General features: G+C 38.1%; 7 protein-coding genes across 15 annotated transcripts in view; 4 read left to right on the forward strand and 3 right to left on the reverse strand.

The window, feature by feature from the left end:
• LOC122669098 (5-formyltetrahydrofolate cyclo-ligase-like protein COG0212) overlaps positions 1 to 1,993 on the reverse strand; it is a 4,295-nt gene extending 2,302 nt beyond the window's left edge. Inside the window, exons 1-3 of the mRNA XM_043865772.1 lie at positions 1,481 to 1,993; positions 1,107 to 1,197; positions 444 to 670 (exon numbers count right to left, since the gene is read on the reverse strand). Coding sequence (XP_043721707.1) covers positions 444 to 670; positions 1,107 to 1,197; positions 1,481 to 1,906 — 744 coding nt within the window. The 5' untranslated portion in view covers positions 1,907 to 1,993. The remainder of the gene's footprint in view (positions 1 to 443; positions 671 to 1,106; positions 1,198 to 1,480) is intronic.
• Positions 1,994 to 4,034: 2,041 nt separating this feature from the next.
• Positions 4,035 to 12,500, reverse strand: LOC122669097 (polypyrimidine tract-binding protein homolog 3-like). 5 transcript variants are annotated; one of them, XM_043865770.1, is made up of 15 exons: positions 12,343 to 12,500; positions 11,629 to 11,708; positions 11,478 to 11,549; positions 11,248 to 11,324; positions 9,365 to 9,449; positions 7,679 to 7,811; positions 7,328 to 7,392; positions 7,189 to 7,238; positions 7,064 to 7,105; positions 6,901 to 6,952; positions 6,702 to 6,756; positions 6,586 to 6,602; positions 5,971 to 6,078; positions 5,739 to 5,882; positions 4,035 to 4,696 (listed from the first exon to the last, which is right to left on the reverse strand). In XM_043865770.1, the coding sequence occupies exons 2-15, from the start codon at positions 11,683 to 11,685 to the stop codon at positions 4,307 to 4,309; spliced, it is 1,347 nt and encodes a 448-aa protein (XP_043721705.1). In that variant the 5' UTR covers positions 11,686 to 11,708; positions 12,343 to 12,500; the 3' UTR covers positions 4,035 to 4,306. The 5 variants fall into 5 exon arrangements, with proteins under 5 accessions (XP_043721705.1, XP_043721703.1, XP_043721706.1 ...); XM_043865768.1 differs by having other exon boundaries at positions 11,629 to 11,701; positions 12,339 to 12,500; XM_043865771.1 differs by having other exon boundaries at positions 6,586 to 6,599; positions 11,629 to 11,697; positions 12,334 to 12,500.
• A 4,706-nt stretch (positions 12,501 to 17,206) lies between these two features.
• On the forward strand, positions 17,207 to 31,071 carry LOC122669101 (keratin, type I cytoskeletal 9-like). Its single transcript, XM_043865777.1, has 9 exons — positions 17,207 to 17,304; positions 17,611 to 17,733; positions 18,495 to 18,575; positions 18,697 to 18,785; positions 18,866 to 18,940; positions 28,869 to 28,930; positions 29,023 to 29,082; positions 30,134 to 30,328; positions 30,665 to 31,071. The coding sequence occupies exons 2-9, from the start codon at positions 17,611 to 17,613 to the stop codon at positions 30,745 to 30,747; spliced, it is 768 nt and encodes a 255-aa protein (XP_043721712.1). The 5' UTR covers positions 17,207 to 17,304; the 3' UTR covers positions 30,748 to 31,071.
• Positions 31,072 to 36,840: 5,769 nt separating this feature from the next.
• On the forward strand, positions 36,841 to 90,035 carry LOC122667049 (RNA-dependent RNA polymerase 6-like). The gene is made up of 6 exons (XM_043863222.1): positions 36,841 to 36,926; positions 46,125 to 48,829; positions 50,962 to 51,860; positions 64,041 to 64,053; positions 82,754 to 82,773; positions 89,809 to 90,035. Exons 2-3 carry the CDS (start codon positions 46,127 to 46,129, stop codon positions 51,832 to 51,834), a joined length of 3,576 nt encoding a protein of 1,191 aa, XP_043719157.1. The 5' UTR covers positions 36,841 to 36,926; positions 46,125 to 46,126; the 3' UTR covers positions 51,835 to 51,860; positions 64,041 to 64,053; positions 82,754 to 82,773; positions 89,809 to 90,035.
• On the forward strand, positions 68,374 to 90,035 carry LOC122667050 (RNA-dependent RNA polymerase 6-like). 2 transcript variants are annotated; one of them, XM_043863224.1, is made up of 4 exons: positions 68,374 to 71,076; positions 72,625 to 73,508; positions 89,794 to 89,810; positions 89,883 to 90,035. In XM_043863224.1, the coding sequence occupies exons 1-2, from the start codon at positions 68,374 to 68,376 to the stop codon at positions 73,492 to 73,494; spliced, it is 3,573 nt and encodes a 1,190-aa protein (XP_043719159.1). In that variant the 3' UTR covers positions 73,495 to 73,508; positions 89,794 to 89,810; positions 89,883 to 90,035. The 2 variants fall into 2 exon arrangements, with proteins under 2 accessions (XP_043719159.1, XP_043719158.1); XM_043863223.1 differs by having other exon boundaries at positions 89,794 to 90,035.
• On the forward strand, positions 79,247 to 106,483 carry LOC122667048 (RNA-dependent RNA polymerase 6-like). Of its 4 annotated transcripts, XR_006333750.1 has the most exons (5): positions 79,247 to 79,304; positions 84,706 to 87,410; positions 88,910 to 89,810; positions 89,883 to 89,912; positions 106,292 to 106,483. XR_006333750.1 is itself a non-coding variant. In XM_043863219.1 (4 exons), the coding sequence occupies exons 1-3, from the start codon at positions 79,274 to 79,276 to the stop codon at positions 89,777 to 89,779; spliced, it is 3,606 nt and encodes a 1,201-aa protein (XP_043719154.1). In that variant the 5' UTR covers positions 79,247 to 79,273; the 3' UTR covers positions 89,780 to 89,810; positions 89,883 to 90,035. The 4 variants fall into 4 exon arrangements, 3 of the variants coding, with proteins under 3 accessions (XP_043719154.1, XP_043719156.1, XP_043719153.1); XM_043863219.1 differs by lacking the exon at positions 106,292 to 106,483 and having other exon boundaries at positions 89,883 to 90,035; XM_043863221.1 differs by lacking the exons at positions 84,706 to 87,410; positions 88,910 to 89,810; positions 89,883 to 89,912; positions 106,292 to 106,483 and adding exons at positions 101,202 to 103,903; positions 105,394 to 106,285.
• A 1,093-nt stretch (positions 106,484 to 107,576) lies between these two features.
• Positions 107,577 to 111,490, reverse strand: LOC122668040 (60S ribosomal protein L3). Its single transcript, XM_043864574.1, has 6 exons — positions 111,426 to 111,490; positions 110,658 to 110,756; positions 109,957 to 110,067; positions 109,468 to 109,772; positions 108,189 to 108,598; positions 107,577 to 108,067 (listed from the first exon to the last, which is right to left on the reverse strand). Exons 2-6 carry the CDS (start codon positions 110,740 to 110,742, stop codon positions 107,809 to 107,811), a joined length of 1,170 nt encoding a protein of 389 aa, XP_043720509.1. The 5' UTR covers positions 110,743 to 110,756; positions 111,426 to 111,490; the 3' UTR covers positions 107,577 to 107,808.
• Between the last annotated feature and the right edge of the window lie 27,912 nt (positions 111,491 to 139,402).

Here is a 139,402-nt window from a genome sequence, read left to right on the forward strand (position 1 = left end):
AAATCCCCTTTGAAATCAACCAACGTCCACATGCAAGTACCCTTATTGTATCAAAATCCTTCCTATAAAAATGATATATCAATGTCCGAAGGAATCTTCTAAATAGACATTATTTTCATGTTAGATGCATATTGGATTCTGACATGGATTCTCAAGCAACACTTCAGATTTTTTCAACTCCCCCCCCCCCCCCCAACTTTTTTTTTTTTTGGGAGGGGGAGGGTGAAAAAATAAGTGATAAATCATAAGAAAGCTCAGTGCTTAACATTAGAGACTATTCTTGGATGAAAGTAGGTTCTTTAAGCTGCCAACTAGTGTCAAATTCCAGCTCCTTGTCTGTGCCCATGCAGCTCTGTGATGGTAAGCACACATACAAAGTCTTGAAGTATTGCATCCTCAATACCATAAACTGAAAAGCAAGAGTTAAGAATGGGAATTATTACCTCCCCCTTCCCAAGTCGTGCACCTGTCTTGGGATCAACAGCAACAGACCCAATGATTATTAAATCCACCTTGATCTTCTCATCTAAATTGATTGGCCTTCCATATTTTGCAACCCCAACGGATGTGCAAGCTTCATTGATGGTACCAGAAGCTAACATCTGGGACTCAAGTACGGAAAAGAAACCAGTCCTCAGTCGAGGCTGAGGAGTCAACAACTTCTTTCCTCCTACAAGCAGATGGATAAAGTAACTCCATAGGTGTCTTTCAAGACAAAAACCATACCAAAGTAAAGCAGAGTTGCAGCATGAAACATTGAAATCTAACTTCACAGTAGCATTGAGCAATAGGGCGATCAGCAAGCCAGAGGCATAAGATATTCATTAATTTCAATGGAAAACCCGAAATTATATAAGAATCATTCTTAAGGAATAGTGGAACTAATGTAGCTTAACATATAAACATTTACCAAACAGATCAAATATGCGGCTTTCTCACAGTTTCTCTTTTTTCTTAACCCAATTAGAAACAAGTACTAACATGAGCAGACATTGGCTTTCCATTTAGACAAGAAACAGTAATCTCTATAAGACCTTATATATACATTCAGGGAAATTAAAGTAGCATCAACGACATCAACAATTCGCTTAACTACCATAACCAACCTGAGAGTGTTAGGAAGCGAACCTGCTTCTGGGGAGAATCAGGATTAACCTTGACACAGTTTGCAACCCGAAACACATCTAATCCACCTACCTTTCACAACCAACAGAATATCAATTTCAGTACAAAGAGGAAGGAAACTGAAACGTTTGCAGACAAATACTGCATAATCTAGTACCTTCCTGTTGGGTATGACTCCCACGAATTTCATAGTCAACCCAACCGGGTAAGAAATACGAGTCTCTCAGGATTAGAAACTTAGAATTTAGAGAAAATTCAGATATAGGAGCACAATCTTCCGATTCTAGAAAATAAAACAAAACGAGCCAGAAGAAAAAGAAAGCTGTACAATCATAAAAATTCGAAGAGCACTTACGTTTTTAGCAGCGGCGGCGGCACCAACGAAATTGGGTATTCGGTGATGAACGGGACGGGGATTCTGGGCAATTCTCTCTGCTTCCATCATATCCCAAATCCTCTTACGGATTCTCCATTTCCAGGCCTTCGGATCGTCTTCCGAGCTGCTACTGCTATTAAAGGCCCTCTCGGCCTCCTCCGCCATCGATTCTCGGGCCTTCGAGTCAAGGCTGAGCCTCTGGGCCTCGAAAGCTTCTTCGTCGAAGCTATCTCTGCTGCTGCTAGCCAGTATGCCGACCTTCCGATACTGAAGATTCCAGCTGCGCCTTCCGAAATACTTTGAACCACAAGAGATGTACGAGAGAGCAGAAGAACTCTGGACCTTCCTCTGAAGGAATTCTCGAAATGTAAATGCAGACGACAACCGAATGAGATTTGCATCCATTAACACGTAAATTTTGACTCGGTCCTGTGAAGAGGGAAGTAGATGTCTTTGACGGTTGGAACTTCCGCACTTCTGCAATACATGAAGAACCGATAAGATTAAGACATTAATAAGTGCCAACGGCTTGGATTAGTGTCCTAAGTTAATTAGGATTATATCTAGTAATAGGGAATTATTATGTTTGCCACGTGGCTAATTATGTGTTTTTCGAGCTTGGGCTAAACCGTGCTCTTCCCCCATCTGATATAGGCCCGGCCCAACTCCAGGATCTGTTCTTTATTTTGAGCATGCTTTTGTTCTTTCTTTCCCATCAAATTTCTATCCCCTCATCCACTAGCATAATTGCAAAAAATGAATGTCGCTTAGAACAAAATTCAAAAGAGTTTTTATTTTTTTTTTATTTTGGGGAATGGGGTTGTGGCCTTATGGGGGGTGGGGGGGGTGGATTTTAGACTAGATGAGAAATAGGAGGTCTTGAATTCAAAACTTCTTCGAGACTAGGCTTATTACACTAACCTCAAGCCAGCTGTGTCATCAGCTGTCCTCGATTTAAAAAGAGAGTTGTAGGTTTCAGGATCGGCCTTGACCAAGTCTGATTGGAATCAATTGATTCATCAAATCCGATTTCAATTACTAAAAGCATGCCCCCAATCCCTCAAAAAAAGGGGTGGGGGGATGGGGGGAGGGAGTAGCTTTGTTTCTCCAAGCATATTGAAGTATGCGGATCTTGTAAGTTGCATCTCTTAATTCCCACCCCAAAACAAGTTTGCATGGGTTACATTACAACGAAATGACAGCAAATTACATACACTGTTCTTTCTAAATCTGAGTTTTTCTCAAAAGTCATGGTTCCTTCAACGATGACCAGGTATAGTGAAAAGCGTTTTGGACCTCCAACATATAAGAAGGAGAGTAATTAGGATCTTATATTCGTGGGTTAATCCAAGAAGAAAAAATAATTACAGCACAACCACCAAGAAAGATTATTCTCCCATGACAGTTCCAAGCATCGTTTGATACCCATCCCTTAGTTGTCCTTCCTAAATTGTCTGTTAACTACATGTAAAGCCAGACAAGGGAATGTTACTAAATGGTCTGTTATCTACATGTAAAGCCAGATAAGGGAACGTTGAGATATTGAGAATTATTGAAATAGTTTTTCACATTGGTTATTTGAGATCTCGGATGTGTCTTAATATACCATTGGCCAATGCCTTTGAGATTTCAAATAATATTTCGTTGGTTTTTCCATTTTATTCAAATATTTAAAAACTGTTTAGAATCTGACTTTTTACACCGATTGCATCGATCAATATTCCACTATCCATTTCATCAAAACAAAGGAAAAAAAAATCTCACAATCCAAATTGGATCAGGGTTTTAAAATAAAGAATTGGCATCTGAATTGGGTCCAGGTGATTCCAATCCAATTCAGTTCAGGATCGGCTGGAATAGGCAGGATTCCGCCTGAACTCTATGGAGAGACACAGACTGAGAGCCATAACTAATAAGATCTGAGAGAGACACAGACTGTATCAGCACTGTACGGATCACCCGCCCTGGAACTGCAGGAATTGGGATCAGGCTCAACCGATTCTGATTTGACTTATTCATCTGATCTAATTCCAATTTCTTAAATCCATGAATCGAATGAAGTCCTCCAAATATTTCAGTTTTCAATAAAACAAAGGGGATAATAAACATGCCATCCATCCATCTCATTCCAACATAAATAGGACGTATCCAATGCACGAGACTCCACCCCTGCAGGATCAAGGGAGGGTCATAATGTAGGTAGCCTTACCCCTACTTTCACAAGAGACTGTATCCAGACTTGAGCCCCAATGGACCAACCTTTACCATTTGCACCTAGGCCCGCCCTCGCCTCATTCCAAGTAACACCCACCTCTCAAATGAATCATTGGCTGCCACAAAATGAAATTGAGAAGGTACAGAGACATTGTAATTACCAATGGACCGTTAAAATCTCGCAACAGGTTTTAAGACATTTCATCTGTCCGGACTAAACTGGCAAAAGGATCAAAACGTTGGCTTGATTCATTACGCAATGATTATACTACAAATGGAAAAGGAAGATGGGAAACGCGGGTTAACCAATAAATTAGGGAAAGAAAAATAGAACCCTTGACAACTCTTCTTCCAGGATCTACACGTACAGCAACAAAGCATCCCCCCAATACAGAAGAAACCTATTCAACAAAAACTGAACGAGAAAAGAAAATGAAAGGGAATGAAGAACATTAAGCAAAAACCACTTCAACACAACTGCAAAAAGTTACAACCACCAGTACAAGAAGGAAAGAAGGGAATAATTAAGGAGAGGACCTGCTGCCTAATCATAGCCATCTTTGCCATATATATCAGCACACATTTCCTTTTTCATATGGTTTGCAACTGGGAGAAGGAGATCCGGATAACCGACCCGTCAACGGTAGTGGCATGTTTACACACAAGCGCCTCTGTAGCCTGCTCCTCTGTCTCAAACAGGACAAGGGCCTGCTTCTTTCCATTGACCTCAAACAGCTTGGTGTTGACAATGTTTCCATGTTCCTCTAGGTGAGCCATGATCTCCTCCTCTGTGATGTCCTGGGGAAGAGTAGACAAGTGAATCATCTTGGTGGGGGAGCAGCAGTAACGGTAGTTCTTTGCAGCATTTCGGTTGAAGCGGTTGAGGTTTGAGTTCAAATATTCGTGTGTGTCAGGAGCTGATGTTATGTTAGTATGCTTCGAGAAGTTCACCTCCAATCGCTTTCCAAACAGCATGGCTCCCTACAGACCCAGGAAAAATAAAAACATAAGTGGGCGAACACCAAAATTTACGTAAACATCAAACATTACGAAACATAATGTTAGACAAAGTACGTGAGTAGAACCTTGGACTCGATCAGTAAAAAGAACGGTTCAAGGTTTGCTTTACTTTAAGGAGATGTAGTTCCACTTACTAGTTAATTCAGTTAAGAGAAAAGAAAATGCTTGCTTCTATCATTTTTGTATGGGAACGGCCCAAGAAATAAATAAAACCATACATGGCTCACACTTCACAGTCAGTATTAAAGTGAAACACAACAAGACATTGAAATAGTCTGATCTTTAAACCAAAGACAATGCCCCCCATCCATGCAGATCTCACAATGATGTAAAGAAGTAGATAATATGTTTTGATGGCAGAGTTTGGCCTCAACAGAGAAGACATAAATTATATTAGGCCACTGCCTACGCTTATGTATGTCAATATCACAAAGAGATTTTTTATTGTACAATACCACCATAAGGGTTTCAACTCAGGCCAGCTAAACTGGGTTAGACAATTGATTAAGCCCAAGCATGGAACTGTGGTATGACATGGTAAAATTTGAGCCTGAAGTTCTCACACGACAGCCCAAATTGCACCACAATCTCACCAAAATCACATAGGCCACGACTGTTTCCCTGTAAATTTGAAGAAAAAAAAGGCATACCCAGTGCATCCATTGTAGGGTCTGGGGAGGGTAATAATGTAAATCTGATCTAGATAAAACAAAGTAAGGCTGAATTTGTTTCTACACCATTTTCATCTTACTACGTTCATTTTTTTTTCAAGTAAACAAATGACAGTCCTGTCCATGTTACTGCATCAAAAAGGTTCAAGTGTTCTATTACTGAAGTAGTTGAATCAAAAGGTTAATTCTTTTCTAGTGGGACCCCACACTCCCACTTTCCTTGTCTAACAAACACAGTATAATTTTTGGGGCATAAAACGGTGTGATAGACTTCAGTGACAAAAGAAATAGCTTAAGTATGAAGTTCCAAAAAGGTCTAAATGGTATCAAACCTTCAAGAAGTGCACAGCTAATTCAGCCTGGAACCCATCAACCATCTGAACGAGTGCATGATCTGGCTTGTTGCGGAGAAATTTAATTCTCACAATGTTCCCGTAGATGGAAAAAAGGTTGAAGAGTTTATCTTCATCGACTTTCTGAGATATAAGGAAAAGTTAACAAGCATGAAATAACAGAAAAGACAAGAAACTATTGATAGGAAACAAGGATGAAAAAATTGCTTACATCAAGATTTAGATTAGAAACCAGGAGCGTGCACCTGTCATTAGTACCACTTATCCCAGGAGGCAATCCTCCACCAAATGCAGCTGCTATGGCTGCAGAGTTGCCCATCTAAAAAGAAACAAAGAAGAAACAAAAAAAGAGAAGTTCCATTGATGTGAATATCTGAGATGACTGTTGGATAGAAAAAGAGTAATACCCACAAGAAACAAAATTATAGCAAAGAATACTTCAGACAGAGGTCCTAACTTCTACCCTCACAAAATACCACTGCACAATTCCTTGGAGCATATGGCAGCCCAGATGGCCAGATCTCAGGTACCATCCCATGGCTCCCAAACTATGGTTATCCTGCCAAAATTTAACTTAACCAAACCACCCTGATCATCCAACTGATAGACAATAATTCGAGAACCATATCAGGACAAAATTTAGGCCAAGGGATCTCTGAGGTGGGACCCATGGACTGGTAAGCCCAAGGAAGTGCATGCACCACAAAGGAGGGAAGAGGTCCACTCTGCATCAATCCGAAATATTCCTCAAGTACCAGAAGCAAAATCTGCAGCTCAGAATAAAACCACCTGGAAGAGCGCAGAGTATAGTCTAAGCAACACCCACCTGCGGAAATGCAACTGAAACAGAGAAAATACAATAAATGCATCAACAATAGGTTGCACAACTGATAATCATTAAGAATAACTCTCTCTAGAAGTAAAGAAGAAATAGATAATCACCTGCCCTGGCTCCAGGTTGAAGTGCATACAGGCCCCCTGCATCACCATATCCAGGCTGCTGAGAAGTAGAACACAGAGATATTACATGCAATCCTCGGACATCTCATCCACAAACAATGAACTGGAAAAATCCTAGAAGAAAATTTGATAATGAGACAGTAAAACTTCAAGGAAAATAAAAATAGCCACAGAAACATACTTGTGAGGATCTTCCCTTCTGTTCTGAAGGCAGAGCTGGGTTTGTGAAATCCCTGCACAAAGGCAGGCACCCAGAAGCATTATGAAAGTGAATCACAAAGACGAGTTTTTATTAGAACATCTTTTAAGCAGCACCAATTATACTAATATGAACAGCAGCACACCTTGAGCGTTCATTATTGTAGTTCACTTGTAATTCACTTAGGCTGCATGATGAGAAAATAAGAATACCCTTTCAGCACAATAAAGGAGGACAAAAGACAATACTATTTCTAGGCTGAAAACCTACTTTGAAAATTGAATATCCAGTGTACAGCAGCCATCATAAATGTTACGACCCTGAAAAAAGTAGCCAGGGGTTAAACCTACTATTAGCTCAAAGAGCTTGCTATTCCAAGTAACTTCTGAAAGGGGATCAAACAACATACTTGGAGAGCATTTCTTGCTTGAACAGCACTCTGGCGTGATTGATACTGGATAAGGGCTTGAGAACCTACACAATTTGCACAAAGAAGTAAAGAAATTTCATACACTCTATTTGGTGTCATTGATTGCATAACTAAAAAGTGGTGGAATGAGTTCCTTAGCTCAAAAAACAAAGGGAGGTGGGTCACATCCTGAAATACCTCACCAGAAACACAAGAAACAATATTCACAAAATGAACAACACTTGAGGAACTTTCATCTAGAATTAATGCAAATTCCACCCAACCAAACTTCTTTAAGTGAGCTAGAGATACAAAAATTAAGTGTAAAAGAGGAGACTTCAAGAGTCTAACCAGCAGACTTCTGAAATGTGACGATCTTCTCCACAAACCCATGAGGAGAAAACACTTGATGCAGCACTTCCACTGTTATAGGATAGAGCAGCTGATGGATCGTAACTAAGAGAATTCGGTTGGGTTGTGAATCCTGAGAGTGCTCGACAGCAGACCAGCATAGAGGCAGGAGAAAGAGAGAAGAATAAATAGAGGAAAGAAGAAAGAACTTCAGCCAATAAGAGATCATATGACATTATACACTCAAAGAATAAAGCGTTTGACTTTTTAAGCAGAAAGTATAGGGAGAATTAAAGAAAGAGCAAGAGAAAAAACAGAAATAAAGAAATAATAACCTAACATGATTCATACAAAAGAATATACTAACAATAATTTTTTATAAATAACAAGATTATCAATAATTATTTTTATTCACTGTGTAGGATAGAATAGTTTAGTGCAAGAATTAGTAATCACAAAAAGTTATCCTTGAGATAAAAGGAGATTCAAGGAGCTTCTGAGCTTGATAACAAAATCTTCCCTCAAGTTAAATAGAAAATTAATTCTCTTTTTAACTGATGGACATCATACAGAGAAATCCAAGAAAGGCTTCTTTAACTATCATAAAGAATATAAAGCCATTTCCGTTGTGAAATATATTCCATGGTCCACAATAAAAAAAAAAAGGGCGTACCCAATGCACGAGGCTCCCGCCACTGTGAGGTATGGGGAGGATCATAATGTACGCGGCCTTAACCCCGCTTCGCAGAGAGGCTGTTTCTCAACTCGAACCCATGACCACTGGGTCGCAATGTAGCAACCTTATCGTTGCCCCGAGGTCCGCCCTCATAAGTGCATGCTAAAATATAGTATTATAATAAAGGCTTGCTCAATGAACTTGCTCTCACGGTAGAAGACTTGTGTTCACCTATCAGAAGTCAACTATTTGCACACAATAAGGAATCCAGGTTATACACATGGTGGTAAATGAGACAAGAGTCCAATATCACCAAACTTCTATTCATGTCAAGCAAGTGAAATTTCTACTTTTGCAACATAACGGTTTCAGGGCGCAAAAAAAGAGTTATGGCTTCTGTTGACTCTAATTAGACGATGCAGAGACAATCCCTCATGTCCAACAAGGCCCAATATGCATGTATAAGAAGATTCCATCTTACTCCTCTCTTAGAAGTGCAATGGAGTTCATACAGCCCAGTGCAACTACTGGGCAAGATCATTTGACACAGTAGGAGATGACAGGGATCTTTCCACATTCACTTCACCATATGGGGAACCTAGCATGCAGGATGACCATGTTATTATGAGATTACATTGGTGACAAGGTGCGCACCAAGGAAAACTTACAAAACCAGGCTCCTGCTTACAGTAAAATTAAAGATGTTACTACTCTATGATACACTCTCTCAATAAGATATGTATTCTATTACGTAATGCACAATAAACAGCACATTATCCACATAAGTCCTAAGATATCATATTACTTTGTGCATATATTTGTCCAATCGACAAAAAAACAAGTAACATTGTAGCATAGTCTATAAAACATTAAACAGCTGTTTTTCTGTAAAGGGTTGCCCTATCAAATTATTCCACAGAATTTGCCTTAATGCCAGCTACCTAAGAACAACACCTATGTAGTCATCCTCAAAGTATGGCAGTGAACACTCAAAGAATCAGATTACCAACCTGGTCCCCTTTGCGTCCTTGAGCATTTTGATCCATTGTGGTGAGTTCTTGATGTGAAGAGAACTGAATATACACATTTCGCCCCCTAATATAGCCAAGCCATAATTCAACATATTCAGAATAGACTCTAAAATATAGATAGTTTTATTGAAATCTGTAACACATGATCTACATATCCAGCACCGGATTTATAGCGAAGATATGCCCCTATCAAGATATTTTATTAAAGATAAGCCTTGGAATATTGTAATCATGGTTCGAAAACTCATCTCGACCAGGCCAAGATTCTCAAGATCTCGAGGCCGAGATCTCGGCAAGACTGTTTTTTTTTTGTGTTTCGGAATGATGTTTTAGTGGGCAGTTGGCCATAGTTGGCTCCAAAACTTTAAGGGAAGCTTGTTTTAGGCCTAATAAACACATTTAAATCTTCAAATAAAAAAAGATAAAAATAAAAAAAAACCCACCCAATTAGGTGTTTTGCATTTTGCACCCTTGGTTGGCAGTAAAGGCCGAACCCTTAATGTAATATTGCCCATAGTTGTCATGGCGCCGCCATGGTGTCATATCGGTGGAGCTGGGTGCATATCGACCAACGATATGGGTGAGTCAAGAATGTTGACCGGTATGGCCTCCATGGCACCACCATGCCACGACATATGGCCATATCGGGAGATATTCTTGTTTCAGAATATAAAACATAAGTTTTTAACAAAAAAAAAAAAATTTAACCATTTAAGAGTTAATGTTTTTTCCTTAAATGTGTATAAGAGAAAAGTTACACCTGCAATACTCATTAACATAAAAAAAGCATTAAACACTAATACACTATACCCTAACTCCCTAAGTTGGGATAAATAAAAATCGAAAAACAGAATCTTCTTCGGCTCGACACTTCGACGGCAACGGCGACGCAATTCTTCGAACCCCTCTTCAGTGACTCTCGGCCTACTTGCTTGGCTTTAGCGAGTACTCCCAACTCCAACAACCTCTTCAAGCAGGTAAGTAAAGTGTCTTTTTGTTTATTATTTTTTTTATTTGGTTCTTCTTCTTCTCCTCCTCCTCCCAGTCCTCCGGCGAGTATTCTCAATAAACAGGTTAGCCTATCATTTGATTTTTCAACTTTATTATCATATTTAATGTTAATATCAAAGTATTTTATATTTGATAGGCTAATCCATGATTTCATATACACTAATGGATATTACACTTTCATGAATTAAACCATAGTAGTACATTTTCATGTTGATTTTTTATGTTATAGAGTATATATTATAGCATACTAAATAACATTAAAAATAAGGAAAAACATGGTCGCCATGATCACCATAGTGTTGCCATGGTAGGCGACTTGTCCACATATCGATTAGACATCCTTCCGCTGACTTGGATCACCGTAACGACGTGACAACTATGATATTGCCTATTCTACACATTGTTTGAATGATATGAGACATAATTGGAAAGTAAAACAAGTAAATTATGCAATAATGGATGAAGACACATAATATTGAATAATTATTTAAGAAATAGTTAAAAGACTTAAAGTTTCTACTACAAACCACAAGATACAGTGAAGTGTTCACAATGCATATTACATAGACACCCAACCCAAGTACAATGAATAATACATAAGTCATTACTACCCTAGTCTTCAACGTCTCAACTCCCAAGTCCCAACAATACAATACTATGAGTACTAAGGAGGTCGAGATTCTCGAAATATTCGAGATTTCTCCAAGATTCTTTAAGATTCTCGAAATATTTGAAATTTCGGTCGAGTTATTCGAAAATGTGCATATTTTGTGTCTCGTATGTCATCATCTCCTCTCGTGAAGCTCGAGATTCTCGAGATCTCGCCGAGTTTTTGAACTATGTAATAATACCTGACGCTCGGCTGCACATTTGTGTAGTATTGCAACACATTCACAGCTGAAGCTACATCGTGCATCTGGAGTAGGGCCTGTACAAATGCAGATCCAGAGAGTATTAGAAGTGGTCCAGCAACAAGAACAGCTAATCACATACAATAGAATGAACAGAACTTGCCCATACATGAAGTCAACAGCCAAGAAAACTAACTAGGAAAGGCTCAACAACCAGGAAAGAACAAAACCTGATTTTTAGCACGTAGCATAACAAGCTTAGTGACAACACCAAAAGGTTGGACCAACTGAAGGAGATCATTCTGACAAAAACAAAAGTTCAATGCACATGCAGAGAGAGGTGTGATTTAATCGTTATGAAGCCAATGAAATGGAAAATACCTCAGATATTTCGTGTCCAACGTTGCGGATATGGATGACTTTTGAAGGTTCTGTCATTTTACCAGACACCTGAGACCAAAATAACAACTCGTGAATCCTGAAAACTTTTACCAGATAGAATGTCAAACCACATGTTTCAATGTTTCAATTAGCATAAGTCAAAGGGGTAGAGAACTTAAAACAAAAATGGAGAATGAAAAAGAGAAATCTTTTCCTTTTCTCTCTCATTTTCTTTTCATTTCTGGGAGAGTGGAGGAGCATACAAATGCTTAATGTGTCACGGAAATTCGTACAGTTCCATTTTCCCTTGCATTTAGTAGAGTTCATTCAAGTATGAAATGTTTTCAAAAGGGTGTGAAAGAAGAATACAGAAATTACATCATAGAAAGGAAGATGGAGGAACAAAGGTTCATCGAACGACAAAACCTCTCAAATACCTAAAACCCCAACCTGCAAAGAATTTCAGGAGGGCATGGAGAAAAACAATAAAATTTTAATTTTAATTTTTCATTTTCGCAACTCTGTGTTGCTACCATTGACACTACCTCCAAACCCTAGATATATAATCCAAACACCAAGAAAGACTCAAAATCCTAAAGAAAAAACGAAACAACCCCACTCTGTCAAGAAATTAAGAATAAGTTACACAGTTGAAATTTAAATCCAGTGCAAAAACAACGACGAACGAAAGAAGCAGCAATAAACCTGGAAAAATGCTTCGGGATTAGCAAGTCGACAATGTCGGATCTAAGAGTTCCTATCAGAGAAGCAGCATCTATCTACTGGCAAGCAAGTTATTGTCTTCCAGTCCTAAATTTCACAGATCGTCCGCTTTCATAAAATTTACTAAAGAACCACGAGACAGAGAGAGAGAAAAATAGGAGGGGTGGGGGGGAGGGGGACAGAGGGAAGAAGGGGATGGGGGAGGAGAGAAGAGAATAGAAGAGACTAGTTTAGATGCCCTATAGATGGATTTAATTTGTTCTCGTGACGAAAGTATAAATAATTATAGGGCTTAAATAGGGTAGTGCCGGTGTCACATTATCTTACAATGAAACCATTAAGTATTAATTCATGAACGTATAAGAATTAAACTCTCACTTAATCAGTAGAATCAGTAGTAGATGATTGATTTGTGACGGGATAATCGACCAGTCTTTGTGAAGGGCCATCGTACCCAATTCGGACGATGAAAGTGAATCAAAAGGGTAATTTGGGAAATAGGGCGTAAAAATGTCTGAAATTAGCCATGAAATGACTCCTCAAAGTCTCAAACGCATTAATGAAGTTGTCGAATGTCACGCTTCTAGGCTGTGGCGTCTTAGGATAAGGCCAAAAGAAGAAAATACCAAAATGTATTTTTGTCAATGACACCTGAATTGCTTTAAAGGGAAGTTCACTCTCAAAAAAACATAAAATAAAAATTAGGGGAAAATTGCGTACATTATGATCCTCTCCAAATCCTACTGTGGTGGGAGTCTCGTGCACTAATACACCATTTTATTAATTATCCATCCACATGCCCCCTCCATTTGGAACACAAATCGTTTTTTAGGCAACACAATAGGGTATTAAAAACCCCATGTACTTAAAAGTGTCATGTCCTATATTAATTAAATTCCTAGTTTAAGTTAGATAATTTGGCTCTCCTCTAGCCGTGGCAAGAACTGGAAGATCCAACCTAGCAAAAATAGGGGTGTTTGGGGGTTATTTTACAAGTGCCCCCCCCCCCCATATATTTTGTTAGGTTGGATCCTCTAATTCCTAAGTTAGAAAGGGTGTAATGGAAGAAGGATAGGAGTGACAGTCGAATCTATGGCATACTTTTCATTTATTATTATTATTATTGTTTTTTTGTGAAAAGCAAAATTTATTAAAAGATAGAATTGTTTATGAAAATACCATGTCTACAACTACATCTAGCCTTAGTGCCCAACCTATGAGTTACTAAGATAATCTATCTATCAACTTTCTTAATACATACAGGACTTGGTTTTCATGCACGGTCGTGTATAAGAGGAATCTTTTACACTGATTTTTAATAACCGTCAGATTCAAGGGTTTTAATCTGAATCGTCCAAAAAAAAAATATGTAGATACTCCTTCTATACAGTTACTTTTTCAAATACATGTAAAAGTCTGTAAACGAATAAAATTCCAGGATTCTCGTTCTGTGCAACTCAACGACTCAACTAAACCTTTTCTCTTCTCTTCCGTAGAACAGTCTCTCTTCTGCATAAGACTCTTTCCTTCGTTTGATACAATTTTTTAAGTTAAACTTACCTCAGAAAAACCAAACCCATCTTTAAAGTATGCTAAGCGAAACACATCACATATTACAAAGATGATTCTGTCTTACATATACCACTTAGAAAAATACTTTTTGGAGAAAAACCCAAGCTTGGAGAAAAATTGTTGCTGCTATTGGGACTAAAATAGAGAGATTGGGGTTTGAGAACCACTTCCTTGGTGGACCTCCATTTCTTTCCATCCGTTCTTCTGCACCTCCCTGGTTCTAGTTCCATGCTGTTTCTATAGTCCAAGCAGAAACTACTGCAACCTAAAACTGTAAAAAGATTATGAAAAATAGAAATCAAACAAAACCCAAATAGAAAATCACATCTATAACCCTTTTAAACAAAAACCCATCACTTAATTTCTCAAAGAAATTTTATAACAAATAGCAAAAATAAATTCCAAAAAAAATAAAAAATATGAAGAAGGAGGGAGATCCAGCCCTAGATGAAAGATCAAAGAGCAATGGGGAGTGGAGAATGATATCTTAACTGTACCATGAGAAAGCCCTAGAAAGCCCTAAGCAATGGATCGAAATAGCTTTCGCCCGACGGTAAGATGAGAGAAAAAAGGGTGAGAAGTTTATGGTCGATTGAAAGTTGAGATTGAGGTTTTTACCAAAAAAAAATTTGTTGACATTGAGGTGAAGACACAGGTGTTTTGCGGAAGAGAGAAAAAGTTTAGTTTTTTTAATTTTTTGCAAGAGAAAAGGAAGTTGTAGATAATGAAAAAAAGGATTTTTTATGTTTGGCATGAGAAAAGGGAGTTGCAAAGAAAAAAATGGAAGTTGTTCTGTTTTTTTTTTTTTTTTTTTTAATTATTATTGATAAATACGAAAGACAGTCTTTTACATTGTATTTGAAAATGTAACTGTATAGGAGTATATACCTTACTTTATCCTTGAACGGTTCAGATTAAAACCCTTGAATCTAACGGTTATTAAAATCCAATGTAAAAGATTCCTCTTATACACGATCGTGTATGAAACTTTTTGCCATACATTAAATAGAAAATGTGCCAAAATAGTTTGGATATCCATAAGTAAGGAGAATATTTGTCATAGCCAAGTATGTTGATGAGGTTGGGTAATCCATTTGACCATGTCCAGCTAGTCAGTCCATGCCTCTATGTTTTTGCATTCCTATGAAAGTCCTATGGTGATTCCTTCCCTAATTCCTCAAGCCTTGGCTTCTTAAGCTAACTCTGCAACACCATAGTTCATACATGTTGAAAGAGAATTGGTTGTTAAAAATAATAATTGCTGCACCCGACATCTTTGGATAGATGATCAAAGCTCCCATTTGTGATAACAATGATTTTATCCTTTAAGGGAAGATTAAGATAAAACTGAAAGAGCAGCTACGATTGAGATGGAGGAGAACTGAGGATATTTTCCAAGTATGAGTTGGATGAGAAGAGCTGAAGAGGTTAAAGACCAGTCTCTCATTGTTGAATTGCTTCAATCAAAGAAAGTGGATCCAATTTGGCCTTAGAGAAAATAGTTTTATTTCAGGTAAGGATGAGAGTTTGTCTCTTTTTTGGAATTCATTGGTTGGCGATGAAATTAAGTAAAGCATTTTGTATAGTGATCGTTGCAGTCCCCTTTTTTTTGGGAGGGGGGAGTGGGAAATCACATGATAGGAAGATGTGTCAATCTGCTTCAACGGTTGATCAACATGAAGGACATGTATGATCATTAAATAGGATAATCATTTTCTTTTTCTTGGGAATTGGAGAACTTTTTAATTTATAGGGGGATAAGGGATGGAGATGGGCCCCAAGGTGGGTTGAACTCATGATTTCTTATTTGAGGAGTTGGACTTTTGCCAACTGAGCTGACCCCTTGGGGATAATCATTTTTAATTTGGATAAAGTTGAGATTCCTCCTTTAGTAAATTTCCAAAGAAAAAGTTTAAATTTGGGTGGATTGTAAGATCTCAATTTGATTTCTAAAGCAAGGGAGTAGAAGATGAATCTACAACATTTTCAAGTAAGGTAAGAAAATTGGCAAAGGCTTTTGTGGTGAGATTACCTGATGTGGTTAAAGGGGAGAAGATCATATGTTAATGAGGAGTAATAATGAGTTAAAATCTTGATGATTTGGTTAGCGATTGATTGGGTAAAGATGTTGGAGAATAAGTTGGCAAAGGATTTTGTGGTGAGATTACATGATGTGGTTAATGGGGAGCAGATCGTATCTTAATGATGAGTAATAGTGAGTTGAATCTTGATGATTTGGTAAGTGATTGATTGGGTAAAGATGTTAGAGATTAAGTTAATATTCCAGTTCTTGTTTTTGATCAAGTTAGGTTCTACTCGGTTGGGGTCGAACAACGAATTGCTTAGGTTTTTTGAGTTGGGATCTATTTCTTTGACACTTTATAGTGGGTCTAATGTGAATATTAACAAACCACGAGTATAAACAACAGTTGCCTAACACAGTTAGTGAGTTGTGATGTGTTTCATGCCTAAGGTCACTAGAAGATCATCTAGAGTTCGAAAAGAAAAAGAAGTGGTGATAAAAAGTACCCTTCCTAATCAATCTAAAGCTTAAATGTAAATATGATGTATAACCTTTTAAAACGAACAATTAATAATCGGTTTGGTCTTGATTCCAATTTTAATTGAGAAAACTATTTGCAAACCAAAAAGCCAATTTATTGATTTTTTATTCGATTTTGAATTTTATTTTGTTGATTGAAATGTTGTGAGTCATAATAGTATAGTATCTCATTTAATAAGTTTTAATAGTTTATTACTTAGTAAAGATAGGGGAACAAAATGCTATTTGTTCATGCGTCTTGGCGGTCAGTTTCTGGTGTCCCAAGGGGATTCTGTGTCTAGGTGTGGCATGTTAAGCGCAAGACCTGATAGCATTGTTTTTCCCGTAAATATAATATAAAGAAAAAAAAATACCAATTGATGCCGTGTGTGGATGTGTACCTACGCTGCCACCTCGTTAACGTTCCATTTCCGGATGTTATAATATTTTTTTTTTTGGTTGGGACGTGGGGGCGGGGGAGGGGTTTAGCAGAACCCTCTCCTGAATCCTGATACATCTTGATTTTGCGATATCCTTAATACAGAATCGGTAGTGGGCCCCACAGCCTTTGGTGTAATACACACCCTCCATCCGAGTAAGCAGCAAAAGCAGCCGGTCTATGGGCGACAGGACCGCGACCGTAACCCTAGTACCCTACCCGACTCTAACCAAGCGGCTACGATTTCTTCTGCCGTATAAAATGATAGGAAGGTACCACCGTTAAAGTTCTCGGAGCAGGGGAAGGAAAAAACGCAGTTGCGTGCTCTCTGGGAAGAGAAGAGAGAAGCGAGCAAAGGCTCAAAGATATATTTTTCAGTTCAAACTCGCTAAGAACTAAGGTTTTTCTTACTAACCCTAATATTTTTTTTTTCAAATTTCTATTCGTTTTGAATGTTTTTTTTTTAAAAAGATTCACTGTCGATTTGTTGCTACCACAGATCTGTTTTTTTCATTTGTTTATTGAACTTATCTGTCTTTTAAATAATTTTTTAGGGTTTCTGTTCTGGGTTTGGGACTTTTAGTTTTCACCTTCATCAATGTAATCGGTCTCTTTATTTTGATGTATTATAGAGTTCTGGTTTTCCATTTTTAGTTGTTTATGTGTGGTAACTTCATTTTATTTTAACCTCGATTTGGTTCGTTAGATGGATCGGTATCAGAGGGTAGAGAAGCCGAGGCCGGAGACGCCGATTAATGAAAATGAAATCCGGATAACAACTCAGGGGAGGATGAGGAACTATATTACTTATGCAACAAGTCTGCTTCAGGTATTCTGTTGTTCTCTTTCTTTTTATTAATCATTTTGTTTGCATTCTTAAGTAATCTCTATTTTTTGGTTAAACGATATTACCTTGTATCGACATTGACATCCGTGATTCAATATGGGAAAAAAAAAAACTTTCGTTGGCTGTTCACTATTGTAAATCATTATTTGTATATAAAATTTAATTAAATTTGTTTTAATAGATTTTCCCTTTTATTTGGATGTGCTTTAAGACACTATCATAACGTTTTGGGAGTACATAGAAGATCTATGATATATATGCTACTGCTTTTCTCCAGGTTGTATTTTCTTTGATTGTTTTTCCCCCCTTCCCTTTGATGTTTTCCATTGGACATCTAAATGCTTAAGGTTTCCTTTTTGGTTTGGGGAGCGGGTGATCTGCATTTATTTTGAGGATTTAGTATGCTTATTTTGGTGGTTCCTTCATTCATCGCCCAACCTTTTACTCATTGATGTGAATGTTTCTGATTTTGATATTAGCGAGGATGTATTTAGAATTGTGTGCTTTCTCTGTTGGTTGTCAACAGGGCTAAAAGGTTATACCGAGAAGGAAGAATTTATAAAAATAGAAGTGAAACTTGAGAAATTGATAAGATTGGTAGAGGATATGTCATCCCATTCACTTTACTGTATCCTTGTTTTCGTCTGATTTTAAGCATTATGTATTTGAACCACTTGCTACTGTTTTGCATTTTTGTAGGTTTCTATTTTCCCCTTTTTATTCATGTATTTATCTGTCTGTAGGAGAAGGGTTCTAATGAAATTGTCCTTAAAGCAATGGGGAGGGCTATCAACAAGACTGTGATGATTGCTGAACTAATTAAGGTGGGTTATATGTGAAATAAGTGATGGTCTGATTTATGTTGAATTTTTGTATACCGTAGTGTAATAGCACTAAAAAAGTCTTTCCTTTTTTCTTCTAAAAAAAATTATGTGTTCCCTCCAGAGAAGAATTGCTGGTCTCCATCAGAACACATCTATTGGATCTACTGATATAACAGACATGTGGGAGCCACTGGAAGAAGGCTTACTACCGTAAGGATTAGGAGATCCATTTGTGCCCATGGTTATGCATTTGACATAGAGTTGGACTAATATATTTTCTCCCATTGCAGTCTAGAAACAACTCGGCATGTTTCAATGATTACAATCACCTTTTCCAAGAAGGAGTTGGATACATCCTCCACTGGGTAAGGGGCAAGAATTATAATTAGAACGAATGATGTCATTCCACCCCTGCTTCATCAATTTTTTCCTTTTTTATGATTGCTGCAGTTAGACTCCTTGGCTTAATATTACAGTGGTGTTCTTTGACAACCTTCAGTTGTTGAAGTAGGTGATCTTAGAAGTTTGCTTATTTACCTTTGCTTTCTCTCATCATCCCCAGTTTTTTGCGTTGCATTGCCATGGTGTTCTTATCTGTGTACAATACAATAGCTATCATGTGAACCAACAAAAAGGGTATATACGTTGTTCGCTTGCAACCTCATTGTGAGGAAACTCCCAAGTCTTTGGCTTGAATTGTTTCATAAGCTGAATGAGTTTGGCCTTACGTTATATGATAATAAATTGTTGCCTAAATGTGCTAAAGCTATCTAGAATAATAAGAGTTGAATTTGAGAAAATAATCATTCAAATTTTTGAATGCATTTGCTTAGCCATTGTTTGTATGATGAATTTGATCTCTAACGTAAAATCGATGTAGTTGCATCCGACTATGATCCTTTATGGAGGCTTGGACGTAACTCTAGAAGGTCCACAAGGGCAGGTAGCAGTCCATTAGGAAGAAATTAAGTTGTGGGTTTATTATCGGTTGGGCTTTTATTTTCCTGGCTTTTATTCTAAAGTTCCTAATTTATAAGCCTCATAAAGTGGGGTGATTAAGAGTCCTTATACAAGTTAATTTATGAATTGGATTAGGATTCTAATCTAGTTCCTAATTTAATACATTAGATTAGAAGTTAAGTGTTTGAACTAGATTAGGATACTCCTTAGCTAGATGGAGATTTGTTTCAAGTCTATTTACTTTATTAAGTGTGTGAGAGGGATTAAGAGTCCTTGTACAAGTTAGTTTAGGAATTTCAAAAGGTCTTTATATACGTAATATACACCCCCATCAGTTAAACATGATATGAGTAAAGAATTTTGACTTTCCTTAAAAAATTTGGGCACTGTTGAGCTTTGCAAATGTGGGTGACTCTAGGGATGTAAAAGGATAGTTGAAAATTCGAATTCGATTCGCATCTGTATCCGTATTCTAAAAAATTCTATTCGGAAACCATTCGTATCCGTCTATGAACTAATCGGATATGGATATCCCAATATTTGACCGGATATTATCCGATTCGTATTTGATTATAAAATAAAGTTAATATTAATTTTATAATACCAATGGCATATGGATTTTTTTTAAAAGGGCATATGGCAATACTGATAGTGGGCATACTGATTTAATTTAAAATGAAAAAAAAATATCATAGTGGAGTGGAGAAAGTGGAGCACAAAACTAGTGTTTTTTAATCATTATTTCGTTTTGGCTTTGGCTTTAGAGTATTCGGTGGTCTGAATTTCGTCTTGGCGTCTCAGATACTTGCCTCATTGGTGTTACTTCATCTACTCCGATCCAGATCTGAGATATAGAAAGGCTTCAATAGACGAATCTAGAGAGAGAAGGAAGGAGGAAGAGCGAGCAAGGAAGCTTATTGGCTTGGAAAGTTTCTGGTCTGGAGGAGATGCTGCTGTTGGGTGAAGGAACTTGCGGTGGGAATGTCTCTTGTAGGTCTGGGTGAAGTTAACTATCAGATCTGAAGCTGTGAGGAAGATAATCATCAAATCTGAATAGGGAAAATGAAGAAGCGGAAAGATTTTAGGTCTTTAATCGAGAACTAATGAGATAGATTTGGATTTATGGTCTGAAACAGGACGGGAAGAATTACGAGTTCAAATCTGGTCTGATCTTTGATACAGAAAAGGAAGATGAATTCTTAAGTACCGTTACATGAATTGTTCATTGGTTCTGATCATAGTTGTCATGGCGTCGCCATGGCGTCCTGGCGCTGGAGAAGCATGCATGGCGACCTACGCCATGGCGTCCCTCTTCGATTTCTTCTTCCTGTCTCTCTTTTCCTCTTCGATTTCTTCTTCTTGTCTCTCTGTCTCTGTTTTGCAACTAAGAAGTCACCAGATCTGATTCCAGGAATTAAATACTCCTTGTTTAGTTGATTTCTGTGATGAGTTCTTGCTGGAATTGATAGAACATGATGTGGCGATGCTTCGCCTGAAGGTTTAGACTGGACCGAGAAGAGTTGAAGGAGTTATCTCCTTCGTACTGCGCTGTTTTCCGTCCCAGGCTGAAGACAACCATAAATCCATAATTCGATCGTGGGTTATTACAAACCCTTATTTTGCCTTTTTCCTAAAATACCCTTCTCTTCTTTTATTCCCCTTTGTCTATACTTTACACATCCCTCCAAGTTTACCCTTAGTCATTAAATCAAAACCCTTTTATGCCCTTTCTTAGATTCTGCTTAATTACAAGATTGCCATCCTTAAAACTTGAGAAACAATAGAGAAAAAATAAAACATGGCTTGAGTATACATCTAATAAAACATTAAAAATATAGAAAATAAAAAATAAAACATGGTCGACATGCTCGCCATGGCAACGCCATGGCGGGCGACATGTCGATATATCGACGTGACACCCCTCCACCGACTTGGATCGCCGTGACGCCGTGACAACTATGGTTCTGATCGGTGATTTTAGTTCTTTCTCGTGCTGGAGACGGCCAGCGGCTGTGCATCCCCCTCTGTCTTTCTCTCTGTGTGTGTCTGCAATTTCAAATCGGGTATCCGAATATCCCAAATGTCCATTACCTAATCTAATTTGAATTCGGAAATTGTTTTTACATCTCTAGCGAATATTGAACTGAATTTAGATATCGGCTAGGATATCTGAATTCGAATGCGGATAGTACCATGTTTGGACCGAATTTGATCCGTTTACGTCGATAGGTGAATCTTCTTCTGGCCTACTGAGTTCTTCTTTTAGTTCTGAATTTGACTACAAATCAGGTGCCATCTCGTTAATCTTTTCCCCTTTCCTTCTTTTCCTACTTAATAGTTCCAATCTGCAATACCCTTGTTCGAAATGAATTTTATAATTTGCTTTTCTATCTCTCTACCTCTTTTACTATTAGTTATTACCACTTAGAACTCCATCAAACCTGGCACTCCAGTTCCTGTGTACATTCCTTCTTAAGTTCTGTTTTGAGCTATTGAATTTTATTAACTAGAATCCGGGTTCTAGTTCAAATCTCTGTTTTCCTAGTAGCACTAGGATTGGCATGCACACACCTTTTCTTGTTCTTGGATTTTTGTGAAAATCTGCAGGTTAGTAAAGTCTCTCAAGTAAACGACCTGACCTGATGATGCAGAGTTCCTGGCATTCCTGCGACTTGGTTGGTTTGATATGTGAGTTTTATCTACAGCTATAAGTTTCCTATATTTTAGGAAACTGAAACTGCCATCTTTATGTCCTATGTATGGAGGAATTAGAGCTCCTTAAATTCAGCCCTTGTGGGCTCAATATGGAGGAGATACGGCTTACAATATGGAAGTTATATAGGAGCTGTTTTGGGGGATTATCCCAAGGAACCAATTTGGGTTAATATCTTATTTGATTTTTAATTTAGTTATTTCCTATTTTTGTGTAATAACTAATAGGCTAGTTTCCAATTAGGAATAGGAGTTTTTTTGATTTGGATTTGTAATGGAAAGTTTCTAGTTAATCAATTAGGTTGTAATTGATTCTATAAAAAAGCACAAGGCTTAACACAACCCACGATGGAGTTTTGAGAAAAGTTGTGTTAGTCAGTTTTGATCATGGCTGTGAGATACAGATGAGGGGTGAGTTACCTATACCTGTGAGGGATGAGGGGCCAAAGGGAGAGAGTTAGAGGCTCAATCCTATGTATCCATCTTCTTCTACCTTTTATCTTCTTTTAGTTTCCAATCAATTTGTGTGTTTGGTGATCTGCTACAACCTATAATCGGTCAAGGTAATTTGCTGCTGTTGCTGAGGTCACAATCTATTGGTAATTAATTGGCTGAGATCCTACTGATACAGTGCTGATTGGCAGAACCAGAACAGCTTCATGCGATTTGGTTTGATAGGGATTGTATTGCCGAAACCCTAATCCGTTCAATCTTGCCACCTGAGCATTAACTGTGGCTGATGTTTTGGAGATCAATTCAGGGATCTAGAAACTCCACTCGATGTCTATTTGAAGGTCATCCAAGGTTGTTTAATTGTGTTCTTGGAATCTGACTTTTAAGCACTAATTCCTGTAATTAGATACATCAGATTTGGGGTTTGTGCTTTGTTTATGTAATTGAGTATTTGAACCTGAGTTTATTAACTGTATTTTGAGATCCTGCCTGGGGTATGGTCATTCGTGACCCAATCTTATATCAACCGAATGTCAGCTCATTCCGCCTAGTCTTTTGGAAGATAAAAATTTTCTCACTGTTATTATGACTTCAAGCCAGCTTGACTGGAGGGGGTAGATAGGACTTTCACTCCTTTTACTATTGACCTGCTGCAACAAGTGATTGCTCACCAAAGAAGAAACCAGCATTGGTTTACATCATAAATCTAAACTCTCTTAGTTATTTCTCCGTTTCTGATGATCCTATGTTTACAAATCACTCATTAAGAAATACTCTGTTCTGCGGTATATTGTGTTGGATAGTGTGTTAGAATTGTTTCTTATGCAGTAGTCATTCTAATGCAGTTCAAGATTTTAGAACAAATTGGTAGTTTGATTTTGCTCCCTATTTTGCAAGTGTGAGCATTAAAAAATTACTCAAATCTAGCTAAACCAAATGAACCAAGATGATTAGTTTCAGGGACTCACCTGTCTTGATGTTCCAGCCCATCGATTTGTAGTTGTGGAGTGCAGGTTTTTTTTTTCCTAATAAATATATCGTAATGGCTCACATGCCTCCATGAATTTGATGAATGGATTAAGAATTGGTTTTTTTTTTTTTTTTTTTTTTTCTGAGATAGAGATTTTTGTCTCTCCTCTCTCTTCTATTCTCCCCCCTACGACATGGGGTTTTTTCTCTCCTCTTTTCTCTCCCTGCGACATCTCTCTAAAAGGATGTACCCAGTGCACGAGGCTCCCGCCGCTGCAGGGTCTGGGCAGGGTCATACTGTACGTAGCCTTACCTCTGCTTCGTGGAGAGGTTGTTTCCTGAGACTCGAACCCGTGACCACTTGGTCACAATGGAGCAACCTTGCCGTTGCACCAAGATCCACCCTCCGTCATCTCTCTCTCATAATTCTTGCTGATTCACTTTCTCCTTCCCACCACAACAAATCTATCGATTTGATCTGCATCACCAAACAAAGGGTTATTTCTACTGAAATGATCCTACTTTTTGCTGATTTATCTGCATTAGATGACTTTTGTAAATTATTGATACTATGGCTATGCATGTAACTGTATACTTTATGGATGAATCTGTAATGGTGAATATTAGCTAATTCTTTGTTGGCTGTCCCTTCTCAAATTACCGTTTAGGTTTTTGGGGTTATTTTTGAAAATATAATGCGTTATTAAAGGATCTGATTCCATATAATGATTTTAAGGATTGTGGTTTATACTTCAGAACTGTTTTCAATATATTGGGTTTAGGTTATCTTAGCAGTCAGTATGCTATTTTTTTGATGGGAGAGGGTTCTCTGAGCAAGCGGCACAGAGAAACACATCACTGAGATGCAATAATGTAATATCATACATGGGAGGGCAGAGAGGTTATTTTATGTTTGGAAGAGAGAGATAGACACAGAAATGCTAGTGTATCCTACTCCAGCAGTTCAGAGAACCTTTTCCCTTATATATATATATACCCAATGGACACTTTTGTCTTGTTATGATTATTGATTTGTATTTTATATTTCTGGTGGCTGTTACTCTTCTATTTTGAATTGATGATGTTCCATTACAACCCTTAGATGTCTCAACATTTATGGAACTTGGGATTGGCAAAGTGCGTTCGTAAAATGTTGAGAATTGTAAGGGTTATAGCGGAACATCATCAATTCAAAATAGAAGAGTAACAGCCACCAGAAAATGTTAAGATTGGCAAAGTGCGTCTCTTTGAAGTACCATGCGTGTGGTGATAGTGGTTTAGCATTCTAGATATCATTTTGAGCTATTTATGAGAAATCATTTATAAGGGAATGGGTTTAAATATGTTTTTCTTGGACAGTAACATGAAATTACCGAAATGCTTTCGATTTGAGGGGTTATGAGCACATGCTCATCGATAGTTAGCGCATAAACAGTAATAAACAGTTTGTAACCATAAATCATAAATGACTCCGTAGTTGTTTATGAAATTTTAATCATTTTGATTTATATCTATGAGAAATAAAAATTAGAAATCATATCAAAGGCCTACAAAAATAGAAATACCTCAGATAAATATGAGTATAAACCATACCAAAGAGAGCCGTGGGGAATCTTGTTGCACTTGAAGTGCTTATTCAAATAATATGGTTATGCTAAAATGTTAGGATTTTGAAGTCTTTCCCCCCCTTAATGTAGTTCTAGATAGGGTAAAGCCCTACTAGAAGCCAATTAAACCAGGACCAATAACAAGGAACTAAGGGGCTGTTGGTTCTGCAGTTTCACTAGGACAAAATTGCAGTTTTAGGTCAGATCCAGGGCTTAGGTTAGGATAATGGAAGGGGGGCTTAGGGGGTATGGCTAGGCAGGTTTATAGGACTCTAATAGTGTAGGTATTATAGAGTTTCAAGTGTTTTGAAAATTCTGTAAAACTGGGCAGTAAGTCAGGATCAACTATGGGTTTTGGGGAAAGTAATGAAGGATGAGGGGGTTAGGGTTTTGATGGACAAATATGACTGAGCAGCAAGATCTAGAGTGTAATGGAATTCAAGCAAAAATAAAGGGGAATCAATTGGGGAAGGGAGTAGAGGATTAGAAGAAGAAATTAATGAACAAGTTGCAGCAGAAATCCACTAGCAGCAGCTTGGACAGAAGTGAAGGATAGAACCACCTTCGAATTGGGATCCTCCCGGCCGTCACGGTGCAAGGAGTTGATCGGATTCCACCAATCCCTTCCACCTTGATAAACCCACAAGGATGCAGCACTCTTAAGGAGCACAAGAGCAGCAACAATGGCTGAGCAGCAAGATCTAGAGTGTAATGGAATTCAAGCAAAAATAAAGGGGAATCAATTGGGGAAGGGAGTAGAGGATTAGAAGAAGAAATTAATGAACAAGTTGCAGCAGAAATCCACTAGCAGCAGCTTGGACAGAAGTGAAGGATAGAACCACCTTCGAATTGGGATCCTCCCGGCCGTCACGGTGCAAGGAGTTGATCGGATTCCACCAATCCCTTCCACCTTGATAAACCCACAAGGATGCAACACTCTTAAGGAGCACAAGAGCAGCAACAATGGCAGCCAACAAGCAAAAACTTTTTTTCATTAATCGAATTCGTGTTCAAGGCTTTGCCTCCCTTACAACCTTATATAAAAGACTCAAAAAATAGACTTCTACTCTAAATATGAAAGGTCTAACCCAATCCTTAACCTATTAGGTAACTTAAACTGACTAGGAAACTAAAATACTAAAAGAAATAGACTCAAAACCTGGCTGGACATGTAGAATCCTAATCCAGCCCAACTTACATCACATGACCACTTAAACAAGTCACATGATCACTTAAGTGATCACATGACCACTAATTACATAAAAATCAAAACTAAGGAATTAAAACAGCTAATCCCGTATGCAATCCAATTACCCATATTTTAGGCCTTAAAAATGGCCTATTACGTAGAAAGCCCATGGGATCAAAGGCCCAACATACATATAACCCAACCCTAGACTTATTTCTATAGAAATAAACCCATTTCGGTGATGAATCTGCATCACCCCTCTCACAGAAGAATACATCTAGATGGTAGCGTTTCTCTAATAGAGCTCTTATAAAAACTAATACATCTAGATGGTGGTAGAGATCTTATAAAAGCTCATTGTAGTTAAGTAGCTTCTTAGAACAATCTACTTTCATGTAGATGATTAGTTCAATTTCTTTCTTACTCATTTGTCCCTTAATTGTTCATTGATAATCGGAGGATCTGGATTTTACGTTGTGTGGACAAGTTCAAGGAAGGATTCGGCTCCAAAAGTTTATTAGCTTCTCTCTCTCTCTCTCTCTCTATATATATATATATATATATATATATATATATATATATATTGCATAACTATTTTTTTTCCTCGATAAATATAAGTAATTTAATTTATAAATAGAAAGTATGTACTTTTTTGGTGGTAAAGTTTATTATCATCCATATCTGTCATTCCATAGCCATGATGATGTACATTTCTTGAGAGAGAGTTATCTACGTCACGTTCCTCGTGCTGCTCCCGAACAACAAACCAACATGGGGTTGGTAGGACGGAGTCAGCACACAAGTCGTGCATGCTTCAGAATGGATGGCTTTATCAGCTTGCTGGATGCGCTTTATTAAATTAATATGATATATGGGGTGCACTAGGAAATGGCAAAGGAATTGAAGGCTAGGGCCGGTTAGAACTCCCATCTCCCGATCGTAGGTTTGAGCTGCTGCTATGGAAAGCCTTTTTTCTCGAATTGTGGATGCTGCTACAAGGAGGGCCAAGCTACTACCTTATCATTGGTGGATATCTGGAGAAGGGAGATGTACTAGGCCATTACCAGACGGGCTTTACTATGAAATCTTCTATAGGTGGGGATGATTCCATTTCAAACGATAAGCGAGCGGTCTGAAATGAAAGTGCAAACCCCTCCACACTGCTTGACATCTTGATGTTACATAACACTTCTTTTTTCTCAGTTAAATTGCTTTGGATACTTGAGCAGCTGTATGGGGTTATGATTTGGATTGAGCTAATCAAGAAATGAATTTGTGTGCGGGGAGCCTTTTTTGCCTGAACCAAAGCTCATATCTTGATCTGTTTACAACAAAGAGATGATGGTTATTACTGGTAAATGTCGAATTTATCTGGTGTATTCATGCTGTAAACTGCGTGTTCATAGCGACATACAGAAGCAGGTCAAACCATGATGCAGCAACAGCTTAACTAGCTGGATAATCTGATGCTATGTGCGGGTTGGTGCATGAAAAGACTTGTGGTTGGCATAACCAATGTGCAGTGGTTTCCTGGCATCATCAGGGTGCTGCATGGGCATTGTAGCCCTAACATGTTATGGTTTTGGATGCTTCTGAGTTCAGAAGACATCCATAAATGTATGCTTCACTTCAAGAAGGTGATAGCAAGTGGAATTTAGCTCGTCTCCAGGGCGTCCAGCACGCCTAGGGTGCTGCCAGACATTGAGCTGTTCCGCACACATCCCTAGGCGTGTGCCGAGATATGTGCGGCACAGCTCAGCCGCTGGATGCCCCCTGGCAGCACCCTGGGCGCACGCCTCCCTGTAGACGATCCTGATCCTAGCTAGTGAGCCTGTTGTATGTGGAAATCATAATGTACTTGATTGGGGCTCCGCTCACTTAAGGTCTTTTTGTTATTGGTTTTCATTGTGCATTTCAACCATAGCTTTATTTTGTTTGAAGTGTAAATGATGCTGTGCAGAGGTCAAATGTCTAGTGAAGTTAATTCTCGATAACTATATTGGGTTAGTATTGCTCATGAGCAGAGAGTCCCAAGATAGATTTTATTCGGTTTCGATATCTTAAATTTATTTGCCAATGGAGATTGACTGTTTAAAATGAGTAGCTAGAGTATTCTGTTTTCGGTGAGTGAACGCCTGTTTGGAGATAAAAGTTAGATTTTAATCTATTGTGGGGGAAGGTGAAGGTAGTATTATTGCTACTGGATTGCTGTCCCATGTATGCCTTGCTATTTTTTAAACTATAAAATTGTTCATGAATACAGATTTTTCTTAAGGTGCTTTGCTAGAATTGAAGACATGAAATTACACTTACCAGCTGTTTCTTTTCAGTTCTTTTTGTTTGATGATTGGTCCTTGTTAATGTGTTAACAATTGGACTGTTTTCTCTTGCCTGGCAACACAGTTACCAATCACCTATTCCAGCTGATCAAGTAAAGCCATGGACTGAATTTGACTATGAAGGAGGTAAAAAAAATTGTCGCTCCCCTAGGTTAACTGTTTAATATTTTGATGCTCTTAGTGGTAAATTTTTTTTTTTAACTTGTCTCATGATTCAGATGGCTCTCCTGGCATACGAGGCAGAGGACGTGGTGGTCGAGGAAGGGGGAGAGGAAGAGGTTCTGACTTCTGACTGTATTTTTAGTAATCCTAAGATCCATGCTCTTTTGGACTTAAGTTCTTGTAGGTCTTCTAGTTTTGTACAAGGTTCAACCCCTGCCCCGCCCCCCCCTCAACCAAAAAAAAAAAGGGGGGGGGGGGGGGGAGTTTGGCGATATAGTGATTCTGAGGTAAAGGTATTTATTCAGAAAACACAAATTTGAAAAGCGCTATGTTTTGCAAGTGTCATTTTCTTGCAGTAGAAAAGGGCATACCTACCTAGTGCATGAGGCTCCCGCTACTGGGGGTCTGGGGAGGGTCATAATGTACACAGCCTTACCTCCGCTTTGCGGAGAGGCTGTTTCCTGACTCGAACCTGCGACCAACTAGGTCACGATGGAGCATCCTTATCTTTGCGGCAAGGCTGGCCCTATCATTTTCTTGCAGTAGAATTATTTAAAAAACGCATAGTATATTTTACTCTTAAGTGAGATGCAGTTCCTGTCAAAATGTTTTAGCAATTAATCATTGATATATGTTTGTCCTTATTTTGTGGGTATTCTCAATGAAGTTTTTGTTGATTGTCTTTTATGAGAGTCACAAAATATGGTGGGGACTTCTTTCTTTCAACAGTTTTTATGGTTTATTTATAACCTCTGGCGAGTATATCATATATGTGGAATATTTCTTTGTTTCTGCACAATGCTACATGTCAAGACGGAGTTTTAGAAATGATTAAGAAGATACCTCCTGTTTTTTTTAATGGACTAGACAAGTGGTTGGTGGGACATATGGTTGCGATGGGCTGATAAAATTGTGCTGTGAAAATCCATATGATACCATCTCTTTCTGAAGATCAGAATGGCGCATCAGCCTCCGTGTTGCTGAAACAGCCATTATTGGAAGAAACCCTTCTTCAACTCCGAGTTCTTTATTCGTCTCTGCATATAGAGATTATCTTTGCCATGTATCCAACATCCATGTGTGTTTGTTTTGTTCCATTCTGTCTGGTCATTCTATTCTAGCTTGTTATGGTCAACAACCAATTTATCTTGGTCTCTTGGATGACAGGAAATAACAATGGGTTCCGTGAGTACAATGGAGATGGAGGTTGGGATGGTGGGCGTGGGTATGGTGGCAGAGGCAGAGGCCGTGGACGGGCCCGTGGTTTCCGTGGGCGTGGAAGAGGTTATGGTGGTGATATGCAACGTGAATCTGGTGGTTACAATGACTATAGTGGTGCTGATGCACCTTTTCAAGGCCGTGGTATGCTCATACATCCACAATTAAAGCAATTTTACGTGGACTACAGTCGCATTTCTTTGAGCATATAATTACATCTGAGGATGCTGTGTCTCACTTTAAGAATAACAAAAATCTCGGCAGTTGCTTTAGGGAGATAAATCTTAGACGCGTGACAACACTATAACTGAAAACAAAGTTTTTTGAAACGTTATCATGCAATCTAGTAATATAAAACCTATAGAACTTGCCGTGCATGTTTAAAATTGGCAAATTCATCTGTTTACCCATCCCCAGTTTGCATATGTTATATACTTAAGAGGCAAGCTTTGTTAATTAATGCTGTGTTGAATCTTGCAGGGCGTGGTCATGGAAGGGGAAGGGGCCGTGGTCGTGGTTATGATTATAGATCAGCAGATGGTCCAGTCCAGGCAGCTGCTTAAGCCCTAGACTGTGTTGAGGTAAGAAGTTTGGTTAGAGTGGAAAAAGAAACTCTGGGTGCCTGCTCTGCTATTCAAGTTTTTTCTTTTATTAGTATAAAAGAATGGATTTCACTGATATATTTCTAGGCAATGTCAATGGGTTGTTAGTGGTGAGCCACTGCGATATTCGTTTGTGGTAACTTTTTGTAGGTAGGTTGGTAGGGTTATTTTCTCATTTGTTGATGACAAGAAATCCTTGTTTTATATGGTACTCGGAAAAAGTGTACATTTTCTCCGATGTGTTTTTTATAGGAATAATAGAGCAGTACATTCTTTCATTCTTAATTCCTACTTCTCCGTGTACATTTATTTCTTCCTAGGGAAATTAGAAATAGCAATGGAGTGATAGTTGCAGGAGTGAGATTCTACTCTTTTGCTTACTGCTTGATGTGTACTCCATAATATTTGACTATGGTTTCTGCATTCACTGATTTCCACTTATAATTTAGGCAATTTTTATTTCATTAAGGTTCTTGTGTTGCCCAACCATTGAAATCTAAAAACATTGTTAGAAGCTTTGAATTCTTGTGAACATATTTGATTCACCCTTGGCTTAACTACTAGCCAGCCACCTTGCTACTCTTGGAACATAAGAATAGGGACGTTTTTCCGTAGCAGTGGATTGATCTGGATTGGAATGAATCAGAAAATATTTCATTAGGGAGCCCGGTGTTGGACTCTTGACTCTTCTCTGTGGTATTAATTCTTGTCCGTAGGGATGTTCGAACCAAGTAATAGAGGGTAGCAGAGATGTCAATGTCCCTTTCACCAAAGAGAGTAACAAAAAATAAAATAAAATAAAAAAGATCTCAATGGCCCTTCCCTTTCAATCGCAGATCCGTCAGTTTGATTCCAAGCATCTAACACTGTTTTGGTATTGGAGATAATGCTATAGAAAATATTTCGGTTCCTCGTCTCCCTCCCCTCCCTTTATTTTTGTTGCATGGAATCTAGGTAGAAGCAACGGGGCCATAGATTCAATCTATCACTATTATCTATAATTTAGCTTCCTTTCAATCTCTTTTTTGGTGAATTACTAAACTAATCTTTTATTTATTCCCTCGAAGGGAAAATGATCTCTGCCTTAAAGGGAGAAAGATCTCTTGCCGGAAGTGACCTATGCGAGCACTCCCCTAAGTCTATCTCTCTCATCCCCATATGAAAAGAGAAAAGACTGTGTCTCTTTGTTTTGAGGAGAGAGAGAGACAAATGTGAGTGGACCGCACTCCTGGGCAGAAACTACTTACCCCTCGAAGGAATTACAAGGGTGGGTATTACAAAACTACCTAAATAATGCCACTGCTTGACCGGTGTGCCCCTTTTGACATTTCCCACTCCCGCCCTATGACCGGCCACCAGTGCTTTCCTCGGACACTATTGTAAGTCGTTGCAGTTATGTCGGCAAATAATTACCTTACAAAGTGGAGTGAGAAGGATTAAATATCGTTATTTTATCATTCAAGTTCATGGATCGTGATCCTCTACGGTGCGTTGATTGTGGCAGTCTGAGCAGCGCACAAATATGGGGAGGTGCAATGACCGTTTTACCCTTACTTAGGTAAGGCGTTTGGGTAGGGGTAAGGTGGTCATTGTACCTTGTCATATTTGTGCGCCGCTCATGCGGCCACGGGCAGGCACGCGGTTGAAGATTTGGATTGCAAGTTCACTATAGAGTTGAACTTCGGTTGTTTCAAGGGGTTGGTCATCGGAATAACAGAACAGCTTATGAGGACCGGCGGGCAACCCTATGCAACTGGAGGTAAAGTATTCTTCATGACTGTATTTTAATCTTTATTTTAAAAATGGGAATAGGAATGCTAACTAGCTGCTCGGCACGGTGTTTACATGTGCCAAGGCACAGCTTAGTGTAGAAAGACTGGCGCCCCCTGGAAAGGACCAGGAGTGCGCCAGTCTTTATGCGCTGGGCTGTGTCTGGGCATGGGTACACACTGAGGTACATTATCGGGAATTTTTATCGTATGCGGTTCCCTGACCGGTGCCGGTTCCCTAGTGCCTCACACAAGAGGAGGGTGGATTCCACCCGGGTAGAGTGTTCGGTCAGGTGCCTCGGGTGGGTCCCACCCCCCTCTTGTGAGGGGCACTAGGGAACTGCACCGGTCAAAGAACCGTAGACGATAACGATTCCATTACCGGTTAGTGTTCTCTCTCTCCCTTTTTAAAGTATTTTTTCTTCCTCAGTAAAATAGCAACCACATCAATTGATTAAAAAACTATGGGCCGAGTTTCCCTCCACTCACGGTGAATGGGATCCCATTCACCGTGGGGCGGGTAAGGGTAAAGGGAGGGTATGATCACATTCACCATGGAGCGGGTAAGGGTAAAAGGAGAGTATTTTGGAACATACAAAAATCTTAGGAGGGGTTTGTAAAACTTAGGATGATGGATGAACTGTCTTGTATATGGGTGGAGGGAAACTTCATGTTTTCTATAGAGGGAGAGATGGAAAGAGGCAGATTCGAGTTCCCCTTGCAAGATTTCACAGGTGTGTCATCCATACTGTAGAGTTCCTGGTTAGTGCCTGCGTGGGCCAGCTTATATGATGGAAAGAGCTTTCATTCAAACAAAGAAATCATCACTGAAAGGGGACTTGTAACTGAAAGGAGAACTTGATTTAAGAAAAATCCCTATGACTTACCTTTCAATGTTGTCGGAAGGGTGGGGGAAGTTTCCTCGCTCTTCTCTCACTCACGTTTCTTGGGGCTTGGGTTATTAAGAAGTCTAAGCTGCAACCAACCATATTCAACTGATTTAAGAGCAGAATAGTAAAATGAGTTGATTCCTCCTTTCTGAGCCGAAAGGGCATGAGAATATAAGGGATGAATGGATGATGGACTATCAAAAGCAGCTGATAGATGCGCTATTTTTTCTTCAGTTTCTTCAAAAGTTACATCAAAACAATTATCGCTTTCCTGGCTAATTTATGAGCACCAAGCGACACCGAAGATGTCTTCAGCCATACTCTTTAGTCATGATATCATTTTTAACACAAAACTGGAATTTTTTTATTTATTATATGAATCGGATTGGATCGGTCGATCCACCGACAGATCCGATTTAATGCCGATCCATGCTTGCATGGTTTAATGTATCTATCATAGATTGGCCGATATATATTAGTATCTGGCAACAATGATATCGAAATTTAGCCGATATTAGATTGGTGAATGATACAGATAAAAGGTATAATTGTCCAAATACAATCAGATATATATTGATATCTTTAAGGGCAAAAACATCTTATATGACCCATATGATAGTGATCCTCGCCACATAGGATGTGAGATCAATACTAATATTAACAATTGATACCTAAAACCATTGTTGTACTCCGCGATTAAGAAATTGGAGAGGATTTTTTTTCGGACTTAGTAAACCTAAGTGGGCCAACCAAAAATGATGGAAAGAGCTTCAATAACTGAAAGGAAACTTTACTTGACCTAAAAACCAGCCATGTAACTTTCAGTTGTCATATTTCCAACCCCAGGTCTAAGTACAACAGGATGGGCGTGCCTTTTTTTGATAAATGGCAAGGTTAAGCTGCTTGCTGCAGGTTCGATCAAATCTACTCACCAGTTGGAACCCGAGCTTTTTTGTATTCGCACAGGGCTCGATCATGCTTCTAGTTTAGGACTGAAGATGAAAAAAGTGTGGTGTGCGAATCAACAGATCCTTGATCTTCTTCCATCACCAACTACTAATCCTTGGCCGTGTCATCTTCTTCAGGACCTTCTGTATATCAGCTCTGTTGGCCAGGACTTAGACTTAAAAGTTTAAAAAGTTAGGAAACCCTTTTTGTTATGCAATTGCTTCTAATCTGGCCATAAAAGCTCTGAACTTTAACTCTATTGTATTTTTCTCTTGTTAGTTTGTTTTTTTCTTTTTGTTTTCATCAAAAAAGAAAAAAAAACTTTCAGTTATCATCCGATGTGGATTGTGGTCCGTGGAGGTCCCCTTTTCTCTCTCTTGTTTCTTGGGCTACGGGTAATTAAAAGTCTAAAATGCAATCATATTCAATTGGAAAAAAGGAACATATAAGAGTAGTAGAGTACGATGGATTGATTCCATATTGAAGAGAGGGAAGAGAATAAGAGGAATTGTTAATTTTCTTTTTTTTTTTTTTTTTGTAAGGAATGTTGGTTTATAAAAGTAGATATCGTTTAATTATAATTGGGACTGCATTTATAATAGGGTTAGGTTTTGAATCCATTACATGTGCAGAGGTAGAATTGTAATTGTGTGAAAATAAGGGTTTTGGGGTTCCTGATATAGTATCTCTATGTGGAAGACCCCATGGAAGAAGAACTCAATCGAAATTACAAGTTTTGACAGAGTTGTCTTGGTTACACAGTCAATCGAGACGAGATGTAGGTTGATTTTATATTCAACTTGGTTTCGCATGGTTTCAACAGGTTTCAACACTGTTTCGGCCATATTTGGATAATAGTCCTTGCTCAAGTGAGGAAGGATTATTATCTAGAGGATGAGCTTTAACTGTGGTTCTAAGGTAACGTATCGTTTCATATGAGCTGATCTCAAATTTGAATGCAAAAGTTTTATACTTGATTTGAATCATGGTTCTTAATCTCGGATCGGATCGGTATCGGTATCGATTGAGGCCGATCCAATCCTTGACCGATCTGACTGAATATTTTTTTATTTTTCCAGAGTGTTAATTTTATTTTTATTTTTAATATTATCTTGACTGATACTGATCGATTCGATCCAGATAATATTGGTCGATCCGATCCCGAGATCACGACACCCACCAACTTTGGTTGATACATGATCTGATCCATAAAATTACGATTTTGGGTATTATTTGAATTTGTACCGATCTGATCCTGATCCATAAAAGTTTTGGCAATGACTGATAACGAATCCGATACCTGAATTTTGAACCTTGATCCAAATCCACTTCATTATGAGGCCACCGATTCCAACAAATTTTAGGAACAGTTCCTGGCTTAGCTGGCTTAGGAAGCCCAAGTGGGCCAACTTAAAAGATGGGAAGATGTTTCAAAAGAAGAAAGAGCTTTCAAAAGTCGTAACTGAAAGGAGACTTGTAACTGAAAGGAGAAATTGATCTAAGAAAAAGCCTGACTTACCTTTCAGTGTTGTCGAATGGATGGGGGTGGTTTCCTCCCGCCTTCCTCTCCTCTTTTCTAATTTTTACCCTCATCTGTTCGCTGTTCGAATAGGACCCTCCTGTTTCCTCATATAAGATGTGAAATAATAACTTAACCTCTATTGGACAGTGTGTTTGGATCGAGAGTTAGATCATCATTTTACACCCTCATATGAGGAACAGAACAATCTTTTCGATCAGTGAACAGGAGATGATAACGATTCCTTTCTTTCTCTCTTGTTTCTTGGGGCTCGGGTTATCAGCAAGGCTAAGCTGCAACTGATACTAACATTTGATACCTAAACCATGGTTACTGGCTGGCTTGGTAAGCCTTGGTGGGCCAACTTAAAATGATCCAAAGAGCTTTATTAATAACTGAAAGGAAGACTCTCTCTCTCTCTCTCTCTCTCTCTCTCTTGTTTCTTGTGGCTGGGGTAATTAAAAAGTCTGAAAATGCAATCATATTCAATTGGAAAAAAAGGGCATAAGAGTACAATGGATTGATTCCATTTTGATTTTTGAACAAAGGGAAGAGAATATGACGAAGAAGACTACATCATGACACGTTTAAGCAGAAATAGCGCGGGAATATATTTAGGGAAGAATGACATCAATAAACAGTCCAAAATAGTACGTCTCAAATCCAATTGGCCTCATGTAGGTAATGAAGCTTCCCCATTGTTCTAGCAGCTTCTACTCCTCTAGATTACTACTGTCACTCTCACTCATCATCACTCACTGTTTCACTGTTCAGAGCTTGTGGCACAAGAAAAGCAGTCTCATCCCAATTGGTCCCAATTTTTTCCATCTAACCTTATAAAATCCCCACATCTTTCATTCCACATTTCCCTACCAATGCTCTGTTGTGATCTGTTTTGCTTTGCTTCCGTGCTTGACTGCTACTAATATATCCTCAACTCAATCTAGCCTGCTCCCACTGCCACAATCAACTTCGAAGTGTTCCTATTGATCATCTCTCTGAACGATCAAAAAGGTCAGTCTTTTTTAACAAATCTTTCTGTTTTTTCAATGCTTTACGAGTTTGAAATTGAATTGAATGAGATGGATGAGTAGCTTATGTTATATTTCTTGTTTGTGAATCAATTTACACTTATTGTTGTTTTGGAACAGGATTTTTATTGTGGTTATATTCAATTATCGTAATTGTCTCACCCGGCCCAAGCTAGCTCCCCAGTGCCAAGAACTTAAGTGATCTTATCTTATGGATTATCTCTCAAACAACCAAGAAGGTCAGTTTTTTTTTTTTTTTTTTAAAATATTCTTTTCAATGCTTTTCGAGTTGCATTGATTGAGATGGAGTAGCTTAATTATTATTCTTTTTGTTTGTGAATCCTTTGGATGAAATCTGGAAATTCAGTTTTGCTTTATGGTGTAATGCACTTATGGTTGGTCATTGGTGTATCAGAGAATGTAATTAATTCACTTATTCATGGCTGTCTCACAGTCACTGGACCACTAAAATGTCTCATTAGTCTTGCTTTGTTGTTCTTATCAAAGAAAAAACAAGTCTTGCTTTGTTGGGTAAGAGTTCCGATTAATTCTGCATTTGTGGCGAGAAAATACTCTCTGCCACATGATGGTACGCGTCCTAGACCTAAGAGTGTGGCCCCTGCATCAGCGTGGGGGCCATGGGAGCGCGTAGAAACATCAATCTGATAGAAAAAAAATAATAAAATTGTGGGACCCACACATCTTCTTCGATTCTATTCATGAACATCCCAAACTCATTCAGTTGCTGCCGCTGCAATCATACTCTTCCTACGCCAACGAGGTTTTGTACAGCCATTCTTCTAGGGAAGTTTCATTTGAGTTGCAGACAAGAGTACTTGGAGTTGTAGGCAGGGGATCCTTCCAACCCACCGCCCTTCGTTGTCATAGACGCCTACTTCGTCAAAGATACGGAAACCTGAGACTGGAATCTCAGGTGGGCGAAGTACTACTTCTCTGTAAGGGACAATCTGTCTAGGTACCCAAGAAACCTTCCTCGTTGCTACAAAATTCAACCAAACCAGCAGTTCGAAATCCCTTTGCCATCTTTGTTGTTACTTGCGATCTTCAGAGAGAGAGAGAGAGAGAAAAGGCCGCAGAAATTTCCCGGAATCGGAGCAAGTTAGTAGAGGGACCTGGTTTTATTGAACTGGGATTTTTTTTTTTTTAGAAAATAAACCTTTTCCTATCTCAAGTAGAAACCAAGCAAGCAGCCATTTCCGTGGATGCGTACATTGAACTCTGTTCTAATCCCTAATCAATTGGAGAAGTGTTTGAAAGTTTCTTTTCTTCATAGAGATATCTGAAGTTCGCAAGTAACAGACACATCATCTTCTGTTCTCACTCCATTTTAACCCCAAACCCATGGAGAAATGTTTGAATGTTTCTTTTCTTTAGGGCCGAAGTTCTCCGTCGGTGCCGGAACGGTATGATTGCCGCAGCAGCAGCTGTAGATAGGGCCTTATTCTCGCTACTTACATGACTATTCGCTGCTCTCTCTCGATAATCCTATTTCCCTACGCATAGATATCACATCACACAATTTCCATTGTCTTCCGTGGGACGATGATAGGGGCTCACCCAAGGTCGCTGCCTTCTTGAGTCGTGGTCTGAACCACTTTGAGATTGGCTGGTGAAAGTGCAGGTGCGATGATGTTATATAATAGTGAATCCTGTCAAACCCTTCCACCATAACCAGTCCATTTCCCAAACTTGGTTTTTCCTTCATATTCAAACGCATTGGGCCTTCCCTAGCTCTTGGCCATCACTTTCTTGACGACATCTGTTTTAGAAATTCAGGGCCTACAACACCAAGGAAAGGCTCCATTTTAAAGAGATCAATTCAATAACCGGCTGCAAGCTCCTCATGCAGGTTAACCTAGAGATTCAGAGCCGAGAAGCAGAGTACCCCATCATTTTCAACGCGAGGCTTGAGGTTATCGCGCCATTTCCAAATTTTTATTCTCTCGCTCTCTTTCTCATCATTTCTCTTCCCATGAAGACCAATAAGAAATTAGGCAGCATAGAGTGTGAGGGATCAGGGAACCCATTCTAATTGCAGGCGGTAAAGAACCTCAATATGACGATATTCCGAAGTTGGAAGCAGACAGAAAAAGGTTGTAATCTCTTGAAACTTGATGGATCTGCAGAGACGGGGAAGGGCGGGTGGGGAAAGAGAGAGAGAGAGAAGGCGGGTGGGGAGGGCGGCGAGGGGGAAGTGATGGTGGCGGAGGCGGTAGCAGCCACATTGGCGGTCGGTGGTTTAGAAGAGTCTGAGATGAATTGTGGGAGATACAGCTGCAGTGAATTATTCGACAGAGATGCAAGCATGCCCTCTGGGCCTCCTCCATCTGTGAGTTTACTTTCATTTCATATCCCTCTTGTTTCACTTGATTTGATGTAGTAATCTAGTATCTTTCAAGTTATTGCACTAACACCTCGCTAGTCGCTACTATCCCAAACTGGGCAAGTGCGATATGGCCATGTTTTTTTTAAATTTAGTATGCATTTTTATGGGGATTTTCATGTCTTTACTCTTTAGTTAATTGTCATCATTTTCTACCTTCAGTAATTTTTATGGGAAAAAGAATGTTTCTCTAAATTTTATTTTGCGTGTAGGAATATTTATGTAGTTTTACCTTCTATATTTTTATGTAAATCTTAAAAAATTATTTTAATTCTGTTTTCATGTTTTTAGGATAGAATCATATGGATTAAGGAGTATTTTTGCATTTTATACTTTTTACATACATTCACATGTTATGAACTAATGGTTAGTTTACTTTTTTATTATCATATTTAGGACTTTTGTTGTATAGAATGACATTATTGTGAGTATTATATGCTTGTAAATTAGGGTTTATTTTCTCTTTTTCTGATAAACAATAACTTAGGTTAGATTCTTTCATATTATTCTGTCATAATTTTTTATTTGATTAAGTTAGATTATACATATTAACGTGTTTTGTAGCGTTGCCAAATTCAAGTGAGTCATATTCCTTTTCTTTGTTTCTTAAACTCATGTCTTTGATTTTAAATTTTGATGTTCTTTTTGTTTAGACCTTAGTTTTCCCTGCCTTGTTTTGTTTGTATCCACATAGTTAATCCCATTAAGTTGGAATAAGGCTGAGTTTGTTGTTGTTGTTGTTGAAAATCCAGTTTTTGTTCTTGAACTGGGGGGTTGACTTTTTATCTTTTTAGAATTTGAATATGAATTCGACACTTATCTCGGCTCGATAGGCTGCGAAATCGAGACAACTTGATCGAAATCGGCAATTTCGACCGAGTTCTTCTTCCATGCTTCTTCCTCTCATTTATTTCTTGGATTCATATCTTTGATTATAATATTTGATGTTTTGTTTTGATCATGGTGTGATGCATGTGTTTAGGATTAAATTATTTATTCTCTTATAAAAATACCAAATAACTAGGAATATTGGTTTAACCATGTGGGTTGGGGTGCCCCACACCTTCCCCAGTCCGCAACTTGACATTTACCCATGGTTTGAGGTATCGGTATTGGATCGCCCGAATTGGTATCACTAGCCGTCAATCCCGATACCTGGCCGATGCCGTATCGATGGAATGGTAATTGTCAAAAAATCCAATTTTTTAGGAAAACCAAGGGCAAAACTGTTTGATCCGGGCCGATCCGTATCAATATTGTATTGGTTTCCGAGATAGCCAATATTCGATCCGATACCATGCACTAAATCCATGCATGTTCCATTGTCATGGTTCGTGGGTCCTAGACCTTAATCTAGATGGTGGCTCCATCTAAAAAGTCCTCTCCAAAGAGGACGATACCGATTCCAGCCAGACGGTGAAAGATTGTTGTTCTCACTAGGACCTTGGGGTCTTCCTATCCACAAAATTTGGGGCCCATCCAAGCTGCCACATGACAAAAATTTTGTAGACCATGCAAGGATACATGATTTGTGTAGATGGTAATCCTCAACCCTCTGTTATTTTCCCCCTATTTCTATTATATTTTACATCTTAATTATATTTAATTTTTATTAATTTTCTAAATTTATCATGAACAACAACATGGGGTTCACTCGAGTTAATTATACATGCTAATTGTATTTTTAGATAATGGATAAACAACAGACTTTATTGAAGAACAAAATGGATAGTCCTATTTGTTTCTAATGACTAATGATTTTTTATTAATGCATTATTTTTCTAATTTTTTTAATTGATGCACTTGGAAATTAATTTTGTGGCCAGTTGGCTTTATGTCCCTGGTTTAGGGGTTTTATGTCTCTTTGTACTCGAGTGGGTCTTTGAGTGGTTTTGTGCAACTACCTACTTTGAGTCTAGGGGTTAAGGCAGTATTTTCACTCCTAAACCCAACATACTTGATTTTAATTTTTATTATGCAAATAAAATCTTGAAGGGCATGCCCAGAGCCTTAAATTTTTGAGGTTTAAAAAAATTGTGACACTAATAATTATTTTTAACTTAAAATGCTTTAAACCTCTCACCTGCAAACTGTACTTGTGTATCTAGTGATATCATTTTTCCCAAGACGCATCAGTACCAAGATGGTTGATACTTTTGATGCTATTTGATATTGAAGGAAACTCCCATTTTCCTTTTAGCATGGCACTATTGGAGTGAATAAGTGAATAACAGATACATATAGGATATGTGTTATAGCCTATAGGAAACAAATCGATGCCTTAAATCTTGAGTTCAACTAATCATGATTTTGTTGTTAATTACTAATATTTAAATTTTACTAATCAGAACACCAGTTTCATGTATTTCTATTTCTTCATATCATAGTTGTCAAGGCGTCACCTAGGCATCCAGGCGGATTTTTGGGGGGCCTAGGCGACTGCCGCCTTAGTGGTATTGAACGCCTTAGACCTAGGTTTGGCCCTTATTTATGTCAAATATCATTAATGTAAATGTTTATATTTGTTCTTTCATTTACGTAAGGTATTATTCATAAATAAACAAATACCCCCCTATTTGAAACCAATAAAAATAGTTAGAAAATCAAATTCCAAAAGGATAAAAAGTCAACTGACCAGTTCTAGAACAAAAACTAGAATTTTTGGGATAGGTGAAATTTTCAACTTTTACTACTGGATTTTTTCTCAAATCTAAAAATTCCATAACTCTTAATATGGTAAAACATTAGTAAAAACCAAAAGGGCGGAAAATATTCATTTGTTTTGATATATTAAAAATATTTTAATTCAAAGCGGTTTTAACAGCATTCGCAAACATCAAATAAGGTTTGACCAGAACATAACTCCATCCATATAAACTAGATTTAAGCAATTTATTGGAAAGCTGGTTTTTTGCTCTACCTAATACAAAAAGTCTCATGTAAAAATAAAATCATTTGACTAGTCAAGCTTCTTAGAGAACAAAAACATTTCTCTAAATTGAGAGCAATTTAATTGCTTATAGATAAGATCACATTTTCTAAGAACAATATAAACCAAATATGAGACTAGGTATACTAGGACAATGACCAATACCAAGAACAGTATAAACCAAATGTATGTTTTGATTGTTTTAAACTTCCAATAGCTTGCTTCTTCAGTTTTGTTGTCTTCTAGTTCTATCATAGTTATCAAGGCGGGAAAGGGACCATGGTGTTTTAGAGGGGCAAAATTCAAGGCGACACCGCCATGGCGGCAAGGCGCCTGCCATGGCGCCCCCAAGGCGTCCAAGGAGCCTGGAACGCCATGGCAACACCTTGATAACTATGAGTTCTATGTTGAATTTTGATGACTTGATGTGGTTTAACATTGATTTTTTAAAAACTTGATGTGACTTAATATTGATTTTTGATGACTTGATGTGGCTTAATGTTGATTTTTGATGATATAAGGTATATATTGTAACATACTAATTTATGTTAGAAAAAGGAGGAAAAAAAAATAACACTTGGGTGCCTTGGTCGCCTAAGCGCTTAGGCACCCCTCCACCGCTTTGGATCGCCTTGCTACCTTGACAACTATTTTTCAATTATTTTGAAGATTTTAATTGTAGATTTCAATACTCCATTTTCTTGGCACCTCTTGATGCAGTATAAAAATCGGATTTTATTATTTATCTTAATTTAAGTTATCAAGAGCATTAAATGCTCATCTCTCCGTGCATTTTGTTTGCAAATGTCACTCATGGGCACTACCTTGGCATTTACTGTCGTCATTCCACTCTCTCTCCCTTAACATATATTTCCCATCACATTCCCCATCACATCATTAATGTCTTTCTCTCCCGAGGCACTCTCTCTCTCTCTCTCTCTCTTTCAGGAGCCTCCTCTCTGACCCTAGTCATCTTGTACTTGGCTTCCCTTTGCTATAAACTTGTCACTATTTTGTTGTTTATTTTGGAATTCACTTTGAGCTGAATCACCCTGCACTCCTATCAGCCTATGAGCTGCTTTGTTTGTTGTGGCATGCTCAGCTCAACTACCTTCCTAAGACCTTCAGGATTATACCAATTTTTCATCAAATGACAAGGTCATCCTATTGTCCTGTTTTCAGTTACCCTTAATTAAGATTTCTACTTGGTTAACTTGAACAGAAATCAGATGAGACATTTTAAATTTCACAACTTAGTGTTTTTTTTTTTAGATTTTTACAGGATGAAACTTTTTTTTTGGAAGTGAGATAAATTTCTTGTAACTTGCTGTTTAAGCTTGCACGTTACATCAAATGCACTCCATTTTATGTTTTTGTTTCTCAATCATTTTATATAAAATGCACATTCATTTTCATTTCAACGGTGATAATTTCAGTTGGCTTATTGTTTGAGTTAAAATAATACCGCAAGCGTACGGGTCAATCGTAGCTACGGGTCGAACACGAGGAGATATACGTCACTCTATTTAATTAACTTAAAAGTAATGCAAAGTGGACCAAAGTAAAGTGTTAAATTAAACTAATTAAACTAATGAAAATTAATGCATCCTAACTCATAAGCATCTAACAAAATTAAGGGATTAAATTGGCGTCCTAACACATGAGCATCTAACCTATCAAACTAAAGCGAATTGAAAGGAATAATAAAAACGCAGCCACACTTCATAATCACATAAAAAGAAATAAGGGAATAAAAGTGCATCCACATACCATAACCATATAAAAAAAATAAAAGAAATAGAGGGAGAAGAAGAAGAAGATAGAGAGAGATATAGGAAAGGGAGAATGAGATTAAGGGTTTAGAGAATGAGATACCTTGATGTGCTTGAATACTTGAATAAACTCACTATGGCTTCCTCTTCTAAATCTCCATGTCTTGTCATCAACATAGGAACTTAGACTAGGAAGCTTTAAATTAAAACTATTACAACCATTAAACTAGACTTATGAAATCAAAACTAAGAACTTGAAATCAAAACTAAGAACTTAATCCAAAAATAGGAAAAGAAGAGAAAATTTCACTAAGTGAATGAAATAAAAATTACACTAAAAAACTGAATTAAAATTGAACTAGAAACTAACTAAAAACTGAACTAAAAAACTACTAACTCCTTACAACCTAGAGGGTAAGGGGTATTTATAAGAGGAAGAGAGGAGAAGAGAGAAGAGGGAAGTGTAGGAGAAATATTCCCTAAGAAAAGAGAATATTCTCTTTTCCTTCCTCTTTTACAATGCCTTGAATCCTAAGAAAAAAGAAAAAAATAGAAAGAAGAAAAAGAGAAGATTGTTTACATAGACCTTCTATTTCTAGAAAAGTAAACTTCCAATTCTAACAAGTGCTTCCTTTTCTTTGTAGATATCTTCTCCAAGCAATAAAATCAAAGCATCTTTGATTTTTCAACTTTCCATAGGTGAGAGAATATCTTTCAAAATAAATCTATCCCAAGTAGAATTCTAGAAGTGCCCTTGAGAAGTTGGAGGAGAGAGAGAGTAAGGGTGATGACTAGGATTCCTTCAAGAATAAATAAAATACCCATTCTGTCCTTCAGAAAACGTGGACCATGGGGTGCTTATATAGGCCTCACCATTGTGTTCCTTACGAAAAATCACCCAAAATAGACCCAAATTTCGTCCAATTTGGAGTTCGGGAGCCCAAGATATCTCAAGTTGAAGTTGGACTGTCCAGAGCCCTCCAAATGGAATCTTTCGGGTACAGGAAATATAACTTCTGGTTATTGCGTTAAGGCCCCTAGAATCCGAACTTTCGCTTCACTTTATCTCCGGCCGATTGTCAATAATTACAAATAAACCCCTATAGACCATTTTCGCGCTTCGTTACGGAAACGGCCATAACTTCTTCGTTTCAACTCGGAATCAAGTGCCGTTTGAACCGTTACGAAGCTGACTCGATGGGCTACACATCCAAGCCATTAACACCTTTAAACAGCTTAAAAACATTTCTTTAGCATCATCTCTTCCATTTTCTTAAGAATTCACCTAAAACCTGAAAAGCACAAGAAAGCACTGAGTAACTCTGTCCAATGTGGTAAAATGTATGCTTTATGTCCTAAGATTTCACACATAAATGTGCTCATCACTTATTCTCCTGCAAGTTCATTAAATAGCCAAAAACTTTACAGAAGGGATAAGAAGTGAATTTTGACTGATATGTTTGTTTTAATTGCTTCATATTATTTTCTTTGAAGATTATAAATTACTTCTGCTTCACATAGACATCTCTTCACTGCCATAATTTGGTCTCTAGTTTGCAGTTTCATGTATGCTCTCTTCACTTGAACCAACATGCTCAGGCATTTTCTTTTCCTCTTTGATTTAATCAAATTATTCAATCAACCTTTTTGTTGAGGATTCCTAACTCAATTCTATATGAATGAAATGGGTTAAAATTTTAGTGAATTTTTTATGGACACAAGATATTAATCCCATTTTCTTGTATAGATTTTTAATCATATGCTTTATTCTTTGAGAATTGGATGTTCTTTCCGACTCTCCCAGGGTCAAACGGAAACTTGTGTTCATTTCTCATGTGATAATTTTGGTTTAGTTGCTTCTGCTGTGAGTTAATTATTGCAGAAATGATAAATTTCGTAATTGAGCAATTGAGCTTGTAATATATGGTGATTTCTTTTGCAATGTGGAACTACCTAGTGTTTAGCTGCAATTTTTCAATCTATAAACTTGAATTGGACTCAAATTGAGAAGACTTTCAAATTTTTTTACATTTAGTTATATTTCTCTTCTACTGAATGTCACTTCTTTTGTTTCAGCTATGGAGAAAAATGAAAAGGATGCCGTTGTCCCTCAAGTTAGCTTTGGTGGATTTGACAGAAATGTCACAGCACGAGACCTCACAAATTTCATAGAAAATGAAATTGGAATGGTATGGAGGTGTAGGCTGAAGACATCTTGGACACCTCCGGGGTCCAACCCAGACTTCAACATCACAAACATGAAGGCGATTAAAAAAAAAGATGACTACGAGAAGGTGGTACCTCATGCCTTCGTGCATTTTGTATCTCATGAATCAAGAATGGCAGCACACAATGCTGCTCGGCGTTCTGAGCTTTCTCTGAATCATCACCCTCTGAAGGTGAGTTTAGGACCCGAGAGCCCATTTCACATTAATCAGAGGAGGAGGAATATACGCCCATTCAAGATTCCTGCTTATGTTGAAATTGGATCTCTCATTAGCCCAACTGAATTCCTAGTTGGCTGGAAAGGACCCACTTCTGGAGTTGACTTCCTCGTTGATCCTTTTGATGGCACCTGCAAAATACAATTTTCAAAGGATACCCCATTCGCATTTAAAGGCACAAGGAGCCATGCAGTGATTAAATGTGACTTCAATGTGCAGTTTTTGGTGAGAAACATCAGTTACTGCAGACAATATACAGACATGCATTCAAAAATAATTATGCTGCAGCTTGATTCATCTCCTCATATCTACTATAGAACTGCTGATGATGACATCTATGACACAGTTTCAATTGATATGTTGGACGATGAGGATCCTTGGATCAGGACTACAGATTTTACACCTAGCAGAGTAATCGGCAGGTGCAGTTTTTACAGGATCTCAGTCCCAGCCCGTTTTGGATTGAGATTGGAGAAGGCCATGCAATATCTAAGACAACAGAGGGTACCGGAACATCCTAGACAGCGGCTAAGGATCCGGGATGAACCCGATTTCGAGATGCACATATCAAATCACTTCTTCTGTGTTCAGGACAAGGAAGGGATAAGCTTTGAGATAATGTTTTTGGTAAATGCTGTTATTCATAGAGGTATCATCAACCAACACCTGTTGTCGGATGAGTTCTTCGAATTACTAAGAATTCAGTCAAGGGAGGTGAATGTTACAGCATTAATGCAGATATACTCTTATAGGGATCCAGTGTTCAACCCATGCAAGAGGCTGAAAAATGTCCAAGAGTGTTTGAAGAAGAACCCTGAACTTCTCATGAGTTCTCAGAGATCCGATGGTAATGTTGAGGTCAGGAGGTTAGTTATAACTCCAACCAAAGCTTACTGTCTTCCACCTGAGGTGGAACGTTCTAACCGGGTTCTCAGGAAATACAAAGAAAAAGCTGATAGGTTCTTAAGGGTAACCTTCATGGATGAAGGATTTCAGCAGCTGAATTCTAGTGTTCTATCCAATTTCGTTGCTCCTATTGTGAGGGACATCACATCGAAGTCCTACAAGCAGAAGACAACAGTTCATCAAAGGATAAGGACCATTATGAATAAAGGGTTTGATTTGTGTGGTCGGAAGTATTCCTTTCTGGCCTATTCACCTAATCAATTGAGAGACTGTTCTGCATGGTTTTTTGCTGAAGATGAAGATGTGAGGGTGATAGATATCAAAAAATGGATGGGAAAGTTCACTGATAGGAATGTAGCAAAGTGTGCAGCTAGAATGGGCCAGTGTTTCTCGTCCACCTATGCCACTGTTGATGTTCCACTAGAGAAGGTCAACATGAACCTGCCAGATATCAGGAGGAATGGATATGTTTTTTCTGATGGCATTGGCATAATAAGTCCTCAACTAGCAGCGGAAGTTGCAGAGAAATTGAACCTTACAGCTAATTCTCCTTCTGCCTATCAGATCAGGTATGCTGGTTGCAAGGGAGTAATCACCTGTTGGCCGAGAAAAGATGATGGGATCCTCCTCTCTCTAAGGAGAAGCATGAACAAATTTGAGTCTACGCACTCAATCCTGGAGGTCATATCATGGACCCGGTACCAACCAGGGTTCCTAAACAGGCAGATAATAACTCTGCTTTCTGCCTTGGGTGTCCCAGATTGCATGTTCTCAAGAATGCAAGATAGTATGGTTTCTAAACTGAACCAGATGCTGGACAACAACGATGTAGCTTTTGATGTCCTTACCTTATCATGTGGTGAGCAGGGAAATACCGCAGCAATTCTGTTGAGTGCTGGTTTCAAGCCTCAGACAGAACCTCATCTTAGAGGGATGTTATCTTGCGTAAGAGCCGCCCAGATGGGAGATCTTCGGGAGAGGGCTAGGATCTTTGTTCCTAAAGGACGATGGATGATGGGGTGTTTCGATGAATTAGGGGTACTTGAGCAAGGACAATGTTTTATCCAAGTCTCAACACCTTCACCCCAAAATTGTTTTTCAAAACATGGATCCAAGTTTTCTCAGATGAAGAATCTAGAAGTAATCACTGGCATTGTAGCCATAGCTAAAAATCCTTGTCTTCATCCAGGAGATATTCGGATTCTGGAAGCGGTAGATGTGCCTGCTTTGCACCATCTTGTTGATTGCTTGGTTTTCCCTCAAAAGGGTGAAAGGCCACACACAAATGAAGCATCTGGCAGTGACCTGGATGGAGATCAATACTTTGTGACTTGGGATGAGACTCTCATACCTCCAAGCAAGGTGAGCTGGCAGCCAATGGAGTATGACTGTGTGAAAGCCAAAGAGTTGCAACGCCCCGTTAATCACCAGGTAGCTTTCTGCCTTTCCTTAATAATGTCAACTTATGCCTGTGTTATTGTTACCATTGCTTTGTGTGTAAAATATTTGTTTTTATTTTGTCTAGGACTCTAGGGACATTATTTCATTGTTCTCTTTGCAGTAAGAGCTGTCCATTAAATTCTTTAATAGGGCCATTAGAGTTTTCTTATATAGAGTTTTTATCAGTCACAATTTTTCCTGATTTGTGTTGGTGTAATTATCTGTGACTTGTTTGCAATTGCACCGTCCGAAAGTGTTATTTGGGTGGTACACTCATAAGTTTACTTGGTTGCATGTAGTATCTGGGGCATTAATATGTTATGACTGAAGGACTTATACTTCCTAGGGTTTAATAAGGCATTCCAATTATAGAAAGACTATGATGCCTATGCAAAATGTTATGCCAAGGCAAGATTCCACGGTATTTGTTGTTGATAAATTTTTGTCCCATCTAATTGGGATTGAGCAATATCAAGAGCCTCAGCAATTTGGTAAAATATTCTTGACATTTTATAGGGGTTTACGTTCAAACTATATCCACCTCCCCTCTCCTTCTACCTTCAAACAAAAAGTCTTGGGCCAATTATCTATCCTCTTTTGGTAGTTCTCTTTTTTTGTTTGTTTGTTTGTTTGTTTGTTTTTGTTTTTGTTTTTTTTTTTTTTTGGGGGGGGGGGGGGTGCATAATGGAAGAGGAACGGATTAGGACTGAATAAGGTTACAGTTTCCAGATGGGTTCAACAAACATCCAGAGTAATTATTCATATGTACTGTTGGAAATTTCTTGGACAGTGACCATTTATATTTGGGAGTTTAGTGAGTCTCTCTTTCTCTCTCTCTCTGGGGATTTTAGTGTCTGTTATGCTCAATTTTACAACAGGAAATTCTACTGTTTAATGTAACTTTCTCTTTTCTTCTGCTGTGCTTCTCTCTCACCCTTCACCTTTATGATGAGCATTAGCGGATAATCAATTTTTACTTGTTAAGACGGAATGAACAAGCTGGCTAGATTGTTTTAACATCCCCCCAACCCCCCCAAAAAAAAAGAAGAAAAGAATCGGATTGAAGTAAAATGAAGAGTTAAATAGAATTCAGCTAAATGGTTTTGATGTTTGTATGTAAAGTATTGCTGTGACGTCTGTCATACTTTAATCATGTATTGCTTTGGGATGCTCAATCACCATTGAATCCATGGAGTACCTATTGATTCAAATACTATGCAGCATAATAGCTGCAGTATTTCGTTAGTTCTTGACATGGTACTGCTTCTGAAATACTAAATTTTACCTTCTCCCTTAAGTTCTTTTTGCCTCACCCCCTTTTATTGGCAACAAAAAGAAAATTTCATTTTATATAGGTCATATTTATTTTCGTTTATCACCTTTATGATGAGTCATGACCATTAGCAGATTTTCAATAGTTCTTGATATCGTACTGCTCTGAAATAACTAAAATTTTCCTTCTCCCTTTAGTTCTTTTTGCCTCCCCCCTTTTATTGGCAACAAAATGAAATTTTTGTTTTTGTACCGGGTTTCTTGCCACCCACGGTGAATGGGAATCCATTCACCAATGGGGCTTCAAATGCGCACTGGGGGTATTTGGAGGGTATTTTTGGCAACATACTAAAACCCTAGGATGGTGGCTGAACGTTTGTATATAGGCCAGATTTATTTTCTTTTATCACCTTTATAATGACCATTTGTAGATTGTCAACTGCTTCTTGAGATCCAATTAAAAATCTAACTGGATCACTATATCATCTTGCTAAGTTCTAAAGAATGAAAATAAAAAAGATTATGATTCAGAAGACATTTTTTTCTTGATATAATTTTAGTCACTCTTGAAGATAGATGGCGGACCTTTGCCTAGACTCACCAATGACAGACCCGTGGAACACATGGTATTCCACTGAGTAGATCTAAACTCAAGCTCATTGTATGGGTTTTTACTCCTTAATAAGCATCTTTTAAATGTATCGGGATAGGATTGAGTATTGGCTGACAAATACCAGGAACTGGAATAATTTACCTGATCACAATGGTGGAACTGATTCATTGCCACACCTACTATTAGCACTGCAACTGAACAAAAATCTCTCATGGTTGTTTGGGTTTCTGTGTAACAGGACATAATTAGCTTTTTCATGGAGTCCATGGTGACTGCACAACTAGGTAAGATCTGCAATGCTCATGTGGTTCATGCAGACCTGAGTAAAGATGGAGCAATGGATGAGAAATGCGTCAAACTAGCAGAACTTGCAGCCACAGCTGTAGATTTCCCCAAGACTGGAAAGCTTGTTAGCATGCCCCGCTCACTAAAACCGAAAATTTATCCAGACTTCATGGGCAAGGATGGAAACATGTCATACAAGTCGGAAAAGATCTTGGGAAGACTATATCGGCAAATCATAGATGCTTCCGATGAAGAAATGGAAGCAAATTCAGAGCTGACACATGAAGACATTCCTTTTGACCCAGATCTTGAGATTCCAGGTTTTGCAGGTTTTGTCAGGGATGCCTGGAATCAAAAGTGCAGATATGATGGGCACGTGAGTGCCCTTCTGGCCCAGTACAGAGTTAACCGGGAGGAAGAGGTGGAGACAGGACATATATGGTCCATGCCCAAGAGCAAGAATCAACGGGAACAGAAAGAGAGGCTCAATGGTGCCTACAATGCACTGAGGAAAGAGTTCAGATGTATATTTGAGAACTTGGACGAGGATTTCCAGAACCTCACTGATGATGAGAAGAATGCAATGTACGAACAGAAGGCATCAGCATGGTACCGGGTGACTAACCACCCTGAGTGGGTGATGAAAGCCCAGGAATTGAAGGACCCTGAAGTCAACGGCAACACACCAGCAATGCTTAGCTTTGCTTGGATTGCTTATGATTACTTGGCCCGAATTAAGATTAAAAGTCGAAAGGACAACATAGATGCTGATACCAGTAAGAAGCCCATCAATGCGCTTCTGAGCTACATTGCTGATCGAATTTGACTAGGAAGAGTGAGGCTCTTATCATGGCCTCCTCTTGGCTACAAGGCCACTCTGCCAAAGTCTTGCTTTCTAGTATTCCAATGTGTTATTTTTGCTTTCAGATTTTAAGTTCTTAGTCTGTTGTACTATGGACCTTCTTCTTCTTCTTCTTCTTGTATTCCAGTGTGTTATGTACTTATCTGAACTACTTTTTTTAATTGGCATGTCATCAGTTACTTCCCCAATATGATATTATTATTTGGCATTCAGCTTTTGTGGATATGTTAACCATGTCATGAGAGGATACCATGAAAATCAAGGAAAATATAACAAACTATAAGCCGATCCGCCCATAGTGAGAACAGGTTTCCGAACCTAAAATAGGTCTCAATGACACAGAGTCATCACAGAGTCATCACTTGGATCAAGGTTGAGAACCCAGACATAACAAACTATCGACTCTATTCCGAACTGGTCCAAACATGGGGCAGGTTCATGTCATGCTGCAATCCGAGGAATCTGTTACGCTAAATTACTGTGTCATATGCGTAATGCATCATGATGTTGAAACAAAGTAGAAGAGATAGATACTCACCTCTATCCAGTTGGGCTGCAATGCAAAGATTAATATACTAAAAGTAAAGGAATTGAAATGAGAATAAGATGGAGTTGGGGGGGGAGGGGGTATTATTAGAAATCTGGAGGGGGATATTATCGCTGCAGTTTCTGATTCCTACGGGCCGTGTATCAATTCGCTTGCTGAACTTCAAGCTTTAAGAGATGGGTTAATGCTTTGAGCGAATTTGGGTTTCATGAAATTCCATGTCAAATCAGATTCTGCAGTTACTGTGCTAAGCGCCTTGAAAAGGTAGTGTGGTTTTTGGGAGGGTTGGTTCTGGTTTCAGGAAGTCTTGCAGCTGATTGACTCTCTTAGACCGATGATCTCTTTTACTTACCATGAAGATAATAGAGCTCCGGGTTTTTTAGCTAATTTAGCTTGTGTTTCATCGTCGAACTTGGTGTTTTATGGAAAAACGCGCATCCCTTAGGGCTTGCGGCGAATTTCTAGAGAAGATGCATTAGGTTTTCTAGTGTTGAGAAAATAAGGCGTTTTCCTTGATGGGTTTTCTGGGTGTGAGTTCTTCTCTTTGAGCGCATGAGTGGTTTGTTAATAGTTTGGGTTGGGGTAAGGCGGGAATGTCCCCCCTTATATTCTCTTATTTTTAAATTTTTATAATAAAATTTTAGGAACTGACCGGGGTCCCAAATAATATTTGGATTTAAAAAAAAAAAAAAAAGATTAAGACTATGACTACGCATTGATATCCCAAGCGTCAAGTAGAGAATAACATGACAAACAGTAAAATAAAACTATTAAATTCGTGCATATAAAATATTACTAAAATACCTTTACATGCACACCTAGCCTAATATGTATACCTCTCCCCCGCAACCCCCCCCAAAAAAAAAAAAAAGTGAAAACAAAAGGAAAACATATTATTACATAAGAAGGTCTTGATGAAATGGATGTTACAACTGTATGAAAAATACTATAAAACCTTAATTAAACACGATTAAGACTTTATAAAATCAAATCAATGGTAAAACAAATCTCAAAACGAAAGAACATAAAGTCCAAAATCTCAAGAGAACATGGAAATTAAAGTTTTTTTTTAAAAAAAAATTAGTAAAGGCTAACAGAAAAATTCCAAATTTTAAATAGATGAAAGATAATAAAACCTATTAACTTAGTATACAAAAAGCCCCATCAGGGTCTAAAGAGACATGCTCCAATTCAAGTTGCTGCTAGCTACGACGACGTACCTTTAGTGTTTGGAGGATGCCTTACTACTCAGTGAATGAAATTGAATGAAATAACAGAGAAAGGTAAGTAGATTTACCTAGCTTCAAAATCCGTGAGGAGTGTAGGGACGTTGGAATTCAAATTTGAGAGAACTCAAGTTTGCACAATTGTGATGACTTGTAGAACAAGGGAGACTCTCTCTCTATTTCTAAAACACTTTAAACTTCTAAGGTGTTTCTTATTTATAGGCTAGGAAATTACCCATGACCCCACGTCCAAGGCCATGTTTCTCATCCAAAGTCTTAAAGATCTCCTTGATCGTAAGGGAATACTGATACTAGATAGGGTAAATGATAACTAAGGCTCCAACAAGCAACCAAGACTAAGGATATAGTGGATTCCAACTCCAATGGTTACTTCCATCATATCCTCTAGGATTATTGGATGGGTTTAAGCCAAGTCTCTGGATCGACAATGACAAGATAAGATCAATGCACAAGTCAAAAATCTCAAACTAAAAAATCCAAAATTCTGCAACCCAGAATCTGGCATTGGAATGGAATATTCCTACATGTACTGAAATATGGCCAGGGTCAGTGCTTCGTCAACCTTCCAATTGTCGAACCTGCAGTTGGATTCTCATTGCGTACCAGTCTGAACGGGCCAGTACTCTTGGTTGACTTGGTCTGGCCATGAGGATTAAGGCCTAGGTCAAGAATGACCTTGAACCAAAGTCGGGCCTGGCTTTCGGCTTTGGGCTAAGTCTTTCCTATATGACAAAACCATTTTACCATTATTTATCAAAACTCTATTTTATTCATTTTTAATATTATGCGCTATCCAAAGAATTTGGAATATTATTGGAAACTGCAGGAATCTCCAGAGCTATATAAATAATAGATTATGTAATATTTTGAAATACCTTAATCATCATCACATAACCTGCTCAAGAATCATTAGATGAGGTGCCTACACCCGCAAATCCATTTTAGTGCGAATCCAAAATAGGTGAAAATGGAGGTTAGCCGATTCGATTTGAATAGGTCCTTCCCGATTCCCATTTTTAGAATCTTGATTTAAGTATCGCAATGAGTTTGCTATTAGAGTTTAGTTTTGTTAAGAGTTCCTAGCTTAATAATTCAGAGTGGGCCAACGTAAACGGTGGAAAGAAGGTTTTCAAACCATGGTTTAAACAATCGGGAATTTGATCGGTGAATCGGTTGATTCAGATCGGAATTAGCTGATCTCGATGTCTAACGCTGCTAATTATTGCTTCTTGAATTGGAATCGGATCCAAATCGATTGATTCTTAGTCATTTTCTTTATAATCCATCTTGAATTCAACTGATTCATAAGCCGATTCTTGATTCCTGTAGGGATTCAATTGCAACCATAAAATATCTTAGGTCGTGTTTGGTTGAAGGCTTCGGATGAGTCAGATTCTGATTTTGGATCAGATTCTTAGAATCCGATTCATGTGGATTCGTAGTTGAGAACAAAAGCTGTTTGGTTATCCTGAGTCTGTCAGATGGAATCCTTCTGTAAAGTTGTTTGGTTACCCTGAGAAAAGGAGTTGTAGAACGAAGAGAAGAAGAAAAAAGAAAGGGAGATTGTTTCTTTGGACAGTTGGATAGGCATTGGACAACAAATCTTGGACCCAGATGATTGTTTCTCTTTCACTTCCTCCTGTTGTTGTTGCTGCTGCTGCTGTCGATGGGCCACGATAAAGGATTCGTCTCTCAACACTCTGTAACCTTGCAGATGCAGCTTCTTCCACTGCATTCTCCTCTCTTTTTATTATAGCAAAGGCATCACTACTGTAACCCATCAGCTCCACCGCCATATTAGCAGAAAATCATCTACAAGAAGACCTTTCTCTCGCTCTCGAAACAAGTTCAAGAAAGTTGTTTTATATCTAATCTCCCCTTTTGGAATTGAATCAACGCCATCACCACCTTTGTTTCTGGTATGAATTTTGAAACATCTCAACTTACCCAGTTGGGATCTTCAGGATTTTGAGGTTAGGACCAAAACCAACCTAAGCCAGAGCTGATTAATCTCAAATTCTCATGAATTCATTCAAGGGGCAATTACTATCACTACCCTACACTTAGCCTATATTTATTAAAAGGGAAATTTACGAAACACCCCCTGAAAATGGGTCGAAACTCAGATCACCCCCTGAAATTTGAAAATACTCAGATCACCCTCTCTACACTAACGGTGTTAGTCTACTGTTAGTTATTGGGGTAAAAGGACTATTTTACCCTTGTACTAAATCATTAGAATTAAATTTACAATACTATCATTTTCTTCATCTTCAACCTAATTTCATCCTCTTCCACACACCTGCAACTCAATCTCAAGCATAAGTTCGCCGAAGAGAAGGAAAAAAAAAAAACCAAGAGACAGCGGGTGGTAGTTGCTCCGATGGTGACTCAATGGCGAGGCAGCTGCTTCCAATGGTGACTCACACCTGCAACTCAATCTCAAGCATAATTTCCCCTTGAAGAATCTTCTCCCAATTGGGAAGACCGTGCGAGATTCAACAACGCAATTGGGTTTTCTTCAAAACCCTCTATTTCTCAGATTCATCTCCTCAAAACCCTTTTAGTCAACCAACAAAGCCATTGGAACAGTCGGATGAACAAATTCGATATGCTGGATCCAATCTAGAGAATTCCGTTTGGTCTCGGTGATTGTACATCTGAAAGTTTAATATGATCCGGTATGCCGGATTCAGATTCGGTATACCGAATCAGCTGATTTCTGCAAGTCCTTAAAAGGACTGATATCCTCTGTCGTCGGCTTGTTCCACTCTGACAGCTCGTCTTTCCTCTCTCTCTCTCTCTAACCTTACCGGCGGCGAAAACTCAAATTAAATATTTTCTTTATTTACATTTTGGGTGAATTATGAAAATAAACCGTATGAGCTTGTTCTACTATAGAATTACATTGTGAGATATGAGATTACAGTCCATAGAAATTAAAGGGTAATCTTAATTGAGAGTTACCACTTACCAGACGTAGCAATTTGGTATGTAATCCTAAAGCACACGAAAAAGAGAGGGGGGGGGGGAGGAGGGGGTGGAAATCATCTGCGGTGAAGATTTTTTTTTGTTGGGGTGATTCCAAATCAGTCACTCGTTCATCCTCACTACCTTCGTCCTCATCGCCCCTTTGGATGTACAAGCTGCGAGAAGATTACGCTTGAAGGTTCCTCGTTGTCTTCGCTGTGACAAATTAGATATTTAAATTGAGTTGTAGGTGTATGGAAGAGGATCGAATTAGGGTTTTAGTTGCAGGTCATAAAGTCTTTCTAGATTGAGTTGCAGGTGTGAGGAAGAAGATGGATTTGGGGTTTTTAGTTGCAAGGGTAAAATAGTAAATCAACACTGGTCAAGGGTAGTTTAGGGATTTAAAAAAACTTAACTAGCTGACTTCATCAGTTAACTAACGGTAGGGTGTAATCTGAGTATAGGGCTCTAATACAGGGAGTGATCTGAGTATTTTCAAATTTCAGGGGATGATTTGAGTTTCGACCCATTTTCAAGGGGTGTTTCGTAAATTTCCCTTACTAAAACTACCCTACCTTAAACTTCTTTTCTAAAACTACCCTGCTTTTAAACTTTTACATCTCCTTCTACCCTCATGTTTTTAAATACCCAGATTGCCCTTCCTTTTCACCTAGTAACTTGCTAATCTATTTAACCTACCATTCATCTTCTATTTTTTACTATTTTTATCCTTAAAATAGTAAAAAATGAAGCACCCACCCACTTCTTCTCTCCTGTTTTTTACTCCATTCAGTTTTTTTGTTGTTTTTTCTTCATTTTTTCTATTTAATTAATTTTTTATTCAACATTTCATCCTCATCGTTCTTTCAAACAGATCATGGTTCTAAGTATCGGTATCGTGTAGTCCGTATCGGGCGATGTACTGGTTTTGTTAATCATTGATACCGATACCATGCTGATATCGTATCGGTAGCACGGTACTGACAAGGGGTAAAATGGTCAGAGAACTCATTTTTTAAGAAAATTCAAGGGTAATTTTACCCGATACAGTCGATCCAGGCCGATACCGTGTCGGTATCGTATCGGTTTTGCAGGTTACCGGTACCCATTCCGATACTGTGCACTAAATGGAACAGATCGACTCTCTTCAAAAATAGTAAAAAGTAAATTGAATAAAAAGAGGAAGAGAGAGAAGAAGTGGGGTTTTTTGAAGAGAGTCCATCTGTTCCATGGTTTTAGTGCACGGTATCGAAATGGGCATCGGTTACTTGCAAAACCATTACGGTATCAGCCTTGATCAATTGTATCAAGCAAAATTACCCTTGAATCTCCTTTAAAATGAGTTTTTTTTATTTATCATTTTACCCCTTTTCCGTACCGTGCTACCAATACGGTATCGGCATGGTACCGGTGACTAGCAAAACGGGTACGTATCGCCCCTATGGGTGATACGATATCAATACTTAGAACCATGATCTATTCGAAGAACAATGAGGATGAAATGTTGAATAAAAAATTAATTAAATAGAATAATTGAAGAATAAAAAAATCGAATGGAGTAAAAAACGAAAGAGAGAAGAAGCGGGTGGATGCTTTTATTTTTTACTATTTTAATGACAAAAATAGTAAAAAGTAGAAGATGAATAGTAGGTTACATAGATTAGCAGGTTACCAGGTGAAAAGGAAGGGCAATTTGGGTATTTAAACATATGAGGGTAGAAGGAGATGTAAAAGTAAAAGCAAGATAATTTTAGAAAAGAAATTTAAAGTAGGGTAGTTTTAGCAAATATAGGCTAAGTGTAGGGTAGTGATAGTAATTGCCCCTTCATTCAATTTTCAGATCATGCTTCCTAACCCTAACCCAATTGCTTAACAGATTCGATCATGGCCCACAAACGACCTGTTTTTGTAGTACCTTACTCTTGAGCCTTGAATCCTTAATTCAATGGTGGCTCTTGTGATTAGAGAGAAGTAGAGAACACAATTGAGTTGCAGGTAGGCTCTTGGAGAAAACCCTTTTACCATGTTGTCTACCTCTAACCTCTGAAACCAGAAAACAATGATTGGGACTACAGCCGTGGCGGTGGAGGCGGTGGTGGTGGGGGTGACCGTAGCCGTGTCGGTGGCGGCAGTGGTGGTGGTGACTACAGCCGTGTGGTGGAGGTAGTGACGACAAAGATGGAGGGGGAATAGAAGGAGGAGAAGGAGAAGAAGGGGAAGATGGACTCACGATTTTGGACTTGTATGGATTCATTTTAGAATTCACCCCTAGTGGATTATAAAATTACACATAAAAAATAGATTTCTATGGATTCTTAGAATCCAACGTAGAACGGTGTTTCGAGAAACCAAATACGAAAAAAATTACGGAATCCAGATCCCGTCGAATCCAACTCCTCAAAACCTTCAACCAAACACAACCTTAGATTCCCAATTTATGGATCCATTAAATCAATTTGAATTGAAATCCTCTCTAACCAAAAGGGGGACTTGACTTGACTTGACCTAAGAGAAACTACCCTGACTTAAGTTTCCATGTTGTATTCTATGATTCTTTGGGTTTCTTGGGGAAAGGATAATTAAAAAGTCTAACCTAAGAGAAACCACCCTGACTTAAGTTTCCATGTTGTCTTTTCTCTCTCTCTCTCTCTCTCTCTCTCTCTCTCTCCTCCTCTCTTCTCCTCCTCTGATTCTTTGGGTTTCTTGGGGAAAGGATAATTAAAAAGTCTAAAATGACATCATATTCAATTGGCAAAAGAGCATAAAAGTACAATAGGTTGGTTCCCTTCTGAAACTGAAAGGGGATGAGAATAAGAGGAATTATTCAATTTTGTTAATTATCATTTGCATCAAATGAAGTAGCTTTCCTGGCTAATAGATGAGCCTATATAAAGGGATACCCAAGAATCAAATGTATTCTAAATATTGATTATTTTATAGTCTTGACTAATTAAAAAGATACCAATCCTATGAGTCAGATGAATGGTGGGACATCATCAGCCGTACTCCTTTAGAGGACTACATCATGACACTTAGAAAAACAACCAAACGGTCAAGCAGATAGCGTGGGAATATATATATAAAGATTAGGCAAAAAAGACAAAAAAAACCAGTCCAACATAGTACGATCAAATCCATTGGCCATTACGAGTGAGTCACTTCCCACTGCTCATGTAAGTTATGAAGCTTCCCCATTGTTCTAGTAGCTTCTTAATTCTCCTCTCCTCTCCTCTCCTCTAGTAGTAGCTACAACTGCTTTCTCTCTCTCTCTCTCTCTCTCTCTCTCTCTCACAGTTTTTGTGTATGTGATAAATCATTTATATTATCACGTACTGTTCATGGCCTTGTAACTCAAGAAAAGCAGTCTCTCTCATCCAATTGGTCCCAACTTTTTAATCATAGCTTATAAAACCCACATCTTCCAATTCCACATTTCCCCACCAATTTTTGCACTCTTGTGATCTGCTTTGCTTCCGTGCATACTTGACTGCTATCATCTCGATCAACTCAATCTAGCTGCTACCAGTGCCACGAATTACTCCCGTGTTCTTATTTATTGATCATCTCTAGTTCAAACAATTAAAAAGGTCAGTCTTTTTAACTGATCTTCTTTTCAATTTTTAATTGAGATTGCAATTGCACGGAATGAGATGGAGTAGCTTATATACACTTCTTGTTTGCAAATTCTTTGATAAAATGATTGGTACTTATTTGTAGACAGCGTTTGGTATATATTTTTTAAATACATTCTAAGTTGATTTCGCATTCTCAGATGATAAAAATAATTATTTTTATTGTCTGAGAATATGAAATGGACCTATATATAGTAATATGTACCTATTAGTGACCTTAGCATAAAGCACCCTATATTCAATTATTGCATCCAATAAATATATGTCCTGAGTTTCCTTTTCATATTACTTCTTATCCTTACCCCCAATCTAGCTCTCAGTGTCAAGAACTTCACTGCTCTTATGGATCATCATCTCTCAAACAACCAAGAAGGTCAGTCTTTTTATGTCTTATTTTCAATGTTTTTTTTAGTTCATTCATTGGTTGAGACGGAGTATCTTAATTCTTCTTCTTCGTAATTGTTTATGAATTCTTTGATGAAATGTGGAAATTTAGTCTTGTTTTGTTTTGTAATGCACTCATGCATGGTTGTCTCATAGTCCCTGGAGACTAATTATCTCAATCTTGTTTTGTTGTGTAATACACTTATGATGAACACATATTTATTTTTGGGGTGTACAATTTCATTTTTTATATATCACCCCCGCATATGAACAGTGATACGTAAGATGGTATGTAATTTCATTTTTTAGCTAACGTTTTACAAAACGTTTTCATTTTTTATTTTTTTTATTTTTATGAAACCTATGATGAAATATGGCAATTCAGTCTTGTCCACACACTCATGAGCAACAAGGCTCTGTTGAGAGGCGCCATCGCCATATAGCTGAAACTGGCCTTACTTTGCTTTCCCATGGTTCCGTTCCCTCTATCTATTGGGACTATGCTTTCGAAACTGCAGTTTATTTAATTAATCGAATGTCATCTCCTGTTACAAGAAATATTTCTCCTCATCAGTTGGTTACTCAACAAGTTCCTGACTATTCCTTTTTGCGCACTTTTGGGTGCCTATGCTTCCCTTGGCGTAGACCTTATCATGCCCATAAGATGGACCCTAGATCGACACCATGTGTTTTTCTAGGCTACTGTCCATCCCATGTAGGATATTGCTGTATGGATCTTCTCACACACCGGATCTATATTTCGCGCCATGGTAGATTCAATGAAGACAATTTTCCATTTTCTCGACAGCCCCAAAACCCCTCCCCTTGCCCCCCACCACACCAACATTCCTTGGGCCATTGCCCCGAATGTTGTACCCACCATGCCCCCCACGGTAGAACAACCTCCCTTACCTACGCCCCATGACCATACACCTCCCACCCCTAACTCGGTTCTCCCTACAAATCCAATACCTACCTCACCCCACCCCATGGCTCCATTGGAAACCTCTTCAACCCCACCACTGAAAACCCGGTCCCTCCTTGATCTATATGCTGACCCTAGTACCTTACCTCAACCAAATGCCAAACATACTAAACCCACTACAGTTGACCTTGACTTTGAACCTACCTGTTTTTCGCAGGCCAATAAACATGCCCACTGACGCAATGCAATGACTGATGAATTTAATGCTTTATTAAGAAACGACACATGGTCCCTAGTGTCCTACCAAGAGTCCATGAATCTGGTTGGCTGCAAGTGGGTCTACAGGGTTAAACGCAAGGCTGATGGCTCTATTGAGCAACATAAAGCCCGTCTTGTAGCAAAGGGTACCACCAACAGCCGGGCCTAGATTACAATGAAACATTCAGCCCTGTGATCAAACCCACCACCATTCGAACTGTTTTGGCATTGGTGGTTTCCAATGGTTGGTCGGTTCGTCAGTTGGATGTACAAAATGCCTTCTTACATGGCGTGCTTGATGAGGTGGTCTACATGACTCAACCACAGGGGTTCACAAATCCCAATCTTCCCAATCATGTGTGTCGGCTCCATAAGTCCCTTTATGGGCTCAAACAGTCCCCACGGGCTTGGTTTCACAGACTATCAGAGTTCCTGGTCTCCTCTGGTTTTCGGTCATCCCAAACCGACACTTCTCTATTTATTTATCGACATGGGACAATTACTACTTATGTTTTGGTTTATGTGGATGATATTTTGGTGACAGGTAACCAGGGCTCACATGTCACTGAACTACTTTCTAAGCTGGCCAAGGAATTCTCCATCAAAGACCTTGGCCCCCTAAGCTTCTTCCTTGGTGTTGAGACTATACATCAACCGGGAGGAATATTATTGTCGCAGTCCCGGTACATATCTGATCTTTTACAGCGTGCCGGCATGAAGGATTGTAAACCAGTCTCAACTCCCATGGCTACCACGCTACCCACATCAGCTTCAGGGGGTGTCCTTATGGCCGATCCAACTCTATATCGGTCTATTGTTGGAGCTCTACAGTATATAACTTTGACACGCCCGGATGTTTCCTTCTCTGTCAACCGGGTTTGTCAATATATGCATGCACCTACCGAGGATCACTGGACTATGGTAAAACGTCCCCTACGGTGTCTCAAGGGTACTCATGATCATGGACTATTTTTCACACAATCCAACAACATCCAATTACAGGCCTTCTCCGATGCTGACTGGGCTGGTGACAGCCTGGATCGAAAATCGACAAGAGGATATGCTATCTACATGGGCCCTAATCTGATCTTCTGGACATCAAAGAAGCAAAAGACAGTGGCTCGGTCCTCAACCGAGTCTGAGTACAAGGCCGTGGTTGACGCATGTGCCGAGTTAACTTGGCTACGTTCCTTATTTGGAGAACTCGGCATCCCCGTCACCACAGCCCCCATTCTTTGGTGTGACAATATAGGGGCTACATATCTGTCAGCAAATCCAGTCTTCCATGCTCGCACCAAGCATGTGGAGATAGATTTTCATTTTGTTCGGGACAAAGTTGCAGTCCGAGAACTACAGGTCCAGTTCATCGCCACCACTGATCAGATTGCCGATATCTTCACTAAGGCTCTTAGCACCGCTCGATTTAATTTCTACAAGACAAGCTGCGGATTCGAGCAATCAAATCCCCACCTTGAGGGGGTGTATCAGCCGAGAGAATCTCTCTCACCACATTTTCTCCAGCTACCATATTTGCACCTGCCATTCCAGACAATGGCACATGTGGCAAATCCTTGGACATTAAGATCTACCATATACAAACCTACCATGAACAACATTATCATATGTGGCACTTCCTTGTGTACCAAGACATACCATACCTGACATTATCACATGTGATAATATCCATTGCTATAACTAGTTACCATATTTTGTAATATTCTCTGAAACAATATGAGATCTCAGAGATCATAGAAGATCACAGAAGATCACTCTTGTAATTCTGTATAAATATGTATTACCATTGGGGTAAAGATATGCTAGTGAATAAATCATTATTTCATTCACCAACATTCAGAACCTCCATAATATCTTTCTTTCTTCTTCAGACAGTCTTTGTATCTCTCTTGTTTCACTTTTGGTTAAGTTTGTTTCAGATTATCACATCAACACTGTCAGTATATCACTGCCGTCTAATTGGGCAGTGATGATATGATTATGTTTTATGATTTTAATATGCATTTTTTATGGAAATTTTCATGTAATAGTTAATTAATATCTTTTTCTTCTTTAAGTAAAATTATTTTTATATTTTATTTATTTTAGATTGTTTCGTTTTAGAGTTGGCATATTCTGGATGTTTTTGTTATTGTATATCATCCATTATTTTATGTGGTTTCTGGCATCATTGTGATCTTAATCGATAGGTTAGGTATGTTTTCAATATAATCCCTGAGTCTTGCATATGTTTAGTATTTTTTATATTTTATTTTGTATTATTTATGCATGTTTGCATTCTAAAAAATTAAGGTATTTCTTGTTTATAAATTTTAATAATTTTGTTTTTGTTTTATCTGTTTCGCCCCCCCCCCCCCCTGTTTTTGAACATTAATCATGTTAAGAATAGATTAGTTTTTTTTTTTAATTGATTTTCTTCTAATTTATTTTTCATGTTAGGGTATTTTTTGCATGTAGGAATATTTAGGTAGTTTTACCTTCTTTATTTTTATCTGATTTTTTTTTTAAATTATTTTATTTCTGTTTTCATGCTTTTATGGTAGAATTATATATATTTAGGATTATTTTTGCATTTAAATATTTTTACATATATTCACATATTGCGATTAGTTTGTTTTTCTTTATTATCATATTATCATATTTAAGACTTTTGTTGTATAGAATGACATTCTTGTGAATATGCTTGTAAATTAAAGTTTTATTTTTCTCTTTTACTAATAAACAGTAACTTAGATTAGCTTCTTTCATATTATTCTATCATATAATGTTTTATTTGATTAGGTTAGGTTATGCATACTAACGTTGTTTTGTAGCGCCTGCTAGATTCAGGAGTCTCCTTCCTTCCCTTTATTTCTTAGATTAATCTCTTTGATTTTAATATTTGATGTCGTCTTTTGATCATGATATGATGCATATGTTTAGGGTTAAAATATTTATTATCTTATAAAAAATACCAAATAACTAGGAAAACTGGTTTAGCCGGTGGACCAAGATGCCTCACACCTTCCCTTGTTCGCAACTTAACATGTACCCCATTATTATTTGTCTAGTCTCCATTAGATACATATGGGAGTCATGTTTATGGGGGACCATAAACTAGATAGTGACTTTGTCTTTACTTTCTTTCTCTCCAAGGAGGAGGATACTAATTCCTAAGGACGGTGAAAGATCACTGTTCTCATAGTAGTGACTCCATTGGAGATTGTCAGACTTTTAATTTATATTTGGTATTTTTGTTTTGGGGGAAAGAACGCTAACTTGGGTGCATGCGGCGCGCTGTCCCTTCACCCAGACATAGGGGTGTGCAAATTGACCGCCGTGCCCCCATGGAAAGACGGAATTTCCTAGGGGTGTGGCAGTCATTTTATGCGCCTGTGTCTGGGTGCAGGGGCAATGCACCGCACTCGCCCAGGTAGCGTTCTCTTTCCCTTTTGTTTTATAAATTATAATAAATATTATTATTAGTTTATTTTTATTTCTTTTACCATGGTGGTTATGCTAACTTTGCATCATAATTACATCACAAATTGCACACACCACTGCAATTCACATTTAGCCATGTGATGTAGTCATGAGCCCGATGTGAAGACATGCAGTTTATTCATAGTGAAACCACAACCCTTAATCTTATACCTTCAGGTATATGAAAAGGACGCACCACTATACCATTTGATTCATATGCTAAGGCATTGTGAGAGGTATGTTTTGGTGCTCCTTGCTAAGGGTGAATTCATGTCCCAAGTCAAATTCATGCATCATATAGGGACATAGAACCGTGTTTCAAAACAGAACCGGGTTAAGTAACATGGTTCTCAGTGCATGGTTGAATCTAACCTGGTTCTAGTCAATCCATTTGATGTCATCTTTGGATCCAGAGCCAGTCTGGATTAGGATCACATGGTTCTTAATATATGGACTTGTTCTGAACTCGAGAGAACCAGATATTGTTCACTATGTGTCGAACCCGATCCGGTTCAATATCAAGGCTACCACACATGAACCATGTTTGAAAGAATTGGCCATTCAGTTAGTCTGATTAGGTCAGGTTATTAATATTGAAACCAAAATTGGTTTTGTATACTTACGTTGATAACGAACCAAGGATGACTTGAGATACATGGTCTTCAATATCTGATGAACCAACATAGAACCCGATGGATTAGATTCCGTCATATTATTCTATAATATAATGTTATATTTTATTAGGTTGGATTAGTCATACTAATGGTTTTTCGTAGCGTGGCTAGATTTAGGTGAGTCCCCTTCCTTTCATATATTTCATAGATTCACATCTTTGATTTTAATATTCAATGTCTTGTTTTAATTATGATGTGATGCATGTTTTTAGGGTTAGTATTTATATCGCTTTGTACTTGAGTCAGTTGAGTGGGTTTTTGAGTGGTTTTGTGCAACCACCTACTTTTAGTCAAGGGGGTAAGGTGGTATGTCCCCCTACCCACCCACCCCACCCCACCCCACCCCCCCAAAAAAAAAAAAAAACTTGATTTAATATTTTACTATGCAAATAAAATCTTAAATGGCATGGTTAGGGCCTGTACTTTTTGTGGTTTAAGAAAATTTTGTAATAGTAATGAAGATGAAAAGAATGGGGTGGGGTTAGTAAGAAGGGTGGGGGGGGGGGGGAATTGCGACACCAATACTATAACTCAAAATGTTTTAAACCTCTCACTTGCAAACTGTACTTGTGTATCTAGCGATATCATTTTTCCCATAACACTGCAGTACAAGGATGGTTGATACTTTTGATGCTATTTGATATTAGAGGAAACTCTCATTTTCCTTTTAGCATTGCACTGCAGACATGTGGTGTAGGAAACAAATCAATGCCTTAAACCTTGAGTTTAACTAATCTTGATTTTTATTACCAGTATTTATATTACACTGATCAGAAAACCAGCTCCATGTATTTCTATTTCTTCATATTATTTTGAAGATTTTAATTGTAAATCACAACACTCCATTTGTTTGGCACCTCTTGATGCAGTCATGCAGTATAAAAATCAGATTTTTTTATTATTGGTTTTAATTTATGTTATCATGAGCATTAAATGCTCATCTCTCTTTCCCTCTCTTCAAGTCTTGACATCATGAGCAATATATGCTCATTTCTCCCTCTACTTTCTCTCCAATGTCTCTCTTGGGCATTACCTTGGCATTTAATGTCACCAATCCACTCTCTCTCCCCCTTAGCATATATTTCCCATCACATCATTTCTAATGTCTTTCTCTCACAAGGTACCCTCTCTCCCCAACATATCTCTCAATGACTCACTTCACTAGGTGCTCAACAGTCCTTTCCCAATGTTTCTTTCAATGGCTCTCTTTCAGAAGCCTCCTCTCTGACCCTTTTCATTTTGTACTTGGCTGTCCCTTTCTTCTAATATTTGTCTCTATTTTCTGGTTTATTTTTCAACTCACTTTAAGCTGTATCACCTCTGCACTCCTATATGAGCCGCTTTGTCTGTTGCGGTATCAACTACCTTCATATGACCTTTAGGATTATACCAAAACGACAAGAAGGCTATTGTCCTGTTTTTCATTCCCCTTAATGAAGATTTCTACTAGGTTAACTTGAGCAGAAATCAGATGAGACATATTGTAAATTTCACAACTTAGTATTTTTTTATACTTTTTTCAGGATGAAAGTTTTTTTTTGTGGTTTGATAAATTTGTTGGAAGTTGTAACTTCCCATTGAAGCTTACATGTTATGTGAAATGAGCTCCATTATTCTAAACCATTTTATATAAAAAGCACATTTAGTTTCATTTCAATGGTGATAATTTAAGTTTAGCTTAATCTCTTGCAAGTTCATTAAATAGTGAAAAGCTTTATCGAAGGGATAAGAAGTGAATTTTGACTCATATGTTTGTTTTGATTGCTTCATAATTTTTTTCTTTGAAGATTATAAATTACTTATGCTTCACAGCTACATCTCTATACTGCCATGATTTCCTCTGTTGTTTGCAGTCTCATGTATACTCTCTTCACTTGAACTGACATGCTCAGTCATTTTCTTTTCCTCTTTGATTTAATCAAATTATTCAATCAACTTTTTTGTCGAGAATTCCTAACTCAATTCTATATGAATGAAATGAGATAAACTTTAAGATATGTCCTGGAAAATTTTAACAATTTTTTTGTGGACACAAGATATTAATCCCATTTTCCTATCAGTTTTAATTATATGCTTGATTCTTTGAGAATTGGATATTGTTCTTTCCAACTCTCCCAGGGTCAAACGGAAAGTTGTCTTCATTCCTCCTATGAGAATTTTGGTTTAGTTGCTTCTGCCATGAGTTAATTATTGCAGAAATGATAAAGTTCATAATTGAGCTTGTAATATTTGATGGTATAGTTGCTTCTGCATTGAAGATCTACCTTGTTTTTTGCTGCAATTTTTCAATCTATAAACTTGAATTGGACTCAAAATGAGAGGACTTTCAAATTTACTTGCATTTAGTTAATATTTTTCTTCTACTGAATGTCAAATCTTTCTTTCAGCTATGGAGAAAAATGATAAGGATGCTGTTGTCCCTCAAGTTTGCATTGCTGGATTTGACAGAAACGTCACAGCACAAGACCTCACGGAGATCATGGAAAAAGAAATTGGAAAGGTATTGAGGTGCAGACTGAAGACATCTTGGACACCTCCGGGGTCCAACCCAGACTTCAACATCACTGACATGGAGGCAGTTAAAAAAAAAGATGACTATGAGAAGGTGGTACCTCACGCCTTCGTGCACTTTGCATCTCATGAAGCAAGAACAGCAGCACACAATGCTGCTGGGCGTTCTGATCTTTTTCTGAATCATCACCCTCTGAAGGTTAGTTTGGGACCCAAGAGCCCATTTCACATTAATCAGAGGAGGAGGAGGAAAATACTTCCGTTCACAATTCCTGCCTGTGTTGAGGTCGGATCTCTCGTTAGCCCAACTGAATTCTTAGTTGGCTGGAAAGTACCCACTTCTGGAGTTAACTTCATTGTTGATCCTTTTAATGCCACCTGCATGATCCAATTTTCAAAGGGTACTCCTTTCTCCTTTGAAGGCACAAGCAGCCATGCAGTGATTAATTGCAACTTGAATGTGGAATTTTTGGTGAGAAACATCAATTACTTCAGACAATATACAGAAGACACATATTCAAAAGTAATTTTGCTGCAGCTTGATTCATCTCCTCATCTCTACTATAGAACTGCTGATGATGACATCCATAACACAGTTTCATTTGATTTGATGGACGATGAGGATCCTTGGATCAGGACTACAGATTTTACACCTAGCGGAGTGATCAGCAGATGCAGTTCTTACAGGATCTCGGTCCCAGCATGCTTTGGATTGCAATTGGAGGAGGCCGTGAATTATCTAAGAGAACAGAGGGTAGAGGAACATCCTAGACAGCGGCTAAAGATCCGAGATGAACCCAATTTTGAGATGCATATATCGAATCACTTCTTCTGTGTTCAGCACAAGGAAGGGATTAGCTTTGAAATAATGTTTTTGGTGAATGCTGTTATTCATAAAGGTATCATCAACCAACACCTGTTGTCGGATGAGTTCTTTGAATTACTAAGAATTCAGCCAAGGGAGGTGAATGTTACAGCATTAATGAAGATGTACTCTTATAAGGATCCAGTGTTCAACCCATGCAAGAGGCTGAAAGATGTCCAAGAATGTTTGACGAACCCTGAACTTCTGATGAGTTCTCGGAGATCCGATGGTAATGTTGAAGTCAGGAGGTTAGTTATAACTCCAACCAAAGCTTACTGTCTTCCACCTGAGGTGGAACGTTCTAACCGGGTTCTCAGGAAATACAAAGAAAAAGCTGATAGGTTCTTAAGGGTATCCTTCATGGATGAAGGATTTGAACAGCTGAATTCTGGTGTTCTAACCCATAGCATTGCTCCTATTGTGTGGGACATCACATCGAAGTTCTACAAGCCGAAAACCACCGTTTATCAAAGGATAAAGACCATTATGAAGGAAGGGTTTTATTTGTGTGGTTGGAGGTATTCCTTTCTGGCCTATTCAGCCAGTCAATTGACAGACTGTTCTGCCTGGTTTTTTGCTGAAGATAAAAAAGTGAAGGTGAAAGATATCCACAAATGGATGGGGAAGTTCAACGATAGGAATGTTGCGAAGTGTGCAGCTAGGATGGGTCAGTGTTTCTCATCCACCTATGCCACAGTTGATGTTCCGCTAGAGAATGTCAAAATTTTTCCAGATATAGAGAGGAATGGATATGTCTTTTCTGATGGCATTGGCATAATAAGTCCTCAACTAGCAGCGGAAGTTGCGGAGATATTGAACCTCACAGGTAATCCTCCTTCTGCCTATCAGATCAGATATGCTGGTTTCAAGGGAGTAATCACCTGTTGGCCAAGAAAAGATGATGGGATCCTCCTTTTTCTAAGTCCAAGCATGAACAAATTTGAGTCTAAGCACACAATCCTGGAGGTCATATCATGGACTCGGTTCCAACCAGGGTTCCTAAACAGGCAGATTGTAACTCTGCTTTCTGCCTTGGGTGTTCCAGATCACATGTTCTCAAGCATGCAAGATACAATGATTTCTAAACTGAACCAGATTCTGGAGAACAATGATGTAGCTTTTGATGTCCTTATCTCATCATGTGGTGAGCAAGGAAATACCGCTGCAATTCTGCTGAGTGCCGGTTTCAAGCCTCAGACAGAACCTCATCTTAAAGGGATGTTATCTTGCATAAGAGCATCCCAGATGGGAGGCCTTCTGGAGAAGGCTAGGATTTTTGTTCCTAAAGGACGATCAATGATGGGGTGCTTCGATGAATTAGGGGTCCTCGAGCAAGGACAATGCTTTATCCAAGTCTCAACACCATCACCCCAAAATTGTTTTTCAAAACATGGATCCAAGTTTTCTCCGACGAAGAATGCAGAAGTAATCACGGGCATTGTAGCCATAGCTAAAAATCCTTGTCTTCATCCAGGAGATATTCGGATTCTGGAAGCCATAGATGTGCCTGATTTGCACCACCTTGTTGATTGCTTGGTTTTCCCTCAAAAGGGTGAAAGGCCACATACAAATGAGGCATCTGGAAGTGACCTGGATGGGGACCAATACTTTGTGACTTGGGAAAAAACTCTCATACCTCCAAGCAAGGAGAGCTGGCAGCCAATGGACTATGACTCTGTGGAAGTCAAAAAGTTGCATCGCCCCGTTAAGCACCAGGTAGCTTTCTGCCTTTCCTTAATAATGTCAACTTATGCCTGTGTTATTGTTACCATTGTGGTGTAAATTTAACATGTGAAAATTTCTGTGTAAAATATTTGTTTTTATATGTCTAGGGACATTATTTCATTGGTCTATTTGCAGTAAGAGCTGTCCATTAAATTCTTTAATAGGACCATTAGAGTTTTCTTATATAGAGTACTGGATGCTGGACTCTGGATTTAAAAATTTTCTCTGTTACAATTTTTCCTGATTTCTGTTGGTGTAACTGTCTGTGACTTGGTTTGCAATTGCACCCTCCGAAAGTGGTATTTGGATGGTACACTCATAATTTTACTTGGTTGCATGGAGTAGTATGCTATTTAAATTTTTGGTAAAGAGGCATTAATATGTTATGACTTAGGATTTGTACTTCATAGTGTTGAATAAGACATTCCATAAATAGAAAGACTATGATGCTCATGCAAAATGTTATGCGAAGGCAAGATCCCATGCTATTTGTTGATAGATTTTTGTCCCTTCTAACTGGGATTGAGCAATATCAAAAGCCTCAGCAATTTACTAAAATATTCTTGACGTTTTTTAGGGGTTTAGGTTCAAACGTCATCCACCTCCCCTCTCCTTGACCTTCAAACAATAAGTCTTGGGCCAATTATACTATTCTCTTTCGGTAAATCAGTTTTTGTTTGTTTGTTTGTTTTTTGCATAATGGAAGAGAACTGGATTAGGACTGAATAGGGTTACAGTTTCCAGATGGGCTCAACAAACTTCCAAAGCAATTATTCATGTGTACTGTTGGAAATTTCTTGGGTAGTGACCATTTTTATTCGTAAAGTATTGTTGTTATGTCTGTCATGCTTTAATCATGTGTTGTTTTGGGATGCTCAATCACCATTGGGTTCAATTCAATCCACAGAACCTATTAATTCAAATACTATGCAGCATAATTGCTGCTGTATTTCAACAGTTCTTGACATAGTACTGCTTCTGAAATAACTAAATTTTACCTTCTCCCTTTAGTTCTTTTTGCCTCAACCCCTTTTATTGGCAACAAAAAGAAAATTTTGTTTTATATATAGGCCAGATTTTTTTTTCTTTTATCACCTTTAGCATGACCATTAGCAGAGTTTCAACTGTCTTAACATCCAATTAGAAATCTAACTGGATCACTATAACATATTGCTAAGTTTTAATGAATGAAAATGAAAAAGATTGTGATTCAAAAAAGCATTTTTTCTTGATATAATTTTAGTTACTCTTGAAGATAGATGACGAACTTTTGCCTAGACCCACCTATGACAGACCTGTGGAACACATGGGATTTCACAGAGTAGAGCTATGCTCAAGCTCATTGTATGAGTTTTAACTCGTTAATATGCATCTTTTAAATGTGTCGGGTTAAGATTGAGTATTGGCTGACGCATACGGGATACCAGGAACTGGAATAATTTACCTGATCACAATGGTGGAACTGATTCATTGACACACCTAATATAGCACTGCAACTTAAAAAATCTCTCATGGTTGTGTTGGGTTTTTGTGTAACAGGACATAATTAACTTTTTCATGGAGTCCATGGTGACTGCACAACTAGGTAAGATTTGCAGTGCTTATGTGGTTCATGCAGACCAGAGTAAAGATGGAGCCAGGGATGCAAAATGCATCGAACTTGCAAAGCTTGCAGCTACAGCAGTAGACTTCCCAAAAACTGGAAAGCTTGTTAGCATGCCCCACTCACTAAAACCGAAAAGTTATCCAGACTTCATGGGCAAGGATCAGAACATGTCCTACAAGTCCGAAAAGATCTTGGGAACACTCTATCGGCAAATCATAGATGCTCCCGATGAAGAAAAGGAAGCAAATTCAGAGCTGACACCTGAAGACATTCCTTTTGACCCAGATCTTGAGATTCCAGATTTTGCAGGTTTCATCATGGATGCCTGGAATCAAAAGCGCAGGTATGATGGGCATCTGAGTGCTCTTCTGGCTCAGTACAGAGTTAACCGGGAGGAAGAGGTGGTGACAGGACATATATGGTCCATGCCTAAGAGCAAGAATCAATGGGAGCAGAAAGAGAGGCTCAATGGTGCCTACAATGCACTCAGGAAGGAGTTCAGATGTGTTTTTGAGAACATGAATGAGGATTTCCAGCAGCTCACTGATGATGAGAAGAATGCCATCTATGAACAGAAGGCATCAGCCTGGTACCGGGTGACTTACCACCCTGAGTGGGTGATGAAAGCCCAGGAATTGAAGGACCCTGAAGTCAACGGCAACACACCAGCATTGCTTAGCTTTGCTTGGATTGCTGCTGATTACTTGGCCCGAATTAAGATTAAAAGTCAGAAGGACAACATAGATGTTGATACCAGTAAGCCCATCAATGCGCTTCTGAGCTACATTGCTGATCGAATATGACTAGGAAGAGTGAGGCGCTAATCATGGCCTCCTCTTGGCTACAAGGCCACTCTGCCAAAGTCTTTTGCTTTCTAGTATTCCAATGTGTTATTTTTGCTTTCAGATTTTAAGTTCTTAGTCTGTTGTATGGACTTCTTGTTGTTTGTTGTATTACAGTGTTATATGTACTTATCTGAACTACTTTTTTTAATTGGCATGTCATCAGTTACTTCCCTAATATGATTATTATTAATTGGCATTCAGCTTTTGTGGATATGTTAACCATGTCCACAAGTTAGCACCATAGTTCGAGATCTCGTCGAGTTTCTTGGTATTTTGAAAAACCAAGACGAGACCATAGGCGATATTAAAAAGTCCAATATTTCGTCCACTTCCCAAACTATATTGGCAAAAGGTTTTCTACTTGACCCACAGTAGAGAAATATCTACTCTATCCACCACAACTTAGGTCTACTAAGAATCTGCTTGACCCAGATTAGAGAAATATCTAACCAGGACAGAACCACTCCATCCCAGAAACAACTTTGATTTTTTTTCTTTCTTTTCTTTTCTGGGTATTCTCCTGTGCTTTCAATTAAAACTCTAAACGTGAATGCCCACCACTCATTCTAACCTCTTTTCTGCAATCGTATATTAAGATACAACCAAGGTCTTAGATAACCGATGTACGACTATATATACCTACAACTCCCAACATCTCAACATATGAAGTCGAAGGGAATAGATGTCAAATCTCGAAGGGACATTTGAGCTGTCATGTGGACGTCCGTATACAAAGGTCCTAGAAACCACTCAAAAAGTTTTCTTTTGGTTCAGACATTTGGGCAAGGCCGCAAGGGTGCAGAGGTCTGTCCAGAAGTGAAGATGCGTACTCAAGCGTGGATGTCCGTGACATAATTATTTTGTGTCCGAATAGAGCAGAGCAAGTCACAAAATTGAACCTCCTACGTTTGGGAGTCTGTTCTTTTAGGTTCTTTGTTACTTAATTAGGGATATTGAACTCTATTACAACACTTACGAAATAAAGCATTTACTGGATTGAAAACTGATTCCTAAGTCTTGATTTTCATGAAGGTATTTTGAAACTTGATCTTCAACTCGTCATGGCATTGACCATACTGAAGTGAAACTCGAGTCAATGGGCTCCTCAACTTCATGCCATTTGTCATTCGAGCTACTCTTGGATCTTCTATTGAGATGCTTGCTCAAGAACATAAAATACAAATCTCTAGAGAACATGGAATTTTTTTTAAAAAAATATATAAAGAAAAATTCCAAATTTTAAATAGATGAAAGATAATAAAACCTATTAACTTAATGAGAAAAAGTTCTCTGTCTGGGAGTGTGGCCTACGCCAGCACTCCCAAGAGTCCATCTCTCTCTTCCCCATGTGAAAAGATGCCTCTACCCTTTTGTTTTAAGGAGGAGAGAGATAGACACATGGGAGTGCTGGCGTAGGCCACACTCCCATACAGAAAACTGCTTCCCTAACTTAATATATAAAAAATCCCATCAAAGTCTAAGGAGACATGCTCCAATTCATGTTGCAACTAGCAACGATGACGTACCTTTAGTGTTTGGAGAATTCCTTACTATTCGGTGAATGAAGTAAAGAGAAAGGTAAGAAGAATAACCTAACTTCAAAATCCGTGAAGAGTGTAGGGATGTTGGAGTAGGATAGGCTTAGATTTGGGGGAATTCAAGTTTGCACAATTGCGATGACTTGTAGAACAGGGGAGACTCTCTCTCTCTCTCTCTCTCTCTCTGAGAGTATTTCTAAACCGCTTTAAACTTGTAAGGGGTTTCTTATTATAGGCTAGGATATTACCCACATCCAAGGCCATGTTTGTCATCCAAAGTATTAAAGATCTCCTTAATCATCATCACTTAACTTGCTCCAGAATTATTAGATGAGGTGCCTACACCCACAAATCCATTCTAATGTGGATCCAAAATTTATGAAAATCGAGGTTAGCCGATCCGATTTGAATAGATCCTTCCCGTTTCCAATTTTTAGAATTTTGATTTAAGCCTCGCATTGAGTTTACTATTGGAGCTAGTTTTGGTAAGAATTTTTGGCTTAGTAATCCTGAGTGGGCCAACTTAAACGGTGAAAAGAAAGCTTTCAAAACCATGGTTTTAATAATTGGGAAACGGATTGATGAATCGATTAATTCAGATCAGAATTGGGAGACATCGATCCCGATTTCCACCGCTCCTAATTCTTGCTTTTTGAGTTAGAAGCGTATCCGAATCAACCTATTGTTAGTCATTCTCTACATAATCCATCCTGAATCGAATCGATTTATGAGCCAATTTATGATTCCTGTACTAATTCGATTTCCACCATAAAATATTTAGATTTCCAATTCATGGATCGATTCCTTGTCCAAGTTTTAAAATCTTGTTAATCAAAAGAAAGAAAGAGGTTTAATAACTGAAAGGGAGACTTGACTTGACTTGACTTGAAACCACCCTGACTTAAAGTTTCCGCGTTGTCCCCTCTTTTTTTCTCTCTCTCAATCCTTTGATTCTTTGGGTTTCTTGGGGAACGGGGATAATTAAAAAGCCTAAAATGACATCATTTTCAATTGGCAAAAGAGCATAAAAGTACAATTCGACCCTTCTTCAACTGAAAGGGGTCGATGAGAATAAGAGGAATTATTAATTTTTTTTTTTTGTTTGGGGAAGGAAGGGTGGTTTATACAATTAAAAAGATACCAATCCTATGGGTCAGATGAATGGTGGGACATCTTCAACCATACTCCTTTAGAGGACTACATCATGACACTTAGAAAAACAACCAAAGGGTCAAGCAGATAGCGTGGGAATATATATATAAAGATTAGACAAAAAAGACATAAAAAAAAAAGAGTCCAACATAGTACGATAAATCCATTGGCCGTAGTGAGTGAGTCACTTCCCACTGCTCATGTAAGTTATGAAGCTTCCCCATTGTTCTAGTAGCTTCTTAATTCTCCTCTCCTCTCGTCTAGTAGTAGTAGTACTACTACTACTACCGCTTGTCTCTCTCACTGCCTCACTGTTTTTGTTTGTCTGACAAAATCATTTATATTATCACTGTTCAGGGCCTTGTAACTCAAGAAAAGCAGTCTCATCAATTGGTTTCAGGGTGTTTCATTGTTTGAAACCAATTGTACAAGTAATTATTCTTAATAATAATAATGTTTCAAAATTATCTCTAAACCTCAAATTCATTTGAAGTTTCAGGTGTTTAGTAATTGTTTGAAACCTGTGGTATATTAAGTAAACGGTCATTAGTATAGGGGGTGTACAAGTAATTATTCCTAATAATAATAATGTTTCAAAATTATCTCTAAACCTCAAATTCATTTGAAGAGAAGGTGAAAATTGGAGCTGACCGTAATAAAACAAGATCCGTCTCAGTTCTCTCGCTACTATTCCCACCTCCCACACCTAGGTCGTTGTGGATTGAGCTTCTCTCCAGGAGCCCAGTACGCCTAGGGTGCATTCAGTTGTTGGGCTATACTGCACACATTTCTATGCATGCACCGAGATGTGTGTGACACGGCCCAACCCTTGGATACCCCCTGAGCACTCCCTGGAGAGGAGTCGGATCCGATCGCTGCTCACATGGCATCTTTCCACCACCAAAACAGTTGGAGGTTTTTTCAATATAATGGCTTTGAGAATAGTCCCACATCGAAAATGTAAAGAAGATTTTGTGGGTATATTTAGTAAAGTGTTTTTTATCATTTAAATAAATAAATAGAGATTGCTACGATGTATGTGCGAAGACTTTCATCTGAGCCCACACACACGTAGGAATCAAAATAATCTCTAACCGATTCCTTATCCGAGTTTTAAAATGTCTTTCTTAATCAAAAGAAAGAAAGAGGGTATTTTGGGGATTTTAAAAACAAATATTTAAGGGTAAAATAGTCTTTTCAAATTAGGTTAAGGTAATACATAAATGAAGGCAATTAGATCTTTTCCTTTATAAAAATAAAACAAGGATAAAATAATCATTTTCAATTAATTTAGGATAACAAATAAATGAGGGTAATTAAGTCTTTTTAAATTTAAGAAAATGGAGCAAAGGATAAAGATCAAAATTTTAGCATCTAACGGTGATATTTAACGGATTAGACTTATCCGCATTTGGGGTGTATATCGGGGATGATACGTGAAATATTGAACGATAAGAGGTAAAAGGAATATTGAGTGCAATATAGAGGTATGTCTCCTTTACCCGAGAAACTACCCTGACTTAAAGTTTCCATGTTGTCCTCTCTGTCTCTCTCGAAACCATGTTACCGAAAAACAAGACCTATAAGATAAGAGAAACCACCCGTGACTTCAAGTTTCCTTCTTGTCTTATCTGTCTCCGTCTTTCTCCATCCTATGATTCTTTGGGTTTCTTGGGGAAGGGGGGATATAAAAGAGTCTAAAATGCAATCATATTCAATTGGCAAAAGTGCATAAAAGTAGAATAAGTTGATTCCCTTCTCAAACTGAAAGGGATGAGTGTAGGAATTTAAAAGCCTACACTTTTTTTTTTTTGGGGGGTAAAATAAGCCTACACTAACAAAACAGGAAGGGATAAGAATAAGTGGAATTATTATTTTTATTTTTTATTTTATTTTTTGGAAGGAAGGTTGGTTTATACAATTAAATATCATTTGCATCAAATGAAGTAGCTTTCCTGGCTAATAGATGAGCCTATATAAAGGGATACCCAAGAATCAAATGTATTCTAAATATTGATTATTTTATAGTCTTGACTAATTAAAAAGATACCAATCCTATGAGTCAGATGAATGGTGGGACATCATCAGCCGTACTCCTTTAGAGGACTACATCATGACACTTAGAAAAACAACCAAACGGTCAAGCAGATAGCGTGGGAATATATATAAAGACTAGGCAAAAAAAGACAAAAAAAACCAGTCCAACATAATACGATCAAATCCATTGGCCATAACGAGTGAGTCACTTCCCACTGCTCATGTAAGTTATGAAGCTTCCCCATTGTTCTAGTAGCTTCTTAATTCTCCTCTCCTCTCCTCTCCTCTCCTCTAGTAGTAGCTACAACTGCTTGTCTCTCTCTCTCTCTCTCTCTCACAGTTTTTGTGTATGTGATAAATCATTTATATTATCACGTACTGTTCATGGCCTTGTAACTCAAGAAAAGCAGTCTCTCTCATCCAATTGGTCCCAACTTTTTAATCATAGCTTATAAAACCCACATCTTCCAATTCCACATTTCCCCACCAATTTTTGCACTCTTGTGATCTGCTTTGCTTCCGTGCATACTTGACTGCTATCATCCTCAACTCAATCTAGCTCCCAGTGTCACGAATTACTTCCGTGTTCTTATTGATCATCTCTAGTTCAAACAATTAAAAAGGTCAGTCTTTTTAACTGATCTTCTTTTCAATTTTTAATTGAGATTGCAATTGCACGGAATGAGATGGAGTAGCTTATATACACTTCTTGTTTGCAAATTCTTTGATAAAATGATTGGTACTTATTTGTAGACAGCGTTTGGTATACATTTTTTAAATACATTCTAAGTTGATTTCGCATGCTCAGATGATAAAAATAGTTATTTTTATTGTCTGAGAATATGAAATGGACCTATATATAGTAATATGTACCTATTAGTGACCTTAGCATAAAGCACCCTGTATTCAATTATTGCATCCAATAAATATATGTCCTGAGTTTCCTTTTCATATTACTTCTTATCCTTACCCCCAATCTAGCTCTCAGTGTCAAGAACTTCACTGCTCTTATGGATCATCATCTCTCAAACAACCAAGAAGGTCAGTCTTTTGATGTCTTATTTTCAATGTTTTTTTGACTTCATTCATTGGTTGAGACGGAGTATCTTAATTCTTCTTCTTCTTAATTGTTTATGAATTCTTTGATGAAATGTGGAAATTTAGTCTTGTTTTGTAATGCACTCATGCATGGTTGTCTCATAGTCACTGGAGACTAATTATCTCAATCTTGTTTTGTTGTGTAATACACTTATGATGAACACATATTTATTTTTGGGGTGTGTAATTTCATTTTTTATATATCACCCCCTCATATGAACAGTGATACATAAGATGGTATGTAATTTCATTTTTTAGCTAACGTTTTACAAAACTTTTTCATTTTTTTTCATTTTTATTTTTATGAAACCTATGATGAAATATGGAAATTCAGTCTTGCTTTGTTTTGTAATGTTTGAGGACCTCTCTCTCTCTCTCTCTCTCTCTCTCTCATGATGATGATGACTATTATATCACACGATTACCATTTTCATATAATCTTAGACATAAGTTCTTTTTTTATTCCTTATTATTTAAAGAGATAAAATTCTATACCATAAGTTCAAACAGTAATGGTTAGATCTGTAACCCAATATTTTTGTTTCCTCTTAATTTATTTTATTATTTTATGATGTTAATAGGCAAGAGTATTATTGTCACAAGGGGTCTGTTACCTTTTCAAACGTAACAAGAAATTTATTCTGTCATGTGGATAGATGATGAATGTGTCCCAACCATTAAATAGAGAAGACATGGTCTAGATTAACTATATGTCAAAGTCCCACATCGGTTATGGAGAAGTGTTTCCTTTGGTTTATTTATGATTGTGAGCTATTATCACATGTTATATTTGGAAATGATTGTACGGTGCACTTATGAGCAAGGACGGTGATCGTCTGAGCGCGTACATTTGCATCAAACGCAATGTGGCCATTTAATGGCTATGTCTGATCAAAGGGTGTTTAGGATTCGACCATTGAATCGGTGGCTGATCAAAGGGGAGGGTGCAACTCTTGGTTCAACGTTGAGCCCAATGGTTGCAACCCATACGTACAACCATGAGAGCCCAGCCCAATAATCATGACCCGTCAGATCAAACCCGACCTCGTTGGACTCAGATCATCTTTCTGTCCTCTTCCTTTTAATTTCAGTTCTCTAACAAATTATAAAGTAAATCAACCAAATATTCCTGTTTATTGGTGTGAGACTATAAAACTCTTCATATTTATTTCATTACATTAAATAGGTATAAATACACAAGAATGTCATGTAATACAGTAATATCTAAATAAAAAAAATCAATACATTGAAACAAAATATTCATACAATATTACGACTAGCACCCTTTATTCAAATTCAATACGGTAAAAACCATTTGAAATATGGATAGGAAAAACCAAGAACGTACAAATGTGTGAGCTTTGATTTGATAAAAGGATCCGGGAGTTGATAGCTGAAACGAACATGTGATTGTGGCAAGAAGAGTTTGCCTCGACGAAAACGATCAGGTGGTTCTAGCCGGTTAGAGGATTCTGACCGGTTCAGAGGGTCCGGCCGATCAGGGGATTCCTTTCGGTTCAGGTGGTTCTGGCCGATCAGAGAACTCAAGTGAATTTAGACGGTTGACGAGGTTAACCCAAGTGGATTTTTGACTTTTTGGGTGTCAAGTGGGTGGGCTGGTTCAAGTCAGACTGAACTTGGACTGTATTCGTTTTTCACACAACGAAGAGGATTGAATTGGGGTTTTCAGGTGCAGATGTTCAGTGTGAGGTTCTCAGATGGGTTTTCAGTTGCAGGGCCGGCGTACAAGGGGATGGGATTCTGCATTCTTGGCTTGGGCTGCACAGGGAGCTTTGGCCGATCGTGAGATTGTAGGGGAGGGTTCTGTGAGGGTGGGACGGGTTGCAGGGGCAGAGGGGAGGTCAGGCATGAGGGTGATGGCGGGGGCTGGATCAGTGCTTTTGGGAGGTGGGGTTGCAGACAGGGGTAGCAGAGATGCTTTCAGGGACATTTCTTGCACACACAGGGGAGCACAGCGGAAGCAGTGCTGCAATGGATGCGGGCAGGAGCATGGCTGGAGGCTGAAGCAGGGAGTGGAAAAACAAGGCAACAGGGGTGTTTGCAGGGAGGTTCATGGGTGTTACGGGAGTTAAAGAGAGGTTGGGGAGGGGGGCTTCAGGACGGTTGCGGGAGAGGTTTCAGGGGCGAGGTGTTGGGGACAAAAAACGCTGGAGAGGACAGCTGGTCTTGGTGGCTGTGCTGGTGTCAGGGGTGTGGAGTAGCAGCAGGGCTGTGGTCATGGGGCATGGTCGCGGAGGGAGGATGTGTTGCAGATGGAATCGTGGGTGCATTTGGAGAGCAGCAGGGCTGCGGTAGCGGAGGGCGGCTGGGACAGCGCGGCTGAGGTCGTGGGGCTGGGGTCGAAGGACTGGGGTGTGAATTGCAGGGGGGGGAGAGGCTGGTGCGCAGTGTGGATGGGAGTATGCAGGTCTCCGGGGAGAGCAGAACAAAGTGAGTTTTGCAGATGCGACTGGGTTCACAGGACCGGAGTGCGAATTTGCGGGGGCGAGGAAAGCAGAGGACTGGCGGAGAAGTGGATCTGCAAGGGAGGGCTGGGGTTTGTTCATGGGCTGTGATGTTGCAGGGAGGGGGGCAGCGGATGAAGGAAGTGCAGGATGTTGCGGGAAAAGAGGGAAGCAGGGTGGTTGCGACAAGGAGGTTGAGGCTGGGGTCGATGCGGGAGGTAGCGGGGTTGGGCAGGGAAGATGGGGCTTGCCTTACGGAGAAACAAACAGGGGCAGCGGCTTGTGGCTACAGAACCGCGCAAAACTCAGATTGCTGTCGGGGCAGCGGCTGGTGGTGGTGCTTTGAAGAGATGAAGTGGGTCCAAACTGTCAGTGAGTGGTGGCGGGTTGAAGAGTGGCAGCAGGGTTTCAAAACTAATAAGAATAGGCCGGAGATTGACAAGAATCGGCCGGAAATTGACAAGAATCCGTGGGAATCAGTGTAAATCGGCCGGATCAGTTAGTGCTGATTCGGATTTTTTGAAACCATGAATGGCAAGGAGTTTGGATTTACTGCACGTAGAGATGCGGATCACCATTTTCTTGGCTCTGACACCATGTGAGATTATAAAACTCTGCATATTTTTTTTTGATGAAAATAACGATTAATATATTATAAAATGGCAAATTAGTAAAGTGTTCGAAGAGACAAGGGACTTTAGTACGACTAGTATACTGTACAAGAGATCTAAACCATGTTTTTAAAGTACCGTTTTCCAAAGGTCGAAAAGAAACATCTTTGGCACAATCCTGCAGAAAATATGTTATAACTTCAAAAGGCCAAGGAGAATGGGATGGAGTTGGAAGAAGTCCAGGTAGCGCCTTGTTGGAGCACCAAACTTCTTTCAGCTTCAAACCTCTCAAAGTGGCATAATCAAAACCATTGATGATTCCAGGTAACTCTGGTTCTAATTCATGATTGTTTTTAATCAGACCTGTAGTCAACAAAATGAATTTGCCATCTAACAAAATGCCAAAAGCCCATTCAGAAGATCCTAAGTTTGGAATCAAACTCTACGTATAACAAAACAGGAAAATCTAGAATAGGTAAATCAAGCTTAGCAAAGTAGACATAGCCTCGTTAGTAGAAATATTGACATCCAAGTTAAACAAAAGGGGGGGGGGGGATATTAAGATCCAACAACCATTGTTCAACCCTTCTCAAAACAATGAGAGGATTGGGCTTAATAGATTAAACAGACAATCGTTTCTACTATCCCAAATGAAATAGCAAGTAATAATAAAAACAGAAAAAAACCAAATAAGAGTAGGCTTATCAAGCTAGCGGCTTAAGAGGGTAGAAACGCAGAAATGTCTCAGAGATGGAAATGAAAGGAATTCTGTCCTCAGACCCAAAGGACCAGCTGCCCAGATATGTTTAACCCAATCACAAGAGACGAAGATATGCCAGAGGGTCTCATTATAAGTGCCATAGAGAGCACAAGTGGGGTTGACCAGAGTCCATTTTGAAACAATATCCTTAACTGGAATCCCTGCATGTAATATACGCCAAAAAAACATTTTAAATTTAGGATGCAATTTGAGTTTCCAAAAAAAATTCCATCAAGTGGTACATGAAAAATCAGTATTAGAGGTGCAAGAAAGAAAAAAAGCCGCTTTTTTAGTGCTAAAGCGGCCATCCTTGGCAAGTGTGCACCACCAAGAGTCTCTAGAATTTGAACAAGGAATGTTGAGAATATTGGGCACTAAGGAAGGGGTGGCATCCCTAATTCCAATGGTCATTAGAATAGAACAGACTGACTTTTTTAGGAAAAACTCTTTGAGATGCCTCTGGTTTGATAGTAAAAAGTGGAATGGAGGGGACCCAAGGATCAGTCCAGAAGAAGGTTTCAAGGCCGTTCCCAATTCTTCTAAAGCTAAAGGATCGAAGAGGTGTAAGGATTCAGGTGATACTGTTCCAAGTCCAGGATCCTTTTTTCAGTTTGGTACTAGGGTCAAAGAGAGAGGTGTAAGGAAAGTATCTAGCTTTCAAGACCTTAGCCCACAAAGAATGACCTTCAGTCAATAATCTCCACCCCAAACGAAGAAGAAGAGCATTGTTTTGAATTCGAGCAGATTGAAACCCAATACTACCCCTAGACACGGAGGCACACATATTTTTCCAGGAGATGAGAGAGTTTTTTCTTTTTTCTCATTGCCATCACACCAAAAATTATAACAAATGGAATCAATTTTCCTGCTAATAGATTTAGGAATATAAAAATATTTTTTTTCTTTGAAGATTATAAATTACTTATGCTTCACATCTACATCTCTGCACTGCCATGATTTCCTCTGTTGTTTGCAATCTCATGTATGCTCTCTTCACTTGAACTGACATGCTCAGTCATTTTCTTTTCCTCTTTGATTTAATCAAATTATTCAATCAACTTTTTTGTTGAGAATTCCTAACTCAATTCTATATGAATGAAATGAGATAAACTTTAAGGTATGTCCTGGAAAATTTTAAAAATTTTTTGTGGACACAAGATATTAATCCCATTTTCTTATCAGTTTTAATTATATGCTTGATTCTTTGAGAATTGGATATTGTTCTTTCCGACTCTCCCAGGGTCAAATGGAAAGTTGTCTTCATTTCTCCTATGAGAATTTTGGTTTAATTGCTTCTGCTGTGAGTTAATTATTAAAGCAGAAATGATAAAGTTCATAATTGAGCTTGTAATATTTGATGGCTTCTTCTGCATTGTGGATCTACCTTGTTTTCTGCTGCAATTTTTCAATCTATAAACTTGAATTGGACTCAAAATGAGAGGACTTTCAAATTTACTTGCAATTTTGTTAATATTTTTCTTCTACTAATTGTCAAATCTTTGTTTCAGCTATGGAGAAAAATGAAAAGGACGTTGTTGTCCCTCAAGTTAGCATTGCTGGATTTGACAGAAACATCACAGCACTAGACCTCACTGATTTCATAGAAAATGAAATTGGAGGGGTATGGAGATGTAGGCTGAAGACATCTTGGACACCTCTAGGGTCGTACCCAGACTTCAACATCACAAACGTGGAGGCAGTTCAAATAAAAGATGACTACGAGAAGGTGGTACCTCACGCCTTCGTGCATTTTATATCTCATGAAGCAAGAATGGCAGCACACAATGCTGCTGGGCGTTCTGAGCTTTTTCTGAACCATCGCCCTCTGAAGGTGAGTTTAGGACCCGAGAGCCCATTTCACATAAATCAGAGGAGGAGGAAAATACTTCCTTTCAAAATACCTGCCCGTGTTGAGATTGGATCTCTCGTTAGCCCAACTGAATTCCTAGTTGGCTGGAAAGCACCCACTTCTGGAGTTAACTTCCTTGTTGATCCTTTTAATGCCACCTGCATGATCCAATTTTCAAAGGATACTCCTTTCGCATTTGAAGGCACAAGCAGCCATGCAGTGATTAATTGCAACTTCAATGTGGAATTTTTGGTGAGAAACATCAATTACTTCAGACAATATACAGACACATATTCAAAAGTAATTCTGCTGCAGCTTGATTCATCTCCTCATCTCTACTATAGAACTGCTGATGATGACATCCATAACACAGTTTCATTTGATTTGATGGATGATGAGGATCCTTGGATCAGGACTACAGATTTTACACCTAGCAGAGTGATCAGCAGATGCAGTTCTTACAGGATCTCGGTCCCAGCATGCTTTGGATTGAGATTGGAGGCGGCCGTGAATTATCTAAGAGAACAGAGGGTACAGGAACATCCTAGACAGCGGCTAAAGATCCGAGATGAACCCAATTTTGAGATGCATATATCAAATCACTTCTTCTGTGTTCAGGACAAGGAAGGGATTAGCTTTGAAATAATGTTTTTGGTGAATGCTGTTATTCATAAAGGTATCATCAACCATCAGCTGTTGTCGGATGAGTTCTTCGAATTACTAAGAGGCCAGCCAAGAGAGGTGAATGTTACAGCATTAACGCATATGTACTCTTACAGGGATCCAGTGTTCAACCCATGCAAGAGGTTGAAAGATGTCCAAGAATGGTTGAAGAAGAACCCTGAACTTCTCATGAGTTCTCGGGTATCAGATGATAATGTTGAAGTGAGGAGAATAGTTATAACTCCAACCAAAGCTTACTGTCTTCCACCTGAGGTGGAACGTTCTAACCGGGTTCTTAGGAAATACAAAGAAAAAGCTGATAGGTTCTTAAGGGTAGCCTTCATGGATGAAGGATTTCAGCAGCTGAATTCTAGTGTTCTATCCCATAGCATTGCTCCTATTGTGAGGGACACCACATCGAAGTTCTACAAGCAGAAAACCACAGTTTATCAAAGGATAAAGAGCATTATGAATGAAGGATTTTATTTGTGTGGTCGAAAGTATTCCTTTCTGGCCTATTCAGCTAATCAATTGAGAGACTGTTCTGCCTGGTTTTTTGCAGAAGATAAAAAAGTGAGGGTGAAAGATATCAAGAAATGGATGGGGAAGTTCAACGATAGGAATGTTGCGAAGTGTGCAGCTAGAATGGGTCAGTGTTTTTCATCCACCTATGCCACAGTTGATGTTCCGCTACAGAAGGTTAACATGAGCTTTCCAGATATAGAGAGAAATGGATATGTCTTTTCTGATGGCATTGGCATAATAATTCCTCAACTAGCAGCAGAAGTTGCGGAGAAATTGAACCTTACAGTTAATGCTCCTTCTGCCTATCAGATCAGGTATGCTGGCTGCAAGGGAGTAGTCACCTGTTGGCCAAGAAAAGATGATGGGATCCTCCTCTTTCTAAGCAAAAGCATGAACAAATTTGAGTCTACGCACACAATCCTGGAGGTCATATCATGGACTCGGTTCCAACCAGGGTTCCTAAACAGGCAGATTATAACTCTGCTTTCTGCCTTGGGTGTCCCAGATCACATGTTCTCAAGAATGCAAGATACCATGATTTCTAATCTGAACAAGATGCTGGAGAACAATGATGTAGCTTTCGATGTCCTTATCTCATCATGTGGTGAGCAAGGAAATACCGCAGCAATTCTTCTGAGTGCCGGTTTCAAGCCTCAGACAGAACCTCATCTTAAAGGGATGTTATCTTGCATAAGAGCATCCCAGATGGGAGACCTTCTGGAGAAGGCTAGGATTTTTGTTCCTAAAGGACGATCGATGATGGGTTGCTTCGACGAATTAGGAGTACTTGAGAATGGACAATGTTTTATCCAAGTCTCAACACCATCACCACAAAATTGTTTTTTAAAACATGGATCCAAGTTTTCTCCGACGAAGAATACAGAAGTAATCACTGGAATTGTAGCCATAGCTAAAAATCCTTGTCTTCATCCAGGAGATATTCGGATTCTGGAAGCCGTAGATGTGCCTTATTTGCACCATCTTGTTGATTGCTTGGTTTTCCCTCAAAAGGGTGAAAGGCCACATACAAATGAGGCATCTGGAAGTGACCTTGATGGGGACCAATACTTTGTGACTTGGGAAGAAAATCTCATACCTCCAAGCAAGGAGAGCTGGCAGCCAATGGATTATGACTCTGTGGAAGCCAAAAAGTTGCATCGCCCCGTTAACCGCCAGGTAACTTTCTGCCTTTCCTTAATAATGTCAACTTACCATAGCGGTGTAAATATTTGCTTTTATTTTGTCTAGGTACATTATTTCATCGGTCTATTTGCAGTAAGTGCTGTCCATTAAATTCTTTATAGGACCATTAGAGTTTTCTTATATAGAGTACTGGATGCTGGACTCTGGATTTAAAGATTTTCTCAGTTACAATTTTTCCTGATTTCTGTTGGTGTAACTGTCTGTGTCTTGGTTTGCAATTTTCACCGTCGAAAGTGTTATTTGGGTGGTACCTCATAATTTTACTTGGTTGCATGGAGTAGTATGCTATATATTTATTTTGGTAAAGAGGCATTAATATGTTAGGACTTAAGGATTAATACTTCATAGTGTTGAATAAGACATTCCATAAATAGGAAGACAATGATGCCTATGCAAAATGTTATGCAAAGGCAAGATCCCATGCTATTTGTTGATAAATTTTTGTCCCATCTAAATGGGATTGAGCAATATCAAAAGCCTCAGCAATTTGCTAAAATATTCTTGACGTTTTTTGGGGGTGTAGGGTCATACGTCATCCACCTCCCCTCTCCTTCTACCTTCAATCAATAAGTCTTGGGCCAAATATACTATTCTCTTTCAGTAAATCATTTTTGGTTTGTTTGTTTGTTTTTGCATAATGGAAGAGGACTGGATTAGGACTGACTAAGGTTACAGTTTCCAGATGGGCTCAACAAACTTCCAAAGCAATTATTCATATGTACTGTTGGAAATTTCTTGGGTAGTGACCATTTATACTTGTAAAGTATTGCTGTTATGTCTGTTATGCTTTAATCATGTGTTGTTTTGGGATGCTCAATCACCATTGGGTTCAACCACAGAACCTATTGATTCAAATACTATGCAGCATAATTGCTGCTGTATTTCAACAGTTCTTAACATAGTACTGCTTCTGAAATAACTAAATTTTACCATCTCCCTTCAGTTCTTTTTGCCTCAACCCCTTTTATTGGCAACAAAAAGAAAATTTTGTTTTATATATAGGCCAGATTTTTTTTTCTTTTATCGCCTTTAGCATGACCATTAGCAGAGTTTCAACTACGTCTTAATATCCAATTAGAAATCTAACTGGATCACTATGACATCTTGCTAAGTTTTAATGAATGAAAATGAAAAAGATTGTGATTCAGAAAACATTTTTCTTGATATAATTTTAGTTACTCTTGAAGATAGATGACGGACTTTTGCCTAGACCCAGCTATGACAGACCTGTGGAACACATGGAATTTCACAGAGTAGAGCTAAACTCAAGCTCATTTTATGAGTTTTAACTCCTTAATATGCATCTTTTAAATGTGTCGGGATAAGATTGAGTATTGGCTGACGCATACGGCATACCAGGAACTAGAATAATTTACCTGATCACAATGGTGGAACTGATTCATTGCCACACCTAATATAGCACTGCAAGTTAAAAAAACCTCTCATGGTTGTGTTGGGTTTTTGTGTAACAGGACATAATTGACTTTTTCATGGAGTCCATGGTGACTGCACAGCTAGGTAAGATTTGTAGTGCTCATGTGGTTCATGCAGACTTGAGTAAAGATGGAGCCAGGGATGCAAAATGCATCAAACTAGCAAAGCTTGCAGCCACAGCAGTAGACTTCCCAAAAACTGGAAAGCTTGTTAGCATGCCGCACTCACTAAAACCGAAAATTTATCCAGACTTCATGGGCAAGGATGAGAACATGTCATACAAGTCGGAAAAGATCTTGGGAAGACTATATCGCCAAATCATAGATGCTCCTGATGAAGAAATGGAAGCAAATTCAGAGCTGGCACCTGAAGACATTCCTTTTGACCCAGATCTTGAGATTCCAGGTTTTGCAGGTTTCATCAAGGATGCGTGGAATCAAAAGTGCACGTATGATGCGCATCTAAGTGCTCTTCTGGCTCAGTACAGAGTTAACCGGGAGGAAGAGGTTGTGACAGGACATATATGGTCCATGCCTAAGAGCAAGAATCAATTTGAGCTGAAAGAGAGGCTCAATGGTGCCTACAATGCACTCAGGAAGGAGTTCAGATGTGTTTTTGAGAACGTGGATGAGTCTTTCCAGAATCTCACCGTTGATGAGAAGAATGCCGTGTATGAACAGAAGGCATCGGCATGGTACCGGGTGACTTACCACCCTGAGTGGGTGATGAAAGCCCAGGAATTGAAGGACCCTGAAGTCCACGGCAACACACCAGCAATGCTTAGCTTTGCTTGGATTGCTGCTGATTACATGGCCCGGATTAAGATTAAAAGTCGAAAGGATAACATTGATGTTGATACCAGTAAGCCCATCAATGCGCTTCTGAGCTATATTGCTGATCGTGTTTGACTAGGAAGAGTGAGGCTCTTATCATAAGCTATTGGCCTCCACTTTGGCTCCAAGGCCACTCTGCCAATGTCTTTTGTTTTCTAGTATTCCACTGTGTGATTTTTGCTTTCAGATTTGAAGTTCTTAGTCTGTTGTATCAACCATCTTAGTCTGTTGTATGGACCTTCTTACCTGAGATACCTTCATGTCTAAATCTATTACAGTGTGATGTACTTGTCTGAACTACTTTTACATTTAAAAGGGTGTTGGTTTTCTCCCATGCTTTTCTACCCTGAGTCTTCATTTACAATTTTGAGGTTTAATTTTAGAGAGTAAGTTTCAGCACAACAGTGCTTTTGGTTTTCCACATCAAAAGATCATTTTGCAAACATTACAGAACCTGTTGGTCATTTCAAGAATGTGCCAAATATAAACTTTGGTCATCCATTCCAACCAAATGACCCTGTTTGAGGCTCTTTTATTTTGTTTTTAAACCTATCAATGGCCTACATCATTAATTGGCATTCAGATTTTGCGGAAATGTTACCCATGTCGTTTAATCAAATATCTTGATTCTCAATCCAATCTATAGTGCCAAGACAATAATGTTTCAAAATTATCTTAAAACCCCAAATCCTTTTTTTTTTTTTTTGATGAAACCCCAAAATCATTGAAGAGAAAGTGAAGATAATTGTTGGAATTTTAAATGATTTTTTAAAATTAAAGATTCAAAATATGATTGTGGTTTTTATTTGGGTGCATCTTTTGTAGACACTCCTTGGTTGTTTTTTCTCTCTTTCTCTTATGAAAAAAAAGAGGTCTTGGTCATTTCTCTAACAGTTTTTTGGAAGCAGTCCTCTATTTTGTTTTCATGTGCATCTTAGTCTACCGTGTCAATGAGTTAGTGAGTATAGTCTTTGGATTCTCTCGGTAGTCACATTTAGTAGTGCAACTTATGTGTTTAGTGAGAGTTCTTTCTCTATAATGAAAATTTGAGAGAGGCATGAGGAACGAGCGACTGTAACCCTACTCTCCATTGATAGTGAAACAGATCTCATCTCACCGTAGACGTAGGCAATCTTGCCGAACCACGTAAATCCTTGTGCGTAGTGTGTGATTGTTGTTTGCATTTTTTCCATTCTTTTCTACATCGTGTTAGGTTCTACATGGTCAACCCAGATTGCACAAATTGGGACGTTTAAAAACCTTAAAGACAATATCATTTGATAGGACTCAACCATAGTTAGTATGTTCACGTATTAATTGTTGTATTAATTATCGTATTCGACCATATGAATCAATAATCCGACTCTTGCCGTATTCTATCAAGTAGTATAATTTTATACATAACTCTAAAGAAACACCGTATTAATTACCATATTAATCTCGTATTAATACATATTTATGAATTTTAATTAAACAGAATAAAAACTTAAAACCTAAAACCTAAAAGCCCAAAGGCCGGTGAGAAAACCCCCAAACCTGAAACCTAAAGACTCTCGTTCTAGCAAACGTAAAACCTAAAACCCCCAATCCGGTGAGCACTCAGGTTCTTTGATCAACCTTGAAGACTCTAGTTCTAGTCCATATCCATCAAATCCAGGTATCTTTCATCTCTCTCTCTCTCTCGCTCTGTGTGTGTGTGTGTTGATAAGTTTATATAGATTTGCAATTCTTCACGAACTAGGTTTTTCTTTTTTAATTTGTGTTAGTTGTTTTCGATTCATGGTGCAGGGTAATCCCTTTCTTCTTTTTCTTCAATTGGTATTTTCTTTTGCTTCGTTGCTTATGACATTATTTTCTCGATTCTCCTCTTAGGGTTTATGTTAGTCTGGAATTTGGATTCATCAAAGCTGAAATACTTGGAAGAATCACTAAATGTTGTTTCCTTTGGGAGGGATTTTTTTTGGAGGGGGGGGGGGGGGTTGATTGAATTTGTCCCTCTTTTTCGTCTTCCCTTAATCAAGCTCTATGGATAGTTGTTCTCGTTTTTTATTTTGGATTTCACGAGGCTATGCATGCTTTCTGTATTGTATTTTGATTAGATTGTCATTCTCTCAATTCAAATCGGTATGTTTTTGTATTTTATTAGGATAATAAAATTCTATGTTAATGTTTTCTTATTTTATTGATTATAAATGATTAGGTGGTGCAACTATTTAATAGTTTTGGTGGCCATATTAATTTTAAGTGTTAATGAGAAATGATTTCAAATTGAAAAGCCATATTGGTTTTAAGTGTTCATGGAGGCATGAGAGATTAGAATTCAACTGCAAAAAAATCAGTTTGCTCCTTGATTTTTACTTGGATAAACCCGTATTTTTGTTCCCGTTACTGAACAACCATATTAATACACATATTAAACACGAACCATATCATTGCCGTACGCGTTTTATTGCGCCGGATTTTTTAAAAACGTACTATTGTCATATTGCCGATTACTTGTCGAACGTATCTGTTCCCAACTTCTCATATCATCGCCGTACCCGAATTTATTAACTATGGACTCAACTCAACTGTCTTCTATTCCAATGATACAAGAGGGTGTATATTGATATTTCGGTGACATACAAACTGTCATATAATACAGATAAGCCTCATACTATTGCCAGTTACATTATATTTCTTACAATAATTGTAAAAAACAAGATTAAATAAGGTAGATATCTGGTTTAAGGAACTCTCTTTCCATACAATGAATAGAATGACTAAATCATCAATCCACATGGCAAAGATTGGTGATGATCCAAGAATATCCTAAACCTATTTCCAACTAATAAGATATATATTTTGTTTCTCAATCCAATCTATATTGCCAAAATAATAATGTTCCAAAACGAGCCATAATAAGAAACAACAAAAGAATTGCAGCAATTTGAAAACCAAAAAATGAAGGATCGATGAAGGAGTGATACTTTATTTTGGATAGTTTTTATTAATAACAATATGTATTTTGAGTAAATTAGATAAACGAAAGATTAGGTGGATAATTTGGTAAACTAAAACCTAATTTTAAGTAATCTTATAATGATAAATTTTCCCAAAAATTAAACTACCATCACAGTCCCACTATGTTCTACTTAAAAAGTCACACTAAAACGTTAGAGCAAGCCAAATTCAAACCTAATATGAGAAGATACCATGAAAAATAAGGAAAATATAAATTGAGACCCTCCCCATTGTGACACAATTAATACAAAATTAACTAAAAATTTCTATTATTAGCAGTTCTAAATTGTTACCAAAAAAAAAACACAACTTGCCTCAAAAAAGAAAAGCACCATTTAAAAATAAAAATAACATCTCCTGCTCTTTAGTAGGGGTGTCAATAAAGCCCGGCTGGCCCGAACCCACCCTGAGCCCGGCCCGGGCCCGACCCTGAGGGCGGGTTTGGGTTTAGTTATAGTCTGACCCTGACAGGGTCGGGTCGGGTCAGGGTTTAGATCCTGGGCCTAGCCCGGCCCGGCCCGACCCGACCCTGTATTAATTATAGGTATATAATATTACATATATATATATATATATATATATATATATATATATTATATACTTAATATAAGTATTTTCTTGACAAAAAAAAAAATAGAAGAGAATTGTATAAAGATAACTACTAGCTTTGTCATCATCATGAAGTGGGAACCCATAAAAAGAGTAGATCATCTACTATTTTGATCAGGACCATAAAAAGAGTCACTGACATGATTGTTATTTAGTTGTAGCCCCTATAAGCTTCCAGGCCTATTGAGGGGACACCGTTACAATTGTAGAGAGAGAGTTTATACACACGCCATTTTTTTCAACATATTTATTAGTTGTCCCATAAGTTGAGATCCTATGTTAAAAAAACATGGTCTAATGAGACACATGGACGGTGCCATAAATCAAGACCAACCCGATCCTGACAGGGTCGGGTCAGGGTTGAGAGTTTCTTGACCCTGACAGGGTCGGGTCAGGGTCAGGGTCAGGGTTAAGGCCTCTAGGGTCGGGTCAGGGTTTAGGGCAGGCCCGACCCAACCCGACCCATTGACACCCCTACTCTCCCCTCCTACTCTGGCTTTCCCTCCCCCTCAATTCATCTAAAGTTCAGGTTTTTTTGTAATTGTTAGTTATCACATATTTAACACAAAACTGGAATTTTTTTTTCTTTTATGTGAATTAGGTTGATCAACTTATCCATCCGACAACGGATGTCAAACCCCAAAGAGGTCTAAGGTCTCAATGACAGAGAGTTGTCATGTAAATAAAACAAACAATTGATTCCACTTTGAACTGGTCAGACCAAGGGTTGGGTTCATGTCAGATTACAATCCATAAAAAAAGGTGTTAAGCATTTTTTAGTTTTTATTTTTTATTTTTTGATAGAAAATGTTAAGCATCTTGGTCCACCCAATACCAGACTTCCACAATAGATAGGTACGCTAAATTACTGAAACAAAGCAAAAAAGAAAGAGGAAGAGACAAGTACTCTACTCTATCTAATTGCGTTGCGTTGCAATGCAAATATTAGTATATTGAAAGTAAAGGAATTGAAAATACAAAACCCTAAGTTTAACTATTATTTATACTTTAGAATAATATGTAAGAGGGTTAGTGAACATGTTAAAAATTACAGAAATGCCATTACTCAAGTAAAACATGATATACCATTATCGTAAGAAGGAAAAACACATGGAAATAAACATCCCAAGCATCAAGTAGAAAATAAAATAAAACCATGAAAATTATGCATATGCAAAATTACCAAAATACCCCTATACGTGAATAGAGCCTAATATGAAAAAAAAAATACATGTTACATAAGAAGATCTTGATCAAAGGGATGTTAAAACGTGATGGAAAATGGTATAGAACCATAACCAAACACTGATTAAGATTTTAGAAACCCAAATCAACAGGAAATGAAAGAACATAAAAGCACAAAATCTGTCAACAGAACATATAAATTAAGGAAAAAATAGCAAAGAATAACAGAATTTTTTTTTAAAAAACAGAAAAATTCATAGATGAAAGCTACTGAAACCCTTTTGTCTTAATATACAAAAATCCCTATCAGGATTTAAAGAGACATGCTCCAATTCAAGCATGTTGTTGTTGGCAGCAGCTACATGCCTGAGTGGGCCAACTTAAACGATGTTAATTAAGAGCTTTAATAACTGAAGGGAAAGAATGGTTGTTGTTGGGGGGGGGGGGGGGACTTGACTTGACTTGACCTGTCCGCAGAGAGAAAGCAACCTGAGTCCTGACTTAACTTTCCATGTTGTCCAGATGCAAGTGGAGGAGTCCCCACTACCCCCACCTCTACCTCCTTCTACCTCTCACTTTTATGATTCTTTGGGTTTCTTGGGGCTGGGGTTATTAAAAAGTCTAAGATGCAATCATATTGAATTGACAAAGGAGAGTGAAGAGTACTGAAAAGGATTCTTATTCCTCCAAATCTATTCTAAACATTGATTTTGTAGTCTTGATTGATATAAAAAGATACCAATCCTATGGGTCTAATGAAGGGGAGATATCGTTAGCCTCTAATCCTTTGGAGGACTGCATCATGACATTTCCCAGTCCCCACTCATGTAAGGAAGCTTCTTCCCGTCGATCCAGGGCTTGCCCTGGTGGTTCGCTATTCTCTTGGGAGAATTGCGTCAGACGCTTGATCAGTGGTTCAAGTTTCCTTAGCGACACCTAATCCACATTTAATTATTTTCCAAGAAATGGAGCCTTTGGGTACCATATTTGACCCCTTGTGGGTCCCCTCATTGCCTCCTTATGGAGTCCTATTGAGATTGATGGCCGATGGGCCCTTGAATTGCACCAAAAAGGACAAAAAAAGGAGGCTTCTTCCCCACTCTTCTTGCAGCTTCTTCTCCTCTACTAATTAATGTCTCTTCCACTCACTGTTTTCTTTTCTCTTTTGATAAATCGATTCAATGTTTAGAGCTTGCAGCCCAAGAAAAACACTCACAGCCACTGTTCATCCCAACTTTTTCCATCTGAATTAAGTTATAAGAACCCCACATCTTCCAATTCCACATTTCCCCCCACCAAATGCACTGTTGTGATCTGCTTTGCTTCCAGTGCTAGACTACTGCTAGTATCTCCTCACCTCAATCTAGTTCCCACTTCCATCTCTCAAACGGCCAAGAAGGTCAGTCTTTCTAACTAATGTTCTTCTTTTGCTTTAATTATGAACTTGCAATTGCATTGAATTTGATGGAGTTGCTTATTATACTTCTTGTTTGTGAATCCTTCAATGAAATGCAGGATTAATTCAATCTCTCTCTCTCTCTCTCTCTGATGATGATCCTATATATTTTCATCTTCATAGATATCATAGAACACCATTACCATTTTCACAGAATCTTACCCATATTGTTTTTTAAGAACAAGATTTTATTGTGGTAATTAGAACTGAGCTTGAATTAGAGAGGCTTTAAAACATATAATATTACTTCTCTGTGTTCGAAAATATAGGATATGATGTTGCTGTCTCATAGTGAAAGTATCATCATTTTTTGTCCTCAAATTTTTCTTTTATATTTATTGGTGATGGTCCCCATGCTGCCAACATGGGAAAGAATGTGCATGGCACACCAATGGGTGTTTTGAAAAAAATATCATTCATATGTAATCCATATTTTCAAAGTAGGTGAGAGGAAACAATAAAAAAAAACTCATTTGAGAGAGGAACTGCACTGGCAGCATGGCAATCTTATTCTCTAGATTTATTTAATATTTTTTGACATTAATAGGAAATAGGTTACAAGCACTTTTTGAAACCTCACAAGACATCTATTTTGCCTTATGGACAGATGATGTGTGTATTTCGACTGTTGGATATAAATGACATTGTCTAGATTACTAATATTTATTGTGATTTTGATTCATATAATTTAATTGATATTTATTTTTAGGGGATATTTTTTGTGTGCACTTTGATTCCCCCCATTTTATTATTTGATTTTACTTTTTAAGTTTGATCAAATTATTAAAAAAAATCTTATAACATTAAAATTCATTATTTTTTCCTGATATATTCCCTTTTTTCTTTGACAAAAGGTTATGTGGTCTACGCAAATCACAAAACCTTATGTGGTCTACTACTTAGTTGTTCCACGTGGAAGGATAATTTGACAATTCTGTCCGTTGGATGTTTAGAGAATGATATAGATTATCTATGTATCAAATTTTAGCCTTAAATCCAATTATTTATCCTCTCATGTAATAACAGCCCCTTGCATGTATGTCTATGCACCTTTTTGGCAGATTTTTATGTTCACTGCAACGACTTGCCAGCCAGCGCTCTAACCTGAAATGTGCACCCTCAAGATCTCCATAATATCTTGTTTTCTTTTTCTTTAAATGTATTTTCATATTCCTCCTGTTTCACTTCATTTGGTTAAGTATCTTTCAAGTTGCCGATCACATTGACATTATCACCGATGGACGAAATTTTGCTGCTACACCTGTAGCAAGGCTGGCAGCCAAGGAAATAGGATCTTAAAGGGTAATTTAGAAAATACTAAAACCTAAGAGGATATTTATGAACCCAAAAGGGGAAGTGAATTATTCCATTTACGTTTGGGTAGCTGTATTAATAGGACAATGCTTTATGATTGTAATATGCACTATATGGGTATTTTCATGTATTTAGTTAATTAATATCATTTTCTTTATTAAGTAAATTTTTATATTTTATATTTATTTTAAAAATTTCTTTTAGAGTTTGCAGTCTGTTTTTTTTTTTTTTTTTTTGTGCTTTAATTTTTTGCATAATTTTGATCATAATAAGTGGGATTTTTTCACTTATCTCACCTGAGATATCACTTAATTATAAAAATATCTTTCAGTTTTAGAAAATTCTACGTGCCCCTAAGGTTCTTAAAATTAACACATGTTTTCATTCCGTTAATGTAGGATTAACAATGTTAAAAACAAAGGTAAACTGACAAAAATACCTTTAAAAAAATTTTTTAATAAAAACCTGCAACTCATCTTCATCTTCAGGGAAGATGAGTTGCAACGACAACCATCGATTTTTCATAAAATCCTATAGCCCAGTATCAAGAGGTAAGACCATTTGATTTTCCAAAAAGGCGACTTCGTCGAAAAAACCTAGGACCCTTTGCTGCCTATCCTTCTCTGTTTAATCCAACAACAAACGCAACAAAATCCCTTCCCCTTCCCTCGGTTCTCTGCTCCACACTCTTCGTCTTCCCTGTCTTTCTATTACTCCCTTCAAAATACGTTAAGTAGGATAAGTACCTCCACACTAAAATGGGCAGGTATGCGCAAGTCTCACCCCTCCTCTGCTTCTTCTTCTCTTCTTCTTTTATTTTCTTGCAGCAAAATCCATGTTCTTGGAAAGGAGTCTCACTTGCAGCAACAACAATCAATCCATCCATCATTCATCTCTCTCTTTTCCCTCTTTGGAACTCTATTACTATTCATCTGGTGATGCTTCCCATCTCCCAAATGACCCAACCCTCCTACCATACCTTGTGATCTGTTACCGTACCACTCATTAGCCGCCGGTGATGGCCGTGACAGACGGTAACTAGATGAGATCTGATTGTCCAAAAGGTTGGCGGCAGTAGCTGCCCCAGGTGAGAAATTGAACATCTCCGACAACATCCCGCTGGTTATCTGTTATGATCATAGATAGATGGGTTATTGTGTTGGGTTAGTCTATTAGGGGTAGATTGATAATTTTGCGTTGGATTAGTCTACTAAGGATAATCCTCCATGGTTATCGTTTGTAAAATCTCAAACTGTTGGGATTTTACTCTTATTTGAATTCCTTTTTTTTTTTTTTTGTTTTGTTTTTTTGTAACTGTTAGTTGCAGGGACCGAGAGGGTGCATAGTTCTCAGACCATGGAGGATACCTGCAATTAATCTTTCCTTCGTTTTTTAACATCGTTAGTTCTATACTAACGGAATGGGGGTATGTGTTAATTTTTAAGAACGTTAAGAGAGAACATAGAATTTTCCAAAATTGAAGAGTATTTTTATAATTAAGTGATACCTCGGGGAGGTATGTGAAAAAAACCCTTGATAGGTTAGGTTCGTCATTGAGTCTTGCATATTTTTATTATTTTTAATATCTTATTTTATGTTTATTGTATTATTTTCTGCATGTTTGTATTCTAAGAAATTAAGTTACTTTTTGCACTCGAATTTTTATATTTTATATGCTATGTTCTGTGTTTTTTAACATTCATTGTATTAGAATAGATTAAGTTTTTATTTTGTAATTTTTTCGTAGTTTTATTTTCATGTTAGGATAGATTTTGCATGTTGAAATATTTTGGTAGTTTTACCTCCTTTATTTTTATCTGAATTTTCTAAAAACGTATTTTGTTTCTGTTTCATGATTTTATGATAGAATCATATAGATTTAGGGTTTACATTTAAATATTTTTTTACATACATTCATATGTCATTAGTTTTTTTATTATGATATTTAGGACTTTTGTTGTATAGAATGATATTCTTGTGAATATTATGCTTGTAGATTAGGATTTTATTTTCTCTTTTATTTATAAACAGTAACTTAGGTTAGCTTCTTTCATATTATCCTGTCATATAATGTTTTGTTTAATTAGAATATATTTTGCATACTAATGTTGTTTTGTACTTTTGTAGCGTAGCTAGATTTAGTTGAGTCTCCTTCTTTTCCCTCATTTTTGAGATTCACGTCGTCTTTGATATCTCTTTTGATCATGATGTGATATCTGTGTTTACGGTTAGAATATTTATTATCTTATGAAAATACTAAATAACTATGATGACAGGTTTAACTGAGTGGATTGAGCTGCTTCACACCTTTCCTTGTCTGCAACTAGATACGTACCCATTATCATGGTTTAAGTAGTCTCCTTTATAGTCATATTGGGAGTTATGTTCATGGATCCTAAACCTTAATTTAGATAGTTACTTTATCTATAGAGTCCTCTCCAAAGAGGAGGATATCGATTCCCGCAAGGACGGTGAAAGATTATTGTTCTCACAAGAACCTTGGGATCTACCCTATCTACAAAATATGGGTGCAAACCATGCAAGGATTACATGATCGATGTAGATGATAAATCGCATCCCTCTGATCCTTGTCCCTATTTCTACTATATTTCACATCTGTTTACCAAAAAAATTATATTTTACATCTTAATTATAGTTAATTATTAATTTTCTAAATTTACCATGCACAACATGGAGCCCATTCTAGTTAATTATATTATGCACTAATCAATATTGGCATTTTGCTTGCTAATTGTATTTTTAGATAATGAAAAATAACAGAGTTTATTGAAGAACAAAATGGTTAGTCCTATTTGGTTGTAATGACCAATAATATTTATTAATGCATTCTTTTTTCTATTATTTTTAATAAATGCATTTGGAAAGTAATTTTATGGGCAGGTAGCTTTATGTCTTCGGTTTACTTGCAAACTATACTTGTGTATTTAGTGATATCAATTTTCCCATAATGTATTTGTTCGAAGATGGTTGATAGTTTTGATGCAATTTATTATTAAAGAAAACTCTCATTTTAATTCTAGCATTGCACTGCTGGAGTGAAGAACAGATACATATAGGACATGTGCTATAGGAAACAAATCAATGCCCTAAACCTTGAGCTTAACTAATCTTGATTTTGTTATTACTAGTATTTAAATTTCACTGATCAGAAAACCAGTTCCATTTATTTCTATTTCTTCATATTATTTTGAAGATTTTAATTGTAGATTACAATACTCCATTTTTATGTTTTTGTTTCCCAGTCATTTTATATAAAATGCACATTCAGAAAGGATAAGAAGTGAATTTTGACTGAAATGTTTGTTTTGATCGCTTCATATTATTTTTGCTTATTTCTGCTTCACTTCTACATCTCTGCACTGCCTTGAGTTGCTCTGGCTGTTTGCAGTCTCATGTATGCTCTCTTCACTTGAACCGACATGGTCAGTCAATTTCTTTTCCTCTTTGATTTAATCAATCAATCAACATTTTTGTAGAGGATTCCTAGCTCAATTCTATTGGAATGGAATGAGTTAAAAATTAAGGTATGTTTTCGAAAAATTTAGCGAATTGTTTTGTGGACAGAAGATATTAATCCCATTATATAAGAAATTTTTAATCATATTCTTGATTCTCTGAGAATTGGGTGTTGTTCTTCCCGACCCTCCCAGGGTCAAATGGAAACTTGTCTTCATTTCTCCTGTGACAATTTTGGTTTAGTTTCTGCTGTGAGTTAATTATTGCAGAAATGATAAAGTCCATAATTGAGCTTGTAATATAAATGATTTCTTCTGCATTGTGGGTCTACCTAAGTGTTACTGCAATTTTTCAATCTATAGGTTTGAATTGGACTCAAAATGAGAGGACTTTCAAAATTACTTGCATTTAGTTATTTTTTTTCTTTTACTGAATCTCAATTCTATGTTTCAGATATGGAGAGAAATGAAAAGAATGTTATTGTCCCTCAAGTTGGCTTTGGTGGATTTGACAGAAACATCACAGCACTAGACCTCACTGATTTCATAGAAAATGAAATTGGAGGGGTATGGAGATGTAGGCTGAAGACATCTTGGACACCTCCAGGGTCCTACCCAGACTTCAATATCACAAACATGGAGGCAGTTCAAATAAAAGATGACTACGAGAAGGTGGTACCTCACGCCTTCGTGCATTTTATATCCCATGAACCAAGAATGGCCGCACACAATGCTGCTGAGCGTTCTGAGCTTTTTCTGAACCATCACCCTCTGAAGGTGAGTTTGGGACCCGATAGCCCATTTCACATAAATCAGAGGAGGAGGGATATACATCCTTTCAAGATTCCAGCCTGTGTTGAGATTGGGTCTCTCGTTAGCCCAAATGAATTCCTAGTTGGCTGGAAAGGACCCACTTCTGGAGTTAACTTCCTTGTTGATCCTTTTGATGCCACCTGCAAGATCCAATTTTCAAAGGAGACCCCTTTCTCATTTGAAGGCACAAGGAGACATGCAGTGATTAAATGTGACTTCAATGTGCAGTTTTTGGTGAGAAACATCAATTACTTCAGACAATATACAGACATACATTCAAAAATAATTTTGCTGCAACTTGATTCAGCTCCTCATCTCTGCTATAGAACTGCAGATGATGACATCTATGACACAGTTCCAATTGATATGTTGGACGATGAGGATCCTTGGATCAGGACTACAGATTTTACACCTAGCAGAGTGATTGGCAGGTGCAGTTCTTACAGGATCTCAGTCCCAGCCCGTTTTGGATTGAGATTGGAGAAGGCCATGCATTATCTAATAGAACAGAGGGTACTGGAATATCCTAGACAACGGCTAAGGATCCAAGATGAACCCAATTTTGGGATGCAAATATCAAATCACTTCTTCTGTGTTCAGGACAAGGAAGGGATACCCTTTGAGATAATGTTTTTGGTAAATGCTGTTATTCATAAAGGTATCATCAACCAACACCTGCTGTCGGATGAGTTTTTCAAATTACTACGAAGTCAGTCAAGGGAGGTGAATGTTACAGCATTAACGCATATATACTCTTATAGGCATCCAGTGTTCGACACATGCAAGAGGCTGAAAGCTGTCCAAGAATGGTTGAAGAAGAATCCTAAGCTTCTCATGAGCTCTAGGGGTTCAGATGATAATGCTGAAGTAAGGAGATTAGTAATAACTCCGACCAAAGCTTACTGTCTTCCACCAGAGGTGCAACGTTCTAACCGGGTTCTCAGGAAATACAAAGAAAAAAATGATAGCTTCCTAAGGGTAGTCTTCATGGATGAAGGATTTGAACAGCTGAATTCTGGTGTTCTAACCTATAGAGTTGCTCCTATTGTGTGGGACATCACATCAAAATCCTACATGCAGAAAACCACAGTTCATCAAAGGATAAAGACCATTATGAATGAAGGATTTTATTTGTGTGGTCGGAAGTATTCCTTTCTGGCCTATTCAGCTAGTCAATTGACAGACTGTTCTGCCTGGTTTTTTGCTGAAGACAAACAAGTGAAGGTGAAAGATATCCACAGATGGATGGGGAAGTTCGATGATAGGAATGTTGCGAAGTGTGCAGCTAGAATGGGTCAGTGTTTCTCATCCACCTATGCCACAGTTGATGTTCCGCTAGAGAATGTCAAAATTTTTCCAGATATAGAGAGGAATGGATATGTCTTTTCTGATGGAATTGGCATAATAAGTCCTCCACTAGCAGCGGAAGTTGCGGAGATATTGAACCTCACAGCTAATCCTCCTTCTGCCTATCAGATCAGATATGCTGGTTTCAAGGGAGTAATCACCTGTTGGCCAAGAAAAGATGATGGGATCCTTCTCTTTTTAAGTCCAAGCATGAACAAATTTGAGTCTAAGCACACAATGCTGGAGGTCATATCATGGACTCGGTTCCAACCAGGGTTCTTAAACAGGCAGATTATAACTCTGCTTTCTGCCTTGGATGTCCCAGATGACATGTTCTCAAATATGCAAGATACCATGATTTCTAAACTGAACCAGATGCAGGAGAACAATGATGTAGCTTTTGATGTCCTTATCTCATCATGCGGTGAACAAGGAAATACCGCAGCGATTCTGCTGAGTGCCGGTTTCAAGCCTCAGACAGAACCACATCTTAGAGGGATGCTATCTTGTATAAGAGCATCCCAGATGGGAGACCTTCTGGAGAGGGCGAGGATTTTTGTTCCTAAAGGACGATGGATGATGGGGTGCTTCGATGAATTAGGGGTACTTGAGCATGGACAATGTTTTATCCAAGTCTCAAAACCTTCACCCCAAAATTATTTTTCAAAACATGGATCCAGATTTTCTCAGACGAAGAATGTAGAAGTAATCACGGGCATTGTAGCCATAGCTAAAAATCCTTGTCTTCATCCAGGGGATATTCGGATTCTGGAGGCTGTAGATGTGCCTGATTTGCATCATCTTGTTGATTGTTTGGTTTTCCCTCAGAAGGGTGAAAGGCCACATACAAATGAAGCATCTGGAAGTGACCTTGATGGGGATCAATACTTTGTGACTTGGGAAGAAACTCTCATACCTCCAAGCAAGAAAAGCTGGTCGCCAATGGATTTTGACTCTGTAAAAGCCAAAAAGTTGCCACGCCCCGTCAATCGCCAGGTAGCTTTTTGCCTAGCCATAATAATGTCAACTTATACCTGTGTTATAGTTACCATAAGTACATTATTTTACGTGCAAAAATTTCTCTGTGAAAATATTTGTTTCTATTTTGGCTATGTACATTATATCACTGATCTATGCAGTAAGATTAAATTCTTTAGTAGGAACAGTAGAGCTTTCTTATATAGAGTACTAGATGCGGGATTCCGGATTTCAAGATTTTCTCAGTTACCATTTTTCCTGATTTCTGTTGGTGTAACTCGCTGTGAATTAGTTGCAATTACAGTGTTTGAAAGTGTTATTTGGGTGGTACACTCAGAATTTACTAGGTTGCATGGAGTATCTGGGGCATTAATATGTTATGGCTTAAGGACTTATACTTCATAGTGTTTAATAAGACATTCCAGATACAGAAAGACTATGATGCCTATACAAAATGTTTTGCCAAGGCAATATTCCAAACTATTTGTTATTGAGCAATATCAGAAGCCTCAGCAATGTGCCAACTGGTTTGGGTACAAAAGACGTCCCCACCTCCCCTCTCCTTCTACCTTCAAACGAGAAGTCTTGGACCAATTATTCTATCTACTTTCGGTAACTAATTATTTTTATTTTTATTTATTTATTTATTTATTTTGTTTTGGGTAATGAAAGGAGGAATGGATTAGGACTGAATAAGTTACAGTTTCTAGATGGGTTCAACGAACTTCTAAAGCAATTATTCATATGTAATAAAAAGTATCATTTCTAAATATGATAAGAAATTTAAGTAATTTATACAATCACGTTGAATAATGATTACAAAAGTTTCCTTACTAAGTTGAAAACTTTCCCTTCCCTTCCCTTCCCTTCAATTTTCCTTGCAACCAGACACAGCCTTTACTTTGGTTTATCAAAGCATGTGCAGCAAAATACTCTGTAAAAACAAGTTTCACCCCAAGAGATTATGTTTTTTACTCTCTCTCTCTCTCTGGATTTTAGTGTGTCTGCTAAGCTCAATTTTTACAACAGGTGACTAATACTGTTTAGTGTGACCTCTTGTTCTTTCTTATACTTCTGTGACTGCCTCTCTCTCTCCCTTCACCTTTATAATAAAGTAGAGATAGGATTTTAGTGTGTCTCCACTTGTCTTTCATAGGTGAGTCTAGACAAAGGTCCGTCATCTATTTCTTGATATAATTCTAGTTACTCTTGAAGATAGATGACGGACCTTTGTCTAGACTCACATATGAAAGACAAGTGGAACACTTGGGATTCTACAGACTACGGAGTAGAGTTAAACCCAAGCTCATGGTATGAGTTTAACTCCTTATTATGCATCTTTTAAATGTCGGGATAGGATTGAGTATTGGCTGACGCATATCAGGAAATGGAATAATTTACCTGATCACAACAGTGGAACTGATTCATTGCCACACCAGGCACACCTTGTCTTAGCACTGCAACTTAACAAAATTTTCTCATGGTTGTGTTGGGTTTTTGTGTAACAGGACATGATTGACTTTTTCATGGACTCCATGGTGAATGCACAACTAGGTAAGATCTGCAATGCTCATGTGGTTCACGCAGACCAGAGTAAAGATGGAGCCTTGGATGGGAAATGCATCGAACTAGCAGAGCTTGCTGCCACAGCAGTAGACTTCCCAAAAACTGGAAAGCTTGTTACCCTGCCTCACTTACTAAAACCGAAAATTTATCCAGACTTCATGGGCAAGGGTGAGAACATGTCATACAAGTCGGAAAAGGTCTTGGGAAGACTATATCGCCAAATTCTAGATGCTCCCGATGAAGAAATGGCAGAAAATTCAGAGCTGAAACCAGAAGATATTCCTTTTGATTCAGATCTTGATATTCTAGGTTCTGCAGGTTTCATCGTTGATGCCTGGAATCAAAAGTGCACGTATGATGGGCACTTGAGAGCTCTTCTGACCCAGTACAGAGTTAACCGGGAGGAAGAGGTGGTTACAGGACATATATGGTCCATGCCCAAGAGCAAGAAACAACGGGATCAGAAAGAGAAGCTCAGTGGTGCCTATAATGCACTCAGGAAAGAGTTCAGATGTGTTTTTGAGAACTTGGCTGAGGACTTCCAGCAACTCACAGATGATGAGAAGAATGCAATATATGAACAGAAGGCATCAGCATGGTACCAGGTGACTTACCACCCTGAGTGGGTAATGAAAGCTCAGGAATTGAAGGACCCCGAAGTCAACGGCAGCACACCGGCAATGCTTAGCTTCGCTTGGATCCCTGCTGATTACTTGGCCAGAATTAAGATTAAAAGCCGAAAGGATAACTTAGATGTTGATACCAGTAAGCCCATCGATGCGCTTCTGAGCTACATTGCTGATCGAATTTGACAAAGAAGAGTGAGGTTCTTATTTTAAGCTATCGACCTCCTCTTTGGCTCCAAGGCCACTCTGCCAATGTCTTTGCTGTCTAGTATTCCAAAGTTTGACTTTTGCTATCAGGTATTTCAGGTCTTAGTTTGTTGTATGGACCTTCCTTTCTAAATCTATTACAGCGTTATGTGCTTATCTGAACTACTATTACATTTATAAGGCTTTTGGTTTTCTCCCATTCTTTCCTACCCTGAGTCTGCATTTACAAACTCTGAGGTTTAAGTTTTGGAGGGAAGGTGTAGGGCAACAAAGCTTTTGGTTTTCCACACCCACAGTTATTTTGCCACATGACAATACCTGTTGATCATTTTAATGGTTGGAAAGATAAAAATTCCCTGGATATGCCAAATATAAAATTGGATCATCCTTGTCAACCAAATGACCCCGTTTAAGGCTCTTTCTCTTGTTTTTAAACCTATAACTGACCTACAAATTTTTTGTTTTTTAGGGCCAAAATTGAGGTTGCAGGGACCTGGACCAACAGTCTAGGAAACCATTCCAAGTTTATCAGTTATTTCCCCGACATGGCATTATAAATTAGCATTCAGATTTTTTTATTCTCAATCCAATCTAAATTGCCAAAAGAATAATGTTTAAAAAATTATCTGAATCTGAAAAAACCAAATTCATGAAGAAAGTGAATTGGTGAATGATCAAAGAAAACCCTCCTCTAATGTCAATATAGGTTCACATATTCCAAAACAAGAGCAATCCTTGTTAGATCTCAATAAGAAATTGGTGCAATTGAAGTGAAAATTCAGAGTTATTATTAATATTCCTGTAGTCAGATTCCTCCAGACTGCAGAGTTGTAGGAAACCCGTTCCCACTTACAAAATGAATATTTTGTTTTAACTTGACTCTACAAAAGGTCAACGAATTGAAAGGAGAGAAAGGTTCGAGAAATTGAGAAAAAAATCGGGATTCATTATATACCTGCTGCACTAAATCCTGAGATTAGCGGATTTCTCCACCCTTCTTTGAATCCCGTGACTTAATTTTTGATACTTTGATCTTCATTTTTTCTGTTGCCATTGTTGCCTTCTTTTTCTCGGTAAAAGAGAAGAAATTCAGTGAAACTTACCTCCGGTAGTAAGATCCCCAAGTTTTTTAATAAGACTCTGCAAACCATAGATTTTGAGAACTTTGCTCCTAATATGACATGATTGCATGAAAACCATTGCTTAGTAAGGGAATGAGGTTTAACTTAAAAACCTCACCATACAACAACATACGAGCAAGCAAAATAGATACCTAATATGACAAGATACCGAGAAAACCAAAGGTTATATAAATGGAGACCCTCAGCCAATGCAACAAGATTAAACATTAAATTAAATAAAAATTGTCATTATTAGCAGATCCAAGATTCCTACTGAATGAAACATATAACTTGTACCTTAACAGAACTTGCTTCAAAAAAGGGCAAAAAAAGACATCCAAAAATATAAATATCACTCTTGCTCATTAGATAATAGCCAAAATTTTCCGATCAAATCTCATAATTAGGCCTTGAGCCTCCCGAAAAATTTCTGCTTCTCCTGTGTGGTCTGGAAGCGACCATGTCCGAACTTCGAGGATGTATCAATAAACTTGAGCTTGATCTCCTCAAGGGCCAAACGAGATGTCTGCTTCAACAGGGACTGGCGGAGTGTAACAACCCTCTTCTTGGGGCCAACACAGCAACCCTTGATCAAAAGGTAATCATCCTTCACGATACCATAGTGAGGGAATCCACCCATGGGTGTTATGTCCTTCTCAGTCCTGTTTCATCATTGTAAACAAAATCAAGAAACAAGACCAGGAGGGCATTCCTGAGTTACAAGTACAACATTAAAATTCTACAATAAGATTTTATGTCAAGCGCAAAGATTTAGTTACAAACCTGTCATACTCCGTCATTGCATTGTGGGACTCGTCCCCAGACTTTCCAAGCTTGTAGACCTTCTTGTTCATTTCAGTACGGTGGTGGTAACCATTCTGTCCAGCCCTGGCAACAGTGAAGGAGACCCTAGCAGGATGCCATGCTCCAATACAAGCCACTTTGCGCAAACCCCTGTGGGTCTTACGTGGCAGACGGGTGACACCCCAACGAGTGACGACACCTTCATAACCTTTACCTTTTGTCACACCAATGATGTCAATCATCTCATCCTTCTGGAAAACAGCATCCACAGGGATCTGCTTCTCAAAGAAACCATATGCATAGTCAACCTTCTGTGCAATTGTTCCACCATTCACCTGGATCTCCATAAGATGTGCTTTCTTTTGCTTCAATCCTTGCATCTTCCTTATCTGCAAGATATATTTCACAATAAAACATACTTCAAATTCTAATAAAATTTTTGATCACTTGGGTGCCAAAAATATTCTAGAAGACCGATGCACATATGCAAGAAAAACAATAGGATGAAAATGTATTTGTAAGTTTTTGCCAACAGAAACTATAACAGCCGTCACACTGAATTCATGAAATTCCTCAAGTTCTGACCAGATTCACCTTACTCACAATCATGCCTGGGCTAGTAGTTCCAAATAGACACAACTAATACTATTACCTCAAAAGCTTGATACTAGACAACAAAGATTCCTTGATTGTTAAAACAAAGTGAAGTTGCTTGGTTTTTTTTCCATAAACATAAACTATGAGACGATATAATTGAGAGCACTTCCATACCTAGTGCCAAATCAATAACTTAAACCAGTTGCGATAGTTTACATTCAACAAGATTGGATAAAAGCAATTAATTTAATATTATAAAACTGAACAGGAATGTGAAAGCAATTAATATTCTAAATCAATACATGTCATATTTTTTTATCGTATATTTGGCTATACTAATATAATCTCACCATATGATGCCAAGTAATAGTTCTGTGGGAAAACCTTAGTAGGAACCAAACTAGAAATTTGTATCAGATATTCAGATCCGAATACACCATGAAGTAGAAATTGTACAGCATTGGATACATAATAGAACAATGGTTGTTGAACCACACAATATGAAAGAGATTAACAGGGTGTCCAAAAGTCATCAGATAACTATTAACAGGAAAGAGTTATACAGTAAAAGCAATTCCCAATACACTAAATAACTGAAAGGATTAATTGCCAAAAACAAGTGTTGTCACCAATTCTAAGAGGAAATATTATAACTTATAACCTGAGTGTGAGCCAGAACACGGATGACAGTTGCATATTTTTTCATTTTCTCAAGCTGTGTCTGAATATCTTTCTTCCCTTCATCAGTTTCATACTTCTTTGAATACTTTGTGAAGGCCTTCTTCTTGGATTTGCACCAGTTCTTGTAAAACCTCCTTTTCACTTCCTCACTCAAATGCTGAGCCCACACCGTATTCAGAGACCGAAGGCCACGAGGAGTCTTGACATAAGCAACCACCCCAACAACAATCATTGGAGGTGTTTCAACAATTGTTACAGCCTCACATGTCTCCTTTTTGTGAAGCTCTGGAAGAAAATATATATATATATATAATAAGATAAAAAAATTATAAAAAAAAAAAAGTTATTGAAAGCAACTTGGTAACAAAAATAAAAAATTCATGAAACATCCAAGCCTTATAATCAAATACATAAAATTGAAAATCCAAAAAGGAAACAGGGACAAGAAATTGATAATATAATAGCTTACTTGACCCTGGTTTGTCGACCTCTCTGACAATGTGTGTCATCCCAGCCTTGTAACCCAAGAAAGCAGTAAGTTTGCAAGGCTTGCTTGGGTCATCCTTGGGAAAAGCCTTCACTGCATAAATCCATAACAAAGCATGAATGAGATATATTTTAAAATGCACAAATGAAAATTCTGAGATATCATGTTACGACTTGGGCAATTAAAAAAAAAAGCCTCATTGCGAGAAGAAACAAACAGAAGCAATTGAAGAAATAATAAGAAGCTCCAACCTAAAACATGGCATGGACAAACAAACAGACTAACAAATGACCACGGATTTCATTAATCCAATGACAATCTTTTTTTTTTTGGGTGTCAGTTTCTGCTGGTAAATATAATAACATAAAAGTACATTATAATATTCAATTGGTGCTTTTAGTTGCAATCATGACAATCAACTTTGGGCAAAATAGATACATCACAGTGTTGTACAACAATCTAAAATTTGTAGCAAGCTCTCCTTCCCATCAATAACTTCAAAAACTTATAATGAAGTTCACCTTTCCAATACAATTCAAACCTAAGAAATATGATTTTGCGACACAAAAGAGTAATCCAAACACAGAATACCACAAGGAAAGTTAATGGTCCTCCAGATGTTAGATAACCAAATGTAGTACCATGAAAAACTTATTGAATTTCCAAATTAATAAGAACGTTACCTTTTCCCCTATGACGAGAAGCCCGTTTCCTTGGGAGAAACCCAAGGGAACCATGCCTAGGGTGCTCGAACTTCCTGTGAGACATCCTTTTCCGTCACCCTGAAACAAAATTTTAAAACATAAAATTGGAACAAATGAGCGTTTCTATTGCCAAAATTACGAGAAAATGTAAAATCTGGTAATAAAACTCTGGTCACCGAAATAAATCATAAAGAGTTGGGACATATCACATTTAAATAAAGATCTAAACAAATGCAAATATAACAAAACACAGAAGACGAACGACCAGACTTTCAGATAGGCTCCACGATGAAAGGTTACAATAAGACAAGAGCTTGTTTTCCACTTCTTTTTTTTTTTTTGGGGGGGGGCGGATTTGGGGAGAAGGGGAGGCGTTCAGCAAACATAAACCAGTACTGATTCACATGTATCACCTTATCAGGTTCATAGCAAAATTTGTTCAGTGAGAAGAATGCTCCATTCGGGAACAGATATGGAGAGTGTATCTTTGTTAGTATAAACGCATTACAGTAAACAGAATAATCAAAGTCCTGATCCTAACCTTCAATAACCAGAAAGCTCAGAATCGGTAAACATGCAGATCAACAAAAACGAAGACAGGAAATGAAAATACCAGATTCCGTTAAGATACGAAAGGATGATTAAATGAATTTACCAACAAAAAAGAACTGATGAATGCAAACAAACAACGACACCAGATGTAGTTCGACTGCAAAGATATTAGGTAGAATGGGAGGAGAGACTCACGTTACTGTCCTGCGGCGTCCGTCTCCTCTTCAGACCTCTACTCAAACCCTAGTTCGAGGTTTTATATAGTTATGAGCTACAGGTCCGTCCAAAGTCCGAACCCGGACCCAAACCAACAGACCCGTCCGAAGTTCCAACCCGGCTAATACAACCAAAACCCAGCCGACATATAAAGGGTTTCCGTTGAAAAAGACATTATCCTCCTCCATGATCTCATCAGCATGGTTTGAGGTATTGGATCGGATCAGTTCGGTATCGAGGCCAATCCCGATATTTGACCGATTCAACAAGGTTTGACTGGATCGTTGATTGGATCGCCCAACTCGGCTGGATCAGTCGATCCAATCCAATTGAATATTTTTTTATTTTTTCAAAGTTTTTAAGTTTTTTTTTTTATTTTTTTATATTATCTTGACCAATATTGACTAATACCAACCGATTTTGACCGGTCTGATCCAGATAATATCGGCCGATCCGATCCCAAGATCACAACACCCACCAACTATGGCTGATACATGACCAGATCCATAAAAAAATGATTTTGGAGGATTTTTTGACCGATCCGATCCCGATCTATAAAGGTTTCAGCCATGACCGATCCCAAGTCCGATACCTGGATTTTGAACCTTACTCACCAATGTTTAAAAATCGGGAATTGGAATCCGATCGGTCGCCGGTTTGAATCCAATTGAATCAACTTTAGGGCATCTAGGATTTTTCCCGTGCAGAATCAATCCGAACTAGAGATTGAGATATCGGTCTTTGACCTGGATCGACAGTTTTACCTCTAGTTTTCCCTAAAAAATGGGTTTTTTTTGATAATTTTACCCTTGATTTGATATCTATATCCGATCTTATCTGTCCAATCCAATTGTCTGATACCAATACCTCAATCCATGATCCGACCAAATTGGAGAGAATCAAATCAAAATCAAGAGTCGTTTCTAATCTGGATTTTTTTGGCCAATCCAATCCGATTCTTAAAACCCTTGATCTCATTGAAGAGAAAATTGCAAATAGACACACGATGGGAAGATGAATGAAAACAATTTCGAAATAATTGGTAAATTTTTCTACCATAAACAAATGATACTTTTCTCTATTTTTTTATTTATTGGTACATTGCGTTGTGGGAAACTTTTTTCTTATTTTCAAGATCATCATGTTTTAAATTAGGGCAACTATTTTTTTTTTATTAAATGGCATGGGACAAAGATCGTCATAAGATTTGCAATGTGGCAATTCTCCATTGACACCCGTATTATCATCGTTTATTGGATTCTTAAGTTTTAGAGTCCACGAATGTCTTTACAAAAAAAAAAAAAGAGAATCCACGAATGCAAACTGCAACTTGAACTAAAAAATGGGGCCACTCCTAGTGAAGCATCCAGGAACTTTGACACAAATTTGTTAAGGTTGTGTGTTTGGTTGCGTAAGCCAGTTGGAGTTGACACTGATTCTGGATGGTATTCTCTTGAGTTGCATTTTGTGGATTTGTTATTCCAAAAAATAAATCGTTTGGTTGTCATGATTTTATGACGTGAATCTTTATGAAAAAACTGTTTGGTTACCTTGAGTCTGTCAGTTGGATTCACTCTGAATCTATCTGAAAAACTGTTTGTAATTCATATCTAAGTTCACCTAAAGAGAGGAACTCAAATATGGATCAAGTTTAGTGTAAAAATTGAAATAATGTAATTCTTGTAATTTATTGGAATTAGTAAATAAAATAAACGGTTTTATTAATTTAGAATTGCGATTCTACAGAGTTGCGTTCTGTTGATTTACAAAACTTTTTTTTACTAAAGATCAGCAAAGTATGTATTGAGAATAAAATATTGGTGTTACATAATTGAAGATTGAAAAGCTACCAAAAATCCCTTACCGAGAACCGGCCAATCTCCTTCGACAATGCCATCAGCAAAAGGGTTGGACCCGAAAAAAAATAGGAGAAAACAAAACACGTACATGTAATAAATTCCAAAGCCTCAAAATAGCTAATTAAGTAAATCCGTAGTGAGGGCGAGCAAGGGCATCCCACGAAACAGCTTGAGAAGTGAAAGATGGAGAGTCTTGCCAAGCATTTGAAAATTTTCCTCTCTCTCTCTCATGTATGTCGGAACTAGATAAAAGAACTTGTCGTAGCTCCTAAGTCTTAGGTTGTGTTTGTCATGCATTCTCGAAACAAATTTTAGGTCTAGAACTCATTTTGAAACCCGATTCTTCTTTATTTTCTCGCTTTTAGAATCAAAATACCTTTTAAATCCGTAGTGAGGGCGAGCAAGGGCATCCCACGAAACAACTTGAGAAGTGAAAGATGGAGAGTCTTGCCAAGCATTTGAAAATTTTCCTCTCTCTCTCTCATGTATGTCGGAACTAGATAAAAGAACTTGTCGTAACTCCTAAGTCTTAGGTTGTGTTTGTCATGCATTCTCGAAACAAATTTTAGGTCTAGAACTTATTTTGAAACCCGATTCTTCTTTATTTTCTCGCTTTTAGAATCAAAATACCTTTTAAACCCAGAGTGTATTCGGATTATAGATACTAAACACAGCCCTAAATTCTATTTGATTGATGAAGCGAAGACTAGGATTCAATTTAAACAGAGTAGCATGGAATGGATCGGGAGAAAGAAAGTTCACTTACATTAATTTGCTTAAACCAATAGATAAATGCTGTACTGGGGCCGGCTATTATCATTACAGGCCAACTTATTTATGTCTTCAAAACTTCAAAACCAAATTTTACCACACAAAAAAAAAAAAAAAAAAAAAAAAAGACTTCAAAACCAAACAAACTTATTAATCAGGCAATAAGCAATAACAACAAATTAAATAGTTCAATGTAATGCCCGTGACCCATAATTTATTCATCGTCACACTGCAAGTTTATATCCGTTACTAGAGCTAGATGAACGTACAACATTAATGGTGCATTTATATTGCCATCAATTAATTTCCTCTCATACAAAACGAAAGGATAGCTAGGCTCTCTTGAGCATTAATTCATGAGTTGCTCTTTTTGGGCTTTGAGCATAGTTGGCTACTTTGTTCTATTTATCTATCAAAACAAGCCTCTTAAGTTCAGAGTCAGACATTTTAGATCTTATCATGCAAAAGAGAAGCACCCAACACAAGTTCCATTAAAGAATATTCCACCTAGCCTCTATTGGGCAAAGGTTTTTAATTGGTTTTAAGTGCTTAGGATTCCTTGTAAGTCTATATAAGCCAAAGTGTTGCTCACCACTACTACTTGCATATCACAAAGAGAGAGAAAGAGGTAGCAAATTAAAAATGAGCAAGCATGTAGTGTTCTTCTTCTTCATTGTTTCTGTAATAGCCATTGCTTCTTTCTGTGCAGCAGCTGATGGCTCATCCCTAGAGCGCACCAAAGGCAAAGGGGTTGTTCCTCGCAAAATGCTTATAACCCTAAAAGAGGAGAGTCAGCCACAACAGCTCATTGAGGGTCAGAATGGGTTCACCCTGGCCGCCAGAATTGCCGGTGACAGTAGTGGTTGTGATGATAATGTATGTGTCCATAGTGATCATGACAGCAAAGCAGGAGATCGTGATGCCCTTGATGACGTAGATCGTTGCCTTAAACACGATGATCATGATCATGACCATGATCACGATGATGACCATGACCATGACCATGATTATGATCATGATCACGACTATGACCATGATCATGATGATGATAAAGGTGTCGATGATGATGGTAATGATGATGATGATGATGATAATGATGGCAAGGAAGAAGGTGCTAATGGGAACAGCTATGGAAACAACCACCGTAGGGGCTATAGCGATCGTTGTTTCAAAATTTGTTTTGCCAATTTTTTAGATGGGGCAAGATCCGTAGTTCCGCTTTATTCAGTGTAACGACCTCACTTCTTTTACGGTTTTACCCTAGCCTCTACAAGTATTTTCAAATTAAATGAAGGGCAGTTTAGAGTATTTCTCTTAGAGTAGTGCGAATGATCGACGAACTCAAATCACCGATGTAAGGCGGTAAGAAAAATATAAAAAAACAATCTGATGGAATTTTTGTCTCATCTGTCTAAACAATTTTTGATCGTTTGGAACTTTGATGTCATTTTACAATTTTGGGGTGTTTTCATTTATTTTAAATAAAAACAAGTTTCAAAAATAATACCAAACATATGAAAAAATAAAATATGATTCCAAAAAAACCCTAAATGTGAGATAAGTGAGAAATCATCAAAAGCATAACAATGAAAAAACCAGGACCAAAAAAAGGGTGCATGCCAAATTATGATTTTTTTTTTTTTTGGGGGTAAAGGGGAATTTTACTAATTTCCAGGGTGTGTACAACCAATGACCTCGTTCATACATAAATCATGAAGCCATGGAATGGAAAATGGCCACTCTGTCTCACACACAAGAGACAATGCCTTCCTTGCCAGGGTATCCGCAACAATATTTAGATCCCTTGGAATATATGAAATACTGATAGAGGAAAAGAGTGCTTTGAATATTAGAGAGAACATCCACCACCTCCATCGGGGGTGACCTACTAGAACTTTGAATAAACTCAACCGCACCTTGTTGTCGGTTTCCACCTGGAGCTTAGAGAACCCCTCTTCCAAAGCTATTGTTAACGCAAACCTGATAGCAAGGATCTCCCCTTGCAGCACCTAACTGAGTCTGATGTGGACTGAAACTGCCTTCCTCAGAGAACCCGAGTGGTCTCTAAACACCAAGCCCAAACCCCCTCTGGAACTCCCCAACTCCAAAGCTGCATCACAGTTCACCTTTACTTCTCCTACAGGAGGTGGAATCCACTTAAGAGAGGACCTGCTTTCACCCATAATATTAGTGTTTCTAACTCCAGTAGGAGTTCTTGTAGCACCAGTAAACTCAATAAAGGCATTCTCAGCCAGGGAAATAACCTAAGCCGGAGTCCAGCTCTTTCCATTGATCGCAAGCTCATTTCTGGCTCTCCACAGGTACCAGCCAATAAACGAAGCTCTAGAAAGGGACTCTCTCTCCTTGCACTTATCGCATGCCAAATTATGAATGAATGACAAATAAAGAGATGAATCATGCATGGACATACATATGGTGGATATTGATTGAAATTGAGTCTATAACTTTACATGTGGCAATCTCGACCATTCACTTGAGCCCACCGGCCTATACCCCTTGAAATGAGATTAGCTAGACCATAGAAGACCTTTAAAATGGGAATGAGCTGTGTGTTAAAACTTGTTTATATATATATTTTCATTTTAGCCCCGGTTGATTTAATTCATATAAAGATATTCCAAATCTATGACTCACATTCTTTAAGTCAAAAGAGGTCGAAATAGTTAAACTATTGAAACACTCTAAATGAAGAAATTTTATGGGAAAACAATTTTGCTGAAATAAAATATGGCAAAAGGTTTTGTGTATGACCGTATATGGTTCACAATTGCACACAAAACCATTGGATGGGGACGGTTGTCCCCTTGAAATACCAAAACTACCTCCTATTTGATTAATCTCCTTTGGCGATCCTATACAAACCCCCTCCCCCATGAAATATTTTTTATGTTCACCTTTTGGCCTTGGAAACAACATATTTTGCAATTAAAGTTGAAATCTCTACCCCTATCAAATTGAAAATAAATAATTTTGTGGAGAATTGGTTAACCATCATAGCAAACAACCCTAGGAATTCAGAAAATACTTTGAATTACTTTTTTAATGAATACATCCAAACAAAACGAGAATAACCATCAATAAATAGAAGATAATATAGATAGCCGGAGACATAATGAGAAGAAACCACCCAAACATCACAACGAACTAAGAAAAAAAGACATGAAGAATGAGAAACTGAACCATCCATCGAGCAGCTGTTGCAGGATTTGCAAGAAGTCTTAAGAATATCTTGCGACTGTTGAGTCGCACTTAATCCACACTGTATACGAAACATTTGATTTTAACAAGACCAACAACACAATGCCGGTCAAGAACAACCATCATTGGATGCTTCCATTGGAGAAAGTTCGCATATATATCCTCCTAAAAAGGGTAGCTCAATTGGTAATTAAAGATTAACACCACACAATTAAGAGGTCGGTTCAGCTCTCTTTCAGGCATTAAAGAAAGCAAGCCAAAGCCAGAGGTGGTTGCTGCTTGGACGATAGGTTAGTGGCTCTGGAATCTGGACACGTGATTATGCTAGAGTATACGAAACTATTCCAGGGTTTGAGTGGAGTCCCAAAGCTCAAGAGGTCTTGTTAGTGTATCCTCAGTTAGGCCAGGCATGAATTATTTATTTCTTTTCCATTTCGATGTTCTGGAACTTTTTGTTTTTTTGCCCGTCATGTATGAGTGTCCTTAGTTATAATACTAATTTCAAAATATGTGTCAAGTTTCATATTAAGGAAGAAGTGGAGATTGGCTTAACATTGCTTACAATCTTTGTCTGGCGACCTAAATCAGTCAAAACAGAATATTTTCTTTTTGTTTCTTAGTTTAGATGGTGCCTACTCTTCCCAGATTTACACCTATTGTTGATATGGTTGCAAACTGTCCATTAATCTCAGATTCTTGGCTTAATAATTTTGAATCCAGTTTGCTTTGTCAATTCAAAGGGAATTGGAAGAACTCATGATGCTCTTCACTATTCAAAGGGAAAAATGATTCTTTGCCTTGATCCATTTTATATTCAGTTTGGTTGGTCAATTCAAATGGGAATTGGAAGAATATCATGTGGCAGCAGAAAAAATTCCTCCTAAATATTTCATATAGGGTGAGGAAAGGGGAGATGAAGTGAAGTTTTGGGAGGATAAATGGTTTGGAGAGTGTGGCGAATTGTTTTGAAATTTAAGACAGGGAAGTGGATTTGAATTTCTCAATTCAGAATCTGGACAAGGATAAATAAGAAGTGTATACCATGCTGGCCCACTTACATAGCAGTCAAATTTCCTTGGAGGAGGAGAGAAGAAGAAGAAGAAGAAGATGGATGGATGTCCCTAAAACTCACTGGTAGAGTAAATGTTGATGTCTTGATGAGGAGAGGAGGTTGATGGACGTTGACAGGGTGTGGAAGACTGAAGCTCCCTCTGAATTGCTACTTTCACTTGGTTTCTGGCTTCAAAAAAAGTTCTGACATTATACAATCTGCAATGCAAGGGTAGGCTGCTTGCCAAATTTATGCTATTTTTTTTTTATGGAGAATCAACAATGCATTAGTTTTTGAATGGCCATGAAGTTGATGGTCTGGATATTATTTGTTTTGTTCGGAGTGAGAATGATTTGGACAGAGAATGTAAATTAGTTGTTACATGGTGGCTGAAGAGTACATTTGGGGAAAAACGGAAGGTATTGTTCAATGAAATCTACTGCCTTATGCTGTGGTTTGGGAGTAATGGAAAGAAAAGAAGGGGTGGAGGTGTTTTGAAGATGATGGCTGATTTTTGTGCCAAATCTGTGCTGATATTAGTGGGGGTCTTATAGATTGGGCTATGGCCAAAAAGTAGTTCCAAGGTGTTGACAGATCTAGTTCTTTCTTCTGACTGGTATTCGATACTTGATGATTGATGTACATTTGTTTGATGATACTGTTTTTGTACAGCTTTTGGATTTTGATGGTGTTATGTCTTATTACAGCTTTTGCCAGAACGAAAACATTTTGTTGTTTCTGATATATCGTTGTTGTTGTTGTTGTTGTTGTTGTTGTTGTTGCTGCCTCCTGCTTGGGGCACAATGTGCATGCTGCAATTGCTAGACATCTACTTGAGGCACTTTTGATATATGTGTATATATATATATATAAGATAGGCTTGGCTAACCGTCTACCTGCCATATCAATGCTTATGTAACATACAAAATTGTGAAATGAGACTATTTAATCAAATGGTTTGCTTGAAAATCTTGGAGTTGTAATAAATGGTGTGATGTACTCGTTTAGTATTGTAAAGAGAAGGGAATGTAGGAATAGGAATTCTTGTAACTCTAGGCGCTGTAAGCAGGTCCAGTCTAAAAAGATGGAGAAAATGTACATACCTGGAACTCGCATATATCCATACCTGGTATGAGCATGTTTTTGTCCAAAATGAAGCTGTTTCTTTCTGCTCCTATTCCTTGCCAAGGCACAAAGGAGCCTGGCCCAGTGCATCTTCAAGAACAAGTGAAATGGAATATTAGAGAATGCATGGGGTGTCTGAAAGGACAGAAAAAATCATTGTGCGAATATTATTGGCTTCCATACCTATTACTGTTGTCTGCCTGACAATCATATATGGAGCTGCAGCCAATCCTGATGTAGATAGGTTCCTAGGCAAGCAATACAGCCGTAGGAACCTAAAGAACCAGGCCCACACCTCTTAAATGGGCTGCAGTTCATTTAAGTAAGTCACTTAGCCAGCCATGGGCTGGGTGTTTGCTGGTTCACCCAAAAACCTGAATACTTGTTAAGTTAAATTGTTTTCTTTGTAATCTTAGGCTATTAGGAAGTTTCTATTTTGCTTTAATAGCCAAGAATTAAAATAACTTGCTGTACAAGTCCCAGTCTTTCTTTTATTCTTATTTCTTTTCTAGTGTTTGGCAATAGCCATTATACATGCAAGGGCCCATAAAGTCCTCCCCTACAATTTTGATGATGAATAGAACTAGTTTTTGTGCCATGGCTGTGAGATACAATGAGTAGGTGTGATACCTAAGTTAGTTAGAGATTGACCAAGGCCATGGGTGAGAGGCCTTTGTCATATCCCCCCTCTTCTTCCTCTTTTTCTCTCCCTTCCATCATACTGATCGATGTTGTTCCTATTTTCCTGCAACTGCAACCAGCAATTACAGGGAGTATTGTGGCCATCTGTCTCTTCTTTTGTTACTGCTGATTTATCTGTGAAAGAAGGATTCCACTGTCCCTTTGACTGGGTTGTAATGTTGTATTATGTAGATGCACTGGAGTATGGATTGAATGTAGACCCCAGTTCTCGGATGCTGACTGTAAAGAGACAACCGATCATGACTGAGCAGAACTTAGATCCCAGTAAATTGCAGCGCTTAACGGAATTTGTGTTCCTCCTTGAACATTGGTTATATTTATGTAAATTATGGAGTTAATGGGTTCTCAGGTTGCTCCTTTGCCCTTTTACTCACTTTTTATTATGGGTCTTGTATAAACATATCTGAATGTTTGAAAAGGTTCGATTTGAGCAAGTTGTTGACAGTGCTGATGTAAAATCTTTATCTTCAATTTCAACAGATTATGATTCATTGGTGTTTGTGTTCTCTGTTGTCTATGAGGTTATTGTTGAGGATAACTAATACTGCATGGGGGCATTTCTAATCTAGCGGAGGCCTAATTAAGTTCTGTAGAGGTGCACTTATTAGTGACTTGATCCTTTAAACAGGTTGTACTAGTTGGACATTGTGATAATATCAAAGCTTAGAAGACCAACAATGAAGAGAAGAAGAAGAAGAATTAAAGGGAAGAGAGGAGAAACCGTGAGAGAGAGAGAATGTAAGCCCCAGAACATGATAGATTAGATTACTCTATCGTGGACAGGTTCTCAACTTAATAATAAACAGTATTCTTAGTAGGAATCTAAGACTAATTACAATAAAAGGGAATAACTGCCTAAGACTAATTACAATAGGCAATAACTAAAGAGAAATAACAAACTAATTACAACTCACTGCTAACTATTATCCCACGGTACACTGTCAGAGTACCCATGGAACACTAACCACGATACACACTTTAACAGACATGTCTGAGCTTGGAATATATTTATGGTCAAGCATGGGAAGTGTTCGTTCTTCTTCTTCTTATTATTATTATTTTCTTATTGGTTCTCCAAAGCTTAAAATTCATGCCTTACAACTGCTCAACCTTTCTCTCAGAGAGAGAGAGAGAGAGAGAGTCCTGCTTTCGAGAACTTCCCTGGCTTCGTGTAGGTTTCTGTATTTTTTAGTCCTATTTACTTTTTGCTGGTTCAGCTGGTGAAAGTCCTGAAAATGTGACATGTTTCCAGGATATAAAAGCTATGAGGACTCTTAACGTCATGAGAAACTTGACACTGAACTGTTATTTGCACAAATCAGCTGTTGGGAGAAAAATTATTAATGGTTTTATGATGCACTAGATGCGTTTGTATTGGAGTTGTAAGGGGTTACATTGGACTCCCGAGGACCTAATAACAATGCAAGGAAGGCAGGCAGGCAGTATGATTAGATCTTAATTGTAGCCTGTGTCTATGTTTCTATGTTTGTTAACTTTGCATCCTCTAGTGCTATTATCGTGTTAGCACTTGAATGTTGAAACAGGATCTCTTTTTCTTTCCATCTCCTGTGGAGTCATGGCACTGTCTCTTTCTCTCTGTTGGGATGGATTTCTACAAAATGAAGAGAAAATCACTTCAAGCCCCGTGCAAGAAGCACAAGATCTGTACAAACTCCATCAATCGAGAGATGGCATAGAAAGCTTACTTTTGTCATTCTCAAAAATTATTATTGCCCAATGCCCCCCTCCCCCCCTACACACACACACACACACACACACATTTGCCTCTGACTGACTTCTTCAAATTGGAAACCACACAGGGAACAAGGGTGAGCTTGCATGCACTTTGGTTGGTCCAAAATAATAAACGGCTAACCGTGTTCAAGGCATTGCCCTTCTTTCATTCACTACAGGAAGAAAAATGTCAAAGGTGATTGGAGAGCGCTTTAAAGAATTAAAGTAGATTTTATAACTTCTAACATTTGAGATAAATTACTTGAGCTTGTTTTTTCTTCTACTAGACCTACTTTTATTTTTCATGATTGTGGGAGCTATTTTATGGTTTCAATACACGGATGTTTACACCTTCAGCCAAAAATACCAATAAATAATAAAGTGAATTTGCTTTTGTTACTGCTCTTCTCTTAACCACTACTGCTCAAGCAGACTTTGAAGAAGTCTTAGTGGAAAGCTAGCTGTTACAAAGAGGGATTGGGAAAGGATTCTAAACATCTGAAGTTAATGAACATAAGAGGATGATCTTCATTATCCAAAATTATAGAGAAAGTCCAGGTTGGAAGAAATGTTTGGGGCACTAGAAAAACCCCAGGCAGAAGCTTTTGTTGCTCAGATGAGATTGAAATCTAGAAATTTATGCTTCTCATTCAAAGGCTTGGGTCTCAAAACTCAAAATGCTTTTATTTTGTTTAAATGTGATGAACAAACTCAAACCAAAGGGTTGCTAGTATCCTTTCATTTTGATTGGTTGTATGAAGGTATTTTGTTCACTCCTGCACTTATCTTCTTTTTTAAATCTCCTTTTATTTTTGGTTAATTCATTTAGTTGAAAGTTGAAATCATAATGCAATGCATATAGGTAGTTGGTATAAGAATCTTCAGAAGTTTCTCTGAAAGGTTGAATTCATTTGCTTAAAGGAAAGGTCGTCACGCTCACTGGTTTCCTTCTTTGATCCTTCCCTCTCATCTAGGCCAATTCCTATCCAAACCTAGGCTGTGTGTGGTATGCATTCTAGATTGATTTGGCATGCATGAGCCATAAAAATAGCTATTTTTATCATCCAAAAATGGAAAATAGACTTGGAATGCATACCAAGTCATAAAAGGATTAGATGACAAGGATTGGCTTTGATCAGGTTTTCCAAAATTTTGACTCGCTCAGTCGGCCCAATCAAAATCCAGTTTTCCAACGATGGTGTGGAGAGTTTAATTGACTACGAATAGAGGTCAGGTTACCATTTTGGGTGGCTAAACAAAGTCATAATATGGAGACTCAAATGAGTCATACGTATGTAGCCGAGTTTCCCTCAGTCCTTTTTCCCTTACAAATTAAGAAATAAAATTTGAGCTTCAGGCGGCAATGTAGAAACCATTACATAACATAACGTGCATCCAAAGTATGAGAAATCAGATTCTGCAACCAACTTCAAGTCTCCCCCTAAAAGTGATCTTTCATTAATTCTTAGAAGCATCTACGAAGAGAAGACTTTTTGCAAGTGATAAACCCTTTACTAAATCCTCTTTAATTTAAGATTGGAGAACTCTGAAGTTTCTTGCTAGCTCCAATCTTTCCTGTTACATAAAGCTACCCATTGAGTCAAGTAATCTAATTGTTTTGTCCTAACAAAGATCCTCCACATACATTCTATAACCAATACCACAACTATGTAAAGAACATCGGCAAGGAAAATGAGAAACTTAAAAAAAGCCATGGATTGGTAGAAATAATCAGTTAGCTTTCATCATAAAGACTTGTTTCTGGGACTCGAAATGAATTTTAATCCTCTCCAATTCGTAAAAGTGTGCAGTGCAGTAGTGTGCTAGGTAGAGATATCGACAACTAGCAGCTCGGACATCCAAGATGTCAATGAATGAGAGAGAGAGAGAGAGAGAGAGAGAGAGAGAGTTTTAAAAAAACACATGCATTTCAATTCCAAATTGCAAATGTCAATCAGGATATATATTTAAATCTTCAAAACCTCATCTTCTTGGAATATTGGATTGTATTTACAGGCTTGGTGGTCATGTAAATATAAGCAATGGACTGGAACCGCTTCTTCCTCTGGCAGATAACTTCTTCTTCTTCTTCTTTTTCTGGAGGGACTTCTTTACCGAATATTGCTTCTATCATTCTCGAGATATGGTCTTCATCAATTTGATCTCTTCCTTGCTTGTCGTTCTTGTTAGTGCTTCTACAGCTGCGGCTGTTGCTATGATCTCCACTTAGCTTAATGGGTCGCTGCTGAGTTGAATTCATATCTGGATTTGTCGAATTCAATCTCAAATCCCTGTATGTTCTACGTAGAGATTGTGATTCCGCCATTAACGCAACACTGATCAAGAGTTGAAGACACTAAAGATGTAAAGAAAGAAAAGAAATTAAGATTCTGTATAGAAGAGTCTTAATTTGCTGTGTTTTAATTATTTGATCTCTCTCTACTATATATTCTTCCTTTCTAACTTGCGGGAACTCTTGGTTTGTTGCTGCATTTGAAGGGAGGGTGCGTGAGGCGATAAGAGGAAGAAGAGACTGAGAAAGAGATGGAGAGAGAAGAGAAGAGAGAATATGCATGGATTGGGAAAGCTCGAAGAAGATGGGAAGACAAAGACTGGTTTCGCGGTTTTGCCCTTTTTTGCGTGTTGGGCACTTGCGTGACCTTTGCGTGACCTTGCGTGTGCGTGTCTTAAACTCTTAAAGGACTGATTGTGATATGTGCTTCGGTTATAATTAAATTTACGGAAAATTTCAGACACCTCCTGTAAGTTAGTGAAATAGCACGGACATACCAAACCTTATTAAAATATCATAAATACCCTCTATATTATGATTTTATTTTAACTTAGTCAATTCCGTTAGATCCGTGCAGTTAAGTCGCTGTTTAATTTTTTTAAAATGATTCAATTACCCTTACTACAGGATGAACTCCCCATAATACCCTTACATCTAAATGTAGAAATAAACCACATTTTGCCTCTCGCCGCCGCCGCCACCACCACCTCCACCACCCGTTCTTACTCTCCTATCCCTTGCAATCCTGCCCCCACCCTGACCTTCAATCCCGCTGGTACAAGCATCTCCATAGGCCCCAAACCTTATTCCCAGTCCCTCTTCTCACCCAATCCTTCTCTTCTCCATTAATAAATAGGGAAAACGTTAACGAACTGATAAATCTCAATCTCCCTGGTAGTTATCCTCACCAATACGAAGTTGGCAACCAATTTTCAGTGAAAGTGAATTCTCTTACTTCCATCGATGCTGAGGTGCCCTTCAGCTATTACAGTCTACCCTTTTGTAAACCACTTGAGGGCGTAAGAAAACCGGAATTGGCCGGTGAACTCCTTATGGGGGATAGGTTCGAGAATTCGCCCCTCAGGTTTAAGATGCAAACCAACGAGACCGAGATATTCTCTGCCAAACTGGTTCCTTATCAGCCGATGACTTCAGCTTTTTGACAAAGAGGATCGATGAGATGTATGAGGTGAAGCTGATCCTCGACAACCTCCCTTGCCAGCCATTCCTTACACAAAGAAAGATGGTTACCTCATCCGATGGACCGGTTACCCCGTCGGTATCAAGATTCAGGACGTGTACTACGTGTTCAACCATTTGAAATTCACGGTTCTAGTTCACAAGTACGAGGAAAGCAATATGTCCCGAGTGATGGGCACTGGTGACGCTGGTGAGGTGATCCCTACTGTGGAGAAATCCAGATCAAATGTGACTGGGTACATGGTCGTGGGATTTGAGGTAGTTCAGTGCAGTTTCCAGCACGATGCGGAAGTGGTAAAGAAATTGACTATGTATGATAAATACGCATCTCCTATTTGGTGCGATCCCTCTCCACTGTGGCTGCATAGGAGGGAAGGGGCAGTATGAGAGAGAGAGAGAAAAGGGAGGAGCGGGAGGGTGGCGATGTGAGGGAAAGGTGTGTAGTGCGGGAGAGAAGCTTACCGCAAGGAGGAGATGACTTGCAGGTTTTTCTAATGGAGAAAATGATGAACGGTAATTGTGAAAAAGATGGAAAAAGATGGAAGAAATTGTTTTTATTTAAATAATTGAAAGGTTAAAATGGACATTTCAACTTTGGGTGCTAACTGTGCTTAACATCAGGGGAAATGGTGATATTTTGATTAGGTTTGATATGTCTAAGCCATTTCACTAACTTATAGGGGGTGTCTGTGAAATTTTCCCTTAAATTTAATAAGATAGGTTCTGTGGTTGATTTACCATTGGATTTTGGGATGACTTTTTGTTATGCATGAATTAATAAATATGGGAGTGTATGCCTAATTATTATTATTATATGCGGTCAATTTATATTATTTCTTTCCTACCCAAAAAAAAAAAATTATATTATTTCTTAAATATTCAATTTTTAAAATTTCCATATCACCCTCCCTTTAATGTTGCCAAAAAAAAAAAAAAAAAAGGATATACATGCGCTCAAGGGTTAATTTAGTCTTCTCCTTTTTTTTTTTCCATAAAAGAAAAATGCTACTTTTGGGAAGGTAGGAGGCCTATTCGTAATCATGGTTTGAGGTATTGGTATCAGGCATTTGTATTGTTATCGGTAACCATTGATCTTGATACTTGATCGATTCTGTATTGGTGGAACAACATGGACCATGGGTAAAACAGTAAAAAAAAAACCAATTTTTTATGAAAACCAAAACTATCCTATCCTAGCCGATCTTTATTGGTATCGCTAACCACTGATCCTAAGGGTGTCAATTTAGGATCGGAACCGGGAACCGTCCCAATACCGTCCCGCTAAAACCTGGTATCGGACCGTTCCGTTAGTAAATGGGACAGTACTGGTATCTGATTTTGGTACCGAATGATAAACGGGATGGGACGATTTTGGGATGGGATTCCCAACGGTACCAGTACCGAAATACCAATTAGGTACCGGATGGTACCGAAACTACTAGTACCGTTTAAAAAGAAAGAGTATATAAGATTTTTTTTTAAAAAAAAAAAAAGGTATAAGAATTATAACGCATTAGGGTTTCACTAATTGCCTTTTGAATACGAAGAGGAACAACAGGTCAATAGCCATAGCTTGAAGTCTCTCCTCACAGAATCTGCTACAGTGCTACTCCTTCCTCCCTCCTCCCTCCTCCCTCAACCAATTACATCTACCAGGTTCTTCTTTTTTGCACTTCATACTTTGTACCATACTACCATGTGACATGTGTGATAAGTAGAGTTTTGTTTGGGAAAATCAAAGAGGATACACAACGGGATTCTTCCATTTTGTAGGACTTCTCTAGATTTAAAAAAATGAAAAGCTTATTACATGTGATCTTAGGGAGTTTGAAGAAGTAAAACTATGATTTCATAATGTAAATTGCTTTACAAAAAGCAGTAGACAACTTAGATTTCATGATAGTGAGAAAATTCCACAACATTAATAAACCCACCTTGTTAGAAAAAATTAAACTTCTTCTCCCTTTTTCTACAGTGCCTAGAACCGTTTAAGAACCGGTACCGTCCCGTCCCGCTAGTAATCGGGACTGGGATCTAGATTTGGTCCCGTTAACTAAATGGGATAGTACTGGGATTGACACTTTTGGTACCGGTACCGGTACCGTCCCGTCCCAAATACCGGGAACCGTCCCAATTGACACCCTTAACTGATCCTGATACTTGATCGATTCTGTATTGGTGGAACAACATGGACCATGGGTAAAACAGTCCAAAAAAAAAAAAACCAATTTTTCATGAAAACAAAACTATCCTATCCCAGCTGATCTGTATTGGTATCGCTAACCACTGATCCTGATACTTGATCGATTATGTATTGGTGGAACAACATGGACCATGGGTAAAACAGTCCAAAAAAAAAAACCAATTTTTCACTAAAACAAAACTATCCTATCCCAGCTGATCTGTATTGGTATCGCTAACCACTGATCCTGATACTTGATCGATTTTGTATTGGTGGAACAACATGGACCATGGGTAAAACAGTAAAAAAAAATCAATTGTTTATGAAAACCAAAACTATCCTATCCCAGTCGATTTGTATCGATTTCAAGGATAGTCGGTACCCGACTCGATATCATGCACTGAATCCATGTTCCTAATTACAAGTGAATGTACATATATAGCCGGAGCAAGGCATGCTAGCACCATTGTGTCTATTATCTCTCCTCCTCCCACGAAACAATCTCGATGCCCCCTGTGTATGATACTATTTAATTTACCGCACCTCATTGGTGCGCTCCTCTATGGTGTTTGCTTAAAGAACCCTCTCTCATACAGACATTTCCTATACCGCCAATGTGGGTGAGATCTCTCACACCACAAAGAACAATATCATCCACATGTGTTCACATGATCAAGACAATAAAGAGAAACATAAGAAAAAAAAATCATATGAAAATGTATTGGTACATTGGCATCGTGGAATTTTTTTTATTTTTTAAGAAAAAGATTTTTCTAAGCAAGCGACATAGGGAATGGCAATGAAAAACAACGGAATTTCATAAAAAAACAAGGGTTGAGTTTTCCTTCAATCACAGTCAAAGGAGAATCGCTCGATACGGGCAATAGTAAAGAGTAATTTCGACCATTTATAAATAAGGGTAGACTTTGACTGCCTTTGATGTCTGTCCTTTCCTTAGTACATTCTCTGATTTTTGTTTTTTCCTTCAGAAAACTGTAAAAGGTGTGAACAATCAAAAGGGTTTAGATTTATATTTCATAAAACAGTTATACATTAATACATTTACATCAAAAATATTCTATCATACGTTTTAAAGGATCAAAACCGCGTCCTCTCTCTCCCTCTCTTTCTCCAACATTAGGCAGGCATATATTGAGAATTAAGTAAATAGGAAAGCAAACAAAGAAAAATGTGTGAGTCAACTTTCTTCGTTCAAGATTGAAGTAGTGTAGGGCCTACTTAGGTCAACATTGCTACTTAATTGACAGAAACCCCAATACAATAGTTAACTCAACAAAGACACGATGGTCAAGAAGCTTCCTAATGCTCCCAAAAACTGAAACTACTTGAAATTATAATTAGGTCAAAGATTTCCCATACAAGATCATCTCTTTTTTTTTCTCTCTCTCTCTCTCTCTCTCAATCATAATCATGTCAAAGTTCTTGTTCTGTCATAATAAGGCAAGATCAGGGTGAGTGGGAGGAGGAGGAGCTAGGAAACCTCAGCCGTGAGAGAGGCAAGGCAGCAGTGGCTGAGCTAGGAAACCCAGAACACACAAAACCTAAGCATGTTTGGCCAGATGCAGGTCCTCTACGGCGCGGTTGCCCATCCATCCTGTGCTGCACAGACACAGAGTCACGTGCAAAGATCGCTTTACTCCCACTTGACAAGATGCTTAGGCAAAGTAAGATGGTCTTTACACGTGACCCTAGACAGGATGAGCAGCCGTGCCGTACAGGATCCAAATCGATGCTTAGCCTCCTAATTGTCTAAGACAGGATTCCATCAAATCAACAATTTTGGATTCCAAACACACATCCCCACAAAGGTAAGGAACAGGGTTCAACTAGCCCTAATAGTTCATTTAGAATCTGTACGTTTTTGGTGCTTTGTTCTTCAACACATTAAGAGTGTACGTGTTGAACACTCAAAATAACAACTTCCACCTTCCAAGGTAATTAGAGTCAACAACCCATAGACTAACGGAGGCTGACCCTTTAAAGATGAAAGAACTTCAGAACCTTGAAACTCTTTTGACCAGTCAACAACTGAATTGAAGAACTATATATCTTAGAGGACGGGATCCTTAATTTCTCCAAATAAAGATAGGGATGCCCCTTTAATATTCTTGCCGTCATAAATTAAGGGTCAACCAGTCAGACGTCACTTATTTTCATGATGGGGATACCAATTCTCTATACAAGAAATGTGCATTCATTCTTGTATTTGGGGTTAGGGTTAGGATTACCCTGGACTCATTTTAAGCAGCTTGGTGTCTCGGATTCTGTTTGACACTTCAAAAGATGCAGATATTATAGTGAGGACATATTCCTCCTTATAAGCCCATGAACCCGAGGTAGGTTCACATTCACGTACGTGAATGACTGATAGCGCTATTCAAATGGAATCCCCTCTGTGGGATTCACATGGAGTGGATTCCATATATTCGGCTATGAGCCATTCTTGTACGTTTATTTACTTGAATGTGAGCCCAACACCATGAACCCTCCCCAAAATTAGCCAATGTGAAACTGGGAGAGAGGTGTTTGAATTCGTGACATTCTCCCCGGTTCAATCCTAGGCACCATAACTAGATGACCCTAAATCCCTGAGGCCTTCCCTGGGGGTGGGGATGATGAAATCGTGATGTCTCTAATTATTAATTTTCATTAAATATATTTTAGAATTTGATTACAAAATCACACACTAGTGAGTTCCTAAGCAATCCCAGAATCAAGTAGTCATCTCTGTCCCTGATTATAGTTTACTTGTCGCTTGTTTAACATTCGTGAGCACCAAGCCTGTAGCACCACTAAACGTACGGTGCTTAAACAATAGTGACAGTTTGTTTGTGTATCCTTCGTTTTTACTATGTGAAGAAAGGTTAAACAATCTCGTATTGCTAATGAAAGCAAAACCACTAATTATTTTTTGACCCATATGCTTAGAGAAAGTAATCCTTCTTTCCCTCTTCCTCATAATGGACTAATTAATTAGGTCATGAATCACAAATTCACTACTCCAAGACTCCACGTTTCTGCACTCTCTAGCTACTTCTTTCTTTTCATGATCTCTATCTCTTTCTCTTCTTCCTAGCTCTTTTTTCTTTTCTTCTTTAATTTTTATTCAATTAATCACCAAGGGATTTGGGATATAATTACTTTAATTTTTATTGTCCACTAATTCACATTAAGGCTTTGTTGTGACTTGGAATGAAGTGGGTTGTGGCCAATAAACCCGTCAACTAACTCATTATTAATTCTGGAAATATAACATTAAAATGAAACCATCTTTTATTACTCTCCTAATAGTTGGTCTCCTTATCTAAATTCTTATTTTCAATTCAAGATTCCTAAACCAATTTTTATTTTATAGTTACTATCAACTTCATTGAAAAGGAAAAGAAAAGAAGGGGGAGAGAATGTACAGTTATTCAAAATAGGTTTTTTAACTGTTGGAAAAAACAGTTATTCACTTTAATTGAATTACATTGTCTCATCTAGGAGGATTAGTGCTGGCCATTATGTAAGGATTTAATTAATTAAGTTGTAACCCTTAATAGAATCCAGTCTCATAAAGTAAGACGACAAGTTTGTGCTCTTAGAAGAGACTTGTTTATACAAGAGGCATTTTGAGACAACGATGTAGTGGCATGCTGTGCATTAGAAGGGGGGGGGGGGGGGGGGGGCTTGAACCTCCGACCTTGTGGTTAACAACCACACACTCTAACCAACTAGCTATTCCAGCTTTTTACTTACTACCATGATCATGTGGGCCCTATGATGGCAATTGTAATATAACCTTCTCACATGAGTTTTTCTTATTATTTTTTCTCCTGTCATGTTTTACTTATGGGAAGCAGTTTTCTGTACGGGAGTGTGGCCTACGCCAGCACTCCCATTTGTCTATCTCTCTCCTCCTTAAAACAAGGGAGAGAGATGTCTTTTCACATGAGGAGGAGAGAGATAGACTCATGGAAGTGCTAGCGTAGGCCACACTCCCAGACAGAGATCTTTTTCCCATTAAAATCTGATCCTACCAAGGGCCCATAAGCTACTAGGGGTAACAACACAAGATGGCGGTCAAGGTGGCGTCCCAACTCCAAGAGGAAGGGGTGACTAGGGAGAAATACAAATGTCTAACATTCGATTGGTGGTGGTGGTGGTGGTGGTGGGGTAGCCGGGGAGTCGAACCAACGACCTCTCCCCTGAACTTATACCAGCACCCTACTCCACTGACAGCCACCACCACACCTAGAGGCACTTTCCTTCTCCTAACATGATCACGTGGGATAGGTCGTACTCTTGGACTAAGACCAGCACCCTGGCGTACTAACAGCCACCACCACCCGAATCGTTATCACCTCCAATTCCTCACATAGGAGCGGAATTGACCACCTTACCCCTGCGCGAACATAGTGCCCAAGGTGGGGTAGGGTGGTCATTTTTGCTCTTATGTGAGGAATTGGAGGGAATTGGAGCGGGCGGCGAATTGGAGGTGATAAAAATTCACCACCACCCCAAGAGGCGCGTTCCTTCTCTTACCATGATCATCATCATGTTGGCCCTATGAGGTTAATACCGTTCTCCCTTCTCCGCACGGCTATTGATGTGGCGTGGGAGATTCTTTCCACACTGGGCGTTTAGTGGATAACCACACTCTCCCAATTTATGTATTAGAAATGCTTGAATAATGTGAATATTGCACGATAAAATTATACTAATAAAACTAGAAATGGATTGCATGCATGGTTTCCCTTATCACTAAAGCTTAACACTGAAGATCGAGTTAATTTATATTTCAAAGTTACAAAAACCAATCTGATCATGATCAATCCGGGAATAATAAATCTAATTAAATTGGATCCTAAATTTCTGAAGAACTATCTTCGGTCTGAACTCTGAACTGAGAGAACACCTTGATTACCAAGATAATAATGAAAGAAGAAAGAAAGCGAATGCAAGAGAGAGAGAGAGACAGATTCACGTAAACACAACAAAATTTTTCTCCATTAGTATGTAGTAAGCTTCACATATCTACATATGAACAACACACAAACACAGAGTTAAAGGAAATTATTAAGAACTGATCGAATTGGGTCTTCCCAACATATATATGAATCTCAGACCCAAATTTTGTAGTTTCCCTCTTTAACAAATTATTCTTTTCTTCTTGGCATGGATAACAGGTAAGGGCTCAGTCGTTCCATAAATGGAAGTGATAGATCGATACCGCCTTTTCTTGGTACTGTAATTACCTGAAGAGACATCGTTTGGTTTCTGATTATCTTTCTCCTCTAATCTCTTGCGCTTGCTCATGCTATCGTAGTTGTTGCTGTTGCTATTGCTTTCGTTTTCGTCTGCGTCTTCTCCTCCACTGAGCTGAACGAGATTCTGAGCTGCCTCCATGTCTGAGTTCGTCAAGCTTTCCCCGGTTCCTTCTCCATGTAGAAATTTCGCCATTGAAATTGAAATCAAACACTCGAGAACAGGAAGATCGATTGATTGATGCGTTGATCGGCACAAGATTTCTTTCTTAGATGGTTTTTGGGGTTGTGGGTTTTCGATAGCTCTCTGATAATTAATTTGGGGGTTTTCTGTTTTTGAAGGTGACGTGCTCTAGAGCCACGGAGATAGTGGCTGAAATATAATATTAATTTATATATATTTTATGGAATGGAAATAATCTATAAAATAATATAATATTATATAAAAAAATGTTAAATAATAATTTATTATAATAATATCATATAATATCCTTCTATAAACTGAATTGCGTGAGAGGTACAACAAAGAAAAAAAAAAGGGAAAAATTTCACGGACACCCCTAAAAGTATGCAATATAGTTGAACCTTACCATATTTTAGCAAAAAGGCACAGACTACCCTTATTTTATGAAGATATATGAACTTAATCCATTCCGTTAGGCTTTTGGGGTTAAGTTGTTGTTAAATTGATCATAATGGCCAAATTACCCTTAGAAGGGATAAATTACCAAAATACCCCTTAAGGGTAAAATCCTCTTTTACCCAATAAACAAAACAGTTCATCGTTTTACTAGCTAAGGTTGACGGAAGAACACGATGGAATTCATCTCCATAGTTGGGCTGTAGACGGTGACCTCCGCCATTGCTGAACCCATCACCAAGCTTGGAAGACAAAGAAGGAAAAACTCAAAAACCCCCTCTCTGCTTGTCACATCTGACCTCTCTTCTCTCCCTTCTCCCGTTGCTGTGGGCGACACCAACGGTGTCGACGAAGACCCTTTCAACTCTTCTGGGATTGTTCTTCTGCTACTTGTTTGCGGAATCACAGTGTGGAGTTTTGAGGTCGGTGGGTTTTGACAAATTTTCCCTATTTGTCCACTTCATTTCACTAAACTTGAAGTAGAAACCCAATGTTTCCATTTCCGATCTCCATCTCCATCATCTAGGGTAGGAAGTGGTTTTGCCCATCAATAAAATTAGGTACCTTTTTCTCTGGAAAATCGAGGGTTTCAAAGAGTAGAATACCACCAGTTGATCTAGAACCATATGTGATTATGTAAGGAGGGCAGATCTGTGAACAATTTCTCGAATTGGGTTTGCAACCACTGCATCTCGATTGAACGTCAGAGCTGTGAAGCCAACTGCATTTCGGATTTTCGCAGCCTACAATCTTGACGGAAGAAGACAATTTGGGGATGAAAGTTGGGATACTTGAGGGGTTTTGGTTTACGAAAGAACAGTACATGCAGGTATAACGGTGGGTACAGGGGAATCAGACCAAATCACTACCTTTGTCTATTATAAAGGGGGCGGTCTGAGGTGGAGTACCGAAGCTGAGGGAAATGAAGTATCCTCCATAGCTGTGAGGGAAAATAGGGGTTTTAGAGAGAACAGAGATTTGAGGGTTCTTTAGGTGTTTGGCTTTGATTAAAGAGTCGGAAGCCAGGTGGGTGAGCTTCTGCCATGGATCTGCAGAGGGGTTCTGGTCGAATTGTGAAAGAGAGAAAGAGAGAGATATATCCAATTTTTTTGAACCTTCAATGTATAAATTAAACATCAGCTTAAATGAATTTCGATGGTTCCCCTTCTAAAAAAAAAAAAAAACCTTTAAGTGGTTCGCCGAGAGCTGCTTCTCTGCTTTCTCTTCTCCAAAAACCCTTGCTAGGTTTTCTAGGTTTGAGAGGGATTGTGTGAGAATTACTATAGCAGCAACAGGGAAAAAATTGCAGTGGCTGATTAGCCACGACAGTGGGGTGGGGGTGGGGGAAAAAATTGCAACGGCTGTGGGTTACGGGAAAACAGAGGAGGTGGGTCCTGAGACTTCTGGTCGGAGAGAAGGGGAGTAAGAGAGAGAGAGAGTTGTAGATGCAATCCTCGACATTGTTGAGATGCAAAACAGTTTCAGTCGTCGCACGGAGACGGGGTTGCAGGGTAGCAAGAGAAGGAGGGCTGGAGGGGGCGGCGGTGGTGGTGGCGGCGGAAGAAACAGCAGAAGGAGAAGAAGGAGAAGAAGGGGAGAAAAAAGGAATAAAAAATGTCATTAATTCATCGTTAAGGGTATTATAGGGATTTCACTGTGGTAAGGGTAATTTCGTAGTAAATTTTCCCTAAAAATTACTAAGGGGTAAAATAGTCATTTTAAACTTTGGATGATACTAGGAGGGTAAAATCGACATTTTATCTTGGGGAGGGGTTCCTTTGTTTAACGTTAGGGGGAAGTTTGATATTTTGCCAAAATATGGTAAGTTTCAGCTATATTGGATGATTTTAGGGGGTGTCCGTGAAATTTTCCCAAAAAAAAATAACATCAAGTTATATGTACGGTCATACATATAACCATGAGATAGAGACAATAGCGGTTGAAATGGGAAAAGGATTCTGTCCAGTCGTGGCAGGAGCTGGAGCGTCCAGCCCCGCTAGGATTCATCTGTGAAATGACCATCCCATCTTTGTTTATGCTATTGTTTAGCGGGATTGGACGATCCAGCTCCTACCACGACTGGACAGGAGCCAACCATAGAATACGAGATATGATACACAATACACATTAACCCTCTTCAATTAAGGTTTTAGTTAATTTACCCCTTCCCTCCCCAAAAAAATATAAGCCTTTAGTTAACGGTATCGGTACCTGTATCAGCCGATACTGATACAGTTACATATTAGTCAGATTCGAGAATAAAAAAATTGTTTTTCAATAATAAAAAATAAAAAAAAAACCATTTTTTTTTGTCATATTAGCCTATCTGTATTGCCATATTGGTATCGAACCCTAACAATATTAATACGTGTCAGCCGATACAACCAATAAATAATCGTATCAAACTTTCTTATTTTCCAAATAGTTTTCCTCCCAAAAGATTTGATCATCTAAATTCAACAATGGTTAGACCCCGGAAATCAAGCATTGAAGAAAGCATATAAATAGTTAAAGTCTAAAGAACCCTAATTAACCACCGTGACCACCCATGCCCACAAGAGAAAAATCTATTCGATTTTGGATACCTGAAAATAGACTTTGTTGAGGAAAATTAATTATCTCCTCGAGTTTTCTGTCCAGTCCAGTTCCCCAGTTCCTCATATAGATTGGTTGTTGTAGATTGGAGCAATGTGTCGGTAATTTTTCTTCAGCTTCAAAGTCACAGTTCCTTTCCCGACGACGTCTTCATCATCTCCGTTAATAGTATAGATAACAGTACTACTGTGCTTTTGCTTTGTTTGCTCATAGCAGCTTATTAATTGAAGCATTAACGGATTCTATATCCTGCCTGCCTTTTCTCCTGATGAGTCAAAGTTGCAATACTACTACTTCTTTTCCCAGCTGCTGGACAAATGATTTCATCACTTTGGTTTTGCTCTCTCTCTCTCTCTCTCTTTGTCACTTTGCTTCTTCTTCATCATCATCAGCAAAAACAGCTCATAAGCTACCCTCACCTCTGGGTTTGTGATATCCTCCTCTTCAAGGATTATTCCATCTAGAGTTACTGAATCTGAATTCTCCATACATTAAAAAAATTCCTTATTCTCACTGATAGTAAAATATATCTCATTTCACTGTGGATGTAGGCAATCTTATTGAACAATGTATATAAATTCTTGTGTTTGATTGTGTGATTGTTTATGATTTCCATTTTTTTCTACATCATTTTCAGTTCACATTTTTTTATACATCAATCCATCCAAGTTGGACAAACCCAAAATGAAGTTACATGCTTTAGTTGTAAATTTTATTTTGACTTTTGATCCCCATTTTTTTTTTGGGCTCCAAGAATAAAAATATTTTGATATTCCTATAGATTTAGTGAAAAACATCAATTTTCTACCCCCCCAAAAAAAAGTGAAAAACATCAATAATATGGATAAATTTTGTAAAAATGTGATTTGAAAACACTGATAGATTTAAATTGAATAAAATATTTTTTCTTGAACACTTCAAACATTTATCTATTCAAAATTGTTGGGTTATATTTGATCAACCCAGTAAAATGAGCTAAAAAAAAATTAATAATAAAAGAAAGAAAGGTATCTTAGCCTCAAGTTAATTAGGCTGTCATTTTTTGGTTTAGCAAAAACTTTAAATAGGTGGAAGCAAAAGTCTAAAAGATTGCAAATTAAGGAATTGTACTGATATCAACCAAAACATATATTGAAATGGCCAAAGCTGCCGAAATAAACTAAAATTAGTGAAAATGGAAATGTTTCATTAATATATATGTTTCTTTGTTGCCACTGAATCAAAACAATTGTGTTTTTTTATCTTAAATGTAACAAAACAAATAACTAATTAAGGCCCATTCTCCTTGGTATGGGGAAGTACATATATACTGGCTAAGGTTGCTTTTGTCTTTATATTTGTCCAAAGTTTGATGGTTAACTCCACCTCAACTTTTCCTTATAAATCATGCCTTCACTTCAGGCAGGAATACCTTCTCCTCTTTCTTTCAATAATCTAGTTTCAGTTTGTTGTTGACCCAAAAAAAAGAGGCCTTGTATCCATTCTACTCTTGACTGAACATATGGGTTTTGAGCATTCTTTTGAAAAGACTAAGAAGTTTTACCTGGAAGAAAAAAAATAAAGACTAAGAAAGAAGTCATGTACTTACCGTGCGCTTCAGTGATTGTTGTTCATAAAATTAAAATTAAGCTTAATTTTAAAAAAAGAAGAAAAAGAATGGTACTGCAAAATCAGGTTTTGATTTCTTAAATCTTTGATGCTCGTTTATGGATGCAGCCATTGCAACATTATGTTGTGGGTTCGAAACATGGAAAGTACCTGTCCGCAAAATTGGGGTAAGATTGCGTACATTTGCCCCATCCAGATCCTGCGGTAGCGGGAGCCTGTACAGTGGGATGCTCTTTTTAAGGATACAGCCATAGATTGCATTTACAATGTTGGAAGTGAAAATTAATCTAAATATCCAGTAGCAATAACTAAAAATCCAATAGAACTAACGGATCACATGTCTACTAAAGGTATAATAAATTTTTTGAGGCAACATTAGAAAACTACCATTGTGAGCATATGCAATATTGTTTCCAATTTGCACTTTTAGGTCCTATAATCATGTAAAAATAGTATGGGAGAAGGGTCTCTGAGCAAACAGTGTATAGGAGCACACCAACGAGGTGCATCAAAACAATATCATGCATGAGACACAGGAATGCTTAGTGTACCCTGCTCCAGTAGCTCAGAGAACCTTTTCCCTTATGGATTGCAGGAGGAGAAAGTGATGAAACTTATAGGGCGTCAAAACTCCCACTACAAACACTTGATAATGTTACTTATTGGGCATAGAAGATACAATAATCAAGGATGAAATTTAAAGAATTCATGTAATTGGTGTCGGAAAACTTAATCCTGTCTCAATTGCCTGAAAATTTGCAATCCTAATTCATACATTGCTTCAAAGACTCCAACATCCGTCATGAACTTTCTTATGATGTCTACAGTCCTGACCTGTTCCACAATGTTCCCATTCTCACAAGTTAAAACTTGAGTTGCAACACTTGTAAACGAAGACAAAGACACTCATATACTTATCCATATAGAGGGAAGAAAAGAACCTATTGCCCATAAAGGTTATCTATCATCTGTCCCTTGGCTCGAAATTTGATCAAATGGAAATAGATCCAGATCTTCTACGGCGCGGGCTGCCCGTCCGGCTGTGCTGTGCAGACACAAGGCGGCATGCATTGATCGCCTCACGCCTTGCTCAAGTGGAGATAAGGCGGTCATTGCACGCGACCCTGTGTCTGCGCAGCACAAGTAGGACAGGGCACCGCGCCGTAGAAGATCTGTGTTGAATGGAAACACCTCCTTATGTTACCTATTGCACCATTTCATGGATGAGAAATACTCAGAATGATTAAAAACCAAAACAAAGGGGGAAAAAACTCTGTGTTGAATGGAAACACCTCCTTATGTTACTTATTGCACCATTTCATGGATGAGAAATACTCAGAATGATTAAAAACCAAAAAAAAGGGGGAAAAAACTGTCACCCTCAGGTGGTTCAGCTCACCATGAATAGTCCAAACTTCTTTGTATTGATAATGTAAAGAAGAACCAAAAGAAGGGAGGGGATTAACTGTAATGACTTGAGAGTGAGAGAGATTACAATTTATATATACAACAATAACGATGAGAAACAAAACTCTTTAACATGTATAATACTACAATGTTCTAATCATTTCTTTTGGGTAAAAAGTTTCAGGTATTAATAATAACAGTTAGAAAGCAAATCTGAATTGGGTTTTGCCAATGACCATACCAAAACCCAAAATCCAGATTGGGTTTCCACTTTAACATCATAATCTATTCTTCTTGGGATGG

This window comes from Telopea speciosissima, chromosome 7 (assembly GCF_018873765.1).
Source record: "Telopea speciosissima isolate NSW1024214 ecotype Mountain lineage chromosome 7, Tspe_v1, whole genome shotgun sequence".
Taxonomy (NCBI): Eukaryota; Viridiplantae; Streptophyta; class Magnoliopsida; order Proteales; family Proteaceae; genus Telopea; species Telopea speciosissima.

What these genes read in the sequence shown, in the direction of transcription:
- LOC122669097 (XM_043865770.1), bottom strand. Translation starts at nt 11,685, where the DNA reads ATGACAGAACCTTCAAAAGTCATCCATATCCGCAACGTTGGACACGAA. An exon ending in TTGGACACGAAATATCTGAG is followed by an intron (nt 11,550 to 11,628) that starts GTATTTTCCATT and finishes TGTTTTTGTCAG; the next exon opens with AATGATCTCCTTCAGTTGGT. An exon ending in AGAAGGGAAGATCCTCACAA is followed by an intron (nt 6,757 to 6,900) that starts GTATGTTTCTGT and finishes ACTTCTCAGCAG; the next exon opens with CCTGGATATGGTGATGCAGG.
- LOC122669101 (XM_043865777.1), top strand. Translation starts at nt 17,611, where the DNA reads ATGGATCGGTATCAGAGGGTAGAGAAGCCGAGGCCGGAGACGCCGATT. An exon ending in AGGAAGGGGGAGAGGAAGAG is followed by an intron (nt 29,083 to 30,133) that starts GTTCTGACTTCT and finishes CTTGGATGACAG; the next exon opens with GAAATAACAATGGGTTCCGT. An exon ending in TGCACCTTTTCAAGGCCGTG is followed by an intron (nt 30,329 to 30,664) that starts GTATGCTCATAC and finishes TGAATCTTGCAG; the next exon opens with GGCGTGGTCATGGAAGGGGA.
- LOC122667049 (XM_043863222.1), top strand. Translation starts at nt 46,127, where the DNA reads ATGGAGAAAAATGAAAAGGATGCCGTTGTCCCTCAAGTTAGCTTTGGT. An exon ending in AACGCCCCGTTAATCACCAG is followed by an intron (nt 48,830 to 50,961) that starts GTAGCTTTCTGC and finishes TCTGTGTAACAG; the next exon opens with GACATAATTAGCTTTTTCAT.
- LOC122667050 (XM_043863223.1), top strand. Translation starts at nt 68,374, where the DNA reads ATGGAGAAAAATGATAAGGATGCTGTTGTCCCTCAAGTTTGCATTGCT. An exon ending in ATCGCCCCGTTAAGCACCAG is followed by an intron (nt 71,077 to 72,624) that starts GTAGCTTTCTGC and finishes TTTGTGTAACAG; the next exon opens with GACATAATTAACTTTTTCAT.
- LOC122667048 (XM_043863218.1), top strand. Translation starts at nt 79,274, where the DNA reads ATGGATCATCATCTCTCAAACAACCAAGAAG. An exon ending in TCTCTCAAACAACCAAGAAG is followed by an intron (nt 79,305 to 84,705) that starts GTCAGTCTTTTG and finishes TCTTTGTTTCAG; the next exon opens with CTATGGAGAAAAATGAAAAG. An exon ending in ATCGCCCCGTTAACCGCCAG is followed by an intron (nt 87,411 to 88,909) that starts GTAACTTTCTGC and finishes TTTGTGTAACAG; the next exon opens with GACATAATTGACTTTTTCAT.
- LOC122668040 (XM_043864574.1), bottom strand. Translation starts at nt 110,742, where the DNA reads ATGTCTCACAGGAAGTTCGAGCACCCTAGGCATGGTTCCCTTGGGTTT. An exon ending in GTGTTCTGGCTCACACTCAG is followed by an intron (nt 108,599 to 109,467) that starts GTTATAAGTTAT and finishes TATATCTTGCAG; the next exon opens with ATAAGGAAGATGCAAGGATT. An exon ending in GCAATGACGGAGTATGACAG is followed by an intron (nt 108,068 to 108,188) that starts GTTTGTAACTAA and finishes ATGATGAAACAG; the next exon opens with GACTGAGAAGGACATAACAC.